The following is a 144179-nucleotide window of genomic DNA, read 5'->3' as shown; positions in this document are numbered from 1 at the left end:
TGCAGCTACATATGAAGTTTCAAAGTTGTAAGTGGAAGAACTTAGATTTTAGAGCCAATGTTAAGGTTTTAGCACGGCGGACGACGAGCTGGCTATGACAATACCTCGGGTTTCCTACAAAAACAGCAGAGCTAAAAATATATATCAATCTCACCTTTAACATGATTCGGAAGTAAGTTGCACCCTTAAGCTGTCTAATGTGATCATGATAATGTCCCCTCGTGACGGCTTCTTAAAATATTCTTTGACAGCCATATTTTTTTCTAGATGAACATCATCTTAAAACACACCTGAAGTGGAAAAAAAAATTCAAAAACAATATAACAATTAAATATTATTTGCAAGTCCAATTTCGAAAAATGTATCTTTAATTCATTTATGTCCTGATTACATGATACCAAACATATAGAAATATTCAATTTTATTTAACAGTCAAAACGAATATGCAACTTAAAATATACAAACTCTAAAATTGTATTTCAAACTAAAGATTTTAAATGTTTTTTAGACTATTGAGGAAAATATTGATATATCTTTATAAAATCTGCTGATTTTATATTAAAAGTATGTGAGAGGGTCCTAAGCCTTTTTTCCAATGGTTTGCACAACAATACACATTTTAGCCTGTATAGAAGATGTCAATTTAATTAAAACAATTTAACTGATTCTGGCTGAAATTTACTTACAATTACACCATTTGTGCAGACATTGTGTCCAAAACCTTTATCATATTGTGCCATAATCTTAATATTTTGTTAAAATAGACAGTGATTTAAGTAATGCTTGATTGGTCATTTTCGGATCAGGTACTACTTACATGTATATGTACCCTGGTACTCTTAAGTACCCCGGGTACGGAAAATATACTAGGCCAATGTCACATGTGCGCATGTGCATCAAAAGTGGCCCTAAATGGGATATGTAAAACAATGTCTTTTCATGATATTTTCCATTATAATTCAAGTAAATTATAAGCAAACAGTTTATAATAAAATAACAACAATATATCAAATTATATGTACTTATTAGAACAGGCAAGTAAGAAAGCGAAAAAATAGGGCAACCCTAAATTGTTAAAATGTCACTTTAGACTGAACTTGTAAAAGGGGCAAATAAATAGCTCATTCTTGAACATCACTGTGGCTTGTAAAAAGGTTTCTATAACACTTTGTCAGCTTTAATTGTCCTCATATGCAGATAGTTAGGCTCAATTGGTCATTGTCGGCTCGGGTACTACTTAAAAGTACCCCCGGTACTCTTAGGTTAACTACAATTAGGCTGTAAACAGTCATATCTTTAAAAAGTAGGAAACAAATAGCCTTAGGAATAATTTTCATTAAAAAGTAGGAAAAAGAAGGGGAAAAAAAGAATATTCCATTAATAGTAGGAATGTTTAAAACACTTACCATTGCATTGCAATTCAATTTTACCAACAACTTCTGGTTACAGGCGACTGCGCAGATTGGGGACTTGTGAACTGGATGTGTGGCATCAACCTTAAAAAATTTTTATTAATCAATCAAACCAGAAATAACATAACCTAAATGTGTTAGGTTACATACATACATGTAGTATTAGGAAACTAGCATATTAGGTTACATACATAGTATAGCAAACAAGCATATTTTGGGAAACAAGGCCAATACATCAAGCTGGTTATTGTTCTAGTATTCAACACATACAAGGCTGTTTATATGTAATCATGCATTGGCTTATCAACAAGCAAAGCAATAAGCATTAAAAAATGTTACATAAACCATTGACATATCAAAAATCAAAGCATTACAAAATGTTAAAATGCACTGCAGAATAAAGGCATACAAAATAACATTACAGATGTTCAGAGACCATATTATGGTCTATAGACAAACCTACTGAGGTCATTTACATTGATTAAAAAGCAAAGCTAGATGTATAAGCATATAGTATGAGGTGATAATACTGATTATGCACACTACAGAATGCATGCTTAGATACACCAAGCAAGCTATTTTGATCTTTTAGAACAACCTTGTGCTCCGGACTGCCTGTGAATACTCAGACAGGTGTCCGTTAACTTGCGGCGTTTAATTATTATCAATTTCAGTGCACAGCGAACCTATTGCAAAAGAGTTGTTATTTAAAGCGTACACCAAGTCACCATGGGATTGCATGCTTTTAAGGTAATGATTATAACAATCTTTGCTTAATAAACACAACACTTAAATTATCAAATCATAAAATTAATCTAATATTTGTTTCTGTGTAAAAATAAACAAGGTTATAAAGTCATCTACTCAATTATTTAAGTAACAAAAATGTAAATTCATCACCTTACATGTACATGCATACTTGGGGATGTAAATATGTGACAAGCCATGCAATTTTTCATCCAAATGGCAATGCTGGTCAAATGTGGTACGTTCATATTTTAATGAGTGTAGATAAATATAATTTTTGTATTCATTGACATGATCTTAAACAAGAGCTGTCAGAGGACAGCGCGCTCGACTATTCGAGTGCTTGACAGTATAAGGTAAGCCATCATGGGGAAATTGTTCTTTTTTAATCAGAGGCGTCGGAGCTGGGGCGGCAGGGGCGGCAGCAGCCGCCCCAATATTTTCGGCAAAAATGAAATTTTGACCTTTTTTCATTTTTTTTTCATTTCAATACCCGTATATTTGAAAATATCTTTTCCACAAAGCAAGGTTATCACGCTTTCGCAGTTATGACAGGTGTATTGTTGATTGTCATCACCTGCCCGCGGTAATGTACGTGTCAATTATGTTGTTAATTGATCGGTCTTTTTTTATAACGATAATCCCTTTATTCTTGAGTAATTAAATCTGGGAATCTTTAATTGTCTGTATGATGTAAGCCTTTGCTCCTTTGAATTTATATAAAGGAAAGTATGACGTGAACCAAATGTGCTGATATCCAAAAGTCCTTACTTATCACACAATTAAAGATACCTCAAGATACCTGAATTAATTGTAATAACTCAAAGTCAATTGATAATTCTAAAAAACTTATTTAATGTTTTTTACCGCTTTTTGCATCATTTCAATATGTCTACTCCAAACCAACCAATGAATTTCAAATTTCCAAAACGGAATTACCAGAAAATAAAACATGCATGCCCCCCATATGGGCTGTCCATTGTACTGGCAGCCATTGTGTGAATACGACTTTTGTCACTGTGACCTTGATCTTTGACCTAGTGACCTGAAAATCAATAGGGGTCATCTGCAAGTCACGATCAATGTACCTATGAAGTGTCATGATCCTAGGCAAAAGCATTCTTGAGCTATCATCCGAAAATCATTTTACTATTTCAGGTCACCATGACCTTGACCTTTGACCTTGTGACCTCAAAATCAATAGGAGTCATCTGCAAGTCATTATCAATCTACCTACAGGGCTTTTTTTCCTTCTTTTGGACCCGCCGAAAAACTGCCCTTTCCCCTCGGATTTTTTTTTCCCCTCAGCGGGTAAATTTTCCCCCAGACTTCATTTTTTTCCCCTAAAAAAAAAAAAAAAAAAAATTTTTTTTTTTTTTGAACTCTAAATACATAAGTTAACCTGATCCAGTGTAGAAAATATAACATATTGCATAATTAAATTATCTGTTGCCTTGAATTTGTTTTAAAAACAGCAAAATAAGTTAAATTGATTATTTAAGACTTTCCTTATTTTCCCCAAAATCCGGCGTTTCGCGTGATTTTTTTCCCCAAAATCCGGCATTTCGCGCAATTTTTTTTCCCCTCAAAAAAGGCCAGGCCCTTTCCCCAAAGTCAGACAAAAACCACTGTACCTATGAAGTTTCATGATCCTAGGCGTATGCGTTCTCGAGTTATCATCTGAAAACCATTTTACTATTTCGGGTCACCGTGACCTTGACCTTTGACCTAGTGACCTCAAAATCAATAGGGGTCATCTGCGAGTTATGATCAATCTACCCATGAAGTTTCATGATCCTAGGCGTATGCATTCTTGAGTTATCATCCAGAAGCCATTTTACTATTTCGGGTCACCGTGACCTTGACCTTTGACCTAGTGACCTCAAAATCAATAGGGGTCATCTGCAAGACATGATCAATCTACCCATGAAGTTTCATGATCCTAAGCGTATGCGTTCTTGAGTTATCATTCAAAAACCATTTTACTATTTTGGGTCACCGTGACCTTGACCTTTGACCTAAAAATCAATAGGGGTCATCTGCGAGTCATGATCAATACACCTATGAAGTTTCATGATCCTAGGCCCAAGCGTTCTTGAGTTATTGTCTGACAACCACCTGGTGGACGGACCGACAGACCGACCGACAGACCAACCGACAGACCGACATGAGCAAAGCAATATACCCCCTCTTCTTCAAGGGGGGCATAAAAATCCAGAAGAACGTTTTTTTAACCCACATGATACCAATTGTTGTGTCGCCTGCTACAAAGTACAAACTGCGAAATATAGAGATCACTTTTCCATCGTCTGTCTGTCTGTTACAACGTTTGTCATTCAGAATATGCCTGCAATAGACGTGTATAAGGTCAGGTATCAGGCATAAAAACGCACCAGAATGCGCCATTGGACGTTAAATTTGAAAAAATTTCCGGACCCCCACCAACAGGAGGGGACTACCCCTCCCATACCCACCCCCTCCGCCGCCCCAATGTCAATTTGCTTCCGACGCCCCTGTTAATAAGGTCAAGGTAATATAGTCATATTCTAAGTGGAAGAGGACCATAATTGAAACATATTGATCACTTATGTTTTAAAGAAGTTGTACTTTATAGACGATTCCGAGTTCAGGTATATTTTCCACAATCTCTTGAACATATGTAAAGACATAAAACAAACTAATAAGATTTTATTTAAGTTTAATTCTTTTTTTTTAGGGGGGGGGTGGGGTGGAGAGGGGGGGTATAATGTGGGGGTGTGGTCATTTATTAGATGATCTTTCAAGAATTACAAAAAGGAAAAAAAAATCTTCTTTTTTGAGGGGGGGGGGGGGGTGAATTCTGGGGATGGGGGGTGTTGTTATGTCAAAGTATGAATTAAATCTGATCATAAATCAAGAAGTTATGGCAATTTAATTGAAATTTATTAATTTTACCTTGACAGTCAAAGGTCAAGTTCAAATTCAACTTGCCAGGTACAGTACCCTAATGACAGTAAGAAAGTACAAATGTATTTGAAGTTTGAAAGCAATAGCCTTGATACTTAAGAAGTAAAGTGGATCTAAACACAAAATTTAACAAAATATTCAAAGTTACTAAGACAAAAAAGGGCCATAATTCCGTTAAAATGCCAACCAGAGTTATGCAACTTGCCCTGTACAGTCCCCTTATGATAGTTAGTAAGTGTTGCAAGTATGAAAGCAATAGCTTTGATACTTTAGGAATAAAGTGAACTTAAATTCACAACTTAACCAAATTTTCAATTTTCTAAGTATAAAAAGGGAACATAATTCTTACAAAATGCTTGATACAGTTGTCTGCTCTTGTTTATAGATTGTGGTCATGTTGGTTAAAAAGTATGCAAAATATAAAAGCAATATGACAAGGTTCATAGAAAATATTTGAGGTGGTATGCAAACTTTAACATAGATTTATCAATAATATGCATATTCTAAGTGAAAAAAGGGCCATAATTATTACAAAACGCTTGTTACAGTTGTCTGCTCCTGTTTATAGATTGGGGTCATGTTGGTAAAGAAATATGCAAAATATGAAAGCAATATGTCAAGGGACATAGAAAATATTTGAGGTGGTACGCAAACTTTAACATAGATTTATCAATATTAAATGCATATTCTTAGTGATAAAAGGGCCATATTTTTTACAAAATGCATGATACAGTTGTCTGCTCTTGTTTATAGGTTGGGGTCATGTTGGTAAAGAAGTATGCATATAGTCGAGCTAAAAATGAAGTTAATTTACTTAAATATAACATGTTATTTAAGCATTTACTAAACAGTGAACACTGATCAGGACATCATTTGGACGAAAAGGTGTATGGCCTGGAACATACATGTATATGCTTGGGAGTATAATCTATATAAACATATAATACAAATCATCGAAACCAAAATTATACATATTTGCAATTATCATCAAAAGCATTAGTTCACAAAACTGGTCCAGACATTTAAACACAATAAAAACATAGTGGTTTTCACTGGTACATTATTTCTTTAATGTCAACTATTAACTAGAAATGGCGCAGCAGAGGCAGCTTATCCCCACGCCGCATGTTTGATCCATGGGCGCCCCAGGGTTGGTAACCCCAACCCCCAAAACTTTTGACCCAGGGGTCCGATCGAAATTCAAAATAGTGCACTGTCACACATATGCTCATAGCTACCATGTGTGTTTCAAGGTTCTAGTGCTAATAGTGTAGGAGGAGAAAGTGGCAAGGACGGACGGAGGGACGGACGGCGGAGATAACCACATAAGAGATTTTAAAATCTAAATGCAGACCCTAAGTTCAAGGTCAAGGTCACAGGGGTTAAACATTACACGTGCATACCAAATATGAAAGCAATATCTGAAGGGACACAGTAGTTATGAGCCTTTTTTCGAATCGCGCTCGCAGGAAAATCTCTGACCCGGACCAACCCCAATCCCCATAACTTTTGACCCAGGGTTCAGATCAAAATTCCGTCGCCATCACCGTCGCACATATGCTCATAGCTACCATGTGTGCTAGTTTAGGTTCTAGTGCTAATAGTGTAGGAGCAGATAGTGGCCAGGACGGACAGCAGAGATAACCACATAATCCCCACTTTTTCTCCGAAAAGTGTGGGGATAAAAAAAGGATGTCACTGTGTCAGTGTTTTTTTTCGTTCAAAATCGGGTCCGGTATTCGGTCTCATTTTCAATGGAAAAAAGTATATATTTTTCTTAAATGGGACCTACAAATGCCCAATTAGGGGTTTTTACAAAAAAAATAATATTTTTTTTTTAGATTTTAGGGCCCTCTATCCATTTTAGAGGAAGCAGGTCGCTACCCTCATGAGGGGGAATTTTCGCGGTGTTTCCCTTTTTGGGGGATTTTTTTACTTACTCTCTCATTATTACATTTGTAGATGTTTGCACAATATTCATTTCTTTTTTCATAATTAAGTATGTTTAACAAGATTAAATTGAAATAGAATTGAGATATAATAATCATGAGACACATCTTTAAAAAAAAAAAAAAATTTTTTTTAATTAGGGGGAATTTTTCTCCCAAAAAGGGGAAAAAAGTATACTTTTCAGGTGGGGGACTGCGGCCGAATTTCGGCCCCAGATTTGATAGATTGAGGGCCCTGGATATGACATTTTGTTCATCTCCCATTCAGCCATTTAAGTTCAAACTTAGTAAAAATTATACTGAAAACACTTGTATTCTCAATTTGAAGCATTTTTTTAGCAAAACAGCAACAGCAGTATAATTTCCCAATTTAAGTCAAAACAACGCAAATTTAACCAATTCAAAGGGACCCGGCCTCGTTCCCAAAATGGTGAAAAAACACACTGTGCGTTGCTTATTACCACCAGAGTCAAACTATTCTTTATTTCTTGATAAGAGAGAGATAAAATACTTTCCAGTTTTAAATTAGTGACTTTTGGTGATTGTCCAAGAATAAATGTAATTTGAAAAATAATAAAGTTGATATAGCAAATTGAAATTAATATTTATGTCATATAGAAAAATTGGAACTAATATATAACTGTATACCAAACAAAGTTATGTACAATTTAACAAATATAATACTAGTTCAATGTTTTTGGAAAAGATCATGTCACTTTTTTGTAGCATATTTTCAAATTAATGCCCTTTACAACCACACATGTTTCCTCAGTAAAAACCTCATTGGGAAAAGTACTATTAACCCTTTCCCACTCAGAAGAACAGTAAAAACAGCTACATGTATGTGCAAACAGCATAAAACTAGAACAGCCTGCGAGTAACTCGCAGTCTGTTTAGGTTTTATGCTGTTTGCTGCTCATCAGCATCTAATGGTTGGAAATGAAGCCTTTCAAACTTGAATATATTAAAACTCATTTGATTTTCTAAAGGACTTCAAATGCATCAAAGTGAGTTTCTAAGTGGAAAAGGGTTAAACTACTAAAAACTAAAATAATAAGATGTCTAGACTCTGCAGTGCTTTATCTTTAAAACTAAAAATTGTTTTTCTTTTTCTTTGACATTCTTTACAACTTTACAAGGCTAAAATAAACATACCAAGGCACTAAGCAAAGACATACCTTTCAACAGAATGATGTGGAGAGGACTGATGGCACACATTCTCAGCTACAGGTCCCATCAAGCTCAGTATTATACATGTATAGTGTAGAAATGGCACAAAATCAAGCTTCAAATATACTAAAACACTTAAAAACAATTATAAGGGATTGCAGTCACATAAAAATTACATCTACCAACATGAATCAAATATGAATAATAGGAGTTTTTAAAGAAAAAGTAGAAAAAAATATTGAAAATTAAAAAAAGTAGGACCAGTTGACAGCCTGTACAATGTACCCCGGGTACAGAAAATATGCTTTATTCCCGCCCAAAATTCTACGTTGTAAAACACCCTACTGACTTACTAAACAGAATTCTCTTTAAATAAAACATGCCTCAACATGCTTTTTTAAATACGAGTTTCGATAGCATAGATGCCATTTTACAGAAAATTGACATAAATGTGAACATAATTCATTTAAAAAATGAGCAGACAAGACCAATTTAGCATTAGTATCCCTGGGTACGTTTTATTATATTTTCCATACCCACTGTAAATTGTACTATACTTAGGAGTACCCAAGGTACTTTAAAACAGTACCAAGCTGACGATGACCAATTAAGCAATAGTTGTGTAATTATTAAACAGCAGGACCTAGAAATAACCTATGACTTAACCATGCAAGCATGTCTGGTTTAATATAAAGACAGCATAAAATAAATCAAACAATCTGGAGCGTAATTAGGGTTTCATTGAGCATATGCATGTCACTTTAATTCCCCAGACGACGGTATGCATTGACAAATATCAATGTAAACACAAACTGCTGCTTTACCAAACTTTAAATTTGGTTATATAAAATACGGGTTGATACAAGTTACATTTAATAACTAGTGCAATTGTTATGTTAGGGAAATCAGAATATTCAATAATAGGTTACCAAATATGCATATTAAAGGGACGTTTTTGAGCTTTGGTAAATAAATTGACAAAATTAAAAAATGTTTTTCAGATTCACACATTTTCTTTGAAGTTATGACTTTTGGGAGAAGACGATGATAATGAACATTAACAATGTTCTAAAATATCAATTTTTATACTTATAAATTATATAAGCCATCCTCCTAATGCCACAAAGTATAATGATATAAAAAACTGAGGAGCTGCGCCATGAGCGCATGATACGCCCGTCGTTCGCCAATGAAGTAGTAAGGTAATAAATAACCCTTTGAATCATTTTTTTACTTCAGTTTATTTGTATTTGAATACATGGTTTATTTTATAAGTACATGAGCATGGAGCGCCGTCTCCTTGACATTCATACCATATCTTTTTTTGAGTATATGTATGCATTTCTTTAGAGGATATGGAGTTGAAGTAAACCTGTTATAGATATTTTGACCAATAATAAAAGAGAAATGTAGATGGGTAAGTGGTAGTGTACAATCGGAATAGAAAAAAGCTCACCTTGTTCAATTTTTCAGGGATACTAAAAAAAAAAAAAAAAAAATCCATCGAAGGATATTTGAGCTACAGTAGGACATTCAATGAAATAACGAAATTTTGACGAACAAAGTCCCATAACTCTGGAACGACAATTCAGAATTCCGTCAAAAACGAAAGGGGATCAGGGTTTATCAATATTAAGATTGTGTTAAAATTTGAAGAAAATCTGTCAAAGGATATTTGACGTAGTGTACGACATTAACAGACGGACGGACGGACGGACGGCTACGGTAGGACATTCAATGAAATCACGAAATTTTGACGAACAAAGTCCCATAACTCTGGAACGACAATTCAGAATTCCGTCAAAAACGAAAGGGGATCAGGGTTTATCAATATTAAGATTGTGTTGAAATTTGAAAAAAATCCATCGAAGGATATTTGAGCTACAGTAGGACATTCAATGAAATCACGAAATTTTGACGAACAAAGTCCCATAACTCTGAAACGACAATTCAGAATTCCGTCAAAAACGAAAGGGGATCAGGGTTTATCAATATTAAGATTGTGTTAAAATTTGAAGAAAATCTGTCAAAGGATATTTGACGTAGCGTACGACATTAACAGACGGACGTCATAGACGGGCGTATAAAAACTCCAAATTATTAAATCATTTTGAATTATGTTAACGCTTTATAATTTTCAGGTTTTAAAATTGTCAAAAGGTGCATGTAATGGATATTTTAGAGCATGGTAAATGTTCAGTATAACTGTTTCTTCACATATATACGGGGCGGGGGGGGGTGGGTAACTTTTCAACTTTCAGGGTAGGGGTGTCCCGCTCAGACTTCCGAAATGTGACCCATTTTTATACCAGAACTCTGATAAAGAAGACCCATTTTGATACAAGATTTTTTTTAAAGCATACCCATTTGAATACGATAATATTGAGAAAGTGGACCCATTTCAATACAAGAATTTTGATAAACTGGACCCATTTCAATACTAGAATTTGATAAAGTGGACACAGTATAGTTTGTGCATCTTTCCCGCTACTGAAATTTACTGTTTGAAACCAATTTATATACAAGAATGACATACCATACCCATTTTGATACTGATACTTTCAAATCTATATGCATTTATAATTTTTATATACAAGCAAATTTCTGATTTCAATACCCATATCTATTCTTAGCTGCTCAAAACCATACCCATATCTATAATTTTAGTCGAAAAACACACCCCTTAAAATAAGCACACCCCTATATAGGAAGTTACCCCCCCCCCCCTCCGGGGCTACAACGAAAATTTGCGAATCTGAAACATTTTTTTTTATTTTGTCATTTTACCAAAACGTGAAAAGGCCCCTTTAAGTGCTAGACTTCTGCTCCAAAGGTCAGTCGGTAGTTCGATCCCAGTTGCAGGGTTGGCATATTGACATTCAATTGAGTATTGACCGGGCTGGCAGTCAATAACCGGTTTAAACCGGTCAATACTGGTCGATCGAAAATTATAGCATTTAAACATCACAAAGGAAGACTTTAAGCTATTCCAGATTAAATCAATCATTATTCTGTAATTGATAAACTTTTTGTTGAGTTATTTATTGTAAAAAAATCTTTAAAGCTGTACCAAATTACTTCTTTATTATTTATGGAAAATACATAAGGAATATCTTTATCTCAGACTCAGTGTATCATATCTGTTACTAAACTATTATTACTGTTCTACATGTAGTTACCATAGTACTTCACTGATCTATTGATATATCTATTTGATAAGCAGATGGACAAACAGAACTCTTTTTTTTCTAGGGTTATAAATCTGGCCCCTAAGCCTTAATTGGTAATAAAATGCATGCAGTGTTAGGTCTCTGATATTGACAGTCTGATATTGACAATGAAGCAAATCTGCCCTTACTAAGGGCCTTAGGCTATTTCAAATCACTCCAACAAAAGGAGATAACTGTTTAATTAGATCCCATTGGTATTAACCTTATACATATTATATAACGTAAGCAAATTAAAAAGGCTGATTAATTAGAGCGTCCACTTCGCCATTTTGGTCAAAGCATTCAACGGTCGCCTGTCACTTTTTCACAAACAAAGAAGAACTTCCTGTAAATTGGTAAATGAACTGTACTCTATTTTTAGAATATGGCAGTGTTCGTTTACATGCAGTATGTCAGATTTTATATTATTATGGCCAGTTTGCATTGTTTTATAATCGGGTTCTTCGTCTTCTCCCGATACAATACCCCTTCTAAATAAAACATTTTGGACCGGCGCCTAATGGTTTAAGGGTGAAAAACTGGTGTCCGGATGGATGTTAATTAAAAAATTATCCATTATTCTTATATTATCGGCCCTTATCATTACCTTAGATTACCTTAGATGAGTTCTTGAAGAAGGCCCTCAGCCTCTGACTCAAGCTCTTCATTTTCTTTATCTCTTCCGGTCGAGATTTTAGCTTCAAAGTTGTAAACAATTTCTTGGTTTTTCCAATATTTATCAAGTCTTGCCTCAAATGACTTTATAGATGTAGCTGTAATAACGCTGTTTGGTAATGAGTTCCAGGTGTCAACGACTCGGTGGCTGAATGAGAACTTTCTGGTGTCCAAACGAGGTCTTGTCTTATATAATTTCTTATTGTTTCCCCTAGTTACGCTTTCTTGATTCAGTTTTAACAATTCCTTTTCATCAAAATAATATTTTCCATTCAGTAGTTTATAAACTTCTATCATATCCCCTCTTACTCTTCTATAACTCAATGTTGGTATGTTCAATTTCTTTAATCGTTCTTCATATGATAGGTTGTTTAGTCCAGGAATCATTCTAGTAGCCCTAATCTGCATGTTTTCAACTGTAATAATGTCTTTTTTCTTGTAGGGGCACCAGATGGGATGGGCATATTCAACGTGAGGTCTGATCAGTGCAGTATATAACTTTTTGAATGTTGGAATGTCAAGGTATTCAAAGGATCTTCTCATTGCGCCTAATACTGAGTTTGCCTTATTTACTTTTTCAGTTAAATGTTGTCCAAATGTAAGCTTATCGTCTATGGTGACCCCTATATCTTTCTCTGCATGGCTTATTTCCATAGGTTTCAAGTCTGGTCTTAATTTGTATGTTCTTTCGCACAATTTCTTATTACTTATAGTCATTGTTTTACATTTGTCTGGATGGAATCGGAGCAGCCACTTGTCAGACCATTTACTCATGCTAAATATGTCTTGCTGGAGCATTTCTTTGTCTTTTTCCGAGGCAATTTCCCTGAATATTTTTGTGTCATCTGCATATAAATACAGCTGGCTATCATTTTCTATGTTTTCAGTGATGTCGTTAATGAAAATTACGAAGAGCATCGGTCCGAGCACTGAGCCCTGGGGTATTCCGCTCGTAACTGGTTGCCACTTTGACTCACTTCCATTAACTATGACTTTCTGTCTTCTGAATGAGAGAAAGTTTTCAATCCAGTTTATAAACTTATTTCCGAAGCGATATATTTTCAGTTTGTGCACGAGACGCCGGTGTGAAACTTTATCGAAGGCTTTCATGTAATCACAGTATGCCACGTCGATGGAGCCTCCTCGATCAAGTATCTCTGTCCATTTATCGAGCACAGCTAGTAACTGTAAAACTGTTGATCGACCAGATATGAAACCAAATTGATTTTCACTAAACAGGTTATGATTCTTCATATGTTTTACCATTTTCTCCCTTACTATCTTTTCGAGCAGTTTACACAGAATGCATGTAAAGCTGACTGGCCTATAGTTACCGGCATCTTTTTTGTCTCCCTTTTTATAAATAGCAGTAATGTGTGCAGTTTTCCATTCATCAGGCAGGGTACTTGTGTCTATGCTATTTTTAAAGATGATACAGATTGGTAATGATAATGTGCTACTAAGTTCTTTCAGTATTCTTGGGCTCAGCTGGTCAGGACCTGGGGATTTATTAATAACCAGTTCATCTAGTTTCTTTTGTACTAGTTCAACTGTGATGTCAATCTCATCTTCAATTGGACAATCTTTCAACTGAATATATGGTAGTTCATCATTGGGTTCTTGCGTGAATACTGACGAGAAGAATTCCCCGAGAACATTTGCCTTTTCGTAGTCTGTTTCAGTTAACGACTCCTTCTTGTCATCTTTGTATAAATCTGAGATTGTGGACTGAGTCTTTGATTTTGACTTAACGTAGGCCCAGAACCGTTTTGGATTATCATTAGCCGACAAAGCTATATCTTCTTCATACTTTTTTACTGATTGTCTTGTTAATTTTCTAACCTGATTTCTTACTCTCTTGTACTGTTCAAAAGCTCATAGTATCGTGACTTGAAAGAAAAAGCCCAATAACAGGGTGGAAAGTTATAATGTTTTTTTTTCAATTTTTGTACAGTGTAATATATTTTATTAGTTTATACCTCATGATAAAATATGACATTTCTGCAGTGAAATAACAGCAGTGAAAATAGCTCTACCGGTGAAAATAATACATTTTCGGAACTACTTTTTCGATTTTTAATATCAAGATTTTTATGATCACGAGTGAATTGAAATCGGCATTCAACCGAATTCAACACATTTTCTTTTTATTTCGTGCTTTTTTCATCGTTTATTTACATTGTAAAAGAGTTTAACTTGAGAATTTCGCTGGAATAGTGACGTCATTTCGTCGAAAAAATGACGTCATTTTGGGTATTGAAATGTATCGAGGCACGCCACAGGAGAAAGGGTAACTTTTCAGCGAAAGGGAAACAACTGTTAATTATTTTCTTGAAAAAGGGCATAAAAGAAACAGAAAATCTGTTCATGTCAGTGTAAGATCGTTTGCTATTTCACTCGTGATCATAGACAAACAATATTTTCACGAGTGGCGCAGCTAGCATATTTGCTATGATCAGTCATAAAATAACAAACCGAACAAATATCCTCTATTTGTTATCCATGACTATTACGACGATCATTTCATAATTTTCGGTGGAAAGTAGGTCATATTTATTCCAGAGTGATGCTATGATTTTTAACACACAATTATTTTGGTTTGTTTACGGATAAATAGTAGCTTTATCAAATGTTTTATATTCCGCTTAGTTTTGAATAAAATGTAAAAAATATTTTAAGAAAAACTGAGCAAGAGTTTCGTTTTTCCATTCATATACTATTTTAAGAACAAGAACATACGCATACTAACAATATAAAGAAGTGAAACTCCAGCTGCTGGAGCAGTATTGAATTTTCAGTAAAAACAATTAGTTGGCCCTTTATTTAAGGCAAGTGACCGATTGCCCAAACAGTACAAAACAGCACAATACAGCACAATACAAACCAACATAAACACAAAATATGAATAAAGCTGGGGTCGCCGCCTTGGAACGGTCAATGCAAAGCATTGGGGGTTTAAACCTGGTTATAGAGCGCTCAACCTCACACTTGGCCCAGCAATATTCATAATACATTTAAGTGTAAATCAAATTTAACGTCATTGCATTGTAACTCAAATTAAACAATAATAAAAGGGAACCATTCAATTACTATTTAATTACCCAATTGCATTGAAGATACAAGAGTAACAGAGTTACAACTTTTTGACGAACGTTCAAATAAAACTTTTAACAATTGTCAACTACATTCCTTCTTTATAGAAAAAGATTTGAGAATATAGCATCATGGAGTTAATATCTCAGATAATCATCGCGAAAATACAGGAAGAAGCAGCAATAATGGGTGTAAAAATGCCTTATTACATAGCTTGGTTGTTTATGTGACTGCTAAAAAAAAAATTAAATCAAACAAGAAACGCCTATCAGAGAGAAAATATAAAAAAATGGAACGTTATAAACCCAATGACCTTTGCATGTAGATTACAACTGGGAAAGTCGGTCGTATGACGTCACAAAAATCCATAATGACATAATGACGTGAACAAATTCCAGGGGCAGTACTAAATACAAATATTAATGGGGCTGTGCTACTAATAAAACAAGTTTAGGTGATTTAATATTAAGAAGCAAATGAATAAAAATGGTAATTCCATTAAAGCGACATTATTGGAATCAAACAGTATATAGGTGCTTTGACAACTGAAGACAGAAATGATTTGATGTACGATTTGAGTCCAAATGTAGTGTTCATGCAGATTTGTTCATACGACACAATGACACAATTTTATTCAATAGTGTAAAATGCCTATAATGTAGTTTTCATGCAGATTTGTTCATACGACACAATGACACAATTTTATTCAACAGTGAAAAATGCCTATAATATCACTAATGATTCCAAATTTTAAGGGAAGAAAGATATAGTGAATCGAAAACCATCAAACACGTGTTTTTAAGTACATAAGCATCGTATCCTTTTGATAAAAACAAGTTAATTAAATTGAAAAGTTTAATATGAACATTTGGTTTAACATATTTGAATTTGCGGACACGCTTCAAAACATTTCCGTAAAATGATGGATGGGAGATTCCATTATTTAAATGCCATTTTAAAGAAACATTATATTTTGAAATTAAATCACCATACTTAGAGTAAAATCTAGCAAATTTATTTCTTAGGTTATGATACAAAAAGCCTTGTTTTAGCAATTTTTTAGTTAATATTAGATTACGATCATTAAAATCTTTAATACACGAACATGCTCAGGCATAACGTACCAACTGCGAAATGTAAATACCATAGGAAGGTCCATTAGGGATGTTGCCATCTAGAAACGGAAAATTCACAATTTCAAAGTTAAAATCGTCCCGTTTGTCGTATAAACTAGTTTTGATCAAATAAGTATTAATAGTTAAATGTAAGTCTAAATACGCAGCGTCTGTATTGGATATACACGATCTATTTAAGACTAGTTCTTTAAATCTTAGCAAACAATCATAAGGGCCGATATCACGAGAACCATTGTACATCATACAGGTTACTACATGGAGCTTAATCTAGCCAGTATTTTGTAAAAACAATCCCAATTTAAACGCGGTTTTCGTTGTTATGTCCAAGAACACACATTGAACTATTGATTGACATATAACACATGCATTTTGTTTGTATGTGTTCACTTCCTAAAATTCGTATGTATTAATTAAGAGGGCCGATACTACGGGTAGACATGCTATTTACATTGTTTTTACAGGTGGATAAGGCGGACAATGACAGCCACAGGAGAAAGGGTTTTGAAAACTTCTACTTTGACTTCCTCATCTTTAATGGGAGGTGGTAAGTTCAATTGGATAATTGTTGTTGGGTAGAATTAATAACAGTATTTTGAGGATTGAATGTGTTAAAAGCAATGGTTAATGCTGAGTCTGGATTTGCGGTCCATAGGTACAAGAAGATTATGACTAGGAGTGATGGCAACTACATTACATGGTGGATAATTGTTCATAGCATGGTGAGCATGATGATAGGGATTGTTTAGTTGGTCACGCTAGCGAGCAACTAACGTAGAGCGAGTTTTTCAAGTCAGACTGCCGTTAACTGCGCTAGGCGGAGAGTCGTTGAATTGGACAATCGATATTGGCCAATGAAGGCGCACGCTTTGCATCAGCGACAGCACTAGTAGGCCTGCACTACCTGCAGTAAAATTATGCAGACGACGAATGGTCGGAGCGTCTGGTCTACTACGCTTGGAACGATAACCACCGCATCTGCCTGTTTATAGTTCACCTTATAGTTCACCCATGGTACACTGCAGACATCGAGTGTGTGTATGTAATCAATAGATTTTAACAGCTTGTAAGACGACATTTGCCAGTCTAGAGTTTAACAGCTTGTGTGACGACATTTTCCAGTCCAGTCATTGAAATATGTACATATTGGCTGCTTTCAAGGAAAACGGGGATTAATGCATGTCAAATAAGATTAGTCTGTGCACACTGATTAGCCTGTGCAATGCGCACAAGCACATCAAGGACGACACTTTCTAATTTTATGGTGTTTTTTTTGTTCAAAGAGAGTTTCTGGTACTTGGATGACAATTACACTGTAATGCATATGCATTACGCCCTGTTTTTCCAAAAATAAAGCTTAAATTATCTTTTTTATTAATGAAAAAAAAGACATTCTGACCTGTGCTTTAAGACACACTCTTCATAAATTTAAATGGGTTGTGTTCATTTCAAACTTACGATATAAAAAGATATAACATAATTTTGAAAACTGATTTGCGTCTAAGATAATTTGCGTCTAAGATTATACAATAGCGAACAACTTCAGTGCCTTCAGCGCTTTGGTTTCTGCGTGTTTCAAGTGTGAGTCAATTTAGGGTATCAAGCATATTCGTTACTGAGCGTGTGTACTGTTGGCTAGGAATCTGGATGCCTTTGTACGTTTTTACCAGTTGGTTTATTTCAGCTTTTGTATGTGGGTCCCAGACAGTAGAGAATTCTAATTTAGGCCTAACTAATGCTTTTTAAGCATGATCTTTTACTTTTGATGCGTTGATTTTTATGTTGTTGCGAAGAAATCTTAGTACCTTGTTTGCATTACTTGTGATTGAGTAAACATGTTTATCCCATTTGAGGTTACATCGCGGTGTAAGACCTAGGTATTTGGCGTGATTTACTATTTCAAGGGTGTGGTCATGTAGTTTGTAGGAGAAAATGATGAGTATGTTGCATTTTCGGGGTGAAATTGCATTAAGCAGCCTGGCTACAATCGACCATGGGCGCTGGTGAGGTTGTTGATATTTTTGTAGATGATGTTATCATATACAAAAGTATTAGAGTGCTATGTTTGATATATATTCAGCATTTATGTACATCAGAAATAAGATGGACTCTTGGGGGAACTCCGAAGGTTACAGGTACATTGTCTGACATGGTTTTGAACTTCAGGACAAAAGTCTGTGTTCTATGTGTAAGGAAGTCAGATGTCCAGAAGAAAGCATTTGAATTAATTCCATAGTAATTAAGTTTGTATCGAATGCTTAAGCAAAAATCCGTAATGATGATGTCAGTTTTTATACCTTGATTATTTGATTGGGTTAGGTTTTGGGGGAATGATATCAGTTGTGTTTCGCAAGAACGGGAAGGCCTAAACCCGTATTGGAGGTCATATAAAATGTTATTTTTATCAATGTGAGACATGGCATGTTCAATTATTTTTACAGCAAATGCAGTTGAGTGATATTGGCCTGTAATTTATAGCACTATGTGTGTCTTACTGTTTTATAGACAGGGCATGCACTTGAAATCAGTTTTTTTTTGCAGTTTCAATACTTGCAAAAATAAAGTTCTTTACGGTGTGATTACATTCTGTCCAGCCCTTGTGTAAACCCCTGAAAACCCCGTTGATTCTGCACCCTGTTAACTATGTTCTAGAACATAGCCGGGCATATGCAGTTTCCCCGTTTGTAAGACTTACCGTAGAGTAAAACGCAGAAGATCTACAAGATAATGCTGAAGAGTGGTGGATAATTGCGATGCCATCTCATTCATCCTCATAACCACACATGTCTCATGCGTGTGTATGAATTTTAAAACTTTTGAGGTCTTCCCGCGCCCGAGGCTGCATTTGGAATGCATCCGGATTGTGTCCCAGCATTCCTTCCTAATTAATGTTCTAGACGCACGCTCATAGAGACGAGTTTTTTTTCTTTTACCGGTAGTTGTAATTTCCAGCCAGTTGTTATTGAAAACTTATTTATTTTCGTGTGGTCTTGTGTTGTTGGTGGTGGGGGCGGGGGGGGGGCAGCAGGAACACCTTAAGGAAACCACACCTGTCCTGTTATGCGACCACCAACCAAACTAACTTGCCTCCAGGAACGGGAATTAAACCCATGTTGCCTATGTGAGAAGCGAGTATACCAAACACGGTGCTAACCGGACAGCCTGTCACGGGCGACTTAGAACAGGCCGTAATAAATGTCATTATCGCCGTCCTGGGCAGTCACTTCAACGTTCAATGCTGCTTCTATCCCTTCTCGAAAAGTACCCAGCGGATGATTCAGGAACTCTGTCTAACAAAGGTCTACAAGAACTTACTACACCAGAGGTCGCAGAAGGCATGGGACATATCCGACCGAGAGTACAGACTGGCAACGATCTAGATCTCGAGGCGCTCTAAGATCTTGTTGATTACTTCGACGCAACATACGTGTCAGGCGCGCCCAGTGACCAGATTCAGCAAATGCATGTTTGTCACACTCCATCGCTGTTTTTCCCCGACAGTCTGGATCGTACACGATGCGATGATGGCAGACAATGACCGTTCAAACAATCTGTGGAACTTTGGATTCGCCGTTTTTTTAGGCCGCAACAACCCGTCGCGATGAAAGCTTGGTAAGGCGCTATCTAGAGCACACTAAGCATTGGCGAGTACAGCCATCATTCAGGAAGCCAGGAGACAGCCTCCGGTAAATCGAGTCAATGGTCAGGCACAATAGCTGCAGTTGAGACTTCTGTCGCTCACTGCTGTTCGTCGAAACGCTGTTATCATTCTGAGGCATAATTCGCGTTTAAAAGTTGACACGCTTATATACTCTTATCTCTTCATGATGGATACACACAAAGTATAAGATTGAAATAAATTGTGAAGATGATAATTTACTGGAGGGTGGGGGTTATGTCCGAGAAAGGGTAAGGACAATGTACCATGGGGCAATAATGTCCAGAGAGGAGAGTATAGCAGCAGCAATAACCTCCCGGGTTGAGGTTGCCCGGGGATATCTCAATGGAGAGCATAATTTCCTTACACTGATCAAAGGGTCGTAGAAAATGTACACTCTAAAGTTTAAGTTGCAACATTAAGAAATGTTAAAAATTAAAAACAGGCAATAGTGACCATATTTATGGGCAAAAACTCATCACACCAGTTACCTCCTGTAAACATGACATCACTTACTTATAAGTGCTTTGGTGGTTGAACTGTCGTGTGGTGCTTCGTTTTCTTTGAAAATCGAATGCGTCTACATTTCAGGTCAAGGTCGGTAAGGCGGTTTCTGCGTCGCGGCTTGGACTAAAAATAGAACATAAACAAAAGAACATGAGCTCAGAGGTACACATTTAATTTATGGAATGTTCACCACATAAACTACTGATGGCATGTAGCATTCGCATGCGTTAGTACTAGTCCATATAAACGGACTCCCAGAGCCTTTGATAATTTTTGCTATGGCGGCTCTCAGAAAACCATTGGGTTATAAAACCGAGAGTTGAATTATTGCAAGTACAATACACGAAAGCTTTTCACCTTTTGTATTATGCTTACAGGGGGTACAAATGCAGCAAAAAGTTGACCGGAATTGATTGAATGTGTTATGTTTTGAAATGTGCATATGGATATAGAAGGCTTTATTATTTTCAAATAAACTTTTTGCTGATTGAAAACAAATGCCATGACAATTTTTTTGAAATAATTTTGTAAGTTGAATGATTTTTAATAATTTTCCGAAGGGTGAACGTTAATTGGCTATTTTTGACAAAAAAACTGCATATGCCGTCTGGCCTAACCTGTTACCCTTTATTTTTACATCCTCTCACATTGACACCAAATCCCAAAACAAATTATTGTGGTCAAAATAACGTTTTTTGCCGGGTTATTATAAACTGGTTTACTGACTGTAAATAGATTTTGTGCCAGCGCCTTTTGATTAAGGGGGGAAACCGTTAAAGGGTGCTGATCAGTTGGGTTTTAATTATCCCCCGCCATAGGCGGAGGGATATTGTTTTGGCGTTGTCCGTCTGTCAGTCAATCTTTCTGTCAGTCTTTCCGTCTGTCTGTCAGGCACTTTTGTGTCCGGAGCCATATCTTGGAAGTGCTTAGGATTTCATTGAAACTTGTTATGAATATATATATGGATGATGCACGCCATTGAACTGGTTTGTACACCATCTGTTAATTACAGAGTTATGGCCCTTTATATCTTGAAAAATGCTTTTTGTGTGTGTCTGGAGCCATATCTTGGAAGTGCCTTGGCGGATTTCATTGAAACTTGGTTTGAGTGTCCAGAAGCATATTGGCGGGGATATCAATTCAACGAATTTGCTTGTTTAAATTTATTTACATTGTAAGTGTCACTTAGGTGGATAAGGGGGACAATGTTAAACTAAACGAATACAAATACTGTACTCATGAACTTGGGAATTTGTGTCTCAGTTTACTTGTTTTAGAGCCATGAATGGTCTTAGAGCCATGAATGGTCTTAGAGCCATGAATGGTCTTAGAGCCATGAATGGTCTTAGAGCCATGAATGGTCTTAGGGCCATGAATGGTCTTAGAGCCATGAATGGTCTTAGAGCCATGAATGGTCTTAGAGTCATGAATGGTCTTAGAGCCATGAATGGTCTAAGAGCCATGAATGGTCTTAGAGCCATGAATGGTCTACTACACATTCCTGCCTTTTCGTTTCTAGAAGGCATGTTCTTCATAGTTCATAGTTCTTCATTTTTTCATAGTCAGTATACATCTTTATACCCTCTATTTATAATTTTATCCAACACTTATTTTTTTCCTTCTCACTTCATATATTTTTTATGTCAGGGACTACATATTATTTAGAATATTTACAACTTTATGCTTATGCACTGTTATTTAACTACAACTCTTCTAATTAATATACATGCAATATCCTTCTAATGCAAGGGACATTATACTTCTTATATCTAATGTACCAGTACTAGTAACTTCCCCTTATCATATGTCATCTTAACTTTTAAATTTGTATTAACTGTGATAATACAGAGATGTAGTTATCTACGTCTCTGGATAATATTATGTCTTAAATATGTCATTGTATTACTATGTCTTGCCATGCATGTCTTTGTTTTATGATTACCATGTTCTTTCATCTTACAGCTGCTTTTATTTTGTTATGTATACCATGTACTTTTGTTTGTCAGGAAAAAGCTATTAGCTTATGTTTGTGTTTATTATGTCCGACGTTAAATAAATTTTCTTGTATTTTTTACTTGGAATAGGGAAAAAGGAACTATTGCTAAGATTGATTAAAAACTTTAAAAGAATTATTGAGAAAACTTTCATACATCAGAAAATAATAAACATATAAATATCAGTTAAATGGATAGTACCACTTGAAAATCTTTATTTCGTTACTAAACAAGTTGGTTTCTAAACAGGGGATTGTTAAACTATAAATTGGGATTACTGGATTGGATTTAAAAAAAATTGAGCATATGTCTAAAAAATGGCTATAAAATAAGCCAAAAAGCAATAGAATGATTATTAAAGATGCTTTATCTACCGTATGTATCTTTTCAGAACTTGGTTTGTGATCTCTCGTTTCCAAAAATAATTTTGCATGGTTTCTGATTCTACATAATGAATAAATCCCTATTTGCCATGAATGGTCTTAGAGCCATGAATGGTCTCAAAAGTTAAAGCTTCTTATTTTTCTTTTAATTCATAAGTATATGAAAATCATTTGTAAATTAATATTTAAAAATAAACTGACCTTATCATCATAATTTCATATTTAGGCTCCTGCAATTCCAGATTGCCAGATGTGCACATCCAGTTTAAATTTACTAGACCTTCGTATGGAAATAAGGTCCAAAGCTGAAAGAAAATCATGGACAGGCAGGTAATTTAGAGTGATTTGTTTACCATAACAAATATTCCAGGTCTTAAAGAAGGCAAATATTATTAACATACCACATAAAAAGAGTGTCAGTTCATGAATTTCACAATATTTGCCAATTAACTAACCTACTTATCAAGTCCTGTTTTGATTTTAGCTTATCCTTTTTAGCTCACCTGAGCACAATGTGCTCATGGTGAGCTTTTATGATCGCCTTTTGTCCGTCGTCCGTTGTGCGGCGTCAACATTTGCCTTGTTAACACTCTAAAGGCCACATTTATTGTCCAATCTTCATGAAACTTTGTCAGCAGATTGGTCTCAATAATATCTTGGATGAGTTGGAAAATGGTTACGTTTGCTTGAAAAACATGGCTGCCAAGGGGCGGGGCATTTTTCCTTATATGGGTATATACATGTATGGCTACAGTCAAATCTTGTTAACACTCTAGAAGCCACATTTATTGCCCGATCTTCATGTAACCTGCCTTGGTCAGAAAATTCATCCCAATAATATGTTGGGCGAGTTCAATAATGATGCCAGTTGGTTGAAAAACATGGCCGCCAGGGGGCGGGGCATTTTTCCTAATATGGCTATAGTAAAACCTTGTTAACACTCTAGAGGCCACATTTTTTTTCCGATCTTCATGAAACTTGGTCATAAGATTTGTCCCAATGATATCTTGGATGAGTTCCAAAATGGTTTCATTTGCTTGAAAAACATGGCCACCAGGGGGCGGGGCATTTTTCCTCATATGGCTATATATGGCTTTAGTAAAACCTTGTTAACACTCTAGAGGCCACATTTATTGTCCAATCTTAATCAAACTCAGAAAATTTATCCCAATCATATTTTGGACGAGTTCGAAAATGGTTGAGTTTGCTTAAAAAACATGGCTGCCAAGGGGTAGGGCATTTTTCCTTATATGGCTATTATAGTAAAATCTTGTTAACACTATAGGGGCCACATTTATTATTCGATCTTCATTATACTTGGTCAGAAGATTCATCCCAACAATATCTTGGACGAGTTCAAAAATGATGCCGGTTGGTTGAAAAACATGGCCGCCAGGGGGCGGGGCATTTTTACTTATATGGCTTTAGTAGAACCTTGTTAACACTCTAGAGGCCACATTTATTTTCAGATCTTCATTAAACTTGGTCATAAGATTTGTCCCAATGATATCTTGTATAAGTTCCAAAATGGTTTTGGTTGCTTTAAAAACATGGCCGCCAGGGGGCGGGGCATTTTTCCTTTTATGGCTATAGTAAAACACTGTTAACACTCTAGAGGCCACATTTATTTTCCGATCTTCATAAAACTTGGTCAGAAGATTTGTCCCAATGATATCTTGGATGAGTTCAAAAATGGTAACCTTTGCTTGAAAAACATGGCTGCCAAGGGGCGGGGCATTTTTCCTTATATGGCTAAAATTAAATATTGTTAACACTCTAGAGGCCACATTTATTGTCCTATCTTCATAAAACTTGGTCAGAAGATTCATCCCAATAATATCTTGGACAACTTCGAAAATGATGCCGGTTGGTAGAAAAACATGGCTGCCAGAGGGCGGGGCATTTTTCCTTTTATCGCTATAGTAAAACCTTGTTAACACTCTAGAGGCCACATTTATTTTCCGATCTTCATGAAACTTGGTCAGAAGATTTGTCCTAATGATATCTTGGATGAGTAAAAAAAAGGAAGCGTTTGCTTGAAAAAACATGGCTGCCAAAGGGCGGGGCATTTTTCCTTATATGGCTTTATATGGCTATTGTAAAATCTTGTTAACACTCTAGAGGACACATTTATAGTCCGATCTACATGAAACTCGGTCAAAAGATCCATCCCAATTATATCTTGGAGGAGTTAAAAAATGATGCTGGTTGGTTGAAAAAAATGGCCACCACGGGGGCGGGGCATTTTTCCTTATATGGCTATAGTAAGACCTTGTTAACACTCTAGAGGTCACATTTATTTGCCGATCATCATGAAACTTGGTCAGAAGATTTGTCCCAATGATATCTTGGATGAGTTCGAAAATGGTTTTGGTTGCTTAAAAAACATGGCCACCAGGGGCGGGGCATTTTTCCTTATATGGCTATATATGGCTAAAGTAAAACCTTGTTAACACTCTAGTGGCCACATTTATTTTCCGATCTTCATGAAACTTGTCAGAAGATTTGTCCCAATAATATCTTGTTATCTCAGGTGAGCGACTTTGGACCTTTCAGGCCCTCTTGTTATATATCAGTTTACTTAAATACATGTACATGTACGTTGGAACCTCTCTAAACTGGATGCATCCAGGACTGTAATTTCGTTACATGTATCCTTTGTGATTAAACACCTCAAAAGCAACATATCTAAGAATTAACAACAGTACAGTGCTGTTAAAAAATAGTGCTCATTTGTATAGCAGTACTTAAAGAACATTTTCAGTCATATATGTTTAACAACTACACACATTTTCTGCGCCATACAAAATTGCTCGGGGACACTTCTATTAGGCTATACATGAATATTTTAATTAACATCAACCAAATTAGACATTCATTTTATGCGATCATTTATTTAATACATTTCAAAAAGCAAATAAGTATAGAAGGGAATGTCTGCCAGTCCATTCATATTGCTAAATGACAATTACATAATGCTTAATGACAATTTATATTGCTTATGACAACTGAATCTTAACAAATTTCAATTGCATTTTGGTATATGACAAATGCTTTTAACATTCTACTATTTGTTGCCAACATACTTCAACTTCCGTACCCCTTTGTGCTTCTTTGCATCACTTGGTTGCATGTACAAGAAACATCAGTGCATCTGTCGTTTCTTTATGATTGTAAATCAAATATTACCTTGCATGTTAATGAAAATGCATCTTTAAGTAAATCAACAATACGCAAGGGTTGAGCACTTGGCACGTTGAAAAGGCATGATGCAACTTGAAGTTAATCAAATGCGACATGACCATTTTTAATGTCCGATTCATTTAATGCTGGGAACCAGAAAAATGAGGATTACCAAACTCCAATATATGACTTGACAATTAAAACACTGACTGTTTTTGTCAAAACTCTGCGAGTCAGTAAAACGCCAGAAGCATGTCAGTTATATGTTAGTACTTTCGTCCATCGGCCTTAACTTGTCAGTCACAAAGCACATTACTTATAAATACAGATGTGCGAATTAGAATGGCCAATTGATATTTAGTTGACTTTAAGCAGTTAAATGATTTCTAAGAAAGTAAGATGTATTTAGAAATGAAAATAAAGTCATGACTTAACATGACAGTGTTTGCACTAATTGAAGAGACTAACTGGAAAACAACCTTCAATCACCACAGGTCAAGCTAACGCTTGAATATCAAGCGGACGGGCTGTGACAATGAATCATGCAATGGACCAACACACACACACATTTGGAAAGATAAACGCAAGTGTTGCAGAAAAAAGTCACCAGAGAACTCTTTTTATGCCCCCCTTCGAAGAAGATGGGGTATATTGTTTTGCACATGTCGGTCGGTCGGTCAGTCCGTCCACCAGATGGTTTCTGGATGATAACTCAAGAATGATTAGGCCTAGGATCATGAAACTTCATAGGTAAATTGATCATGACGGGCAGATGACCCCGATTGATTTTCAGGTCACTAGGTCAAAGGTCAAGGTCACAGTGACTCGAAATAGTAAAATGGTTTCCGGATAATAAGTCAAGAATGCTTATGCCTAGGATCATGAAACTTCATAGGAACATTGATCATGACTGGCAGATGACCCCGATTGATTTTCAGGTCACTAGGTCAAAGGTCAAGGTCACAGTGACTCGAAACAGTAAAATGGTTTCCGGATGATAACTCAAGAATGCTTACACCTAGGATCATGAAACTTCATAGGTACATTGATCATGACTGGCAGATGACCCCTATTGATTTTCAGGTCACTAGGTCAAAGGTCAAGGTCACAGTGACTCGAAATAGTATAATGGTTTCCGGATGATAACTCAAGAATGCTTAGGCCTAGGATCATGAAACTTCATAGGTACATTGATCATGACTGGCAGATGACCCCTATTAATTTTCAGGTCACTAGGTCAAAGGTCAAGGACTCGTTCATTCATGGTATGTGTGTGTCCAAAACCTTTAACCTTGGTTAATGTTTTATAACTTTTGCAATATTGAAGATAGCAACTTCCTATTTGGCATGCATGTGTATCTCACTGAGCTGCACATTTTCAGTGGTGAAAAGTCAAGGTCAAGGTTCAGGTCACTAGGTCAAAGGTCAAGGTCACAGTGACAAAAAACGTATTCACACAATGGCTTCCACTACAACTGACAACCCATATGGGGGGCATGCATGTTTTACAAACAGCCCTTGTTGATTCCAACATTGATATGAACATTGTTATGCTCCTCATTTTTTTTTTTCATTGAAACATTTATAATTCACAGTGGTTTGTACTCACAATTTTCTCCTCAGAGACCTGGGTTCAATGCCCATTTACTGAGCATGTGAGTTGGGTTGGTGGGGTTTCTTCCGTGTTCTCTTGCTCCCCACACACACACAGCACATGACTACATCAAAACAGAAAATATTATAGTAAAAATGTATAGCTAAAAATAGGAGCTATAATTCATATGCGTCCAAACTTATGTGAGTGGAGTTAGTTAAAAAGGTTGTGCTAAGACACAATCCGGATCATCACATAATGCAGCCTCAGGCGCTGAAGTACCTCTGTCCTCATAAACTAGGAAATGCACACAAGTGCGTTTGCTTTTTAATCTGGTGCTTTTCTCACCAACAAATCTCGGAATGCAATGAATTTTCATGATGAACACAAGGTCCAAATGTTTAGCAAGATGCAAATAAATCAATCATTATATTTATTCTACACAAATACATCTCTTTATAGAGGGTTATATCAGCAAAACTAGCTTGGACACAAATATTACTGTTTCGACAAAGGAGTCCACACCCAGGAAATTATTGTACTCTTACCACAGTTGTCTCCCTCTATAATAATTTGCGCGAGGAAGCAAAATTCTTATTGGTTTCCAGTAATATAATAAAGTGGTCTGTGCATAGAAAGATTAATAAAGAAACAAGAAGATATCCACAATGACATGAGCAATTTAACAGAAATGATGCATTTGTCATTTACTCGCAAGAATATAGGATTAACATACATCGAGCAAACATCAAAACAAACTATGCAAGCAATATTGATTGAAGAAGCAGTTACTTTAAAACAAATGCAACACATCAAAATTCAATTGTAATTTAGCAGCATGCATGTTCTGGGGGATATTCCCTTCCATAAATAAGACCTGTGCTTTTTGAAATCATTAACATGTATTCTTATTTTTATATGATATTAAGCTCAATGACAAGAATTCAATTGTTAACTTGTCACATTCTTTTTCATAACACATATAAGGATTTTTTTTTTAAATTCCTTTACCTTATCACTTGGACCTTAGAATGATATAAGGAATATTGTGTATTTTTTTAACTTTTTATTGACTGATCTACTATTAAGCATATAGGTCATTAACAAAACAGGTAACATTAGAATTAATTGTCTGCAATTATTTCAATGTTAATACAATTAAGTTTGTGTTCACATGTATATTGTATTAATGCTTTTTCCAATCTGTGTTTTAGGACTATATTATTTTTTTAATCACATATCAAACAGTCTGACAGTTCATGCAAGTTATAATTTCTTGATTTACTTTATCAACTTGTTGTTCATGACTTTGTTGTAAAATTTTAATACTTCAAGATGGAAAAATTAACATATTACTATTACAGACCCGCAGATGCAACCACCATACAAGAGCGAGTCACAGTGTCAAAGCTCTCCACTTAACATGCCCTGCTGTGATAACTGTATTAATCGGCTAATATGTGTATTTCATTGAGAGGTTGTGCAGGAGGCGTGACTTAGTCATGTTCAAGGCTCAAGGTTAAAGTCACCATTAAAGGTCAACAGTTGGGGCCTTTATTTTCTAGTCTGATTATTTACCTTGTGAAGAATTTCTTTAAACATGTGTCAAATGTTATGGTTAATGAGATGATTTACACCGCCTGTTAAACAGCAAAAGCTTGAGTTCTATTTTCTATAACTTTTGAAGGATTTGTATTACCGCAATGTTAATGTCATTAAGGCTATAAGCAAAAAAGTGAAGATCAAGGGCACACTTGATTCACTTAATGTCAAATTGTTTAGTTTTAACGTTATTTTGCTTCGTGTCTCTTATACCCATTTTCATAAAACATTATGTTATTTAAAAGTTGTCCAGGAGTAATTATTCTATGATGCTGGCTCAATGTCAAGCTCACCACTTCACAGCCAAAAGAATCTCAGTGGGAGATATTTCTGTTTCTTTGACTGCCTTATTTCTTCTACGATTAACTTGGTCGATTAACTTGGTCGCCATGTCTGTTGACAGAAAGTTGGGTACAAAATTTTATTAGTTATTTCATTATAGTCTGTGTATTAATGCATTTATTGCAACTGAATGCTATGCATACTGTCACTTGTGAACAATGTATCAATAGCTGATTCTCAAACTCTCTGCATCAGCTAGACATTTGTGTAGCAGACACAGCCTTTTACAAACCATAACCATAATCTTGGAAGATTAATAAGTTGTCTACATTAAGTGTATCTGTATTGCATGAATTGTATGCAAATTGATCTTTATTTGAATATGTTGTTATGAGATACACATTGTCTGCTATCATAATAACTGAGTGTGTCCCTTATATTTGCAGAATTGCAGAGTGATAAGATTAATTAGTACATATCCAAGATTACATTTAGATACAATACTACATATTTTCATTTGCAGGTGTAGACCAAATCCAAGGTCATGCTGCTCAAATCTACTTTGGGATGGGTATTAGAAGAAAAAGCATTCTGAAGATGAGCTTTCATATTGTGACATACAGCTGCATCTCTTGACTAGCGATCAGGAAAATAGCAAACTATGTACTTAATCTGTATATATGCACACACGGTCACTCGACTCTGGTCTACATGTTCACGTATTTAACAAACTCACTGAACAAATGAACATTTTACATTTTTTCAACCTTTTATGTACGATAGCTGCTTGCACCGAATTAAATCTGCATGCTCAATTCCTTTCTTTCATACCAAGCATTTTGGAACTTTTACTTTGTAAAATGCCTTTGAAATCCGTAAGTAAATTACCCTCAACACAAATAAGCATCATTAACCTTCATTATATATTTTACCCAAATGTATTATGTTGTAACATATATTTTACGGAATTTTATTTTTAACAAAATTTTAGTGCTAATTTATTACATCTGTTTATAGTATTGCATGTGGTGGTTTTGCTGCTGTCTATGTGTCAAACGTGTTTTATGAAATTGGAGTCAGTCTAAAATTCTTGATTAACATGAGGTTGATAATAAGACAAATGCCTTTTATAGTCATAAATTGGATAAAATAACCAGACCTTTTTGAAATATGTTTAAACCAATTAATGTATTGCACGTCACTTTGTGTCTGCAATGAAGTTTAAGGTAAATTTGATTTTTCAGAATGTACATTTATCAATAAACTGTTCGAATAAAGCACATTTCACATTATTTGTGTTGTGAATATGTCCGACCCATATGATCAAGTCACTTAAATAAAAAAAACACATTGAAACAACAATGGCATTGTTTCAAAAATTGAAATCCAATGTTTTTGGTTAATGTATCATAGGTGCATAGTATCTGTTTGATAAATTATCAATTGAAACCCTTCAATACTTATCAAGAACTGAACTACGTATTAATTTCGAAAAAAAAATGAAGAAAGATTTAGACAATTTGCACTTCCTCTGTTAAATCATGTCACTTCAAAATAACATCATTAGGCTGTGTAGGTAGGACTTTTTTTTACACTTTAATAAATCACATATTGTTCATCGAGGTTTGTTAAGATAACCTTATGTCACATGAATCAATAAAATGTACTTTGCAGACAGTGGAAAATTTTAACCCAATTTTCTTTCAGATTAAAAAAAATATTTATCAAAGCATTTCATCCAACTCAGGAACAAGGAAAATACACTTGTTTGTTTTGGCACGAAAAACATGCGGAAGTAAATATATAAATGCAATACATCCATTTGCAAGTGTAGCAAGATCAAACCACACCCGCACCTGGTATGGAGATGTCACTGCCTTTTGGACGAATTGCTAAATGCAATGTCGAAGGAACGTTTGTCAAATAGTGTTGATAAACTGAACAATTTTTAAAAATCAGAATTGTAAATGTGTTGTGTGATGTGTCAAGGTGTGAGTGAGTGCAAAAAAAATAAATTATGAAATAAAGCGGACACAGTGAAACGTCCTTGGACCGAAATAACTTGTTTATACTTTTCCAATTATTTGTTGCAATGACGTCAGCGTCAAATCTCGTAACAAAAAAAACGTTATGTTAGTGTTAGAGTAAATTGCATTTATACCAAAGTATGCAATTGATCACACTTGTTACGAGGGTTTATGAAATCGACGAAAAGTAAAACATGTGATTTACCCTTTTCGTAAATATATAACCGCGATCATTGCAAATGCCATAACATAAGTGTGTGTGCGTGTGTGTGTGCGTGCGTGCGTGTGTATTGCAAGATTTTTTATGAAATTCACTATCAACAATTCTAAAAGCACCGCGAACTACATTACCACGATCACCATCAGTAAAACGAAGTGATATACACCTAAACGACTTTTCATCTCACAGATCTTATATTGATATTTATGTGCACATCGAAAACAATTACTTTTCTAAATGTTTTTGCCCAAAAACCCGCTCGCAGCTGCGATGCGACAACCGGTTAGATGATACGATGCACAATACAGGAACACAATTTTAAAGTATTCGGTATCAGGAGGCAGGATCAATGGGGTTTACACACGGGCTGGACAGAATGTAAACACACCGATAAGAACTTTATTATTTTTTTTACTAACATCTCAAGTTATTGAAATACATTTGCAAACATCTAAAGTAAATAAATGACAGTTGTTCTTGCAGTATGTGCCGATATCTTAAGATTTAAGGATAAGTCCTAGAAATCGTCTGAAATCGGTGCCAAAAGTACACATTGCGTGCAGAATAACCGTGTACATGATAGTTGTACACATCGAATTTTTGGCCAAGATCACAGGCCACTTACCTAAAGTATTTCTGGTGTATTTCACACTACAAAAAGGAGCATAAAAATCTGTCTTTTGTGCACTTGTTCAAATTCTTAAGTAAATTGTTTTTAAAAAGTTATTAGGTATTGGATTGCACATACCAAATGTCAAATCTCTAGGTCTTGCAGTTCTATAAGATACTTTTAAAAGTTTCATTAAAAAATATTTTAAAAGCTGGTGAACTACTTATATGGCGGACCTCAATAATTTGAACAACTTTGTAACATGGTCACTGAAAAAACATTTCCGTGAAGTTTCATGAAAATCGGCCGACCTGTTCAGGGGGAGAAATCATTTAATGATACCTTTCGCTCGACGGGCGAAGAACAACGAAACAATCCTCAAAACTCACCATGTGTAAGTGTATTGAATGGATTTCTATATAATATTCTAATGAACTTGTCTTTTTAATTCAAACACATTTGATATTTACAAAACAAATTAGCATGCACATTTAAGTACTCACAAATTGTCAACATATACCAGAAAAACAACTTTATTACGATACATAACTTCAAACAAATTCTTACACTAACTAGTTACAAAGGAGTAATCAATCATAACTAATGTTTTTTAAATACACAATTATGCACATTTAGTTGAAAGTTTTCTTCTCTAAATATAGATATACAATCACCACTTTACGAAATTCCAATCAAATATGTCATATTTTGTAATGACATGGCTTTATTTATACATATTTACATTGATAGTTATTCAAATACAAGGAATGTGTCGCATTCCAGACCATGGATCGTATCACCCGTGTATTTACTTATATCATCTTGACCTAAATTACAATTGTATAATTCAAGTTTATATTTGAATTTACATGCCGTAGATACGTTGAAGTTTCCTCAAACTGACAATAAAATGAATGTTTTGTTTAATTTATGTTTCCTTGTTTCCGTACAGAACAACACAAATCATGCGAATGATGTTTGTAAGGAATCCTATTGCTATTGTTAATATTTAATTATACATTCCAATAAATCTACACTTGAATTAAGCAATTATTTGGACCATTCGCACAGCTTATTGGTGGGGAAAATAATATGTATCCAGAGGTTTTCACACACATCGCAGCCCCTTGACCTAAAGTTTCGAAATTTGCAGCAGGTCATAATACTTATGGTGAAAAAATCTTTACAGCCCAGATAGAAATTGAAAAAAACAATTGCGCAGCTCACCGGAAGACTTCTAAATAATGCTTTACAATGCGCAACATTGTGCTCTCGTTCACAGGTTTGCAATTGTAGTCTTACGTATTACGAACAATGGCCGTTCGTTACACTTGGTTATCATTTATATCAAGTAGTTCACCTACGCTTTCTTGTAATTATATTTTTAACATTTCAAAACATTGTTTGCCGTGACAAATTGACAATTCTGAATTATTCCCAACAATTCGTTAAATGGATCGTTTACGTGTGATAATAAGATTTGTATGCAGTTTATGTTGTCCAGTATACAATGATAGACGACCATATGCCCACAAACATTACGCAACAACAACAACAACAAAATTAAAAATAATTCTGCATTTTATTGAAACACAAAGCAAAACATGAATTTGAAATTGCTTACAGCCTTTTGCGTGCAAAACTAAGTACTCATAAAGTAATTACATGTCAATAACGCATGTAAATCTCATTACACTTGTCAAATGCGGTTCGTCCATAAAATAAAAACTCCGCTGTATGTTTTCTTAGTTAATACTCATGTTCACAATGTAAATCAACCAGCACCAATCATGAATAACGTGACACTCTAGATGACAAAAGTGTATACAGTTAGACCGGACAACATAAGCTTGGGAAAGCATCTGGTTGCGATGGTTTAAGCCATTGTATGTTAACAAATACATCCACAACGGTATCTATTCCCCTTTGTATATTGTTTATTATGCCTTTAAATCAAAGTCAATTTCCAACACTATGGAAGAAAGCATATGTAATTCCGCCCTGTTTCACTACTCTGTGTTGGTGAAGTATTTGAAAGAGTATTATTTAAACATTTGTATAACTATATGTTGGCTTACGATCTATTTCATTGTTCTCAATCAGGATTTCGGCCGGGTCAAAGCGCCGTCTATCAACTGCTAGAAATGTACGATTCTGTATGTCAAAATCTTAATGAAAAGAAACACGCTTGTCTTGTCTGTTGTGATGATTCAAAGCATTTAATAGAGTGTGGTACAGAGGTCTTATTTATAAACTAGAAGCTTATGGTTTTAAAAACGAATTGCTATTATGGTTTACTGAGTATATCTCAAACAGGTCAAATCAAGTACTTATTAAAGATATCATCTCTGACAGTAAGCCTATTAAAGCAGATGTACCCCAGGATTCTGTCCTTGGTCCTCTTTTATTTTTTATCTATATTAATGATATATATGAAAATCTTGATAGTCTAACTAAACTATTTGCTGACGACACTTCTCTTGCGTATGCTTCTAACGATATTTCAGAATTAACCGCAATTATTGATCTTAACAAGCTTAACTGTTGGTCTAGGAAATGGCTTGTGTCGTTTGATTCAAATAAAACTGAATTCATTTTTGTGTCGAACACCTTATCTGGAGACGCATTAAAAAAGCAATTTCAAAATACCGTGTTATCATCATCAAACAACCATAAACATCTTGGAGTTACATTAAGTTCAAATGCCAAATGGTCGGACTATGTAAATAATGTTTTTGATTCCTGTTCAAAGATAAATACTGTTTTTCGAAAACTTAAGTATATACTATCGAAAAGCAACATACTAACAATTTATAGAACCTTTATTCTTCCAATATTAGAGTATGCTAGTCACGTAGTGAATATGAAAGAAATAGACTTAAAACTTACAATTGGAAGTTGCTAGAATTGTTTGTGGATACCCCTCTTCTGTAGTAAAGAGAACTTATATAAAGAATCTGGTCTTAAGCCCTTAGCCTCGAAAAGAAAAAGAAAAAAAACTAGTAACATTTTATAAAATTCACTCTCAATTAACACCCTCTTATTTATCTAATCTGCTTCCACAAAATGTCGGCAGTACTTAGTTAAAACATATTTATTTCTTATAGCAAGTACAAACTATACAGATCTTACTCAATATAAGCAGAAAAGGATTGAAACGAAAGAATCAAGTTCTAATATAGTTTCTCTCCTTAGGATTAATATTTACACATAGAGGTGGCTGTGTTTAAAGACTACAAGCTTCATGATATATGCCAGTAGAAAAAAGACGGGGTATAAACATTAAAGAAAGTGAGGTAATCTAGGTAGGATGAAGGATTTTGATTATGAGTCAAAGGCAAATAGATGCAACGTCGAGTCGGGAGCGGATTGATATGAGAAACGTTCAGATTTAGTGATGTATTGTATAACACAAAGAAAGATTGTAGAGTTATCATCATCGTTTAGGGAAGCATTGCCAAAAAGAAGCGTATCAAGGTCGACATGACTTACGATTCCCAAGACATCATTCTTTAATTTTGTCCGTATTACGCTATAATATGAACATATGAAGAAGAAGTGGAAGTTAGACTCAATATCTCCACAGCGACAAAGAGGAGAAGCAATAATATTTTTTGCATAAAGGTGCTCATTAAGGGAACTGGATTTGGTCCTTAATCGCGTGTGTATTACTTGAGAACGACGTTTACCTATGTACGTAATAGTACGATGGTGTTATAACTCTATTTAAGTTAAGTTTAGATTTAAATGCATTCAACGATTCACTATTTTTAACATCATCTGGTTAGTTGTTCCATTTTCGAATGACTGCGGGTACAAATGAATTGTAGTAAAGGGTTGTTCTAGATTCGGAAGTGCGTAAGTTATTAGCATTGAGAAGGTTATACATAGCAACAGATCCAACATGTTGGGGTACAAGGTCGGTCAAATACTGTGGGGTAAGTGAATTTTGCATTTTGTAGAATAATGTTAATTTATGTTTGTCACGGCGGTCCTGAAGCGGTTCTTAGTTAATTTCCTTATGCAGATCAGTTAATGACACTAGTTTAGATAATCCACAAGCGATTCGCGCTGCTTTATTTTGAATTTTATCAATTTCGTTTTTTCCGCTTGGGTGCAATTGTCCCATATCACATCTGAATATTCAATAAGAGGTCGAATAAACGATATGTAAATAATTTCAAGAGATTTCCGATCAAGATTAAACCTTAGTTTTCGCATAATAATAATTCGATTCCATGCTTTTTCTGTTATGTATTTAATATGGATGTTCCATTTACAGTCTTTCGAGAGGAAAACCTTTAGATGTTTGTGGGAACCGACCTCTGGTATTTGATTAGACATTGTAAAAGTACATGGATTTGGATGTTGCTTTCTGGAGAAAGTTAGGGAATCGGCAGTATTTCAAATTACAATCTAGGAATCGAGAGAATTACTCTTTGTCCCAATCTCGATAAACTTCACACAGTGTATCATTTTTCCCTTCTACAATAAAATTGTGGAATAACCTTAATATAGACACAAGAGAAAAATCTACAATATCTTCTTTCAAATCAGAGATTAACCCACAGTCATCTGTGTGCCCAAAATACTATAATAAAGGCAGTAGAAAAATAAGCAATGCTTACACTAGACTAAGAAATATGTGAGTAGTTTAAATTACGATCATTATCGATCAAATCTTATCATTGATCCAACTTGTTCTTGCGGTGCTCCCTGTGAAAATGCGTGGCATTACTGTTTTGAATGTTTAAAATTTGCAAAGATAAGAGGATAAAATATAAGCAATTGGAACCAAAACCTTAATCGTAATGTTTTGCTATGTGATGAACCCAACATGTCTTTGAATTTTAATGAAATTGTGTTCAGAACAGTACAGGCATTCAGGCTTAAAAAGGTTTTAAATTTTGTTTGCAATTGTCAATAACATACGTACAATAGAAGATAACTATTCTTAATAACTAAACATACTTTCATACTTATTTATCTGTGTTTATGTTATACTAACTGATTGTGTTGTTGAATCATAAATAATGTATTTATCAATTTATCTGATATAATCTGGGAGTGGATCCAGATAATGTTGTAAAAACTTGTCATCAAATCCCATGCATATTTGATCTAATAAATACGTTTAAACTAATAACAGTTACATGAATAGCATCGGTCGTAGAATATTATTAAATATACTAACTATGCAAACGATATATATATATATATATATATATATATATATATATATATATATATATATATATATATATATATATATATATATATATATATATATATATATATATATATATATATATATATATATATATATATATATATATACAATTTATAATAGTTCGTATTTATACGAAGTATCAAAAATGTTGATTGTTAATGCAAAAAATGATTTTTTCCCTGAAAATGTTCGTATAAATACGAACAATGATGGTAATTTATAAAAGTTCGTATTAATACAAAGTATCAAAAATGGTGATTTTTATTGCAAAAAACTTATCTTTCTCCCTGAAAATGCTTGTATTAATACGTAAAATGATGACAATTTATAATAGTTCGTATTAATTAGCATCAAAAATGTTGATTTTTAATGAAAAAAGAAGACTTTTTATCCCTGAAAATGTTCATATTAATACGAACAATGATTACCGTTAATAATAGTTCGTATAATTACGATGTTTCAACAATGTTGATTTTTATTGCCAAAAAACTGACTTTTTATTGTAAAAAAACTGACATTTTCTCCTTAAAAATGTTTGTATATATACTTGCAATTATGACAATTAATACGGTAATACTTCGTATTAATACGAAGTATCAAAATGTTGATTTTGAATTCCAAAAAACTGACATTTTATCCTGAAAATGTTCGTATTAATACGAACAATGATGACAGTTAATAATAGTTCGTATTTATACGAAGTATCAAAAATAATGATTTTAATGCCAAAAAACTGACTTTTTTTACATGAAAATGTTCGTATGAATACGAGAAATGATGACAGTTTATAATAGTTCGTATTAATACGAAGTATCAAAAATGATGATTTTTATTGCAAAAAAATGACCTTTTCTACCTGAAAATGTTTGTATTAATATGTGCAATGATGACAATTTATAATAGTGCGTATTAATACAAAGTATCCAAAATGTTGATTGTTAATGCAAAAAATGCCTTTTTGTTCGTGAACATGTTTGATTAATACAAAGTATTAAATATGTTGTTTTTTTAATGCAAAAAACTTACTTTTTGTCCCAGAAAATGTTTGTATTATTACGAACCATGATGACATTTTTAATAGTTCGTATTAATACGGAGTGTCACAAATGTTGATTTTTAATGCGAAAAAACTTACTTTCTCTCTCTAAAAATGTTCATAATTTTACAAACAATTTTTACTTTAGGATGTTAAATGTGATGTTTTTGCATTAAAATTGTTTAATTTCGATAATTTGTGTTCATGCATTTTTGTTCAAGGTTAAATTTATATGCAATAAAAGTGAGAAAAAACACCTGTTTTTCTTCATTTTGCAATGAAATAAGGGCATATTAAAAGATATTCCCTCATAGAATTCCGATGCGTTTATTGCAAAAACTTAGACGCAACTCATTTTTCAAAATTATCTTTTAGTTTTTTTTATCGCATGTTTGAAATAAACACAACCCATTCAGATTTATGAAGAGTGTGTTTTATCGCACAGGTCGAGATGTGTGTACACTGTTAATCATGATATTTATGTTATAGAGATAACTTAAACAAAATAACAACAACATGTCTCTTTTTAGACGTTCTAAAAGCATTACAAAATATTATGAAAATGGTATAATGAGAATCAGTTAAAATAAAATAAAATTTGCGATCACCATTATATTAAATAAATATTGTGGGAATATCGAATACCTATCACACTTAGAATATAATTTCATGACGGAAATTACCTTTTCAAAACTTTTGACACCATATACAGTTCAAAATGAACATGACGTTAATTGATGAAAAAAAATCAAAAATTTCTGCGAGCAGTACTTTTTACTCACGAATTAGGTAGTCATAAAGCCAGCGCTGTTGACCCGTACGTTGTTGTTTATGCATAATTTGTTACCCTAGTAGTTCACATGGTGTCAACTATTCTCTGACCTTAATATCGGTATAGAACACTCATGCGCTTTTTCGTCGAAGCTGTTTTACATAGCATTTCACCTTAAATGACCTATACATAATGCCAGCAGGCACGAATTAATACATTCGAATATGTTATAAGCATATTCGGAGAAATCCTCTGAACTTTGGCTGCATCACTGTGTCTGTTCGCAGCGTAAAGGATGTAACACTGTTCTATGAACGCAATTCCGGACTACTCTGCATGTTCAAACGATCCATACACACAAATTGTGGCCCAGTTACAATTACGCGTTTAAATCCATCTCAAAGAATTACAGGGTCTGTAGTCGGTCACTAAATCATCAGGGGAAGACATAATTGACTATCAATAAACACAGTTTTGCTTTCAAGATGAGAAAAAACACTACCAAAATAGTAAAGTATCACGTTAAGAGGAAAATCGTTTAAATATCTAACCGAAATTGTGTGTCGTACTCGGTCAGCATGTCTGAAAATCGTTCCTGAAGGCCTAAATAGGCTACCCTTAATTGTCAGTTTGCTGTATTTACTTTTTGAATTCAATTTTATATCGAAATGCATTGTGCCAAAATATACGATTTATAACTCGCAATTAGATTTTAAAAGACCCGCGTCATGCGAAAATTGGTCTTATGCCATATGCGCCCATCATAGCTATTGCCCACCCAGCCTGCGCATGTCTCAGTCTGGTCAGAAGATACATAATGAGACCATAAAACCTTGAGTAATAGTATAGGGGAAAGCATCGCCTCTGACCAGACTACGCAAATGCGCAGGCTGGGCTTGAGCTACGCCAGCCGAAACGCCATAAGACCAATTTTCGCATGACGTGGTTATGAAAGTGTGATTTGAATGTTTCGAAAGAAAACTGGTACATATTAACACACGATATATTTCGATGGTGCGGAAATAAACTCATATTAAGCCATGTGGGGACACATATGATGTGAACTCCCGTAGCATAATTCTCAATATACGGACTTAAGTGTGATTTGACTCTAATAATACACATTTCATTTCAACAACTTTTGTTTTAGAATTTAATTACTTTGAAACATAAATTTCAAACTTTATTTCAAAGTCAGCATGTTCGCCTAATATCTTTTTACAGATATTTCTTATTATATTTAGTTGTTTTTTATATTTGTTTTAAGCTAGTATAAAGCATTTTTGTCGTTGTCTATATTATACATGTAGTAATTGGTGAACTCCATGCGACTATGACGTCGTATTTTTATTATGCAAAAATATACACTTACGCGAGACGTATTGTTCGCAAAAACGTCTATGAAGCCTTTGTAAACTTGTATTAATAACCAACCAATTAAACTTTACATATCCAGAAGCCGGGGCCTTACGAATGAAATTATGTAAAGATTTTACCTCTAACTGAACAGGAAACGTAGCACCTAGTTGACCATTTTTTTGTGCGAATGCAGATTGAGTGTAAAGTGTGTTGTTTACTATCGTATCTCACTACGTGAGTTTACCCGTCGCTTGGTTTGAGTCTAACAAAGAATGAACCACAACATAATTATAATCATAAATGTATTGGTATTAACCAGACTTGTATTAAATTCCCAAGCAAACCACATTAAAACTTGAGCTACGCTGGCCGGAAGACCATACGACCCATTTTCGCATGACGCGGCTATGAAATTGTGATTTAAATGTTTGGAAAGAAAACTGCGTGTTCAAGCAAACCATATTAATTTTCCTTATAAAATTGTTCTCAAGATATTAAATGCTTCATGTAATTTATTTACAGTTCATCCTTATTAATTTTCATGTACTGACATTAACGTGTAACTCCTCTACCAATCACCAATATTAGCACTAAAAATTACGTTTTTTTTTAAATAATTAAATTTACAAAAAGGTTGAAGTTGTTGTTGTTGTTGTCACTTGTTAGTCGAATATTCACCGCATGAAATGTGTGTTATGCGAATATCGATAATATGTTTCCGATTGTCAAGATTTTTTTAATTAACAGCGTGTCACGTAATACATACAAAACAGATACATTATTAAAGTATACCAATTTATGTAAACACTATCTTTATAGAACATTTACTAAATCATATAGAAATTATTAATACAGAATATATTTATTATTGTATAATTAAGTAGAAACTATGATCATAAAGACAAATATCAAATATTAAATAGTAATAAATAATATGATTATTAATGTATAATTAAGTAGAAACTATTATCATTAAGACATATACTAAATATTAAATCACGCATAAATCATGTTTATAAATCGGGACTGTTAGTATTAAATCATGTAGAAATTATCTTAATGGAATATATACAATTCAAATATCAATTTCATAAATTCGTATTGAAAGATATTTTGTTTAAGTTTCAAAAATTGTCCGATCAAAGTACGTAATAACGCGTGACCAGCAAACCATTGAGGTAAACGCTTCCCGTTTCAAACGGTGAAGTTGTCAATAATATGCATAAACCCGAGTCGATTTCGTCTATCTTTTCTATTAATAGATCGTTTATGTATAAAATAGCAATCTCTTGCACGACGGTCACATTACATTCACCTCTGTGTTGGGCTCAGAACGGACTATTGTTATGAAAGCGTCTCATTCATGTCATGATCATTCCAAGCGTTCATCATTGAGGTTACAGCATACTAAACAATCTCTTGCACGACGGTTACATTGCATTAACTGCATTAAAGAAAACCATCTCATACCATGATATCTTATATCAGTCTTAATTAATTATTATAAAATTGATATGTTTTTTTTATGTTAAGAAACCAACATACATAAATACGTCGAAACAATGCATAACGTCACTCAATAAAAAATATGTACAATTGTTTACATTTGTGAAGTGCGTGGAATGATTACATCTGTGTAAATGGGCAATAAAATAGTTCCAAAGAGTTGCATTAAAACTCACAAGTTTTTGCACGATTTATCGTACATTTAAAAGTCATATTTCTTAATAATTAAATGCATGCGATCTTAAATATCCACACACATATACATTGTATGCGTTTGTTCGGTTTTAGCTATTTGGTAGACAAAATGGCGTGCTGAGCCATTTGCAGAGTTGTATGTGAGAGCAAGGAACGACAACTCTGCGTGGAGATTGATAAAATAGCCGAAATGACCGTTAATTACATCTTAGTAGACGGGGTATTAACCGGCTATCGACATGTTCTTACGAAACGGTTACGATCCACTTATAGTTTATTTCCCGGTTGTCTTCCGCGACACCTGGTATAAAATAGAAAAAGTCGACAAGTACAGAATCTTAGGGACATTTTAGGCTAAGAGTATCTTGAGCATTTTAACTGAAATTGCTATTTTGCTTATATTACGTTCTTGATCATTTTAACTGAAGTTATTATTTCATTTGAATATTAAAGAAAACTGAAATTATTTAGAGACTTGTGTCGTTCATATATTTAGGAACTTGTGTTCGTTAAAGACTTGTAATAACACTATATTCAGAGACTAATGTTAACAAATTATAAGTGTACTGAGGGACTTGTGTCGTCGGTTACGCGACAAGCGTATTACGTATCATTATGAAACAAAATGAAATATAATGTATATGCATATTATAATAAAACATTAACATTTGTTTTGCTTTACATAATGAAATAATGGTTCTATTTATAACTTAGTTAAATGGTATTGAGATTTTTTCCGTTTTTCTCCCTTTGATCAGAAAAGGAATCGGCTTTGTGTGTTTATAACCCTTTCAAAAACACACACCGTATCAACCGCTATTATTTAAATCAAGCCATCATTGGTTGATATAATGGACCGGCGTTGTTTGTACCGGGATGATAAGAGTTTTTTTTAACTCGAGCGAATTCCGGGATCAGTCTGTTGCGAACCTCCGAACATTTCCCAGCCATATCAGATCCCCCCCCCCCGCACCATCCCGTGTAATACCAGAAATCAGTCAAGCGCTATCGAAGAGGTTACGCAAAAGTCGTCATTAATTCAAGAACTGAAACAACGCCGCTAATTATTTCTCGACTCGTATGCAGGCTGCAGGCAGTGATCAGGGTAAGGGAAATGACCAACAACTGCTTTCAAAACTTGCTCTTAACCTTAGTTGTTCGCAAGCGAACAACTAATAAGCGCTTGCATTCAATCGGGAGTTATTGTTGTATCCTGTATATTTATAAGTACTGGATCACTAGTTGATGTATAGAGAAAACAAATATAAACACAAGTTCTGTTAAATTTCATAGACATATCTGTTTTCCTGTTATATGAGGTCTACACTTTAGACGTTGATTATACAGTTGTTTTTGATTTTACCTACTTATTGTTTAATTTAAAAGGTACACTTTCGACGGAATTTCCATAGACGTATTATGAAGTTATAGTTTTCCATATTTTTAAGCATATACTTATATCTAATAACAATTTACTATTGATAAAATCATTAAGAAAACTTATAAAATGCCTAATAAGTTTTTCGATGCGCCTTTCAAATGAGATTATAATTCATGCCTAAATAAATAACTTACTTCATTTGAAATTTTAGTACATTAATTCCTGTATTCGATAATGCAAATGAAATGCATATAGCGGTTTCTTATGTAAACTCTATTCAATACAATTTCAATACTACTGATTCTAAACGTGTCACCTGGGAAAACGCTTTATGTAAATGACAAAAATATTTCATCAAGTGTTTATTCAAACCTTAACAATTCATACATGCCAATCAATCATATTTTATATACGTATTAAAATAATAAAATTTCAAAATCTTTATAATGTTACAATATATTACCAGACCATTGGAGACAAGGGATGCGTACAGATAGGGAAATAACCGCTGACATGCATTTTGTATAAAACAAGTCCAACAGGGACGGCGCGTAATTGACACTTAATCTAGAACACCAATTCGCATATATGCATTCGATCAGGTATCTTTTATACAACGTTTACATATTCAAACCATAAAATAACAGCATGTATCCATACAAATTTGAACTGACGTGTACTAGATTTGAAAGGTTAATTTTAAAATAATGTTCTTTTATCTGCTATGATTACCGAATGTCAGGGTAATGGCTATATGAGCGACACATAGCGGATATACACTTCAAACACAATGACAATTGCGTTCGGCAAAGCGAATATTTGGTCGTGTTTTCTGATGCAAACAAATGTATAAACATAAACTATTGTTGAAACTAGAACTTGAATGATGAACAGAAATACTTCGTATAGCAATCAAAACAATATCCACTTTCACGAAGGTATAATGGTGTACTTTTAGTTGATATGCAAAACACGACTGTTCAGGTTCGAACCTTTAATTCAACTGCCCGTCAACAACAATACAAATATATATGACATCAAATAATAATAATAATAACGTGCTCATTCGCAGCAACCGCCAACGTTACGTCTAAAATCTCATATAATATTCACGACATATTGGGAGCCGCAAAATGATAAAACAGAGTTTTCACATTAGTATACGAATACGAAAATCATAACAACATGCTTAAATATTTAAAAACAGTCCATCACAACAATAGCATGATTTCCAGTGGATAAAGTTTTGCTATTGGCCTTATGGTATACAGTCCGTTACTGGTTCGCACTTTTTCCGCGCGAACATGCTCGTCCCTTCCGGTTACAACATCGACGACCACGGCAAGTTTCCGTCGACATCTAGGGCCATCACCATGGATCTGCACCACGTCCCCGGTTTTGATCGTCTGCGTGTTGGAACCAGACATTCGGTGGTGCTCGCGGAGTGACGTGAGGTACTCAGTTTTCCAGCGTCTGTAGAACTGTTTTATGAGCAGCTCACGTCGCCTTGCCATGCGGTTAAATGCAGCATGGTCGGCTGCAGCGACAGTACTCCCGGCATAGACTGTGACGTCATCGTGAGGCAGCGTTGAAACTCGGCGACCGTATAACAGCTGTGACGGCGTGATGGGCGCGGGGTCGTTAAGATCTGTTGATGCATACGTCAATGGCCGATCGTTAAGAAAAGCCTCGCTTTCTGTGACGATTGTCTGTAGAGACTCAAGTGTGACGTATGCTCGGCCAAGTACTCTTTCAGAGCGACTTGGCTTGACAATTCCGAAGTAACAGTTTTTCAGCACATCGGAGTTCATTCGCATTTACTGTTCCGTAAATTCGTTCTTTGTGTGGAAGTTTGCAATTTTTGACAAATCTTTGTACAATAGCTGTCACGCGCAGGAGTCTTCGGTAGGATCTGTAGTCAGAAATGTTGATAACGCTCTGAAGGTTAAGTAGAGACCCGGTAGATATATCTGTATGTAGCACGTGACTCGGCACCATCTCTGTCCCGGCGTGTTCATCTTAAATAGTGTTGACAAGAAGCGGTTCCGTTTCCCATTTAGGCCACCTCTTCGTGTCTGTGATCCACGCGGGCCCCGTTTGCCAAATGCTGCTCTTCATGAAGACGTTTGCTGATACCCCACGTGTCAGCAGATCTGCGGGGCTGTCGTGTGTTGGACAGTATTTCCAAGTGTTTGTTTTGGTCGACGTGTTTATTTCGGACACTCTGTTGGCTACAAATTTCTTCAATTTATTCGTCGTGGAGAGCCAATGAAGGACTATATGGCTGTCAGACCAAAACGTGATATGCGTCGTGTGCAGGGAAGATTGAATGTTGGTAGCTAGTCTCGCTCCGATTAAAGCAGCCATCAATTCTAACTGTGGAAGCGATAGTGATTTAACAGGAGTGACTCTGCTTTTCGTTATCACCAATCTTGACCCATTTCTGATGCAGATATATACCGCTGCACCATAAGCATTGTTACTTGCATCTACGAAGACGTGCATTTCCGGTTCCACATCACTTCCAGTTCCTTCAACAGATTTTATGAGCTGGCGGCGCAGTGATGTCTCTCGAACAACAGTGTTGAGATCTGTGGCGATTTCTGACCATGTTGCATGTATACTGGGCGTAAGAGGCGTGTCCCAGTTATATTTCTGTTTCCACATCTCTTGTAAGAGAATTTTCGCTCGGACTGTAACTGGATTCAGAAGTCCAAGCGGGTCATATATTTGTGACGAAAACTTTAAAACCGTTCTCTTCGTAACTTTTTCTATAATTGGTATATGTTTGTCCACGAAGTTTATTGTGTCTAACTTGGGATCCCATCTTAGCCCGATCACCTTGGTGACGTCACAAGTATCCAGAACGTTTCCTTTTTCCGCGGCTGTTCTCAGGCATGCGCTGTTTGATATCCATGACCTTAAATTCATCCCAGATGTGGACATCAATTGTCTTGCCTCTGTATAGTATTCAAGCAAATCCTTTTCGCACTTAAAGCTGGAAATTACGTTGTCTACGTACAAGCCCCGTTCAATGACGTTTGCAGCGTTCACATTCATGTTCTTTCTGAGATTCAAATAAATGGCGAACAGGTTGCACCAAACAACACTACTTTGAATCTGTATGTCACTAGTCGACTATCTGGATCTAACAGATTTTCAAGCCAGACAAACCTCGTCATGTCACGATCCGTTTCGTGCAGCCCGACGTGTGGAAAAGCTTTTTCTATATCTGTGGAGACAGCGTACGGATTAAACCGAAAACGAACAAGAATCGACGTAAGCTCGTTCAATTCCGGTGGCGTTGATTCCAGGCAGTCGTTCAAGCGTGGTGAATCACGTGACTGACGGCAGCTACAATCATAGACGATGCGTATGGGTGTCGTTGATGATTCTTTTTTCACCGGGTGATGAGGGATGTAGTGCACTTGTTCAGCTGACTCTTGACCAAGTGATACCCGCTCGATAAAGCCACGTCTTTCCTGTTCTGCTATGATGTCACCATATGCCCGAAGCACTTCCGGTTCGTTGCGCAACCTCTTAATAGTCCCAACAGTTCTCTTCAAAGTTATATTGTGGTTTGTTGGTAGAGCAGGGTGGTATTGCTTCCATGGTAGATTGGCATGGTACCTTCCGTTGTCGTACTCAATAGATGTCTCTTGGTATTGCTTTAGGTACTCGACAGACTTCCGGTCAGGTTCACAAGGTGAGATACCCATGCTCTCAAGACTCCAGAAACGTTCTAATATGTTGTCTTCTGGGACGCGCGATGCAAGTACATTCAAGATCTGCTTAACAGCTGGCACATAAGACGTGGAGGGCATCGGACCGGACAGTAAATAACCAATCTTAGACTTAACGGCGGTCGGCCCGTTCCCTCGAACAACACGATCTTCGACAATATCCCAATAGTGGTCAGTTCCAACGAGTAATGAAATGTGAAATAACGTGTCACCTGTAACGGGATTAGCCAACTTCAATCCCCGCAGATACGGAAGTTCCGCAGTCGATCTAAGATACCCGCAGCTGATGGGAGCCGCAATAGTGGGGGCAATTAGCACACTAACAGGTATTTTCTTTTTCTTCGATACTATGTACACTGTAGTGCGTTCTAGTTGTTGTAAGCTTCTGTTATTACTTCCTCCGAATCCCGTCGGGCTAAGTGTCTCTATTCCATCACTCTCTAGTTGAAGATCGTCAGCAAGCTTTCTGGTGATAAAGAATCGCTGTGCGCCCTCGTCGAATAATATGGCGGCATCCGTTGTAGTGTTAGACGACGAAACAGTGGCAATTGCGGTCTTTAATACAACGTCTGCGTTCGACCTCTTTGAAGACGCGAAGAATACGGCGGCTTCCGGTTGCGGCGATTCAACTTCCGGTTTTCTTTGTAGCTCAATTACAGATAGAAGTGTGATACTTCCGGTGGCAGTTTTGACAGCGTTCGTTTGACTTGCATTCTGTGATTCGGTGTTTACCCAAGCAGTTAAAACAATGCTGTTTCTGTTTCACAACATTCATTCGGGCAGCAGTGTCAGGAACAATTTTACATTCACAACTTAAATGTTCTTGATCGCAAAATGTACATGATCTAGAATAATTTTGCGTATTCCTTTTGCCGAACTTGTTGCTAGGAGTGTATAAAGTCTTCTTACCATTCGTACTTGCATGAAACAATGCTGTTGAGTTGTAGTCGCTCACTTCCGGCAACGCATAGGAACTTCCGGTGCCGATCTCGAGAATGTTGATTTCCTTGTTAATCGCTCGTTGCAGATCTTGCAAAAAAACAGTTTACGCGGGCTAGATTTTTAGGTATATCCATCGGCAATTTTTCCAATACAACTGGCACCAATAGGCTACCGTACATATCTTGATGTTGTCCTAGCGACTCAAGACCCCGGATATACATTCCTTGCGGTCGTAAAACCCACTCAAACTCGCGACTGTGGAAGTTGGTGGTGGCAATTACAATAACGCTTGCATAATTGCATGAACAATTTTGCAATGTTGACCATCCCTTTCACGTAACAATTCGACTGCGCGCGTGTAATTCGCATTCGTGAGTGCAAATCCTTCAATAGTCATGGCGACTGCACCCTCCAACTGTGCTTTCAAATAATTCAATCTCTGCACATCAGTCAAGTTAACATTGCAATGGATTGACGATTCAAAGGAATCCCAGAACGATTGCCATTGTTATATATCACCGTCAAATCGCGGAAGTGTTATTTTTTTCAATTTATGTGTACTAGATGTACTTATCTCGGGCGCTGACTGGCCGCTGTTGTTTGACGAATTGGTGTTCACCCTGCGTTGGTTGTTTGGTGGTAGTGGACCGGATGCCTGCTGACTACCGGAACCGGATGCATGCGTTGATAAATCGGCGGCGTCTGTGATGGCAATGCTGGGCCGCTGTAGACGCTGCTTGTATCTTCGTAGTTTGACCTCTACGTCGAAGGTATACTCTTCTGCCTCGACCATCTCCTCTGGCGCTGCGTCGGCGTCGGTGAGCGAGAGAATTTTATCATTGTGGACTAGCAGACATGCCACTTTTTCTTCTAATTTCTCGATAAGCGCTTGAAAGTGAATGCCATCGTCTTCATCGCTCGCTTCTTCTATTTTACTGACAAAACGGTCAATAATATTCTTCAAACCTAGCCGCTGGCCTAGTAACTTCTTTATTGTCGTCGGCATTTTACTGTTTGTTCACGGCACCAACTTCACCAAGGTATAATGGTATACTTTGACTTGACATGCTTAACACGACTGTTCAGGTTCGAACCTTTAATTCAAGTACCCGTCAACAACAATACAAATATATATGATGTCAAATAATAATAATAAAAACGTGCTCATTCGCGGCAACCGCCAATCAACGTTACGTCTTAAATCTCATATAATATTCACGACATCCACAAACTTTATTGCTTACAAAGAATGCGTATGTCGTTTTCTATTCCCACACAGAGATACTAATTCATCATCAAGTTACACAACCATACATGCGGTCTTAACCTGATGCGTTCATAACGTTACTTACCGAAAAGACTTATCAGGGTACAAGCATGCCTCGTAACAGCCTCAATGACACAAAGTTCCCTTTGCCCTATTCCCAATCACGCAACCGTAAAAACATACATTTTCTAATGACAAGAAGAAACTGTGGCAACAAAAATCCTTGCTTCTTAGCAATTAATTAAAATGCCATTGACAACTTTTGTTTAAATCACAATACACAACTTAACGACTAACATGTGTCTTCATCAAAATAACTTATTGAAATCAAGTTCAACAAGGTTGAGGATGTTCAATTGAGAATGCGATTATTATATCATCCACACGCTGGTATTTTATTTTAGCTGTTTCCGTCCGCTTATAGCATGCTGCGATTTGGACTGCGTCACTGGACTTTCAATGGAGAAGTACACACATTTCGAGTTCTGTTATTTTTGTTTGATTGTATGTGTTTCTCAGTGGTGTGTGCTCTTAGTGCTTCGATAAAAGTGCGATGCCTTCCGAAACAGAATAATTATAGCAATAGTGGAAGTAAGAAATCTTACAGAAAAAAAAACAAATTTGCCATTATTAGAGGACAGAAAGAGGCAAATCTAGGATCAAATAATGAAAAGCGACCGAATTAGCAAAAGAAGCAAACGAGCAAACACACACGTGGGCATTGGTCAATACAACGCATCTCAATTTATTGTTACGGACTTAGATGGAAAGCAGTAATATAAGGAATATTAACAGTCCGCAATCCTAAAAATACCCTGTTTGGATTTGGATCCATAATTCAACTGCCTTGGGCAACGGAAATTATGACAAAAAAAATCTAAGACAAAATGAAGTCAATCGGACCTTGAAATAAAAATAAAAGACATAGACAGCCGAGTGCAACACATTGTGACATGTGCGCAATGTGAAGGTTCAAAAATTGATGAAAATTCACAGGGCCTCTCAAATGTCAAAACCAAGATTAAACATTTATACAAATTTTTACACGTATGTAGAGGTAAAATATCAAAGTCTTGAGAAACTGGAAAAAAAATAGACCTAGAGATACAATTTATGTTTTGCAACCTTTCTGTTATGACCTGCCGGAAGCAACATCGACCGGACCTGAGTAATGTCCTAAAGTCATGTTGTGTCATGTGTTGTGTCTGTGAAGTCACGTTTGTGTGAGCTCTCGTAGTTTTGCGGATATTTGAAGGATTAATTTAGGACAGGAGGTTAAAACTGGACAGATTTACAGGTAAGTGCATTTTTAATATCAATATTATTATTTTATCGCATAATGATGAAATATTTGAAGGATATTCGACAATTTATGTGATACATTTGTACAATTTGTAAAATATAAATTTAGCACTGTGAATTTCGCTCATCAATTATCAGTTGTGCTAGTATAAGCTAATCCCATCCAATTATCGGGAAATATATCGGCTGCAGTACGGTACAAATACAGGCGAATATCCGGAACTTGTTGTGGATGAGAACTCATTGAGTAAATCACTGTTTTTAATGTATGATGAACTGAAATGTATAAAAGCAGATACAAGTCATACCCAAAAACTACTTGCCACACAAATTGAGAACATCACACATATCAACAAGAAATTAAATGAGGTCACAAAGTGTACTTATGAAAACATTAGCGTATAGGTCGATAGATAGTGAGGCTAGAAACACAAGAAACAATCTATTGATTTTTGGTGTTGGGTAAACGAAAAATGAAAACTTCTTAGGCGTAGTCCGTACGATATTGAGTGGATGTTTGAATCTTGAAGGTGACAATATGTACCTGTTTAGAGCACATCGATGCGGAAAATTTAAACAAAATAATTCAATGCCAATATTTGTCTGTTTTAGGGACTTTCTGGACGTTGAACTCGTGATGAGTGGTGTTTACAAATTGAAGGGTACAAGGTACTCTATAGATAGGGACTTCCCGCTAGAAATTCGTCTAGCACGTAAGCGACTATGGCATGATTTCCATTATCAAATATAAAACAATCCGAACTCTAAAGTACAAAATGTGTATTCGGCTAAGCTGGTACTTGACAAGCAGGTGATCCGAGATGAATTTACAGACTGGTTCCCTATTATTTGCAAAAACAGGTTAATCAATATGAGTAGTAGTGACCCTCTTGTGAATGGAACCTAGCAACAGTCGTCAGTCCCTCGGCAAAACGATCAGAGCTTCATACCAGTGTTCAATTTTTTTTTAATGTCTGACTCACGACAAAGCACAGTGGAGCCAAATACACGTATCTTTAAAATTTAAGCAGCTCATAGTCAGTCATCACTTTCATCCACGGTTTCTGAGCGTCCAAGTACCCAATTCCAATAGGGAACGCAGGAGAAGTTCAAATTACGTTTTTCGCTTCTAAACGTTCAGGGTTTGATAACTAAGCGTTTAAATAAAATAAAAAGTAGTGAATTACAAGCAGTATTCAATAAAAGTGATATAGTTCTGCTGACTGAGACATGGTCTGAAGAATTAACCGACAACAAGGTTGACGGTTTTGACTTTTCGCGCTTCATCGAGTAAAGAATACTAATAGCAAAAGAAGCTCATGAGGAATTATGATTTATATCAGAAATAATTCAGTAACTGATGATATAATTTTCATTCAAGACTGAACTTATGTGGATAAGGATTATCGAAAATCAATAAGGGATATCCGATGATTTGTTTATTGGTTTATGTTATATTGTCCCAGAATCCAGTGCGAGATACAATTTATATGAAAAACAAATTCGATAGAATATTGGATTCGATTGTGAAAATTAAAAGCGTCTCAAATAGTTCCCAATTATTCCTGCGTGATTTTAATAGTCGTATTTCTGATATGCCAGATTTTGTCACTAACGATGTTGATTTAAATTATTTACCTTTGCCCGATGATTATGATATTGATGTATCTTTACCTAGATTTTCACAAGACAAGTGTGTTAATAACAATAGCAATTTTCTAATTGATATGTGCATACAATCAGGCTCACGTCACAGGTGGTTAGCGTGTGGCTATGATATTAATTAGTGAAAACATCATTTGGAATGATAAATTATCATATTATAACGAACTTTCAACTTCTGAAAAAAAATACTATCAAATATGTATATAACAAGGTATCCAACTCGAAATCACCCGAAAACGGGGTGCATCGTTTTGAACAGCCATTACATCATCAATTTAGCAGTGATTTTCACGATCTTGGTCTTATTCAACGCAGAAATGAATTTCCTTTCTGGAAATGTATATGTCTTGCAATATTTTTACAAATACTGGGTCAACCTTTAAGAAAAAACACGATACACAACTCGCGTGACCCAGTTAACATCGATCAGTATCGAGCAATATTGAATGCACTTGACAATGTACATGAAGATAAACATACCTTAAACACATGCGTTAATGATTTTGTTCATATTGTTGAAGGAACAGCAGTCCCGTATTTAAAAAACAAACAAAGAATAATAATAACAATGATAACCATAGAAACAACAACAACAATACATGGTACGATGATAAGTGTAGAAATAAAAAGCTGCATTTCAATCATACATTCAACAAATTTCGACAATGTATCTCGAATCAGAATAGAAATGAGTTATTAAAGGCTAGAAGTGACTACAAGAAAACCTTACGTAACTGTAGACTTGAATATGATAATAAACACTCAAAACTGCTAGATACTAAACGCTTAAAAATGGGAAAGAATATTGGAAAATGCTTAAACAAAGTGCTGGCCTACCCACACCAAACATACCTGTATCGTGTTTTGAACACTATTTTGAAAGCATAAATAATCCAAATGATCATTTTTTATCCAAATGAAGAGTGCTATATTTTAATGAGAGGTTTGTAAAACAAGAATTTCAAGTAACGTTTGATAAGCTTGAATGTGAAATAAGTCAGGAAGAAATTGAGTAAGCTATACAACAATTAAAAGGGGGGCGTAGCGCCGGGCCTGATAAAAAGATAAATTATTTTTTTATGTACGAACATACAGCGTTTTTGCATTGCCTACTTTCTATATTTAATAAAGTACTATCATTAGGATTTTTTTCGGAAACACGTTCAGAGTGTTTTATATTTCCGCTACATAAAAATGGAGTATTAATAATTGCAATAATTATCGGGGAATTACGTTATTAAGCTCAATGGGTAAAGTGTGCACTAGAATTATTAGCAATCGAATAGATTCATGGGCCGAAAAGTATTTTGTCTATGTTGAAGCGCAAGCTGGTTTTAGAAACGGTATGAGTTCTATAGATAATATCTTTGATTTGCATGGCCTTCTAACACACATGATCAATAATAATAAACAATTATATTGCGGTTTTGTCGATTTTAGCAAAGCATTTGATTATGTGGTTAGACCACAACTGTGGTGTAAGCTTATTCGTCTTGGGGTAAGAGGTAAAATGCAAAATGTTATACAAAGTATGTATTACTCCATAAAATCCAAAATTAAAATTCAAAACACAGTTGGAAAAGACTTTAACTGCTTTTTAGGTGTAAGACAAGGTGAGTGTTTATCTCCTTTGTTTTTCCCTATGTTTTAACGATTTAGAAGAAACGTTTATCTTAAATTGGTACGAAGCAGTTGACCTTCTAATGTTTCAAACATTTATTCTCTTATACGCTGATGATATTGATAAAGCCTTACAATGTGCATTTGAATACTTAGCAACTACTGTCAAAATGGCAAGTTATTGTAAACGAAACGAAGGTTATTGTGTTCCGAAAAGCGAGACCCCTTGCAAGGAACATACAATTTACATATAATAATGAAAAAACTGAAATTGTTAGTAATATGTTTTCTCTTCGAGTCGTTTTTACAAGTGGTGGATCTTTCAACCAGACGTAAATAACATTAGCAGGGCAAGCACGAAAGACCATTTTAAAAATGAAAACAAGAGCTGTGTTTGTGAAACACAATGCCCCCTACTGCGCCGCTTTGAAGACGCACTTCAGCTATTTAAGAAAAAAATGACCGTTGGCCTTGAAGGATGACCTTTACCTTTTACCACTCAAAATGTGCAGCTCCATGAGATACATATGCATGCCAAATGTCAATATTGCAAAAGTTATGACCAAGATTAAAGTTTTGGGACAGACAAACACATACAATGACAGACAGACACATACAATGACAGTCAGACAGGCTAAAAACAATATACCACCGATCATTCGATCCGGGTGCATCAAAATATTTATATACCTTTACCAATTTTACAATAAGCCATCAATTATAATTGTTTGATAAACTAAATAAAACAAATTTGAACTACGGTTGCGAAATATGGGGCTTTCATAATGCACAACATATTGAACGTATTCATACTCAAATTTGTAAAAATATCTTAGGCGTTAAAAAGACCCCAAAATGATTTCGTTTATTGTTAATTAAGGCGACATTCACTTATTGTAAGAAGATATTGTTAAATATTTAAATACTTGTTTAACATAACTTAATAGAAGGCAAAGAAAATAAGTATATTAAACTTACATATAATATGATGAAACATGACTTTGAATTGACACCGTCTAAAACAATTGAGTGAGTTCGTTGCATCTATTGTTGTCAAGTTTAGGGTTTTTAGAAATATGGATACACCAAGGTATAGGACAAAATGAAGTTTTCTTTTCATTATTCAAACAAAGATTTAAGGATTGTTTTTATCAAAATATGAATTAACGATTAACGGAATCGAGTAGAGCCTTGCTTTACGGACATCTTAACATAAACAATGAATTAACAATGTACCTTACAAGCATCGCAAATGGAACCATCGCATTGCTCTTTCTAAACTCAGAGTATCATCTCATCGTTTAATAATTGGCCGCTGGCATAAACCTATTGCTACTCCTTATAATGAAATTAAATGTACAAATTGTCAAAAAAATTGATGACGAAAATCATTTTATCTTAGAATGTTCTTTATTAAATGACTTCAGAAAGAAATATATCGATAAAAATATTGGTTGCGACCTAATATGCAAAAATGTATGCACTTATAAACTCACAAAATGCACCAACACTAAGAAAACTAGCTTGTTTTATATTTCTTGGTTTTATAGCAAAGAATTAACAACTTAATCAATTATATAAGTTATGTCATTCATTAGATTAAAGCTCTTATATATCGTGACATATTTCATAATGAATTATGTAACTTAACTTAAGTTACTTACTCTGTATAATTAAGAAATTCCTTTGAAAAATAACTTATGTATGTTTTGCTGATGTTCATAATATTGTTCTTTCTTACGTCTCAATGTATCTATCGTTCAAAGAAAATTACGATGCGTTTATATGCTCATACTGTGTGATCGACAACTATATCTTGATCGCCTCTGTTAAAGCTCATTTAAGAAATTATTCGATTATTATTATTTTGTAATCCATTTTTTGATTATTATTAATCACTTATAATGGGCTTCTCCATGATTATTGTGTTGTTCATGTACGTTTTATGTATGTTTAGTTTACATGTGATCGGCAACTATATCTTAATCGCCTCTGTTAAAGCTTATTAAAGAAATTATTCGATTATTATAACATTGTAATGCATTTTCTATTTTTATTATTTATCACAAACGATGGGCTTCTTTACTTGTTTTCATGATTATTGTGTTGTGCATGTACGTTAAATGTATGCTGTTTTTACTTGTGAGTGTGGGCATGTGTGTGTGGGAGTGGGCGTATTCGAGAGCGTGTGTGCGTGCGTGTGTATATTTTGCATTTTGCTTTGCCTTCGTTTTTGTTTATTTTATTGTGAATATATGTTGTCCTCATGTGCCTAATATGGCGTATTGGATAGAAATACACACCTACCATATCAGACATCAATCGCATGGTGCTGGCGATGGTCGATGAGGTGAAGCATACCGCTCAGCCACCAGGGGACGCGCTCAAGGTTACAGACCACGTCCGATCATTATCGGTTTTAATGACCACAAAAAAGAGCGATAGACCATTACACGAATATGATTAGATACTTTTCGGCAAGTATGTAGACAATTTCAAACAAGTATAACCCAAGTTATATAATTTACCACGAAATAGCAAAGATACAGCTATTAATGCTGCTATTGGAATTATTTTACAACTCTGTGAAGAAACTTTCTTTTCAATAGTAAAATTCAGATTTGTAACAGACGATAACGTGGGTGAAGAAACATTTTGCTCTATTACGGGAGTGTACGTCGTGGACTTTCTTCTACTAAAACACGAAACATTTATCTAATTTCAGAATGCTGTGTACACGACTTTAACTTATTATCGCACCAAGCATACCTATCGTTAATCATCTTTATATACAAATAATAATGTATCACACAAACAAGCAACAAACAAAAAACTAGTTGTTTAAAAACCCCGTTTTTAGTTCGCAAATAGTCTTTAGTAATACCACACATTGAAACACGAGCTGTGTTTGTGAAACACAATGCCCATATGCGCTTTAAAGCCATATATTTGACCTTTGACCTTGAAGAATGACCTTGACCTTTCACCACTCAAAAGTGCAGCTGCATGAGATACACATGTATGCCAAATATCAAGTTGCTATCTTCAATATTACAAAATGACCAAGGTAAAAGTTTTGGGACAGACACACACAATGACAGACAGGCCAACAACAATATACCCCCGATAATTCGTTCCGGGGGTATAAAAATGTATCGCGGTTGTGCAAAACGACGGCGGTGTGACGTATAAGAATTTGGGCAGACGAAAAATGTATTGTATTTAACGTTGAATATTCTAGTTCTAACAATTTTTGACTTGACAACTTTTCTCTAAGATTGTCTTCTGAGAGTTTTTCTAAACATATATTTAATTATTTTTTAAGACCATTTTTAGTGAAAAAACGTTGTTAGAAAATACAAGGAATTTAGAATGTCTGTCCAATATAGATAGTAATTTGTGCACGTATTTAAAAAAAAAAAAAGTAATACCCTAAAAAAAATGTAACAATAAGACTTACCAGGTCACTGATAATAATTCATGTGTGCATTATATATAACAATAAATACAATTACTACATAAGTAGTCAAACCTTGCTTAAAGCATATGCAATCATGAAAATAATTTATTTGACAACGAAAATACAATTACGATTCATTTGAATGGTCCATATAATGCATTTATAACCCATTTAGTTGTTCAAAAGCACACACATCGACATTTTTATATTAACGGAATGAAAATTTGTATTGGGTACAGACATGACATTCTTTTCTTGATGAATATTTGTCATTGTCACGTAATTGCTCTATTTGTTATGATTAAATGACGAAATAATTAATCAGCCAATGTATACATATTTAATAATGATTACATCCATCTGATATTGTTCCTAACCTAAAGCGTTAGAAGCCAAGCACATATACTCACCCGAATCCAGCTCGGTTATCAAGGTCAGTTCGTGTTTGAAAGAAGTCCGATAGAGAGCTTTAAACAAATTATTTAAACAGTTTAAAAACTCAATGTCTGGAGTGGGATTACCATCCCCATGAGTTCAAACGAGATGTTACTTGTATCATTTAATGTTATGACTTTCTGGTCGTTGAATTCATATACAAAAAACCTTCATATTAAAGCTGGATCTATCGAAAACAAAATTAAACAGGTGTTTTGTTTATTAATTAGCAATTTTTAGATAATAATTTTTTAGGGAAATCGGTAATTGGGCATGCCGGTTGTTTAATCCGATTAGCAAATAAACTTGTTTTCGAATGTTTGTATCGTTATAGAAAATGTAGACGTACCCCGAATTTCCACCTTGAAGTGTCCACCTCTTTGTCCGACGAAGAGATCTGCTCTTTTCTATTGACTTCCTCGCACATAGTAAAAATATCAACAAGTATTCTTGAAGTAGATTGACATTTCCATCATGTGCGGAATTAATCATTGTGATGTTCGGATAAGCACGTTGATGGATACAACTGTTACTGAATTAGTGAGCTTTGATGCAACCATCAACAAACACAACTGGGCGGGTCTATACGTGTATTTTTCTACCTTAAAACAAAGCTTCACAAAAATGAACAACATACAAGACAACATATTAGAGGCATATACGCGAAAAGCCTTACACAAAATCATCTTCCACACACACATTTGACGCACCAAAACATTCATTTTGAATAGAACGGACAAAACTACTGGTATTGTATGTGTGGATAATGACGGACATTTACAGAGTTAGTTAATTGGTTCTCTAATTCCCGTAACCGATGAGCCTGCGCCTGGGAAGTTGCATATTTTATCAACGAGCATATTACTACCAAAGACGCACATGACGATTAATCTGAAAACAGCCATTGGTTCTGTAGAACAATAAATAGGCGAATCTAAACATGATGTGTTTAAATTCAATAGCATGTTCTTATTTCCGCGACGCATATGTATACATTTCTGTTATTTTGGAAATGCCATAGAGCGGAAAAGAAACTCGACGATGAGAAAACTGTGATTCTCTGATCAATTAAACGATACACTGTTAAACGATGAGGAACTCGATTTAAGACTGCTTATTTGTTAAATAAAGCTCGATAAATGTGATCCCGTCACAAGCGATAAAAGCTTTAAAACAAGACGGGCAAATGCTAATCCTCTCTTGACTTTCTCAATTGAATAATTATTCTTATCCGGGATAGAGAATAAATGGTGTGCTTTGTTTTTATCTTAGTTTCCATATATGGGCGCTTAATAACTCCCGTGTTGTTTGGTCATCGTTTATATAAACCAATCAAGGGTGTGGGTTCATATAAAACTAACACAAGTTTAGCCTTAGTTTGCATCAAAAGGTTCAATATTTATTTCAAAATAAGGATTTGAAGATAATCTTATGCTGAAAGGTAAAGTGTCTATGCAGTAATAAAATTCATTATTACTTTCACTAGGTGTGTATTTGTTAAAAGTGTTTTAGATAATAGTAAATATATTAAGAAGAAGTATTTTAAATGCATGGGGACATCCATGCTTAAGTACTTTCAATTATCTTATACACATAGTATCGAGTCCTCAATCTGTAATTGCTAATCAAATGAACACTTTAAAAATGGTACCTTAGTCTAACTGAAATGATATATAAAAATGTGTGTGCATTTACAAGTGTTAATGTTCGTTTTTATTGTAATTAATCTTAAAGTTATGTTTGACGTACACAAACTCATTTGTCTTATATATAATTGGTATATATATATATATGTTTCCATACACGTTGACAATTGCTATTTAAAAGTCGTAATGAAATGTCCGTCTATTTGAACTAAACATGGCATTTGTAGAAGAAATTTGGTGGTGCAGGTTGATAAATGTATATGAGAAGTAGAAATTGTATGAGTATAATACAATATAAAGCGTACCGATTCCGATATCGCGCGTAACATATATACCAATTCTAATTCAATAGAAACATACTTCAAAATATCCCAAAACGATTTGTACTATTTATACTAATGGGACGTGTACAAACACATGATACAAACACCTAAATTGCGAATTAAGTGTTTTAAACATATTTTCTTAGATGAACACTTGTTTGTTGTTCCTTTCGTCACGTAGTGAATGCTGTTATATATTTATAATAGCTATGTATTTTATTCTGCTAATGCCGCGTCTGCCTGAGTTCCGCGACAATGATTTTAAATAAGATTCTAGATTTTGATAGTGAAATAATTTAATTTCAACGCGTATAAAAAGTATTTGTTTTTAACCTTTACAAGCTGAGTTAGTAAATAAGTATTCATTTGAAATAATGGCTCCATAGGTTATTGCACTTAACTTTCGATTGAAGTTCTACGAGGTGCATGCATTGACTCCATTTTGAGGTGTATATTGTTGAAATAAACGCGAGTAAAACACTTTGCTTTATTTAAGTATTGTTGTATAAAGCTGTAACGCGAAGAACAATGAATTTACTTGTTTTATTTTCATGACGTCACTCTATGTTATGTTTTTGTTTCTTGCAAAATTTGCTCGTCACAAACCACTCGCCACGGTTCATGTTTGTTTAACTTTGTTTAATAAACTTAGCTTTATTCTACTCTAACCTAGCATTATCTGCGATTGTAATTGCCTGTATTCTGAATGGTCGTTTCATTTATTAACACCTTTGACTAACTTGTATGACAATTAATATCGATGGCGGTTATAGAAAAGGTTGTGGTACTGTTAAAATATATATGAATGCAAAGCATTATGCAAGCGCTTATTGCATGTATAAGTGTGTCATTTTAGTATTTGTTCTCGACACATTTGCTTTTAAATCCTATAATCATTATAAACATTAGTAATATCAAAACATACCTACAAAACAATATTTGCTTTTTGCAATTATTCAGGTTAATTTCCATATAGTTTTTATTCGGGTCAATCAAATAGCATAGTGCCAGCGCGCACTTGTTCGTGCGGATACCCTCTATGCTCTTCTGTTGTATACGAGGTTTTATAAGATAGTTATTTACGTTTCAATTTCACAATTATTCATAAATTCCATTAACATAAAACACAAGTTTTCTATTGCTGTTAAAATATGAGATAACATAATTTATGGTTATAGTCAACATAAACCATTTACAAAATAGGTAAAATTGATTGAACACTTCACGACGCTTCCCATATTCCTTAAATATGCACATTGATGTAACACTGGGATCATCAGACTCACCATGGATATGCCATCATTGTGCTTCAAATACATTAAATAAGTCAATTACTACATGGGATATGTTCCAATTTAACGACTCATTTTTTGTGGAAGACAATATTAATACTAGTCTTCATTCCTCGCATTCCGAAGACCCTGAGGAAGAAAACGACGCTCCGTCTCCTTTTACTGAGCTTATAAACCTTAGAAATAAACATCCAAATAAATTTATTGTATCACATCTTAATATAAACAGTTTAAGGCACAAATTCTGTGAAATTTCAGAGATTCTAGAACAAAAACTTGTTGACATACTATTTATTTCGGAAACTAAACTTGACTCAACATTTCGTAATGACTTATTTCATGTGTCAGGGTACAAGCTTGAGAGGCAGGACAGAAACAGCAGAGGAGGCGGGATAGCTGCATTCATTCGGGCAGAAATTCCAGCACGCCGTCGGAGGGACTTGGAGTCTAAACACCTTGAAAATATTCTATTCGAGGTAATACTGAACTCTAAGTGGGCAATATCATGTGTGTATAGACCGCCCAATATAACTGACCGTGATTTCTTTCAGAATCTTACTATTATGTCAGACAATATTTTAACTAAATTTGATCACTTTATGATTATAGGCGACCTAAATTATGACCTTCTATATGACAAAGGTCGGCCACTTTTAGATTTTACAGAAATTTTTGATTTGCACTGCTTGGTAAAAAACCCTACATGTTTTATGAAAAACTGTACTCCATCCTTACTAGATGTTATACTTACAAACTCTAGATCACTATGTATGAAAACCCAAAATTTTGCTACTGGAATTAGCGATTGTCATAACTTTATCTGTACCGTTATAAATAATACTACTCAAAAAATTGAAAAGGTTAAAATAAGTTATAGAAGCTTCAAAAATCTCGATGTAAATGCCCTAAATGCTGATCTGTCAAATATCAGAATCCCAAATGATAATGAGATTGACCCTAGATCAGAAAATGTAAATAATTTGTATCAAAATTTTGAATCTGCTGTTTCAGACATCTATGATAAACATGTACCAGTAAAGCAAATGTACAGAAAAGCGAAGCAAGTACCTTATATGAACAAAACATTACGTAAAGCAATTTATCTTAAAAAGATGTACCTGCACAAATTTCAAAAACTTAAATCACATGAAAATTGGGAAATTTATAGGAAACAAAGAAACCTAGTAAATAAATTAAAACACAAATCAGCAAACCAATATTTTCAAGAAAGATGCATTGGTGGGGTAAAAAACTCAGACTTTTGGAAAACTATTAAGCCATTTCTATCAAATAAATCAAGTACAGAACTGCCAAAAATAATTCTACATGAAAACAACAAAATCACAACGAAAGACAACGATAATGCTGAAATTTTTAATTCATACTTTGCTAATGTTGCCCAGTCCATCGGGGAAAACTACACTTTTGATTTAGATAGTCACCCAAGTCTCAAAAAAAATCATGAAAATTATCCAGACATGTGTACCTTTAATTTTAAACCAGTAGCCATGTCCGATGTTGCCAAAGTAATTAATATGCTAAATGTAAAGAAAGCCACTGGAGTGGACAAAATATCAGCTAAGCTTTTAAAAATTGGTAAACCGGCTTTAACTGAACCTCTTACTAATCTTGTGAACATTTCTATTGCCACAAGTACTTTTCCAGATAAACTCAAAATAGCACAAGTAACACCCTTATATAAGAAAAATGACCCTTTTTTGCAAAGCTAAGTATAGACCAGTAAGTGTCCTACCAATGCCCTCTAAAAATTTTGAGAAAGTAATTGCTAATCAACTTAACTCTCATTTTGATAAAATTTTTAATAAATTTTTATGTGCATTTAGAAAGGGACATGGCTGTCAAACCACCCTATTAGAACTTCTGGAGGATTGGAGGCAGGCTCTCGATAAAGACCATTACGCCGCAGCAATTATAATGGACCTGTCCAAGGCCTTCGATTGCCTGCCGCACGATATATTACTGTCAAAGCTGTCAGCGTATGGTATGTCAGAGCCTGCGTCCAGACTCCTCCAGTCTTACCTTTTTAACAGAAAGCAGCAAATCAAAATAGGAGATACAGTTAGTTCATGGGCCAGTATAACAAAAGGAGTACCCCAAGGGTCTATCCTGGGGCCCTTACTGTTCAATGTCTTTATTAATGATATTTTCTATTTTATAAACAAATCTACCCTTTACAATTATGCAGATGATAATACTCTTTCATTTTACACAACAAACTTTGATGAACTTATAAGTGTTTTACAACATGAAAGTAACATTCTTATTGATTGGTTTCACTTTAACAAGATGCAAGCTAACCCTGACAAATTTCAATCTTTTGCAATAGGCAAATTAACTTCTTGTAAAAAACCGTCTTTTAAGATAGGTGATGCTACTATAACTTGTGAAAAAGTTGTTAAACTACTTGGTATTGACATAGACTATAAACTAAATTTTGATACTCATATACAAGGATTATGTAAGAAGGCAGCCACTCAAATTAACATCTTAAAAAGAGTTGGTAGAAATTTGAGTGTAAAAAGCAAGCTTTTAATTTTCCATACCTTTGTATTATCAAATTTTAATTTTTGCCCAATGACCTGGCATTTCTGTTCAGAAACTAATATTAAAAAGATGGAAAAAATTCAAGAAAGGGCAATTCGTTTTATATACAACGACTATAGCACTCAATATATCGATCTTTTACAAAAGGTAGACCTTCCGTCCTTGCAAATAAGACGTATAAGATCAATGGCTATTGAAACATTTAAAATCATAAATGAAATTTCTCCACCTTTGTTAAATGATTTAATTGTTAAGAGACAGTCAACCATAAATTTTAGATATACCAATATTTTACAGATACCACAGGTACGCACAACAACATATGGTAAAATTCTTTTAGATATGCTGCCCCCTCGCTGTGGAACTCCCTACCAGAAGATTTTAGAAAATGTACAAATTTTTCGCAATTTAAAACTTTAATTGGGACATGGAATGGAAAAATCTGTAGGTGCAAATGCTGTAGACTGAATGGGATTTCCACAGCAAGGGAGCATCACATCACTTAGTTTCAAGTACACTTTCTGCTATAATGTTATATAATGTCAGTTTTGCTTAGCTTTGTGTGTTTTGGTTGCTTAGCATGCTCTATATGCTTTATTTTTACTTAAATGTTATATGCTGTTAGTGTTTTTCTTAGCTTTGTATGCTTTGTGTGCTTTGCATGCTATATATACTTTGTAGGCCCTATATGCTTTATATGCTTTGTGTGATCTGTATGCTTTGTACACTTTGTGTGCTTTGCATGTTTTTTGTGTGCTTTATATACTTTATATGCATTGTTTGCATGTATACTTTGTGTGCTTTGCATGTGTTTCTTGCTCTATATACTCTATATGCCTTGTTTGCTAGGTGTATTTTTGTGTGCTGTGTATGCCTAGTATATTTTGTATGCCTGGCATGCTTTATGTGCTTTATTTGCGTTGAATTGCTATGTATGCTATGTATACTTTATGTGCCCTACGCTTTGTATACTCAGGTTGCTTTGTACGCTCCGTACGCTTTGTATGCTCTGCATGCTATGTATGCTCTTTATGCTTGATATGTTTTTTATGCTCTGCATGCTGTGTCTTAGTTGATATTTTATTCTTTCTCTTAAAAAATTATCTGACTTTTAATGTAAACAAATCTAAATTTTTTAGTACCATATCTGATGTTGTAATATCATGCTATATATTTATATGTATATCTGCCTTTTAATTGTAGAACAAATTGTTTCCAGTCTTTCAGCTTTTATACACTTGTTATTTCTTATTCATCATGTTTTATAGTCGGTTGTACAAGCTGTCTGAGCTTATGTTTGTTGTTTAACCCTTGCCGACTCAAAATAAATCTTATCTTATCTTATCTTATCTTATCTTATCTAAACTTCACAAACGATAGTTATGGAGATAGCTAAAGCATCTAAAGCATCTAAACAGATGTCATGTTCTATTATACATAAGTCATTAATTCAATCGTTACTGTTTTACTTTTACAGATAGCACTTGATTATTTGCTGTTGTTTTGTTTATTTTTAAATAGATCTTTTATTTACGAACACATCATTGTACAACGCATGGTATAATAATATTAGTTGTCACATAGTTCTAGGAATTTAGGTTTCCCACGAATTATACTCTTAAAAATATGCTTAATGTTAAAAAGAAATGAGTTAAACTGTTTAATAGTGTTCATTTACTTGTTAATTCCGTTATAAAATATATTCTTCTACAATTTTCTCATCTTTTAGTTAATATCCTAGCTCGCATTTACAAACATATGTAATTATGGTTATACCATAACATACAAAAAAGCAACACAAACATCAAAGGAAGCAACACTTCAAAAGATGTGCTCACACTACTTAACGGTATAGATTTTGAGGTTTGTTGTGACAGAAATAGGCTTTTTGACAAAGAAGCATCAACTAATGCAGAACAGGTATAATTTTTAAATCTGGCTGTGTCAATATTCAAGATGGTAAGAATTGCGCCGACGTCCGTCAATGCTATTTTTATTCATCTTTCCGTTCCTCCTCGTACAAATAGCACACGTAGAATGCTATGCATTCCTCAATAGCGGTCTGAACATTCTTCAAATTTGTGTACGTGAATCGCACACCTCCCTTGGCAATGCATTCAAGCGTAATGTTATTTCCATCCGGGGCCTCTGATGGACCTTCTACTTTGATGGAGGTGACTGTAATATTAACAAATGTCAATTAAAATAAACGTTAAATATACGAAGATACTTATATATCCCCTCAAACAATATGTTTCTGTGTATATAAGGGGTTATAATATACTATCTATTTGATGCATTTCAGCCGCTTGCGTCGACATTATTCAAAACTTTGGAAAAAACAACACAACTAAACTAAACAATTACCTGGTAGTAAAAACAAAGCGCTAACGCCAGCATTAAAACACTTGTCAACAATTTCTGGAAATACAACAATATGTATAAGTACAGTTAGAGATCAGCAACCATCTATTTCTAAACATATTTGCAAAAATGCACTATCCTGTTTATTATGAGAAACAACTACATAGAGTAGTTGTTATTAAAAACAATAATTAAACCGAATTATAGGGAGTAAAATACATTTACCATTTGAGTCCGTGTTACATTAGGTTTGATTATTACTTAAACCATGTCGATCTCATACAAGATGTCACGCCTGATTGTATGCCTGAAACTAAAGCAAATAACTGATTATAATTTTTGGAATCTATATTACATTTGTTGTGTTTTCTTGTTTTTATTTTTATTTTCTTACCGCCATTTTGCTTTAATAATGTACATTTATGTATAACCCAATATGAGACATAACTGCTATTACGCATTCGTATGTGAAGTGTATTGTTTGGTGCTGTTGTAATATTGTAATGTACCCTCGTTACTTATATATTATAGGGTAAACATATATCGTAGAGGAATTCACTTGCGAATTCAAAAAAGGGAACAATAAAAAAACACTCCGTACACCATTTAAGTTAGAAAAGCATGGCTTAGGCAATACAGTCCAGAGTGAGTATTGTACAGTTAATTCTAATGCTTGAGGCTTCCGGCCAATTCCATGCATACTGGTATAACACACAGATTATCTCATAGTTACAAACAAGTGTAACAAAATGCATGAAAGAAAAATATTATAATAAGCTTAAATGTCATAAAATATATTTACACAATTTCGCCGTATTTGTACGAAGGAAATTGTACTTACAGTTACATAAAGGTTGCATAACACTTCTATTATTTAGGAGCGTGATTTTACATTAATTACTTTGATCAAAATATTTTCGTATTAGATTCCTTAGGATCTATAGAGACTATACAAACTGTAGAAATTAAGTAATAAATTATGTTTCGTAAACAGTAAGTCACGTTGTAACCGACTTTCATAATGATCTGAACAAATATTCAACTGTAACAGTGCGTTTTAGTTGTTTTCAGTTTGGAAGATTCGATCCAGATACAATTTTACATATTCGGTAAATTAGATAAAAATGTACCATACATTGCGACAGTCCGCAATAAGCGTGTTTGTATGTAAGGTTAGTTTTCTACAGATAAACATTATGAATTACGGTTGTATGTTGCCTTTTAAAAAACGTTACGAAAATATCTGTTATGTCCCATATGTCAGATTATACGTATCCTTTATTTGCATGTCTATTCGTTCGAAATGAGTATCATCTCATGCAGTGTGATATGCATTTAATGGTAGCGTTTCCTGTTATTTCTGATCTAGTTATGATGCACTGAATCTTAATATTATCTGATTAAATGCAATGACTCGAACATGCTTAAAAGTAAAAACATTTCAAAACTTGACGATTGTGTGGTACAAGGAGCTTCAAAATAACACCAGATACCTTCTTGATAATACTCTTGTGTGAATACTATACCATATTCGATTGGTCATGTTTATATTAAATTGCATGTGGTCCAACACTGGGTCTTTGGCAGTAAACTGTATATTCCTGTTATACTGATATTACTCAACAAGTTCATATATTGTACAGACGGAATTATATCAGGCATATGAGGTTTATCTTATACGATAATTCGCATGTAACCAAACGTATGGACAGATGTATCTAATTTACTTTATAAATTATAATGTTTATGTTACATGTTGTGACGGATGTACTATTGAATATGAAATGCTCATTCGTCTTAAATTAAAGACTAGCGGGTGTTCAAAAGAATTTCGCTAATGATAATGTTTCAGGGATTTCATTATTCCTATAATTATTGTCATAATGTTTAGCACATATTCAATAAACAGGCAAAATGGCAGTCACTCAATTCATACGTGTTTATGTTGTTTACGTTTCGTAAGTTGTCTAATACACGTTTTTTTTTCAGAACAGCACTTCAATTTGTTCGAGGTTTGTCTATAAACATATTACAGTTGTTGATGTATGAAAATAGTATGCATGTACAATGAACAATTTGCGCCCTAAAATGCACATAAAACGTGAAATGCGTTTAAGGGACCGTCAACCAGATTGACGAAAAAAAGTGCTAATATACCGTACTTTTTACAATTATTAGTTTATATTGATTAAAATATCACGACTGGTATATTACATTACTTGAACAAGTTGTTAAGTTTTCAAATTTCCATTTTTCATATGCTATTTTATGTCACTTTTTGTTCTGACTCTGCATGGTGTCCCATAATTTATTTTTCCAATATTAATAGTTTATCATTCTATATAAAACATAACGTGGTAAAATAATATATTATCCCAACAGTATTTCATATTTGAAAAACTTGTACTTAAACAACTGCTCATCACTTTTATAAGGTAATTAGTTAGCAAACTACAGCGTCGATTACTGTACTGTACGAATACGTGATAACAACACTCCGTTTTAAAGGCTTTCTGGTAATGTGCTGTTTTATATCATAAAACGTCTTTAAAAAGTATTGTGGACAAAGAAGATTAAATGTATAGCTACAGCATTGCCAACAATATTATTTGTACAATTAGGCACATACTGCATGTATGAACATGTATGACATTAAGCATTCTGACCTAACACTAGATAAATAGTCACGCTACATTTACATTACAGCCTAAAGAGATGAATATAGTAATTGCAGTTTCCGTTATTCAACATTTCCTTCCGCCCGTCAGTTGTTGAAAGGATTCGAATGAATTTTTTTATAAAGATAGAGGGCTGTTACGGAAAGTGCAGCATTACAAGGCTCTCTCTTCAGCATTTAAACAATTCATGGTTTTAAGTTGATATACTTATGCAGAGCATATCTCCTGTAGTATTAAAGATTAAGATTAAGATATTTATTCAGAAGTATCCATTTATTTAAGGCATTGATAGTAAGTGAGTATAAAGTGACTGTAAGACCCAACTCTCTTATCAGTATGTTGTGATGTTATACTATTTTTTTAATTTAGCTAGTTTCTTTGTGTGGAACATAAGTCTGCATGTATTCATATGATCATTCATACAATGATAAGTAACTTAAAATATATCATGTACCATAAATGTATCCTCAGTATTAACAGAGTTATTGCCAATAATAAATTAATAAATATTGAAGGGTAATAATCTTACATGCAAAGAATGACTGGTTAAGTACAATGGATTAAACTGGAACACGATTGATTGATAATGGTCTTTGAGATGATGTTCATAGAAAAAGTACCATAACTCTTGTTTTTCTTCAAAATATATATTGTTCATGGTCTTGATATAATATTTTACATCGTATCCATAAAATCAAAGATATTGATAGGGCATGTTAAATATCTACAAAAAGTATTTGCGTAGGCGTATAAAACAATATATAACTTTATTGTCAGTGTTTTTGGAGTTATCGCCTTGGTAGTTTCCATGTACAAAACTCAAAGACACATTCTATTTGTATTTGCAAATCATAACACAAATAGTAATAAAGGAATCACATTAAACATCATTCAAGGATAGAAACATTTCGAGGTAGAGCGAAATACAAGAATCATAACGTTGTCTTTGATATTTATTGAGTAATTGTACATTGTATCATGCTGACATGTACAAAGCAGTTATATTTGAATAAAACTGAATATAATGAACATGAAATTTCGTTTATCAATTGCGGACACTGAACTTTTAGATCTCACTTCATACATGAAACATGTCTGTCTTGCCAAACAATGAAGATCAATAACAATCTTTGGTATGTACTTCTGGACATTTCGCACTTATACTTATAGCGACATTACTTGTTTAAAATATGTTAACTAATCAACCGATTTAAGCGTGTTTTGATTGTTTTATGAGTTGTTTCAATTGAATGCTGCATACAAGAATGCATATCAAACGAACAAACAATATAACCGCAAAACAAACAAAGCAAATGGTTTCACTAACATAAATGGGAGTGTTATTTCAAGTTCGTGTCTTTATGTATGTACCAATAACAGACACCATATTATAGGCAGTAGGATACTACTGTGCATTCACAGATACCTTAAGATGATAATGTTACATCCGATTACTTATTATTATAATCGAACAAGACAACAATTAAGATGCTTCAACAATAGTAACATACTACTAAAAGTAACAATACCCATCGTCCGAGTCGGTTGTTCCATTTCGTGTTCGCAGAAAGTTCTCAACCACCTTTGTCTAATTATAAACATTAATTACATTGGGTATTTGTTTGCATACGAGTAGTTCGTTGCGTGAGGTTTAACTTTAAGTTTAAAAATGAAGTTTGTATCGGATGCATAGAATACACTCCTCAATAAAAGACGTATACCGGATTAAATTAGTTTAATAAAAACACTAATCTTGGGTAAAGTTTAGCTTAATTTGGAATGCGTTTAAAAGCACATATCGTATCATCATGTATTATTTCAAAGTGCCATCAATAGGTAAAATGAGTCAGAGAAGTTATACCGAAATATTAGTGGGGTTTTCCATAGTCGCAATTCAGGGTAAGTGTATGAAACCATACGTGTGTGGATGTATATTGATGTCCGCTCATCGTTGGTTTATAACATTGAACTCATGGTCTGGTATAATATACTAAATGGTATGATAAAATCCCATTAACCCCAGTATAAGTATGCGTGAACAAATTGAAACAAAACCAGTTTACATACCATCGCCTGTTTTGAAATTTACAATAATAATGTACTATATTCATGGTTTCGAAGCCCGGTCTCGTCCAGCCTGTGAACATAACTTGTAGGAAATTATTTAATCCTTTATACTGCCATTATCTTCTTACATCTGATTTAAGTAGGGCCATCGTCACTTCTAGTATTCTGTCCATTGTGGGAAAATGTGTCGAGTAGAAGTAGAGTCGAAGAAAGTTCGCATCCATGCTTTATGTTGTCTATGATATAAATGTAATGTGAAAACGCCGGATGCTACATTTTAATCTGCATCGTTTCATCGTACTTTGATCGAATGTCAACTAAGTACATGCTAGAATTGTACTTGAATGGCCTTAAAGGAAGGACTAGCGGACAAAAATATCTCTCTTGTTTGTTGATTTTCATGATCCTGTATATATATTAATTTTTTTTTGACCCATGATGTGAAAAAACCGTCAAGTAGACTGATATATTTTACGTCCAGCAACAATATCATATCTGGTGCTTTATTGATTCACCGAAGAAAATCACCGCAGTATGAATACACAGCGAACTTATATTCGTAGTGCTTTACGTATGCATGCACTTCTTTAAAAATAAAAAAAATGTAAAAACATGTCGCAGTAAACAGTTGCTTTAAAAATGTTAAAGTGCAAGAAAGCAAAATCATGGTAACTTACGATGCGACCAACTTTTGTAAGGAACGTGCTATTATCATCGTTTTCATTATACTCATCCTAATACGCATCGTCATCAGCATCAGCATCAGAATCAATACCGTCGCTGTTATTTTCAGTAATAATTATTGCTATGACTAACAGGAAGTTATTAACCAGTCGCCCTATTCAAAACTCAGCAATACAAAAAGACCAGCCCACCACTTACACACGTGATTCCCCGGACAATTAGTTGTTGTACGCCCTGATTGAGCGCTGTCTTTATTTCCTTGTGCGCATGGCATGAACGTTCAAATATGTCAAGTTGAAATATGTTTTAATCAACGCAAAATATTAGTCATCCACATAAGCCGTATGTACTTTGTTGGCCATATGTAAGTGTAAATTGATGTTTTAGCCATGTTTTGTTCCAGTAAAGACCCACACACGAAATGTTTGAACATGTTTACAAACATTTTACCGATTTTCAAACTGACTTCTTTAAAAAATATTATTGTAACTTCATTAATCTAGACCGAAATTTGAATTACATTATGGTTAATTGTGAACATATTTTAGTTCTTTATTAAACGTAATGACTATATCTTCTTACCGCGATAATAACGCACTATTCTGGTTTCATGACACGGTTCTCGATACGGATACGCTGGACGTAAACTGGCGCATTTCCTGAACGTGGGCTAACATGTATGATAAACGCATACAGAGGATGTCAATTTTTATTCAATCATATTAATGAAGCATCATACTATACAGCAAGTTTAACATGCAACACATTTGAACAAAATATTGGTATATATTGGTTTCAAATTTAAGGATGTGGGATGCTTAAATTATGTCTGATTAATTGGTGTGTGCTAAAGTAGCAAATCAAAGAAAACATGCAATTTAAGGAATAACATTATAGTAATTATGACACGTATTGTACATTCCAAGCTACATGAAAACTATCAATTTGTTAGTAATATGTTAAAGGGTCTTCTGAGTAATATTAAGATCTTTATTTTACACTCCTAATGTGCTTTATAATAATGAAAATTGTTAATGTTATTTTTAAATGTTTTTCGTATTGATATAAAATGGGTATACTCTTGCTATCATGTTTGACAAGAGTAGCAGTATATATGAAGCATTTTCTTGATATCAAATGTATTGTTACTAGCTCTGTTATGATATTTTCACGGTACATCAATTAAGTGTTTCCGGTGTTTACAGGGAAAAGGTTTTATATTACTTTTCATTAGCCAAATGTTTTTGTACGTTTCTAAAAGTTAAATAGGTGTATATGTACATTATTTATTATATAGTTTTATGTTTAATCGTTTATTTTTATTATAACCGACATGTGTGGTCTAACAAATATCGTATTAATCCCCTTGTATAAAACTTCGACAGGATACTAAATATAACATCGTTTCGTTTTTATGTAGAATGAGCGGATGTGTGCCCTATGACGTTCCTTCCGAAAGTTCAATTTTCTGTGGAAATACTGACATCTTTTGACAATAGTGATTGCGGAAAGGTCTCAACCGCACAATCGGTAAGGTCACAACCGCACAATCAGATATTGTTTATTGTTTGATGCTTTTGTGGTCATCAACGCATGCATATATAAGTTCGTCACAACGTCGATAATATGTTAAGGGTTGCTATAATTTATCATTTTTGCGCACATATTTTCAAGAACAATTCTTTAAAAAAAACGTAATAAAATGAATGCGGTTTCGAAAAAATTAAACCTACAATGAGTAGAATTACGCCTTTAAACATCAATTATATGTCCGTGTTAGCTGTTCCAATTAAATCCCTCTGATAAATTGTTGCACGAATGCTTTGAGAAAATAATTGTTATTAGAATTAACAGAATAATCGTCGGCCTACTAAACTAAACACACTGGAAACATTTCTTTCGATTTTCTAAAACGACTCTCGAACGTGTTCTTCAGCACGGAAGTCACGCTTGTCACGTCTGAGATATATTATTATACGAAATAAAACTTATAATTATCACATATTATTATAACTCAAACATGGTGTAAAAACTGGTGTTGCTTCTGAGAACGTTTTGATTCCACAGATAAGGCTTAATGTGATTAAGTACTAAACTTTAAGAAATTTAGTTACTCATATTTGCAATATTTCCATGCAAGTTGAGGACGATTAGGTTTTTACATTAAGAAATTGTACAGGGTTATATTTCAGACTTTTTTTAAATTAAATTACAAGTCAAAAAAAATATTTATACACACGTTTCTACTAATGTTATGGTCATTCAAAATGTCCCATACAATGCACATTACTTTACTATCTAAAGGTCGATCAGCTTGCACGCTACGTATTTAAAGGTGGGTTTCCACAGCCGATCCGATCAACTCGATCACCGAAATTTCCCGACCAAACCCGACCAAGCTCGACTAAAAAGGGTATACACGACTTCTTCTCGACCTCTTGTCGATAACACACGACCCCCACACGACGTCCACTCAACCATCCTTCTGATTTCCTCTGGATCATCTCGACCTATACGCGAGCCCTATACGATCTCAGCTCGACATAGTGGACTCAGCTCGACCTCAGCTCGATCGCAACCAGATCTTCACACGACCAGATCGTAATGGTCGTACTACAGTCGTACAAAGCGATCTAAAATAACTCGGGTAGAGGTCGAGCGGATCGGGTACAGAGCTCGTGTATGGTCGAATAGCAATCGGGAAGTGATCGTGTACGGTCGAGTAGCCGTTGGGTAGCTGTCTAGTAAATCTGTACATCAAATCGAATAGAGGATCGTGTTGCGATCTAAAATAACTCTGGTAGAGGTCGAGCGAATCGGGTACAGATCGTGTAAAAGATGTCAATCAGATCGCCACACGATTGCTTCACGATCTTCTACTCGACTAATACACGACCACTTCCCGAGCGCTTCTCGATCCATTTCCTACTCGACCGCTACTCGATATTTTTTGACATGTCAAAAAATATAGGGTTGAAAGCCCGACCGATTCCGGCCTACCCGACCACTCATGCCGACCGAACCAGACCAGTACCCGACCGCTTGGTCGGGCTTGATCGAGTTAATCTGATCGGCAGTGGGAACCCAGCTTTAATTGAGTATTTTTGTATGCATACACATAACTGATGTACAATGAAAATTGCTGCTTACACAATAACACACCTGACATGTTGTTGTTTTTTTGCAATAAAATATAATTATTAAAACATGAAATTACCGTACGAATTTTAAATATGTACACGACATCTAAATGGAATATTGTACTTATAAACGCTACATAATGAAATAGTGAAAATACTATATACACATGACAAATAAAAACTGATGTACAATCCCAATTGCTGCTTACAAAATGATACACTTTAAATGTGTTATTTGTTGACAAGCTTAAAAATAAATCATCTTATACAAAGGAGAAAAAATAATATGTACACACGAAGATACTGTACAAAGTAAGCACAATTAGTTTCGACATGCGTTTTAAATATGCATACAATGCATACAGGGTTTCACAAATAACTGTAAAATTACATAGTTCAATCGAACAGTACACGATCCTGACCAGGAAACGCAATCAAACCATCCGTTTTTAAACGCCATCCAGTTTTCTCTCCGAGGCATCATCTGCGTCTTCTAACGGTTCTCTGAAGATGCAATCATGAAACAATACGTAGTGTGGTGTTGTTAATCTTTCAATCAACAACCTCTGCAATTTATGATGTGTTGTTTGTAACGAATAACGAGTTCTATGTAAATATATATCATCGACTTAAAAAAGTCAGTTAAGTTATATGTTAAAATGAATTTACTGTATTGCTTTTTTTAATCGGAAACTATATTTAAAAACGCAGTACTTAAGAGACTTTTTAATGCATACGTATTCAACGATACTTTTTTTCTTGCATGTGTATTCGACGGGTATTGAGTACCATGTAAGACATCTCCTTATATAACGTGATTTATGTTGCTGTCTTTGTTGTTGTTGTTCTGTACTTATTTGCATATTATGGTAATGTCGCGTTGTATCGATGAGGAAAGGCGCGTGTGCATACATTTACACCAATACAGTATTTATTATTAAATACGCATGATTTAAACTTGTTTATAATGCGCTTACAAATGCATTTTCAACGTGTTACCTATTTACACTGCACGACAACGCATCATGCTCAACTTAAAAAAAGCTATAGAGATTTCAAATAACACACTTACAATACATGAAGCTGTGTTCGTATATACGATTAAAATTGGTTTTCACTAACTATAAAAAGAAGGTATGCTTTTATATTTGCATGTATACGGCACTTAAGAATATGCATACTAGATCGTTGTAAACATGTTTATGTCAAGCCGATTATTGAAATCTTCATGATATTTTTTTGTACTGGGATTTATGTGCTGTATCGGATGTCATCGGCTTACCGCAGTTTTGGTACTCTGTTCTTCTTGACATACTCTTCTCCCATCTAACGTTTTCGGCGGATATACAAAATGTGTAAAACATTATAATGTAATGAACTCACACGATACACGTCGACCACAGAACATATTTTCGTAAAGGTAGTGTGGAAGAAATGGTTAGATGTTTCAATGAATGTTATACTCTAAAAAATAGACGCTTGGGTTTTTATTTAAATAAATTCTCTTGTTTGCTACCATGCTTAACGTTCACACTGGTAAAATACGACACAGGAAATCACTGGTTTCAGTACAAAAGCAAGTTACATGCATGAATCAAACTCGATATGAAATAGACTGGTGTTTACTTACGAACTCACTGATCTTTCTTCATCTGTATCAGATAAGTATTCATATAAATACATTCAGTCATAATATGATTTCATGTTTAATGTGAGGTTCAATATCATCAGACTTTCAATGCAGGCATCTTATTTAGTTTCGTACACAATTCATATATTTCTTATTCATGTGAAATGCGTTTAAAATCATATTCCTACTAGTGCTCCTTGTATTTGGTTTTATTTTGTTTTAGCGAATAAAATAGACAGTTCCGTACCTGTGATGTTGCCCTTCCCTCTTTTCGGCTTGTTGACAATTCTGTAAGTGTTATCATCATGACCTTTTGTGTTTTTGGATACGCTGTTAATTAAGACCTTTGACTGTTGTTTTTGATGGACAGCAGAGCAATTGTTGGCGTCTGGTCGTGTCGATTTATTGACAACGCTGTAGGTAAAATCTTCGCCAACATTTCCTGTTTTAAGCCACTTGCTGTTGAAAACAGTTTATCGACAGTTCACTGTTAACGTATGCGATGTTATTGAAGATACACATGTCATTTAGTAGATAGCATGCCTAATTGATCTGTATACATTTAGAAAACTGGACTTTCCGCAAATAGATCTTTGAATATAATAGGATCATGTTACGAAAAGGAAATCGTGTTCTATTTCGTTGAATATGTGCGTTGAATGATGTGATCTTCTAAAAACTAGTAAGAAAAACTTACGTTCTGTGTTCTGCAGCATTTGTGACTGAAAAACATGTAATGATCATCAATGTATTTTACTGAATTACATAAGATTTATCTTTAGAACAAACAGGCGTGTTGTTAATTATTTGTAATCGCTTAAAAGGTTCGTGTACGAAACAAACACACTTACTAGTTATATTTATTTTGCATGTAAGATGCTTACGCAGTTAAAACGTGTGTAAACGTTCTTTATGAATATCTCCAAAATTGTTTTACATATGAATCTGCTCTAGTGTGAACTAAACCATTTAGGTATGGCCCTAACCTTAAAATAAACATCTAGATTTAGTTGAATGTGGCCATACGATTCTTGTGTAGATATCATATGGGTGAACATATGGTCAATTTATTTAACGGAAGAGCCCTAATGCAATAATAAAGTGTATTTTTGGATCGTTTAACGTTAAGGCTTGTAATTCACCTTCATATAAGCCAAGTGATGCTTGCGCGCGACAAAACCGCTCATTAAGGTACAGTTATTTTTAATATGTGAATGCATGGGAAACATACAGTCATCGTCCGTTAGTCGCCCTATACCAACTTATGTACCGGTTATAGGAGGTTTAATTCGTATTGTGCAGAGTAATTAAAGTGGGTAAAATAAAATTAATGTTCAAACATAATTCAGAAAAGTTACTGTAGAAACCCGGTATGCTTCATGTTTGCATTGAATAAAACAAAAGATAAACTGTACGACTATGATATTGTCTCCTACGGAAACGTTTAGTTTACCTTTATTTTGGTCTTCAGGATCTCTAGCGTAGCTATAGAGTAGATCATCTATAATAGTTTCCGGTTCAAACGGATTTTGTAGATCTTGCCTAGATCTTTTAAACAGAAAAAGTGAATATTTGAACACAATCACTATGGACCATTATAAAATGAGTTTACTGATTAAGATATTAAGATATTCATTGAATAAATGAATTTAATTATTGCTTAACAAAAATGTAATATGTATAGTCATACCTATGGCTGAATCCTTGCTCATTGTGAGCTGAAATCAGGTAAATATACGTTGAACATACACTGGCATTCAAATGTAAAGAAAAGTAAGCAATTAATAAAAGTGAACGGAACTAGTTAATTGCATATAAATATCATAATACGTGTACGATTGTGATTGGCTTCTCTTTCCATGTCGAGACATCCTGCATACGTTTCATTGGCAAACGCAGAAGTTAAATCATCTTTGTTTTCTGTTGTTTCGTTTTCCGGGAAGTCAGCCAATGCAATCACAGCAGCAGCCGGTCTGTTAAGGAAATATGTGGAATTAACGGCTGACTTGTTTTAGACATAGCCTTTTTATGAATGTACACATACATTTACGATATCAACAAATTTTACAAGAAAAAAGACACACAATTCTTACAGTTCATCGTTCACTGCAGCAGCATCTGAAATATGAATAACATATAATACTTTGTGTCACAAAATATGGTCAAATACATTGTCAGCTTTCGAAGCTTGTAATTATTAATACTTTTTTTTAAACGTACATGTCAATAATATTAAAAGTGCTTGCTCAAATAATATCTAAACAGTTGATAACTCAAATACTTCATTGTGTACAAAAGACATATAAAAATCACACAACCTGTAACAAATATTATTCGTTTGCAGAAGACGATCCCTTGTCTCTTCATCAGAATCATGGACACAGCAAGTACAATAACTATGACGGCTGTGACAAATCCAATAATGACGATAAAGATGAATTTGCGTTCTGAGTGCGAATCTGTTAGACATCAGAGTTATATATATATTTACTAAATATGAAAGACGTACAATAATGTACAACACATATTGAGTTATTTAAGGTCGATTTACATAGAAAGAATGAGCAGTAAAACAATAAAGATGTTACATATATTTCTGTCTAGTAAAGCAAGGAAAACTGTGTGTACCTACAGCTTAAGATCACGGTGGCGTAAATAAATTTAGAGTCAGAATCGAGTCCATTAGATGCTCGGCAGGTAAATGTCATTGAATATGTACTTTCTGTTAATTGAAGGGTATGTTTAACTGATGAGGTGTTGATCGACAACGTGCTATTATCGTGTATTAACATCATATCAGGAGGAGGGTTGCCTTGTCCTTTACAAATGAGCGTGATACTTTCTCTTTTATTGATTGTAATGTTATCTTGATTCTCTTTTCCTTCGAAGTAAAATTCAGTGACAGATGCAGGATCTGCAAAACATATTATATCAAGTCTAAACTGATAGAAGATTAGGCAATATATAACAAAAAATAATCCATTCAATACTTAAGCCCACACATAAATGAATCATGCGAGCATAGAAACGCTTGAAGTCCCATGCGAATAGGTATGATTTGCATCTCAATTTATATTATTTATGGTAGGTACACTTATTTAGCAAATTCATCAATAAAATACATTTTTTATTATCAATTACCTAGAACGATCAGTTCGAATCGACCATTTGCATTACCAACAAACGTTTGGTTTCCTGTTTTGTTGAGCGCTTCACAAAAATGCATATCTCCAAGGCTTTTATTAACTTCTGGTTTGGAACAATCTCCTGTTCTTATTTTCACTTTGGGATTCCCATTAAGGAGTGGACATGAATTCGCGGTTTCATGTTTTGTTTTGATTGAATTATTATATGCGCAAATGCTTGGAGGAACTGGAATTAGGATGTTAATGTCAGGTGAACATATAATAATCGATATGTATCTTACCATTAACATGATTTAATAGCAGAAAATCTGGATAGCATGTACACTGAAGCTTCAAATGACAGGCAAGGCATATATGACTCCCTTTGACGTATTACATTTGGCGAACTATTGAAATGCAATATTCGTTCAAGCCAATCTTTGAAGAAAGTATGAAAATGGTAAAAACATGCTTTAATTCAATTTTTTTTAAATATGTTCATAACTTTTATATCAAACTACAGTACAGCTATCAAAACCGTTGAACACAATTCCAATTATATCATTCGTCTGAATGCAAACACATCGTTTAACTGCACAAGCATACCTGACGACGTAATATCATGCAACTCCTTCAATTAAATGTCGCAAGCTTGTAGCGATTTTTCGAACGCATAAATATCAAAAAACGTTTTTGTTATGGATGTTTTATATTAATATAATTATAGCAAACATGTTTGGAATATATAAATGGAATGAAATTGGTGAAATTCGATTTACTTTTTTATAAATAAGAATGTACTCGAATAACGAGATGAAGTGGTAAGTTGAGCCATTAAAACCTAAACAATAAAATCGTCTAACAGTTTTTGTGCAGTTGTCGTGTATATCAGTTAAGAAACTGAAATAATTTTTACAAGGTAATTTGTTTGCTGAATAACCAGTTTGTTTGTTGATCAACGAGTCTTTCCCAAACAATTAGTCGCTTACACCAACTGTTTTAATTAAAAAAGCTAAACTGTATGTAATGCGAATCGACCTCTAATCATGGAAGCTAGAATTGGTGACACCACTCCGCAATGTACATGATGACTTCCTTATAACGTTGGTGGGAATAGCAAGTAGTGTTTTGAGTGTGTTTGTGCCAATTAGCGAAATCATGTGTTTCCGTTTATCTTGAAGAAGACTTAATATTGACAATATATTTATAAATAATAACAACATAGAAGATCATTTTTTAAGCATAAAAACGTGAGCAATCTTTGACTTGCTCGTTAGCTAAGCTGGAAGGAAAATTAACTATTCAACATAATAATGATTTTGCCATTGGAACATGTAATGAAAACAACTTCTGAAAGTATATTGTATACAAGTGGTATACAAAGCAACATATCGGAATTGTTGTTAACTTATTATAAATTTAATTACATGCAGTGGATATTTGTGTATATTTTACCTTTTTAAAATCGCAAGAGTAAATTAAATTAAAACATGTCGATGGAAATAGTAAGAAACACACATACTTATTATCATAATTCGCCAAGGATTTACTTCTCCATTTCCATGCTGACAAACAACAACTGAGCCGTTGTTTTCTCGTTGAAATATGTGAGATATGAAGCTTATGTTACCCCGTGTAAAATAGTTTGCTTGGATGCTTGTGTCGCTAAAATTTATTCCACCCACAACCCATTGAAGCCTGTCGGTACACGTGGTTACTGCAGAGCAATCCACACAATCAGATGTGTTGCTTAGTTGGTTAGTCGAATTAATTGATGCTGAAAAGTGGACAACGAAACATAATTCAATTATTGAGTGAATAAGAAGTATAACTTTGTGCAAAAATGCACCGACTAACTGTTTATTAAACTGTTTTTGAATATTGTAATGAACTGATCAACATATTTATTTCATAAGGTATGTAAATCATCACGCTTGACATGAGGCTGTTATTACTCAAATTCAAAAGTCTAAGGCCAATAAGATTATTTTATTGAACATTTTTTGTTACATTAAATACGCCCATACCGTTCGGACAGGACTTGATGACGTTACTCTTTATCAGCACATTATCCATCGGCGCGTCACACATCCACGTACTACAATTGTGTTCAGTAATGTTACATTCGACACTGGAATTGCCTTTGCATTCACAATGAACTTTTATCTCGCCATGAATTTTTGAACACATGCTGCCAAATTTGACCGACATGACGTACTTGTCATTTTTGTACACGCTAAATGAAGACGAAGGCCAAGAAGTATTGCACAGTAAATATTGTATGCCATCGCGATTGTATATATATATATCCGGTAACTGACCTGAAAGAAGATTGTTTATTAAGACACTATCAAAAAACATAAAATACATTAACAATATTTATACATTGTGTTTTCGGTTGTTTTTAAGACAGTATTTATTTAACAATCTATTTTCAACAGTTCATGGTATCGATGCATATCACAACTTCTTAGATTACAAGTATAATTAGTATAAATGCAATTTTAACACGATGATAGCATTGTCTTTCTCTTTTCGAATTTGGCCATAATAAATAAATGGCATATTGCAAGTTTAACGATTGAAATTTGTTAAAGTTTTATTGCACGATTTCTTTCTATGGCATGTGATATACGCGTGCGCTTTATACAAAATCGCAGGTGTACATGTATACTTTTCTGAGCAGTTCGATGTTAATTACAGTTTGCTGAATGCAACTTAAAACTTAGATCAAACAAATGAAAATTAATGTTAATAAAATGTACTAAATTAAGAATGTTAAAACACTGTCTTCCTCCTGTTTTGATATTATTTTTATTAAAGTGTGTGAACTTACCAAATGTTAAGAAAGCTGGAACTGTCAATAATACCACGCTTGTATAGTCCATTATTATCTAAAAGTATAGCAGTGGCACAGAATTATGTTTTATATGTCCATAAAAAAAACTTAAACGGTTTTAATTCGCAAGTAACTGTTCTAAGACACTTATAAGTACTGCATTTCATATAGGTTCTTCTGTCAACAACCATCCCTTATAAAGTCCAAGTTTAGTATGTTTGATAAATATAGCAATATTTAAACCCGGAAATTAACTCGTTTTAGTGTCTACAAAAACTTAAAGTGTGTGATGTATAAATAAAGTTATGCGTTGATTGGATCGTTATAGTATAATTTACTGTGTAGAAAGAAAACACCATCGGATGTAGTGTAACTTTCCTAGGGTATTAGGCGCGGCAAAGTTACGTCGTTCTATTTATAACCATGACGTCGTTTGCTGCTCTGCATTTGGTTTACAGACATTTCTTTGGTTTACTTTGTAAATAAGCACATACAATGTTAAAATGATGAGGCAAATATAATATCGGAATAGTACCGAATACATAAAGGTTTATTTAAAACCTTTACTGATACAAGATAAGATCACCATATTCACAACATAAATTTCTCTAAAAAGCATATTAAAAGCATTAGAGAAGTAACATAAATATATACAAATTACTTTTAAGTGTGAACTAAGAGTCATATATTAAAATGTCTATTTAATTAGTCCATAAACTAAGATTTTACTAACAAATTAAAAACTGATGTTGATGAATAACTCATGCTTGTTAGTATTTTTTCTGTATAAGTTCTCGAATTTAAATGAATGCAAATAGAGAAAAGAAATGTAGTTTAGTAGCGGGATCATATGGTGCTTGTATTCAGTGGAATAGTTCACTTTTTGATAAAAGCAACACACTTTGCTCATTGACAGTTTAAAGTATTTAAGGCAAAATAGGCTATGGACCCACGTCATATTTTTCAAAATGGCCGCCATTTTCAAAATGGCCGCCAACCTATGAAAAAATGAGAAAATATCGAGGTGCTGATCGTTTGTTGCGATCTTTCACAAATCAAATGAAATATAACACTACTTTATTTCTAATTATGCTGATAACAAAAAATCTTAGCAAGAAAAACAAGTATTTTAAGTATTTTGTTAATTTTGTACTTTTTGTAAGGTCAAAAGTTCATTGGGGGGGGAATTATGCTTTTTTGGCAAATATTCGTTTACTTTAATAATAAATCAATCCATAAAGGTCGCCAAGTTTAAAAAATGCAATTTTTTATTTATATGTTTTATATTTTATGCAATACAAAGTTTTGGGCTGACGATGTACATGCAAATGTGTTATTTATAAAGTCTAACTTTACAAAGCCACATGTACATTTTTTTAAATCAATTAACAAACTATAAAGTTGAAATATGATCATAACACATTGATATGCTGCCCTATATGTGTGCATCTTTTTTCAAAACTATTTTCTTCATGCTAATCATGAAATAACCAAAAAATAACCATCACAGTTACTTCCCTTTGTTTGAAATACCCCATTTTATATGTGAAGCAGACGATCACATCCTGTACAGTTTTTCAACGTTTTTCGTTAAAAGTTGCCGTACTTTTGAAGATCTGCTGATTTTAGGTAAGTAAACCTTTTAAGATACCATTCTCTTGTTTAAAATTATTTTTATCATAACAAATGCCTAAGAAGAGTCCTGCTCAAAGATTTAAAAGAGTGTTCGGATGGGTACTAGTTACTGGATAGGTGGATTGATGAAACAACTTGCCTCTATTTTTACAAGTTTATCTATGTGTAAATGAGAACTCAGAGTGTATAATGTAATGATTTGTTTCCTGATTGGGCAATCATTAATATTTGTATAAAATTATAGCATATATATATATCGTGTAAGATCGTTTGTTATGTCACGAGTGATAATAGAAATATATTTTCATGAGTTGCGCAGTACATTTCAAAACACAAAATGACGTCATGAGTGTGACAAAATGACGTAATTATACCAGCGAAATTCTCCAGTTAAACTCTTTTACAATGTAAATAAACGGTGAAAAAGCATAAAATAAAAAGAAAATTTGTTGGATGCGGTGGAATGTCGCTTTTAATTCACTCGTCATCATAATATCTATATATATATAATTATTAATGATAATCTAAAAATAGAAAAAGTTTTTCCAAAAATGTGTTATTATTTTCACTGCTGTGTTTTCACTGCAGAAATATCATATTTTTATCATAAGGTATGAAATAAAAAATAATTAAAAAAAAATATATATATATATATATATATATATATATATATATATATATATATATATATATATATATATATATATATATATATATATATATATATATGATAAAATATGATATTTCTGCAGTGAAATAACAGCAGTGAAAATAATAACACATTTTTGGAAAACCTTTTTCTATTTTTAGATTATCATTAATAATAGCCTCTACACCTACAAGTTCGTGCACTTTACATTAAACTGATAAAAGAAATGGAAAATGAAACAGATATCAACTGAATGCAATAAATACAGCTAGAACAATTCTAATTTACTAACTTGAAACAAAAAACTCCGTAAAATTTTGTCACAAACTCGAAGAATCAAACCCGTAAACAAACATGTAGTCTGCAATGTGAGTCAATAGAATCTTCTTGCAAGTTCGTGCACACAAACTGATGACGTCAGAGAGGCCCTGGGAGGTGTGTACAATTTGTATTTTGTCTTTTAACATGAACAATTAAATGTGTTTAGTAAATATGTACTGTTCCTGTTTTAATCATATGTTATTACTGTATATATCTAGAGGATTTTTATAGACTGATGTTGAAAAATAATTGAATGGTTAACTATGTTAATTAATTTTGTAGAACTAATAAACCAATAAAAATAACTAATTAACGGAACTGAACTTTAACTTTTGAGTCAGTTTTCACAGTGTGGACACAAAAATGTGTCGCCCCTCCGGATAACAGTTTTTTGTGGCAAAATGCCAAGTGGACACTGTGTGGACATTTGTCACAGTAGGCCCAAGTTACAATTTTTAAATACGGTCTTGTATTTTCATTCGGTGGATAGAATTGACCGCATACGCAGCATGCTTCGCCGTTATCGTCGCTCTCACAATCGGTAAGGTCGTCTGCTGCAATGTTTTGATTGTTGATTCCACTCGTCGATGGCTGTAGCGTGTCAGATGATCCACTGGATTTCTTGCTTATCTTCTTAAGCTTCTTGCCTTTTTGCGTGTTTTGCCTGTTCTCTTTTTGATCTTCATATTCCAACAACGTAGTGATGTATGATGGATCTGTGATGTTCCTTCCGCCGGATTTAGGTCTGCTTGGCTTCGGAGAATCCGTGCAGGTGTATTTACATTTGCATGTCTTGAGGGGAGCTTTGTCTGCGTTTTCAACTTTCGTTTGCAAGTATTTATCAACAGCTTCTTTGCCGGATTTCAATGCATTGACCTTCTGGATAGGTGTGCTGTCTCTGAAGCTTGGAAATAATTTTTCTTGCTCAATTGCGTTGCTGTTCAAAGGATATATTTCCGTTTTCGTAAAGGCAGCTACAATGTTAGAGGGGCTCATGGCTCTAAGATACGCCTTGCATGCGATTTCAGTCATTTCGTACTTGGTGACGGATCTGCCGATGTGACTTCTCATGAACGATGCGCATTCTCGGTAATAGTATCCTTTAAATAGTCCAAATATTCCCACATCTAAGGGCTGAAGGATATGCGAGGTATGTGCCGGCAAAACAAACAGGATGATGTTGTGATATGCTGCCCATTCAATCATTTGCTTGGATGTGTGGCTTGCATGTCCATCAAATATTAGCAGTATTTGCTGGGTTTCATTGGCACCTGATCTGACATAGGGAATGAAAATTGCTCTGTAAATAGTCCTTGAAGGTTCGACCAGCCAGACTCAGACATAACAATCCTGGTTCCTGGTGAACTGCCTTTGCTCAGGTCTGCATTAGTTCGTTTTCCTTTGAAGATCAGGTATGGGGGTAGATAATTTCCGGCGGCGTTCGCGCATCCTATGACAGTTGTGTTTGTCGAACGAGGTGACGTAACTGACTGCGGTTTCCCAGCAACTGGAGCAATTATGTTCGGTGGACGATGCTCGGGTTGAATGCCTGTTTCATCTAGATTGAAAATGAACTGCGGCTTCTATGCATGTGGTTTATGTTATTACTTGAAATGTACCCTGTTGTGGTGCGCAATACGTTGGGCAGACGGGTAGATCACTTAAAACACGTTTTAGGGAACATTTTTTTTTAATTAAAAATAACAATAAATTTTATAACTTCATTTACCAGCACTTTAATAAAACAGGTCATAGCGTAACAAATATTTCAATTCAACCTGTGGAGCAACTTATTTTTAATAATAGTACTTCAAGTCAGTGCCAAATAAAAGCAAGGTGCATGTCAGAATTTGAATGGATTAAACGTTTGCAATCAGCTTACCCACTTGGATTAAATGATAATATTCTAAATGTTGGAACAATTTCTAAAAATAAATCGATTAATTCATTTTCTCTGTTTAGTAAACGTCTAAGAAATAAACGTTCACATGGCATTAGGAAAAATGGTAACTTAAGGCGTAAATTTAAACGTCTGCTTTCTTTAAATGATTGCTACACAGTATTACAAAATGGGGGTAAACATAAATTACTAAGTGCACTTAGCTCTCTTTCTGTTTCTTCGTTGGCGCATATTGATAAGGAATGTAAACTTATTTTACTTCAATCTGACCCTCTATATGAATGTGTTTGTATTATTGAATCTTTCACTTAAACCTTTTATTGAAAATGTACTTAACAAAACTAGAAATCGTATCAAAATTGAGTTTTGTAACAAAGGTCTCGATTTAATTGACCTTCCTAAAATATTCAATGATAAAAATGTACGTCGGTTGATTCCCCCTTATTTCCGCAATACTGATTCGCCACTTATTTGCTACAAATATAGTAAACCTGTAAGAAGTATCGTTTTTAATTATAATTCTATTTCCACAGATATAAATGTAATAAGAAATTGTCCTACATCATGTGACTGTACTAGTTCTAAATATATATATGGTCCAGTTGGACATGTTATTACTGGGGACCTTAATTTCATTCAAAATAAAAACCTTAGAAATTTGCTACGCAGAGGCCCTAAGTACAGACTGCCTATTCCTGTTGATTTTGATAACTGCATTAAGAATATCGTAACATCCTTACATGATTATTGCACTAAATGGTGCAGGAAGGAAAATGCTGAAATTACTGCACTCAATGATTGGAAAACAAAAATATTTAGCATGGCCATGAATAAAATATGTTTTTATGATACACATCCTTTGGCCCTACCACATTCACCTAAATTTAATAAACAAAATCTCTGTAAATTGCTTGAAGACTTAAAATCTAAATTCGTCTTAGTTCCTGCTGATAAGGCTGCTAATAATGTTATCATAATATGACGAGTGTTTTATGTTCAAACTATTTCACAAGAACTTTCACAAACTACATCATATTGTGAGTACAATAAGCAACCTAATGAAATTATTACCGACCATATTGCCCAATGCATAAAGTTAAATGTAATAGTCAATATTACTGACAAGAAATTGCCATCACTTTACTGGATACCTAAATTACATAAGACGCCATATAAAAGTCGTTTTATCGCTAATTCAGTGTCTTGTACCACCAAACAATTATCAGTGTATCTTACATCTGCATTGAGTGCCATTAGATATCATATAGCTAAATTTTGTAATAAAGTTTATGAAAATAGTAATATTAACCTATTTTGGTCAATAAAAAACACCTTAGAAGTTATTGATAAAATTGAAAATAAAAAATATAAGGTTTCACAGGTAAGTACTTATGATTTTTCGACACTATATACAACGCTTCCTCACGCTTTAATAAAATCCAAACTTGTTTCTTTGATTGAAAATCTTTTGCTAGAGAGAAATGTTTGTATCTAGCTTTAAACACTAAAACAGCTTTTTTTACTAATCAGATATTAGATAATTACATTATTTGGACTGGTCTTGACTTTTGTGCAGCACTTAATTTTCTTTTGGATAACTTGTTTGTTGAATTTAATGGTAAAATATTTAAACAAATTATTGGCGTTCCTATGGGTACTAATTGTGCGCCACTTATAGCTGACCTTTTTTTATATTGTTATGAAAGCGAATTTATGTTAGAATTATCTAAAACTAAGCAAGTAGATTTGATTAATTGTTTTAACCTTACTAGTAGGTACATTGATGACATACTTAATTTAGATAATCCATTATTTGAAGAATATATTCACAAAATCTACCCAAAAGAACTAGTCTTAAATAGATCGTGTATATCCAATACAGACGCTGCGTATTTAGACTTACATTTAACTATTAATAATAATTTGATCAAAACTAGTTTATATGACAAACGGGACGATTTTAACTTTGAAATTGTGAATTTTCCGTTTTTAGATGGCAACATCCCTAAAGGACCTTCCTATGGTTTTTACATTTCGCAGTTGGTGCGTTATGCCAGAGCATGTTCGTGTATTAAAGATTTTAATGATCGTAATCTAATATTAACTAAAAAATTGCTAAAACAAGGCTTTTTGTATCATAACCTAAGAAATAAATTTGCTAGATTTTACTCTTAGTGTGTGATTTAATTTCAAAATATAATGTTTCTTTAAAATGGCATTTAAATAATGGAATCTCCTTTCCATCATTTTACGGAGATGTTTTGAAGCGTGTCCGCAAATTAAAATATGTTAAACCAAATGTTCATATTAAACTTTTCAATTTAATTAACTTGTTTTTATCAAAAGGATACGATGCTTATGTACTTAAACACACGTGTTTGATGGTTTTCGATTCACTATATCTTTCTTCCCTTAAAATTTGGAATCATTTGTGATATTATAGGCATTTTTCACTGTTGAATAAAATTGTGTCATTGTGTCGTATGAACAAATCTGCATGAATACTACATTATAGGCATTTTTCACTGTTGAATAAAATTGTGTAATTGTGTCGTATGAACAAATCTGCATGTAAACTACATTTGGACTCAAATCGTACATCAAATCATTTCTGTCTTCAGTTGTAAAAACACCTATATACTGTTTGATTCCAATAATGTCGCTTTAATGGAATTACCATTTTTATTCATTTGCTTCTTAATATTAAATCACCTAAACTTGTTTTATTAGTAGCACAGCCCCATTAATATTTTTATTTAGTACTGCCCTTGGAATTTGCTCACGTCATGTCATTATGGATTTTTGTGACGTCATACGACCGACTTTCCCAGTTGTAATCTACATGCATAGGTCATTGGGTTTATAACGTTCCATTTTATTTATATTTTCTCTCTGATAAGCGTTTCTTGTTTGATTTAATTATTTTTAATTTGTTTAGCAGTCACATAAACATCCAAGCTATGTAATATGGAATTTTTACACCCATTATTGCTGCTTCTTCCTGTATTTGCGCGATGATTATTTGAGATATTAACTCTATGATTCTATATTCTCAAATCTTTTCTATAAAGAAGGAATGTAGTTGACAATTGTTAATAGTTTTATTTGATCGTTCGTCAAAAAGTTGTAATTCTGTTACTCTTGTATCTTCAATGCAATTGAGTAATTAAATAGTAATTAAATTGAATGCGTTTTAATTCCCTTTTATTATTGTTTAATTTGAGTTACAATGCTATGACGTTAAATTTTATTTACACTTAAATGTATTATGAATATTGCTGGGCCAAGTGTGAGGTTGAGCGCTCTATAACCAGGTTTAAACCCCCAATGCTTTGCATTGACCGTTCCAAGGCGGTGACCCCAGCTTTATTCATATTTTGTGTTTATGTTGGTTTGTATTGTGCTGTATTGTGCTGTTTTGTACTGTTTGGGCAATCGGTCACTTGCCTTAAATAAAGGACCAACTAATTGTTTTTAATGAAAATTCAATACTGCTCCAGCAGCTGGAGTTTCACTTCTTTATATTGTTCGACAAACCATTGTCAGTAATGACCTTTCTAAGGCTGTCAAAATAGTGTTGAACTATTTCTGGAGTTGACGACTTAGCCCTGTTTGTTTCCAATGAACTTTGTTTTACAGAACTTATTCTTTGCTTCCATCTCTGTAGAAAACCATACAACCAGCAGTTACTGAGAGGTTTCGAGTGGGTTTTCCTACCAAAATCTTGGGCTAATTCTTTCCCAGGTTCTTTAAGTTTGTTGTAGGTAATTCCGTAGCCAAGCTGTGCTAAAACCTCAACATGTTCAACCAGGGAAAGCTCCTCCTCAGAAGAAAACAATGTCACCTCGTTCTTCAAGTTAGCGGTATCAATGCGACCTTTAATACGATCTCTTAGGGTCTGAACCGGCACGCGAAACTGCATAGCCGCCTTCCGTACAGATACTTTTTCAGTCTTGACATAATCAACTGCTTTGTTAAGGGCCTCTGGCGTATAATTACGATACTTTCCGTAATTTTTGAAAGACTTTGGATGAGGCTGAAGTTTTAGAAAGAAAAAACGATCTTTGTTTTATCTTAACTTAACGAATTAACTTAAATTTCGTATTAAAATAACTTAAAACGCATAATTTTATTAATGAGGGTTTAATTAACATTGTCATACTTGTTTAATCATACATTCACGGGTCACGGTGTCGGATATGGTATTTGCGGAGCATAATGTTAATCAAATAACAACGACACATTCATTTGGCGTTAATTGAAGCTTAATTGGATCTTTATGAAAACCATTAAACACACAGCAAATGATGTAACCGGGCCTCTCGACCAAGGGAAACAATCATGACTGAATTTCAATTTCAAAATGGCGGATACCTACCGGCAGCGAAGATATTTTGTAGAATTTTAAGATTTTATCAATATTTCTATGGAAACAAAGTGAGAATTATCAATATTTTGTGTATATTTATAATGTAAACGTTGGCTTTTTACAAAATATACCTGTTTTTTTTTCTCATTATTCTCGCGTATTCGGCTTCGGCAATAATGGCTTGGACTCGTGAACAAAGTTCGGACACGCGCGTTCGTTCCTTGCTTAGTTATCGACGTCATCAAGTAATGCACGAACTTGTAGGGCTGCACGAAGTTATAGGAATAGAGGAAAAGTATTTTTTTTTTAAGTAGATCGTTTAGCTTTATCGGCTTTATTGTTTTTCAGGTATGGAACCTATAACTTAAATTGCAACCGCTTCAGCAAAACAAACATGGCATCGGTTGATGGTAAGCCAGTTTATTTTGTTTAGATCTCCATTATAATTATCAAATTGTGGAGCCACGATAACATACACTGGTTGGTGCATTTGCTTTGTGATCGTAGGTTTGTAGGTTCCAGCCCGATGAGTAACATAAGAGTAACGCCCTTATGCAACGCATTTTAAATAAACAGACCTCTTCTGAGTCTCAATATTCAAAGTTGGTTTTATCTAAAATTGGTATCGAGAGTGATTAATATAAGTTGTTAGAACTTAATTCGTAAAAGATAAAAAATAAATTAGTATAAAAGTAATATACAGCTAAAATCTTTTGAAATACAACTCTTATAAGTGCTTTAGAATTGCAAGATACAAATTTATTAGCAAAACTGAGTGCAGGTGACCTAATATCACAGGAAGCTATGTATCACTCAAATTGTTTGGTATCACTTTACAACAATTTAAGGCAACTTCAAACAGAAACTGGTTTGGTCTTTTTCCTATAACAGAGAAATGGAACTTTCAACAAAGATGGGTAACAGTGTGTGTGATCAATTTGAGAAGGAAAATATTGTGTGCCCTTCTATACTCCGCAAACATATATTTACTACTGGTGCTGTAGATAATATTGACCATAATATTAGTTCCACTACAGCACAAGGTTCATTCCATGGCACTGGAATTTCTATTTTCCAGCACCCGACCAAAGAGTATCCATGAGAAGCCAGAAGTGTAAATGTAAACAGCAAAGATAACCAGCCAAACTAGATGAAGACAGCTTCTGGATTCCTATGCCAGCATACCACCTGTTGCTATTCACAGAAAAATTGGAATTCCTGAGATGAGCAAACCATTTGCAAGTGACTGTCAACAAATCCCACAAGCCCTTCAAACAGAAAATAGGTACATGATGTAAAACAATATAGGATTGTCTTATTCATGCTAAATGTTATACCTTTACAATGTTATAAAAACTATTCACAATTTAATGCACTGTAAGATAGTATCATAGTATCATTTGCCAACAAAATTAAAAACATAAGTCATTTGTGGACATCCTTTATTATCAGTACATGAACAAGAAATAAGCACTCTTATTAAATGATCCTTCTATAAGATTTTCAATTTTGAGACAGAGTCGTATCAAACTTGGTAGCATTTTTATCGAAAGCATGAATTATTCAAGAATTTAAGGTATCATAATCTTAATATATTGTTCTGCTTGTTAAATTTAGGTGGTTGGAACATGTGAGGAATGATGTTGAGTCTATAGAATCTCAGGATATGGCGATATCGTGGTCAGCATTTCATGCCAGCGAAGTCACCCCCAGGTAATCTAACTATAATAAATAAATAAATTAATTAATTAATTAATATCCTTCATTAAGGTAAGGTAACTTGGTAGTGGAAACCGTACCTTCCTCAGAGCCTTAAGACAATCAGTTTACACGTTTGCATTTATACAGTTACACAACCACAAAAAATAAATTTAGCACACAGCATGCAGTATATTCATAAAAGTATGAACTGTGATAATAACCTTTAGAAAGTCTATTTCTCAATTTGGACTTCAATTGTGTCGGCTTCTTTTAAATTTAGTTGCGTCGTTGTAGCAGAGGTACATTGTCTTATTACTGAACTGTTTATAATATCTTTCAGATATGATTCCCCAGCTGACATAGGAGCTTTATTACCACTGTTCAAGGTAGAAGCGAAGTCTGTGTCCATGCTACGACATTCAATGAGTATTATAGGGAGCGTTGTGCAGTACTTAAACCCTGTACAAGTCCCAGTTATTGCGTTCGATCAGCCACTCTATGCCATAGCCAAACAGATACAGTGGGGCTATCCTGACATTTACGGAGAATCCAAGTTAGTGACCATGCTTGGAGGTCTTCATATTGAGATGGCTGTGTTGAAAACTATAGGTGACTGGCTTCAGGATAGTGGTTGGACACATGCACTTTTACAAGCAGATATTGCTTCTGCAGGCACAGCCGATTCGTTCCTGAAACCGTCACATGTTTCTCGATCACGACATGCTCACCAGGTAACAGCATGTGCATTGTACATTTTGATGTATAGGGCACATCAGTCCTGACTTGCATCCAATGTTCAAGATCCAGAAGTAGCAGATGTTAAGTTTGACGCTTGGCGTATACAAAGAGAAAATGAAAGTCCTCAATTTCTGTTCTGGTCGCTTACTCTGAAACTAGAACAGTCACTTCTTATGTTTGTGAGATCATTACGTGAAAGAAATTTCAAGCTGTACAAACATGCAGTCACAAACCTTTTACCATGGTTCTTTGCCCTAGACCATCCAAACTATGCACGGTGGTTATCAGTACATGTTCGTGACATGATGAATTTAGATAAATTACACCCAGGTGTTGCTGAGCAGTTTGAAAATGGACGCTTCGTTATCAATAAGTCTCACCATGCTTTCTCCTCAATCCCCATTGATCAAGCCCATGAACAGAAAAATAAACTGGTAAAAGGTGATGGCGGTGCTATTGGCCTTACTGAAAACTCAGACCAGCTTTTAAGATGGATGGTATCAGGACCAGAATTAGCAAGAGCTGTACAAGAATTCGAACAAGGACATGAATTTCAGAGTACACAAAACAATGATAAAGATACAAAACACCATGAACAGAACAAAAGTACGCAAGAAAGATTTAGAAATTAGGTAAAGACTTGTGCACAGTCATCGAAGACTTGGGGAATCAATTCTCAGATTACAGTAAGAATCTACTAGTATTAGATACTCGAGACATACTTGATGATCAGGTGAAGGAAACAGTGAATAGAAAGAGTCGGGAAAGAACAGTATGAAACCTTCATAACAGAGCGTCTTGATACCAGAATTAAACCAGTCACAGATCCTATAAAGTAGAATAGATTCCCGTTATTTAGAAGGCCAACAGTTAGAGAAAAGAGCAAAGAGAAACAGCAAATTTCGTCACTAAAAGACGCTTGCTCACTGTTTTCAAAATTATATGTATCTTGCCAAGTGCGCAAAGGAGACCTGGAAGAGTTTTTCCGTCATGAAAACAGCAGATATCCGCCTTCAATTGCACAGTTTGGACATCTAAGATTTGGAAGTAAGTCTGAACTATTAGATTGCCTGGAACAAGTATGTGCTTCCGAACATGAAACGCCAGCTGTAGATGTGAAGATTCTGGACGGTGCAGCCATTATTAACATGCTGAAGCCAAATGGTTGTAAAACATTTCAGGAGTATGCGCAGAATGTGTTCATGCCTTTTGTTGCGCGTGAAATACAGAGTGTTTCTAGAGTGGATATTGTATGGGATGAATACCGAACAAATAGTCTAAAGTCTGCAGCAAGAGGCAAGCGTGGGCATGGTATCCGTAGAAGAGTTCAGATAGATACCAGAGTTCCTGGAAGTTGGGATGCATTTCTTCGAGTGAACGAAAACAAAACTGAGCTATTCGGATATTTAGCTATCAGGTGATTACAGTGACTTGTGAAATAGATAAGCAGATTATCACCACCAAAGGTAAAAACGTTCTGAGTAATGTACCGATCGAAAAAAGCAGTAGCCTATCCCCATGTACACACGAAAAAGCAGATACAAGACTCTTACTCCATGCGAATCATGCTGCCAACCAGAACAATAAGAAAATCCTAATAAGAACAGTTGATACAGATGTAGTTGTCATAGCTACATCAGCTTTTCAACATATGAATGCAGAAGAACTTTGGATAGCATTTGGCACAGGAAAACAGCTTAGATATATACCTGTACATAAACTGTGTAATGTTCTTGGTCAGGATATCACGAGCGGTCTATTGGCATTTCATGCATTTACTGGATGTGACCAGACCTCAGCATTCAGTGGTAAAGGTAAAAGAACAGCATGGGGAACGTTGAAGGCATATGGAGCCGCAACAGAAGCTTTAAAGATTCTCGGTAAAACTCCAACAGACGAATCGATTGCCACTATCATGCCATGTTGGAACGTTTTGTTATACTAATGTATGATCGTTCGAATTCTGCTGAAAGTATTAATGATGCCCGAAAGGACCTCTTCACACGCAAAGGTAGATCAATAGATGGAATTCCACCAACACAAGCAGCCCTACAGCAACACACTAAGCGTACCGCATACCAGGTTGGATACTGCAGGGGACAGGCACTATTGCCCTCACCAGAACTCCCTTGTCCAAGTAATTGGGGTTGGGTAAGAGGCCAGGATGACACTTGGGTACCGTTCTGGACAGCACTACCGCAAGCATCAGAGTCGTGCCAGGAGTTACTGAAGTGTGGCTGCAGTCCCCAGATTGGCTGCCGTGGGATGTGCAAGTGTATAAAAGCTGACTTGTTGTGTACAGCTCTTTGTCTGTGTGGTGGAGCATGTGACCGCGAATAGATTTTAAGGCAGCTCTAAGGTCTGGAAGTATGGACTCATTGAATGCAGTTATTTTTTTTAATTTAAAGACTGAATATATATTGAGAATATTATATAAATGAAGGTATCTGTAAATACAAAAAAGAAAAACACTTGCTTATATAACATACGTTCAGTGAATATTTAAATTATAGATTGGAGTATAAAAATCCTATTTTTTTTACTTTAGGCGGCCATTTTGGAAGCCATTTTGACTTCTATGCAATATTTAATTCATTTTTTTCACGTAAAAACATATGTTAATTATTTAATGACATAAAACAGCTAATTTCAATGCCAAAAACTGAATATTTTAATCAAATATGGCAGTAACATGGAATTTCCTAAATTTGTGGCGGCCATCTTGTAAATGGCGGCCATCTTGAAAATTGGAGATGGGTCCATAGCTAAAATTGAATAAAATACTTCATTCTACAAATTTGCCAAGTTTGTTGCTTTTATCAAAAAGTTAACAATCATTTCACCATATGACCCCACTATAGGAACTGTTCATACAATGCAGATCTTTAATGAAGATATGATCGACACAATACGCGCAATGTTAACAGTTCAAGAACAGTTCATTCAACTGGAATATTTCATGAACAGTTCGCAATTTAACACTTAAATAACGATGTATTTTTTATGTCAGTGTGTTTCATTAATTAATAATTAATGAAACATTTAAGTATTTTGCATAGTTTAAGAACTAAAGCTTTTCTGACATCGCGCCTTTTTCAGGCAATCGCATGAACTCTTTTATGAAATATGTTCATATCATTGAGTTGATCATTCTTTTGTCTAAGCAACCGAATAATATTGTGACAAAACGATCAAATAAAGTATAATATAAACCATTTCTGCCGACGACGCTACTGCGATTGTTTTCACACATATATCTGATAACTCAAAACAAATATGACATGTATTTGGCCAACACAAAATGCTTTGATATCAAATGTAATTGAAAATTATTTCGATAAGTAGAGGAATACATTGATACAGAGGCAATCATCTAAATTGCAAGCCTAAGCAATGGGTTGTAGTCTGTTCCTTTATGGCACAGAAAATGTATGAAGTTAATCCAGTGTCTGAAGTAGTAAATGAGCTCTCAGTCTCAGTCAATTTTCATCATTAACGAGTTTGATAAAAAAAAAAGGCTTCCAGAGAGGTATCACGATTTTGTGCTATAATTTGACCTGTTTACCTTGTTTTTATACACGTGACATTGAATCGAAATCGTCTTTGATGTCGCTTAGATTAATAGACAGATCATCAAGATTTAATCCTATAAGTTACTGGTCTTATTCTTTCTAAATAGTGAGCTAGTTATAACACGTTACTAACCAGGTTGTAATTTGGCATTGAATATTGTCCAGAAAAATATGTTGAGAGGTTTTGGACACAAGAGTCAAATATTCCAACTAATATAAAGAAGTAAGCAAACATATTTTTCGAACGGACATTCTGACATATTTTCCGTCAGGTTGAATCAATATTGCAATTTCTACAGATAGAAAAAAAAATTGTTTTAATTTTGGCTAATGACCTAGCATTTTGAGACACGTGAACTTGTTCACAAAGTGTCATTGCAAATCGTCAAGATGAACACTGACCGAATTTCATTAATATTGAGTCCAACATGAAGCCTGTAGAATGGGTCAGAGCAAACAGAAAACGACGCATGGTAAACGACGCAATACCTTATATTCAAGTCACAAACGACCGGACGTAAAATGTCATATTGAGAATAGTTTGTTCAGTAGAGACCAATATTCTGTTTAATTTCTGGTATGAGGAACTGATCTTGATCAGTTAATTATCCCTGTATGTTTATTGTGGGACACAATTTGGTGCATAATTAAAATATAAATTAATTCGAAATTTGAAAAAGCTTTTAAACGTTTTAATAAAATGTATTTATTTCGAACGAACAACTTACAAAACAGTAGACACAAAAGGACGAACGAGACTCATGCTCTAACGTTAAACTTAATTGTTTTCAGCAGGAAGAGTTCACTAGTTTTCAGAATATTGCCCATACACCTTGCTTTTTTTTTAATCAACACAACTCGTTTTTAACTCAGCCTTTATATCATAACAGTACAATCTTTATAATATTCTTAGAATGTTTCGTGATGAATGCGTTACACATATATGAATTTCAGAGTATTCAAATGGTTGTACGATAGCCCAGTGATCAAAAATTACTCCCACCCTTATGGTAGCCATGCTTTTTCAATTGAATAAAATCATTTCTCACTCAGCGGAGATATGTAAGAACAAATGTTTGATCAAAATTTCTCGAATATTTTTATATAAATATGGCTAAAAGAGTGTGTTCTTATTTGACCTCATGACCTTATATTTGACACCACCTGACCCAGTTACGAGCTCGATCTTATTTAATGGAAACAAAATGTTCGAAGTTTCATGAAGCAAAAAATATGTCAATTCGTTTGAAGTCTGTATGTGCAAATTATGACTGGGGAAGCTGCTTTTTGGTCGTTTCTCAGCAAAAGTAGAAAGTAAGTGCATTAAATATATCAATTCAGTTTGCTCTGGAATCGTTGTTTTTCAAGAAGATCCCCATCATATTATGGCCGAAGAAGGGCTAAATTTCTTTCCGACTTTACATCAAAGGCATATTGGTTGACCGTGTAGCGTAAATGTCCTATATGAAGACAGAGTCCATGGACTCTATGAACCATTAAAGCAACAAGAACAAGTAAACAGAGCCACAATCCACCAACATTGAACCGCTTATAGTCATGGTTCCGGCTTGAAAAGGTGTCGTGTCCGCCTTTCTGTCAGTGTAAATTTATGGAACCTCATTGCTAAGCTTATAATGCTTACCTTCATATATTTATATTGTTCAATTTAATCTTTCCATCCAGCCACAAACCCAAAACAAGTTATTTCTTTTGTTTATGAACTCCCATTTTGACCACACTGACACCTAACAAATGGTCAAAGTACTTTTTTCCCCCAAAATATGCAATTGTGTATTCCATTCAACCTCGAATGTGAGCTGGCAATGCATATTGACCACCTGCTTCATTTTTAAAGCACCCATGATAGTATATACTAGAATATATAAATGGCGGCTGGTAATTAAACGAGCTCCTACCGACAATATGTTTTCAAGATTTCACACTTTATGGTTGTGAAACAACCAGTTATGGGAAGTTGATTGATTATAACACTTAGTATCTTTGATCCCTCATTTCGACTAATGTGTTCATTGTCTTAAATAAAATAGGATTTTTTTTGCTATGAAATGGACAGTTTGGGGTGATTAAAAAAACAACAAAATAAAACATTATCAAAATTGCTTAGAGTTAAAATTTCTAACAATGTCATTCTTTCCTCAACACACATAAGCCCCACGTGCATGTTTATTTGGTTTGATTCGGTATTTTGTGGCAGATAGTACCCAAACTTTACATCTTTAAGGGACATTTAAGTTTAAAGAGGCTAAACTCGCCTTATTGGACTGAAATCACCTGCGTTTGAAAATAAGGAGTAAAGGGCCATATTAACATATAAACCAGCTACATTTTAAATATTGGTGGAATATGCACAGGAAGATAATCGTATGCGAAGAAAACAAATTTTAATCAGAATAAATATCTCTTAAAGTTTATAGTATACTAAACATTTTAGGTGTTCACTGGTATACCCTCTGAAAAAGGGAACATCATTTATTTGAAGACACAATCCTCTGTATGGACACTTGCCATTACTTTCTTTTTGAATATTTCCGTGTGCATGTGGTAGAGATAACAACGTTGTATACTACAAATTCACTGTTTTGCTTTTAGGTTTGAAACTACATGAGACTTTGTAAGTTGGCGGGATATCCTCATCAACTTGAGAGAAGCCGGTAAACAGATGGCCGAAAAACAGTGACATACCCTATCTATTTTTTAAATCAATTCGGCCTGGAATTTTCTTAAAGAAGCGCATCCCTAATGATTTCCCGCGATTTCTTCGAAGGCTGAAGGGCCGTAGCCTAGTAGTTAAGGCTATAGACTAGAAATCTTTTGGGATATTCCCGCGCAGGTTCGAATCCTGCCGACGACGTATACTTTTTTAAGACGCGTTTTATTTCTTTTCGAACGTAATTTGATTCAATATGGCATACAAGATATGTTTATTGTTAAATATGTTGCAATTTTAATGCACATTCTTCAATTTTTAAAATTAAAACAACGTAATGGCTAAATTGGGTGATTTGCTGCTGAAAATACGAACCAGGCATGTTGCAATTTTATTTTTATTTCAAAAGTAGACGGTAAATCAGTCTTTTTCGTGATATTTTTGCTGTATATAGTGTATCTATAAAAACTAAGTTCAAAATATTACTTAAATGATATTATTTTGAATTTTATGACACTTTGTTTTTAACCAACCCAATTTCTACTTGCCTGAAACCACTTGCATTTCATGACGCTCTTCCATAGATAACAAGTGATAAAAAATAAATGTCTGCAAAAGAGAACTTTGTTCATCTTGTTTAAACTTTAAACACCTTTACTGTATCTGTACACACTAACTGCATGCCTATATTTGGAAATCTGGATGAATTATGGAACATTCATATACCCCAGGGGTGCACATAAACTGGACTAAAGCCGAGTGTGGGGTGGTTTTGAAAAAATCAGTATATTTTTTTAAGCATGGAAAGACTACCTAAAAATGTGCATGTAGTTCAGTGAAATGATGCTGATTAAGAAAATAATAGATAAGATTATATTTGGATAGGTGTCCATTACGGGTGCGCTACTTAAAACAAGAGGGCCTGAAAGGCCCAAAGTCGCTCACCTGAGATAACAAGATATTTTTGGGACAAATCTTCTGACCAAATTTCATGAAGATCGGAAATTACATGTGGCCTCTAGAGTGTTAATAAGATTTTACTATAGCAATATAAGAAAAAATGCCCCGCCCCCTGGCAGCCATGTTTTTCAACCAACCGGCATCATTTTTGAACTCGTCCAAGATAGTATCGGGATGAATCTTCTGACCAAGTTTCATGAAGATCGGACAGTAAATGTGGCCTCTTAGAGTGTTAACAAGATTTAACTATAGCCATATCAGGAAAAATGCCCCGCCACATGGAAGCCATGTTTTTCAAGCAAACATACTTATTTTCGAACTCATACAAGATATCATTGAGACCAATCTTCTGACCATATTTCATGAAGATTGGAAATTAATGTGGCCTCGAGAGTGTTAACAAGATGTTACTATAGCCATATATAGCCATATAAGGAAATATGCCCCGCCCCTGGTAGCCATGTTTTAAAGCAACCGAACCCATTTTCGAACTAATCCAAGATATCATTGGAACAAATCTTCTGACCAGGTTTCATGATGATCGGAAAATAAATGTGACCTCGAGAGTGTTAACAAGGTTTTACAATAGCCATATAAGGAAAAATACCTCGCCCCCGTCGTGGCCATATTTTTCAACCAATCGGCATTATTTTTTAACTGGTCCAAGATATTATTGGGATAAATCTTCTGGCCAGGCTTCATGAAGATTGTACTATAAATGTGGCCTCTAGAATGTTAACAAGATTTTCTATAGCCATATATAGCCATATAAGGAAAAATGCCCAGCCCCTTGGGAGCCATGTTTTTCAAGCAAACGTAAACATTTTCGAACTCATCCAAGATATCAATAAAACAAATCTTCTGACCATATTTCATGAAGATTGGACAATAAATGTGGATTCTAGAGTGTTAAAAAGGTTTTACAAAAGCCATATATAGCCTTATAAGGAAAAATGCCCCGCCCCCTGAGGGCCATGTTTTTAAAGAAACCATAACAATTTTCGAACTCATCCAAGATATCATCGGGACAAACCTTCTGACCAAATTCCATGAAGATCGGAAAATAAATGTGGCCTCTAGTGTAACAAGGTTTTACTATAGCCATATAAGGAAAAATGCCCCGCCCCCTGGTGGCCATATTTTTCAACCAACCGGCATCATTTTCAAACTCGTCCAAGATATTATTAGGATGAATCTTCTAACCAAGTTTCCTGAAGATCGTACTATAAATGTGGCCTCTAGAGTGTTAACAATATTTAATAAAGCCATATATAGCCATATAAGGAAAAATGCCCCGCCCCTTGGCAGCCATGTTTTTTCAGCAAATGTTACCATTTTTAACTCATCCAAGATATCATTGGGATGAATCTTCTGAGCAAGATTCATGAAGATCGGAAAATAAATGTGGCCTCTAGAGTGTTAACAAGGTTTCACTATAGCCAAATAAGGAAAAATGCCCCGCCTCCTGGCGGCAATGTTTTTCAACCAACCGGCATCATTTTCCAACTCTTCCAAGATATTAATGAGATGAATCTTCTGACCAAGTTTCATGAAGATCAGACAATAAATGTGGCCTCTAGAGTGTTAACAAGATTTTACTATATCCATATATAGCCATATAAAAAAATGCTCCGCCCCTTGGCAGCCATGTTTTTCAATCAAACGTAACCATTTTCGAACTCATCCAAGATATCATTGAGACCAATCTTCTGACCAAATTTCATGAAGATTGGACAATAATTGTGGTGACCTCTAGAGAGTTAACAAGGCAAATGTTGACGCCGCACAACGCACAACGGACGACGCACGACGGACAAAAGGCGATCACAAATTCTCACCATGAGCACGTTTATGATTATGCAGCTCTCTACGCGAAATGTTTGACTTTATTTCTTGTTTAAGTTTTTGCTTTCACATTGCATTTGTTAAGGAAATCTTTTAGTATATTGTGACCTTTAACAGAAACTGCCACGCACGTTTTTTCAACGGGCATTTTAAGAACCATTTTCAAAATCTGCCGTGATGTCATCATTACAAATGGTTTTACAAAGTCTTATTAAGATTGGACAATAAATGTTTCCTCTATATCAAACACAAGATTGTTTTTATATCTAGTGACCTGTTTTATTTCATGACGAATTTCAGCACGTTTCATGAAGATTGGGAAATACATTTAGCTTAAGAATGTTCTGTATGAAACGATTGACGTCAGAAAAAACAGGAGGAATGACGGACAAAAGCCGTTCACAAAAGATCATTATATGCACGTTGTTCTTATATGAGCCCAAGTGTGTCATATTGTAACAATAATACCAACGCCCCATGTCATTCATCTGAGACCCGAAGAAACTTAAGACTGTTTAAAGAACCTTTTGAGATGTGTGCCTCAACAAATGAAACTTCCGACCTTGCTTTCTTACCAGAGCCATTTTCAACAAGGCTGTGATGACATTCGAACAAACGTCCATGTCAAGTTTCATGCTCGTTTGACGTTATAACGTATAGCTTCTTTACAAGAGTTCACTATAGAAATGGAATGACAACAACCCCATGTCCTTTTGGAAATGTGTTTTAGTACAAAATAGGCAAAATAACAGTTAACAAATAATATGAGCAAGTTTCAGACAGCTGACGACATATTAGACAGCTTATAATCACAATGTTTCATTACAGTCATATCAGGAAAACTATCAATATAATATAAAGAAGTGAAACTCCAGCTGCTGGAGCGGTATTGAATTTTCATTAAAAACAATTAGTTGGTCCTTTATTTAAGGCAAGTGACCGATTGCCCAAACAGTACAAAACAGCACAATACAGCACAATACAAACCAACATAAACACAAAATATGAATAAAGCTGGGGTCACCGCCTTGGAACGGTCAATGCAAAGCATTGGGGGTTTAAACCTGGTTATAGAGCGCTCAACCTCACACTTGGCCCAGCAATATTCATAATACATTTAAGTGTAAATAAAATTTAACGTCATAGCATTGTAACTCAAATTAAACAATAATAAAAGGGAATTAAAACGCATTCAATTTAATTACTATTTAATTACTCAATTGCATTGAAGATACAAGAGTAACAGAATTACAACTTTTTGACGAACGATCAAATAAAACTATTAACAATTGTCAACTACATTCCTTCTTTATAGAAAAGATTTGAGAATATAGAATCCTAGAGTTAATATCTCAGATAATCATCGCGCAAATACAGGAAGAAGCAGCAATAATGGGTGTAAAAATTCCATATTACATAGCTTGGTTGTTTATGTGACTGCTAAACAAATTAAAAATAATTAAATCAAACAAGAAACGCCTATCAGAGAGAAAATATAAATAAAATGGAACGTTATAAACCCAATGACCTATGCATGTAGATTACATCTGGGAAAGTCGGTCGTATGACGTCACAAAAATCCATAATGACATGACGTGAACAAATTCCAAGGGCAATACTACAAATATTAATGGGGCTATGCTACTAATAAAACAAGTTTAGGTGATTTAATATTAAGAAGCAAATGAATAAAAATGGTAATTCCATTAAAGCGACATTATTGGAATCAAACAGTATATAGGTGTTTTGACAACTGAAGACAGAAATGATTTGATGTACGATTTGAGTCCAAATGTAGTTTACATGCAGATTTGTTCATACGACACAATGACACAATTTTATTCAACAGTAAAAATGCCTATAATGTAGTATTCATGCAGATTTGTTCATACGACACAATGACACAATTGTATTCAACAGTGAAAAATGCCTATAATATCACTAATGATTCCAAATTTTAAGGGAAGAAAGATATAGTGAATCGAAAACCATCAAACACGTGTTTTTAAGTACATAAGCATCGTATCCTTTTGATAAAAACAAGTTAATTAAATTGAAAAGTTTAATATGAACATTTGGTTTAACATATTTTGCGGACATGCTTCAAAACATCTCCGTAAAATGATGGATGGGAGATTCCATTATTTAAATGCCATTTTAAAGAAACATTATATTTTGAAATTAAATCACCATACTTAGAGTAAAATCTAGCAAAAATCTAGCAAATTTATTTCTTAGGTTATAATACAAAAAGCCTTGTTTTAGCAATTTTTTAGTTAATATTAGATTACGATCATTAAAATCTTTAAGGTTCATGGGGGGGATAAAATTCATTAAAACTTCGCTTTGGTTTTTCTTCATTGAATGTGGTACAATATGGTCAAACTATATATCATTTTAAAGCTAACGACGGATAGAATAACATAAACACATTTTTGACAGTCAATATTTGTGTGCTTTATTCATATTTTGGTTTAAAACCAATATATTTTTACACTAATTTACAAAATCTCAATCTAAAGTTAGGAAGGATATGCACTACCTTAAGTGGAATAAATACAAAGCTATATACATATACAAGGTCAAGTTAGCAACATTTCACAGAAAATTATTGTCATAAAACAACAAATGAGTTTTTATTCAACTGCCTTTTTTGGATAAATATCCTAAACAAAGTTCTAAAAATAACTAAAACGTAACTACTTTTTAAAAATCCAGGTATGGTGGATAATAAGAGTCACAATTCTATTTCAAAGGCTTAACAATTGTGTTATTTACCTCTCAACCAAATTGCAAATTTTAAACCATCTCAAATTGAAATAGATTGCAGACGACATTTAAAATTGTGTCGCATAATTGATGTATTTCATGTCGCATAATTGGTGTATTTCATGTATATTCCTTGTTCGGTATAACTGAATACATAATATCTGTCTTCATGAAGAAATGCATAAATGGGCATCATATGTCGTCGTCAAATTAGACGAAAAAATGCACCAAGTTATTGCCCATGGCTGGGTTCACTAATTAGTTATGTCTATGGTAAGCACATGCGCACTGTTAATTTGTGTATATTTTCATGTTAAATGACAGGTGAACTTTCATATATGCAGTTAAACAAACGTGGTCTCGCTTAATTATTGGCATATATATGCACAAGATGTGTAAGTCACACATAAAGCCATCCCGTATCAGGTAATTCAACTCATGTTAAAGTCAATCATCCAGACAGCCGTCACCCAATTTATTTGTCCATTATTGTATAAATTGGCATCTGCGTTGTATGAAGGAGTCCTACTTAAACGGCCGGACATACAAGTCGCATTATTTCTGGCTTTCGCGGGATGGGCCCATTGCGGGCTTCGCATGTATCTTGGAATGATACTTCCGAGGCCTAAGACATCAAGGAGAATACTGCTATAGTTAATACCTCGTGAGCATTATGGCCAATAGAAGATCTTAATGTCCCAAGAGAAATGAAGACGCTGGAACCAAGAACAAAAGTACAATCAACAACAACAGAAACAACAATGCGATCACAAAGGTTTTAACATACGTCACAATTGATAAGCAACGCGGTACGCATCAACACCATATCCAGAGACAATATCACGATGGATTCAACAACAGAAACAACGACGTGATGACGGCTGGTTCAGCGACAAAAACAACAGAAACCACGATGACATATCCAGCCTCGATGTGAACCTTGATACGCAGATGAGTGCAACCGACCACGTGCGATTTGCCTACACAGCTTGGCGATAGATAGATCTTCTTCACGACAGCAATGGTAGATAACATCACCCATGAATCAACATAGACAGAAAACAACAAACCAAGACATCTACTTGACAGCAACAGGTACATATTCAACCCGGGCAATACCTTCTTCGAATGGACAGCACAGGAGGTCACTAGTCAAACAACGCCTGTAGTGTTACGTGGACAATCGATCAACGTCATTTAACATTGATACATAATATTGTAAGACACTTGTCATTCAGGATTTGATCTTTCTAAAGATTTTAAATCATAAAATATAAAATCTTTCTTTAATGAAAATGAGGTGTGTCGCATAATTGATGTATTTCATGTCGCATAATTGGTGTATTTCATGTATATTCCTTGTTCGGTATAACTGAATACATAATATCTGTCTTCATGAAGAAATGCATAAATGGGCATCATATGTCGTCGTCAAATTAGACGAAAAAATGCACCAAGTTATTGCCCATGGCTGGGTTCACTAATTAGTTATGTCTATGGTAAGCACATGCGCACTGTTAATTTGTGTATATTTTCATGTTAAATGACAGGTGAACTTTCATATATGCAGTTAAACAAACGTGGTCTCGCTTAATTATTGGCATATATATGCACAAGATGTGTAAGTCACACATAAAGCCATCCCGTATCAGGTAATTCAACTCATGTTAAAGTCAATCATCCAGACAGCCGTCACCCAATTTATTTGTCCATTATTGTATAAATTGGCATCTGCGTTGTATGAAGGAGTCTTACTTAAACGGCCGGACATACAAGTCGCATTATTTCTGGCTTTCGCGGGATGGGCCCATTGCGGGCTTCGCATGTATCTTGTATTTGACAAACATTTTGGAAACGTTGTGCTGTGTTAGAATATATTCAACAGAAATAAATCACGATGAAAATGGAAATGAACTTTGTTGGTTACTGTGTCTTTTCCACGAACGATACATAATTACGTGACAATTGTAAAGGAATAAAAAGAAATTGGCAAACGATTGATTTTATATTTCTATTCCTTCTACCCATTTTGAAAGCGTGGCCATCGCTGTGATCCGTAGAAAAACGTGCAAAACAAATCGGTCGAAACCACGTGCAGTGGTGAGAAAAACGGGTATGTGTATACACATACCTGAGAAAACACAATACTTATTTTGACAGTTGGGTGGCAACTAGTAAAACAACTTTTAACATTAATCAGCAAGAGATCGCACTAAATAATAGAAATGACCACGTAGAGATATCATCACTTACCTTATTACAAATATTATCCAGCTGAAAATTGTCCCCCACACGTCTTTTTTAGTTTATTTGTATTGTTTTTCTGGAGCCGAAGTGCATCTCACAGACTATCCATCCAACTTCCGTTGTTTTCACTTTCGTTATTAAAAACTCCGTTTAAAAGAATTATTTCTACTTTTAGATTGTTAAAGCGATGTATTATTATATATTATCTATAGAATAGTATACCGTGATGTATTGAACAGAGTTACGTATCGATCTTTCTATCAGTCTGTAAGCGTACTATTTTATGCGCAATAATATATGTCGTGTGATTCGACAACGATTGTAAACATTGGTGAAATGCTTCTTACATAGTTATTCTTTTGAGTGTTTATGAGGTCTGATCGTGCAGTTTGCAAACATCAACGGAAAGATTACAATCCAATGCATTTGTCATCGTCAACCGTTTGGAATGTCAATTAGGCGATGAGTGAGTTTTTAGCATGTTTCTTTCTATTTTATTGATTTAAAAATGGCCTCCCCCATGGTGATGAAATGACATGTGTTCGAGTTTTGATATTTCTAGATATGTAAACTTTTTTTACTATTTAAGCGTAACTTGCCCTCGTCAATGTCGATATTATTCACTAGTTATATAATTTTCCGCCGAAATACGTGGAATAAACATGATTCAGATTTTTGAAAATAATGTTTATTTTAGTGTTAAAATCGCTTTGTATTTTGATTGATTTTGTGGATGTTATGATACGTTGATGTACAAAATTGGTAGCAGTTTGAAGGAAAAACATCCTTTAAAGCATATATGTATACATTTTCAATGTGGCACTCTTCCTTTAGTCAAATTTGAGTTCAATGCTAGGGGTCCCACATTTTTCAAAATAAAGCCTCTACATGAACCTTAATACACGAACATGCTTTGGCATAACGTACCAACTGCGAAATGTAAATACCATAGGAAGGTCCTTTAGGGATGTTGCCATCTAGAAACGGAAAATTCACAATTTCAAAGTTAAAATCGTCCCGTTTGTCATATAAACTAGTTTTGATCAAATTATTATTAATAGTTAAATGTAAGTCTAAATACGCAGCGTCTGTATTGGATATACACGATCTATTTAAGACTAGTTCTTTTGGGTAGATTTTGTGAATATATTGTTCAAATAATGGATAATCTAAATTAAGTATGCCCTCAATGTACCTACTAGTAAGGTTAAAACAATTAATCAAATCTACTTGCTTAGTTTTAAATAATTCTAACATAAATTCGCTTTCATAACAATATAAAAAAAGGTCAGCTATATGTGGCGCACAATTAGTACCCATAGGAACGCCAATAATTTGTTTAAATATTTTACCATTAAATTCAACAAACAAGTTATCCAAAAGAAAAGTAAGTGCTGCACAAAAGTCAAGACCAGTCCAAATGATGTAATTATCTAATATCTGAAACAAGTTTGGATTTTATTAAAGCGTGAGGAAGCGTTGTATATAGTGTCGCAAAATCATAAGTACTTACCTGTGACACCTTATATTTTTTATTTTCAATTTCATCAATAACTTCCAAGGTGTTTTTTATTGACCAAAATAGGTTAATATTACTATTTTCATAAACTTTATTACAAAATTTAGCTATATGATATCTAATAGCACTCAATGCAGATGTAAGATACACTGGTAATTGTTTGGTGGTACAAGACACTGAATTAGCGATAAAACGACTTTTATATGGCGTCTTATGTAATTTAGGTATCCAGTAAAGTGATGGCAATTTCTTGTCAGTAATATTGACTATTACATTTAACTTTATGCATTGGGCAATATGGTCGGTAATAATTTCATTAGGTTGCTTATTGTACTCACAATATGATGTAGTTTGTGAAAGTTCTTGTGAACATAAAACACTCGTCATATTATGATAACATTATTAGCAGCCTTATCAGCAGGAACTAAGACGAATTTAGATTTTAAGTCTTCAAGCAATTTACAGAGATTTTGTTTATTAAATTTAGGTGAATGTGGTAGGGCCAAAGGATGTGTATCATAAAAACATATTTTATTCATGGCCATACTAAATATTTTTGTTTTCCAATCATTGAGTGCAGTAATTTCAGCATTTTCCTTCCTGCACCATTTAGTGCAATAATCATGTAAGGATGTTACGATATTCTTAATGCAGTTATCAAAATCAATAGGAATAGGCAGTCTGTACTTAGGGGCCTCTGCGTAGCAAATTTCTAAGGTTTTTATTTTGAATGAAATTAAGGTCCCCATTAATAACATGTCCAACTGGACCATATATATATTTAGAACTAGTACAGTCACATAATGTAGGACAATTTCTTATTACATTTATATCTGAGGAAATAGAATTATAATTAAAAACGATACTTCTTACAGGTTTACTATATTTGTAGCAAATAAGTGGTGATTCAGTATTGCGGAAATAAGGGGGAATCAACCGATGTACATTTTTATCATTGAATATTTTAGGAAGGTCAATTAAATCAAGACCTTTGTTACAAAACTCAATTTTGATACGATTTCTAGTTTTGTTAAGTACATTTTCAATAAAAGGTTTAAGATAGTAGTCAGTGAAAGATTCAATAATACAAGCACATTCATATAGAGGGTCAGATTGAAGTAAAATAAGTTTACATTCCTTATCAATATGCGCCAACGAAGAAACAGAAAGAGAGCAAAGTGCACTTAGTAATTTGAAAACTATCAAGCCTTGCGTACTTATATCAAACAGGAAAATATTGGCTTTTACAATTACAAACTTCTTGAAAAGGGGGTAAACAATAGTTTACGAGGGTCATGGGTCCCGCTCACATGAGACCCAGATAAAAGGTGGAGTTCAAAATGATAAAATAATTTATTTAACATAAATATTAAATTATATGCATATTTTTATTTTAACTTTCGGATAAGATATCACTGGAACAAGTTGAATGATGTTTTATGACGACTGGACAAAAATGTGAATTCTACAGTAAAAACAATGGTTAATTAGTGCAATATATCCCCGCTACACTTTTCACGAAGAGAAGCATTTGCAAATGAGGCCAAGATATAATTAGAAAAAACAACTGTTCTTTATACGTTTCATGAAGATAAGACGAACAAGAGCTGTCAGAGGACAGCGCGCTCGACTATTCGAGTGCTTGACAGTATAACGTAGGCCATCATGGAGAAATTGTTCATATTCAATAATTTATTAGACGATTTTTCAAAAATAAAAAAAGGAAAAAAAAAATTATTTTGGGGGGGTAGGGGGGGGGGGGGGTTACGAGGAAGGTAGGGGGTATAATGTGGGGTGTGGTCATTTATTAGACGATGTTTCAAAAATAAAAAAAGGAAAAACAAATATACATTTGTTTTGGGGGGGGGGGGGGTAGGGGGTGGGGTTGAGAGGGGGGTATAATGTCGGTGTGGTCATTTATTAGATTATCTTTAAAAATTAAAAAAAAAGGAAAAAAAAACATTTTGTTTGGGGGGGGGCAGGGATTCTGGGTTGGGGCGTGGGGTATTGTTTTTGTGGAATCCATTGTGGTATTCAGGTAAGTGTTGTTTTGTCAAAGTATTAATTAAATCTGATCATAAATAAAGAAGTTATGTCAATGTTAGCAAAATGTTCAATTATCTAAGTACAAAAGAGGCAATAATTCTGTCAGAATGCGTGATACAGTTGTCTGCTCTTGTTAATAGGTTGGGGTCATGTTGGTAAACAAGTATGCAAAATATGAAAGCAATATGTCAAGGGACATAGGAAATATTTGGGGTAGAACGCAAACTTTAACATAGATTTATCAATAATATGCATATTCTAAGTATAAAAGGGGAAATTAATTCTGTCAAAATGCTTGATACAGTGGTCTGCTCTTGTGTATAGGTTGGGGTCATGTTGGTAAACAAGTATGCAAAATATGAAAGAATATGTCAAGGGACATAGAAAATATTTGGGATAGTAAGCAAACTTTAACATTTGCACGCCAACGCTTACGCCAACGCAAACGCCGACGCCGGGGTAGGATAGCTCCACTATATAAATTTCATATATAATAGTCGAGCTAAAAATTGAAGTTAACAAGGTTTGACTATATCTTAACAAGCCCCTACCCCTAACGGGCATTTTTTTCAACAAACCGGAATAATTTAAAAACTCATTCGATACATTATTGGAACAAATGCTCTGATTATGTTTTTTTATAAATATTGGAAAAACATGAGACTTCTTGAGTGTTAACATGATTTTTCTTTCATTTGACCAATCGAGTTTTAACCCTCACGTGACCCAGTTTCGAATACGGTCAATATATCATTTGGACAAATGTTCTGACCACGTTGTATGAAGATTTGACAAATAATGTCATAAGAGTTTTAACAATATGAATGTTGACGACGCACGAGGAACGACGGACAAAGGCTATCAAAACGCTCAACGCTGAGCTTATGTGAGCTAAGAAACAACACTAACAAAATAACAGAAAGACTGTACATATTGACAGCAAACTTACCGATTCTAATAACAAATCTCCAACTGTATATTCCCAAGCAATTCTTGACAAAAACAATGCGACATTCCATGTCGACGAATAAACTGATTGCACAGTATCACACAAAATTAAAATCCAGTTACAGATACAAAGCGCGCTGATGACGAACAAACAAAGCTAGCCACTTACTTCGTACGCATATTCAAACAAAGCAAATAGTCATATACACTGCAAAACAGATAGCATACACAAAATTCATCACTCTTATCTGAAAAATATCGTGACCCGACGCATGTCTGCACTAAATAATGTCTTAAGTACATTCGTTGCAAGAACAATGTTTCACTTAACACTGTTTAAATATGCTATTCGTGTTCTTAAAATCCGTTGCATGCCACAGGAAAGATGATCACATATAATTATTCATGACGTCGAGTATTCCTGAACATCTGAATAATAAAAATAATTGAGAGTAAAATTATTTTATACATAAAACATTTAACTTAGCACAATAATAATGTTAAGGTCATGTTCGGAGTGCTAACTAGACATGTAAAAATTAATTAACACAACACCAGTTGTTTGTCACTACGAAATTGTTAAAGATGTTGAATAAAGATCAAGCGAGGCTGAATTACCATATCTTTTGAAGACTATGTATTTTAATTTATTGCGGGCATAATGAAATGCATTTTCAATTGCAAGCTCGTAACCTGGTTTTTGTGATCATGTGATCAACATTACAAATCGCCCGGAAAATCTTAATAAAAATATAGCATATGTATCCGTATCATGATGAAACTTTCTTCAAATCAAGTTAATACATAAGTGCACAATTAGGCTTACAAATTTAAAATGAAATTACAAAACATTAGTACATTGAATGCCCTATAGAACTCTTCACACTATTCAACTTAACAAAAAAGTTTCAAAATTGCACAATGGTAGGGAAAAACTTGATAGATGAACGAAACATATAAAAACGAGACGATTCTTATAGTTTGCAAGGAACAACAAGCGATGTGTTTGTGAAACACTATGTCCCCATATATATGACCTTTGACCATGAAGGATGATCTTGACCTTTCACCAATCAAAATGTGCAGCTCCATGAGATACACATGCGTGCCAAATATCAAGTTGCTAGCTTCAATATTGCAAAAGTGTACATAAAATGAGCGATTTTGACCCATATATTTGAAGTTTGACCTTGAAGGATGACCATGACCTTTCACCACTCAAAAAGTGCAGCTCCATGACATACACATGTATGCCAAATATGAAGTTGCTATCTTCAATATTGCAAAAGTTAGGGCAAATGTTAAAGTAGGGGCAAACAAACAAACCAACAGACAGGGCAAAAACAATATGTCCCCCACTATAGTGGTGGGGTAAATAAAAATTAGTTCACACTTTCAAAAATGCTAATGCCTCCAAGTCCTTGTGCCAACAAGAGCACCGCAAAACGGGTGCCACGCTCGGCTGTGAAAGCTTGTCAGAAAATTTTAATTATTTTTGTAAGGTCACAGTGACCTTGACCTAGAGACAAAAAATGGGTGTGGCGTGTAGAACGCATAAAGGTGCAGTTACATATGAAGTTTCAAAGTTGTAGGTGGAAGCACTTTGATTTTAGAGCAAAATGTGAAGGTTTCAGCACGACGCGGACGTCGGACGACGAGTTGGCTGTGACAACACCTCGTTTTTTTTCCGAAAACAGCCGAGCTAATAATTTGTATTAACAATGCACCGCATAACGGGTGCCACGCTTGGCTACGGGTGCAGTTTTGAATAAATGAAAGCTTGTCATATATTTTTAGAGGTCACAGTGACCTTGACATTTGACCTAGTGACACCAAAATGGGTGTTACGTGTAGAACTCATCAAGGTACATCTACAAATGAAGTTTCAACCTCGGGTTTTCTCCGAAAACGCCGAGCTAAAAATGAGACAAAAACACATCCCATAATCGGTAATTTTACACTCATGTTAACTAGAGAATTTATATGAACAGTTAACGAAATTGATAATCATTAATCAATTAATTGTATTAAAACTTAATTATTTGTACGAACATGTTCTTCACTTTGATCTAATAAAAAGACAATACTAGAAAAACGCATGCGCTTTTTACAAATATCGTAATACACTAAGCGTTACTACAATATTTCTCGTTGTATTAATCATATGCTTTGATATAACATTCCAACATTGTATGTTCTGACTAGTGGACACAAAGTAATATTAAAACGTATCTATTAACAATTTACAAAATGATTTTCAATTAAATCAAGTGTTCCGCGGTCGGAGACATATGACCTTTGACGTAGTGACCCCAATTTCAATAGGGGTCATCTATTGTCCAAGACTAATGCATATGAGAAGTATCAAGCCAATCAGTGAATCAGTTGACGAGTAATTGATCGGAAACGATTTCACACTTAGTATGTACGAGTGACCTTGACCTTTGACCAAGTGACCCTCATTTTAATAGGAGTCATCGGGAAACGATTTCACACTTAGTGTGTAACAGTGACTTTAATACGGGTCATCTACTGTCAAAGCCCAATGGACATGGGAAGTATCAAGCCAATCGGTGAATCAGTTGAGTTATTTATCTGAAACGATAGTACTATTAATGTGTAACATTGACCTTGACCTTTGACCAATTTGTTTTCGACACCACAAAACCCAGTTTCAAACATGTTCAACATATCATTGTGGAATTTGTAATGACACAATTTCAAAAAGATTGGACAATAAATGTGGTCTCAACAGTGTTCTGACTAGCGTTTACTTTTTTAACTTGATATTTTGATTTAGTTTCCATCCCACTTAACCAAGTTTTGAACTCGGTGGAGATATCTTTTGGACGAAATTCTGATAATATTTCGTAAAATTTGAACAATAAATGTGGTTACTTAAATGTTCACAAATAAAATGTTGACGACCGAGGGCGAACATCTCACCAAAATTTAATGTTACAAGGTGAGCTAAAAACAAGGCATGATGCCCTAAGACGTTAACATTAAACCCCAATTAATTCACTGTCCTGAGCACGTGTTCAGAATGTTTAATAATAAACGCATATGGAAAACAACATCGACATCTGGCAGTAATGTTTGTAAACAAACCCAAAATCATGTTTAAACTTAGCCCACATATCAGAAAAACACTGGGTCACAAACTTGACTTCTGAAGTGTTATGTTTTTAGGACCATTTTAGTATATTTCTTCCTAAATCAAGTAAAAAAAATTCCAACTGATTTTTGAAGTTTCGATATTACGTTATAATAAGCCTAGAAATAAAGAATTTTGACGTTGTAACATCCATTTTATGGATATGTCTATGTCATGAATTTTTGTTTTATGTAAGTTTTATCACCAATGATTAACAATTTATACAACAAAACAAAAAAATCCCCAATTTGGAGAGCACTGACGCTAAATTTCCGAAGGTCGTAGGTATATTTCATATTCCGAAAATGATAAAAAAAAAGCCCTAGGTTGTTCCTGTATACTCACCTTACTCTGACATTTAGCCATACATAGAGATGACGATAACAGCGAGTAGCATCAAACTGAAAATGTTATAAACAAGAGCAGTCAGAAGACAGCGCGCTCGATTATTCGAGTGCTTGACAGTATAACGTAAGCCATCATGGGGATATTGTTCATATTCAATAAGGTCAAGGTAATATAGTCATATTCTAACTGGAAGAGGACCACAATTGAAACATATTGATCGCTTATGTTTTAAAGAAGTGGTAAATTATAGACGATTCTGAGTTCAGGTATATTTTCCACAATCAATTGAACATTTGTAAAGACATAAAACAAACTAATACAATTATATTTCAAGTTTGATAGCAATAGATTGGGTGGGATGGTTGGACGGTCTTTGAAAAATAAAATAATACAAGAAACCGTCGGTAACGGGTCATGCTCCCCAAAGTTGTTTTTTTTTGTCACAATATTGCACTATATATTCAGATAAAAGGAAATGTCTTGAGGGCACAGTAGTTGGGGGGGACAATAATTTTTTATAGAAAATTTCAAAGGGCCATAACTCTGTAAAAAATGATCCGACCAGAACCCGCCGATAATATGCACATCTCCTCTTTGTAGTGAAGCTTCCCATAAAGTTTCATTGTATTCCGGTCATTAGTTGCTGAGAAATAGCCTGGGCAAGAATTGCACTATATGTACAGTTAATGGAAAATTTCAAAGGGCCATAACTCTGTGAAAAATCATCCGATAAGGACCCGCTGATAATATGCACATCTCATGGTAGTAAAGCTTCCCATAAAGTTTCATTGAATTCCGGTCATTAGTTGCTGAGAAATAGCCCGGACAAAATTTGTGCACGGACGGACGGACACAAGGACGGACGGACGAAGCGGCGACTATATGGAGCATAAAAAGTAAACATTTGTGTGTTCACCATGTTTAAAACAAATATTCTGTGTGGGGGGAATTCCAAGGGGGGGATTGTTTGGGTGGAGTCCATTGTGGTTTGTCAGGTACGTGTTGCTTTGTCAAAGTATGAATCAAATCTGATCCTAAATAAAGAAGTTATGGCAATTTAAGCATTTTTTTATTTGACCCTGGAATTCAATGTCATTTAAATGTCAAGGTAAAATGCAACTTGCCAGGTACAATATCCTCATGATAGAAAGAGAGTATTTGAAGTTTGAAAGCAATAGCCTTGACACTTTAGAAGTAAAGTGCATCTATCCACAACATTTAACAAAATATTCAAAGTTACTAAGTCAAAAAGGGCCATAATTCCGTCAATATGCCAACCACAGTTATGCAACTTGTCCTGTACAGTCCCCTTATGATAGTTAGCGAGTGTTCTAAGTCTGAAAGCAATAGCTATGATACTTTAGGAGTAAAATGGACCAAAACACAAAACTTAACCAAATTTTCAATTTTCTAAGTATAAAAGGGGCCATAATTCTGTCAAAATGCCAGTCAGAGTTACATAACTGTGCCTACAGTCCCCTTATGATAGTAAGTAAGTGTTGCAAGCATAAAAGCAATAGCTTTGATACTATAGGAATAAAGTGGACCTAAACACAAAACTTAACCAAATTTTCAATGGTTTAAGTATAAAAAGGGGCATAACTCTAAAAATAATGCTGACAGAGTTATGCACCTTGACCTACACAATTGACTTATTGCCATTAAGAAGAATTCCAAGTTGGAGTTAATTATTGATAGTGTTATAGTTATTTGACTATATAAAAATCTTTAACCAACGGCGACGGCGACGCGAGTAGTATTGCTCTCATTTTTCTTAAGTACAGTTTATATAATTAAGAAGGTAGAAAATAGTTTCAAATTAGTATAGTTACAACCGATAAGAATTAGTTTAATCGTCTAAGGACAAAACCTGTGTTTCGAGTGGTGGAAGTATCCCGTTTAAGTTAAATTTTGACTATCTGGTAATAATAAACATTTACGCCGAACGATGACGTTATTTCGTGGATAAAAAAATGAAATTTGTCAAGATTTGCGGAAAATAATGACGTTATCAACTTCAATGAACACGTAGTACGGTAATGAATACGTTTAAGTTAATTTGCATACGTCGGTGATTCATCGGGGTATAAATACCGATTGAAATAGAAGTTTCTATACAAATGAGTAGATACGAACTATGCCAAAATGCATGACGTCTCTTATAGAAAATATATTACACAACTAAATGTAAATTGAGTTTACCTGTTATTAGATGCATGACTCCCATTACTTGTCCTGTCTGTTATCATGACTCCCTCTGTTTGTGTTGGGTCGAACGCATCTGTGCAGTTGTATTGACCATAAACATCTTGCTCCAATTTTAAAATTACCAAGATTCCACTCTCTAGAGTATAATCTGTTGAATAGTATTTCTTATACGTTTCTTCGAACAGGTTACACTCAAAATGCATCTCCCCTGGGATACATCTAGCTATCTCAGTTGATGTTTTTTCATAATTGGTAAAAATAAAGTAAAAAGGTTGACCCGAATAGCATTTGATACGCACACTGCCATCAACAGTCATTCGATCCTGAACCTCAATCTTCAAGAGCAAAATCTCGGAAACTAGAAACATAATAATAAAAAGACAATACTAGAAAAACGCATGCGCTTTTTACAAATATCGTAATACACTAAGCGTTACTACAATATTTCTCGTTGTATTAATCATATGCTTTGATATAACATTCCAACATTGTATGTTCTGACTAGTGGACACAAAGTAATATTAAAACGTATCTATTAACAATTTACAAAATGATTTTCAATTAAATCAAGTGTTCCGCGGTCGGAGACATATGCCCCCCCCCCCCCCAAACAGGGCTTTGAACTAGTGACCCAATTTTCGATAGGGGCCATCTTCTGTTGATCGGAAACAATTTTCACACGCATTGTGAGAGTGACCTTGACCTTTGACCTAGTGACCCCAATTCCAATAGGGGTCATCTACTGTCCAAGGCCAATGCGCATAATAAGTATCAAGCCAATCGGTCAATTTGTTGACGAGTTATTGATCAGAAACATTTTTCCCATTTATTGTTCCAGTGATCATGACCTTTGACCTAGTGACCCCAATTTCAATAGGGGTCATCTATTGTCCAAGGCTAATGCATATGAGAAGTATCAAGCCAATCAGTGAATCAGTTGACGAGTAATTGATCGGAAACGATTTCACACTTAGTATGTACCAGTGACCTTTACCTTTGAACCAGTGACCCTCATTTCAATAGGAGTCATCGGGAAACGATTTCACACTTAGTGTGTAACAGTGACTTTAATACGGGTCATCTACTGTCAAAGGCCAATGGACATGGGAAGTATCAAGCCAATCGGTGAATCAGTTGAGTTATTAATCTGAAACGATAGTACTATTAATGTGTAACATTGACCTTGACTTTTGACCAAGTTACCCCAATTTATTTAGGGGTCATCTACTGTCCAAGGCAAATACACATGTGAAGTATCAATCCAATCGGTCAATTGGTTGAAAACGTATTGATTGGAAACAATTTTCACACTAAGTCTGATAGTGACCTTGACCTTTGACCAAGTGACCCCAATTTCAATAGGGGCAATCTACTGTCCAAGGCAAATGCACAAGTTGAGTATTAAGCCAATCGGTAAATTCGTTGACGAGCTATTGATCGGACACGATTTTCACACTTAGTGTGCTAGCGACCTTGACCTTTGACCTAATGACCCCAATTTCAATAGGGGTCATCTACTGTCCAAGGCCAATGCACATGTAAAGTATCAAGCCAATAGGTCGATTCGTTGACGAGTTATTGCTCGGAAACGATTTCCACTAGCGACCTAGACTTTTGACCTAGTGACCCCAATTTCAATAGGGGTCATCTACTGTCCAAGGCCAATGTTATTGGCCGGAAACGAACTGGTCTACCGACATTCAGATTGGTCTACTGACAGACATCCAGCAAAACAATATACCCCTTCTTATTCGAAAAGGGGCATAATAACATAAGGCACTAATTCATGACCACACACAGGGCTTTTTTTCCTGACTTTGTGAAGCGGCCCTGGCCCCCTTACTTTGTGAAAAAATGAGTCGCAAACTTTTCACAATTGTGAAAAAATGAGTTGCAATCTTTTCAAAATTGTGACAAATTGAGTCGCGAACTTTTCAAAATTGTGAAAAATTGAGTCGCGAACTTCTTAAAATTGTGAAAAACCGAGTCGTGAAATTATTAAAATTGTGAAAAACGGCCCATTTTGTAAAAATTCACGGCCATGTTAGGTTTGTGAATTGTCCTTTTCAAAATTGTGAAATGTCCTTCCACGGCCACTCATAAAGAAGGAAAAAAAGCCCTGACACACAAACACATAAAATAGTGAATATATTTATGTATATACAAAAGTTTAAGAGTGTAAACAAAGTGTTTATCGTTTACATCTCTTTCCTTATATATACTCAATATTGCCTTTATGAATGTTTAAGTGTAGGAAAACAAAATAAGATTTGGCTTGTTGTCCCCTACCTGTTTCACCGGAGGGGACTTATGGTTTTTGCTCTGTGTGTCTGTCTGTCTGTCACACTTTTCTGGATCCTGCGATAACTTTAAGTTCTTAATATGTTTTCATGAAACTTGAAACATGGATAGACGGCAATATGGACATTATGCATGTCATTTCATTGGTTTCTACGTCAAACAATATGGATGCTATGGCAACAAATAGTCTAGAAATACTGCTGAAAATGGTGGTTTTCTGGATCCTGCGATAACTTAAAAAATTCTTCATATTTTTTTATGAAACTTGAAACATGGATAGATGGCAATATGGACATTATTCACGTCATTTCATTTTGTTCCTACGTCAAAAATTCTGGTCGCTATGGCAACAAATAAAAATTTAAAAACATTCTGACAATGGTGGAGTTTCTGACAATGGTGGAGCCAGTAGGGGACATATATTGCTTGGCAATAGTCTTGTTTCTGATAGGTCTACAACTCAAATACATCTCACTGGTAATACTTACCAAACATTAATGCACAAATGAAGCTCACTTGATACTGAAATAAATTAACACTAGTGTTCATACATACGCAGTTATTTCTCATTCATTTCATTTTATTTATCAAACATATGTGCATGTTTGTTATTTTTCCGCTTCGCTGACAAAACAATTATCAAGATACGATTCGTATACAAGATCATTCTTCTAATTTCTTGATGGATTATTCCTTATTATATAATTTGGGCAAGTGTGTAAGTAGGAAAAAGATTCTGCTGCGTTTGAAGCATAAACGTTTAAATGTAGGCGGCATTGGTAATTGTGTTATTACATAACAAGAAACGTACGACAATCTTATACTTAAATTCAAAATACACTTGCACTAAAAATACTTGTTTTGTTGTTGTTGTTTGAATTTTCGAGTTTTTACAGTTTGTAACATTTAGGACAAAATGATAAATTTATTAGTTCGATTTTCTTACCACATAGAACGCCATATCACTGGTCACTAACATCGTTTGGTTCGGTCAACTTGAACAGTCAGCGAAATCCCCTAATTAAAAAAAGATACAAAGTTGAACATATGATTAATATAACATTTAAACTGAGTATCTTTGAATTATAAAATAATTTAAGTTAATAGTTATTTGAAGCTACACTTAATGTGAAAGACATTTGTCAAAACATCTCTGTCTACACAATACTGCTAAGAGTGTTTTTACAAAACCCATCACTTAATCCAGTTTTGTCCGGATTTTCTGTTTACTCAGTACTGTATATATTACAATAGCTTCTTCAATAATGAATCATCGAAAAGACCGTCACGATAAAGATCCAGCATGGTTAATGGAAATTATATTTAGTTCAAATGAATGGCGAAATTTGTAACCGATAGTAAAAGAGTTCAATTGGCTCTACGCTACATACTTTTTATACAAAAATCAATATGCCCACGCTTTCCTTGAGGTAACGTAACGTGTTACATAAGCGGCATCATTTTCCCGCGCTTTTGTCGAGACAAAGGAAATATGCATGTGTAATGTTTATGTGGAGCTAAAATTTGATAACGTCGCATTAACATGAAAATTCAAAAGTGTTTTCGGATTACAAATTTAATTATGGTCATTTGAGAATGCAACAAAACATTTACAGTTTTAGGTTATTAATTTAATAATAATTTGTTAAAACGTGTATGTGTCGAAATAAATTTTTTGACAATATTAAGCATGAAATTTCTACGAGGTTAACACCCGGTTGCCGTTCTCTAAGTAACAGGGCACGATTTTTTGCGTGGAGGAGTACACCGTAATGACTGATTAGTATGGTAGGTACATGTATAGCAACGCCAACAAACTGCCACAAAGCCACTGAAATTATCTATTGATAGTGACAATATGTTATCCATGCATAACTGATTCACAATCGTTCGCATCTTCAGTGCCTTTTAGCCAAACTCTAATACTACTCGTTGAGTGGTGTGTAACCAATTTCGGTGTAAAATGAAAACGGCCAATCAAATACCGGTACTAATTATCACTCGCGCATTTATAAAAATCGTCTTATAAAATTGGGGAATATGTATCAAATATTGAGTCCAGTGCAGCATAGTTGTCAGATGTTGACTATAGAAACCTTTTATTGATGGTCAATTCAACAGATGCAAACCTGGTTCAATCAGAGGCAGGTTATCCTACAGAACCTGAGGCTACAAGTCCCGATTTAGATAGTTCATACTCTCAAGCACGGTTTCAGTTAAAAGAATGTTTAGTTGAATAAACTCATTGTTTAGTGTTAATAGGAACAGGATTTCGCAGGAAGTCATTAACCACTTTGATGTCAATATGCAACATATTATTTGTACATGTTTTAAACATCAGCATAATTAATAAACTTCTCAATTTGGATGAAAACGCCGCTAAGTTTCCCAATTTGGCTGGTACCATTCCCAAAGTGGTGAGGAAAAATGCTGACAGTCTGCGAGTAACTCGCAGTCTGTTCAGGTTTATTGCCGTTTGCTGCCCATCAGTATCTAAGGGTTGGAACTGAAACCTTTAAAACTTGGATCTTGCAAGAAAGGCCTCAAATTAAATTTTTAACTTTCTAAGGGACTACAAATGCGTCAATTACGTATCTAAGTGGTGAAGGGTTAAACGTGACAACAGTGTTAAATGTCAAATCTATGATATGATGCATTCAACCATGCTATGTTTTATTTGAAGGATAGTGTACTGGGCAAAAATGTAATCACAAGCTATATTTTCATTAAAGCTACCTACACACAAAATGTTCTAACAATACGTTCAAACAAACTATAATATTGGGTAGGACAATACGTTTAAGATAGAGAAAGAATGAGCTTAAACCTACGGGCTTTCTATGTAATCCCAGGTAAAGTCAGCATGTAAGCTGCACACATACAACATGTAAGCACGATGCCTCCATCCTAACTCGTGAAGCATTTTGTTGTCTACGTAGTTTAAAATAATTATTCAGTAATAGTTACATTGACTTCCGCCAACTGACTTCAAATGCAACCTAGGTCTGCATGAGAGCTACCACCACACACACTTTCAGCACAATACCACAATCCTTAATCAAGAAACATTTATTAAGAAAACGCTTTTTCGATTTTTAGAACGGTGACATTGAACCGCCTGGCCGAAAAGTATCCACAGCAAGATCTCAAAAGTTTCATCAAGATAAGATTGATTACCCCGATTGCTCGCTCGCCCAAAAGCCCCCCTCCTTAACGTCCACCCATCAAATACATATGTACCTAAAGATTCACTGATGTGTCTGAAATACTAAAGCATGTCGCTTTTTCAGTTAAAAAATGTCGGTTTATAGGTAAGATAGCACTAACATTAAATCAAACATGAATTAACAAGACGTCAAATACCATCAAAGCATCCATCAATATAAACTACCGCGAGAGTATCAGGTTATATCATAAAGTTACGAAAGCACGTTGCAGCTAGTAATTCGAAGACGACCACGTCAGGACCAACCATTATTTACCAGATGGCCGAAGATGACTAAACCTATGTGCGAATGAAGAACCGAACGTCCTTGACCTAGATGGTTGATGACGCTAACGCCGCAAAGTTCAAGGAACAAACGAACCCGCTCCTGTGTTTGTCTATTCCAGCGAAACCGAATATGGCACACCACTCTGTAATAGGTAACATACCAATATTAACCACACATTATTTCAAGATTAGTTAAGAAAAACATTAAACAAAACACAAAGCGCGTTTTTTGCGTTCAATAAAACATTCCTGTTTTGCAGTTGTTGAATCTATTGTTGTTGAAATGTTCAAAACAATGTAACTGTTTTCGATCTGGGTTCAAAGAAACAATAATTTTCGGCGATCTTTTCAAACGTATTCATATTACAAACATTAAATACATTATTAGTGGATTATTTAATGACTTAACATTATGATGATTACCGGTACATACTAGTATACGAATACAAAATAGAGCTTTTACGTTATACACTTGTTATAATTTGTTAGATTCAGGTAGATTCCGCTAGTTTTTGGAATCACAAATAACCGATGAAGACTCATTATTGAAATTATTTCTAATTGCTATATGTTCTGTGTTGTTCAAGCACAATTTGTCTTCATTTGTATTCTTAAATATTATTCTAAGTGGACAAAGCATCACAAACTTGTTTTTTTTTCTTTTACATGAGTTACAGTCACATTTTTCCAAAATCGTACACAAGCACCGTATTTACAGTTCGGAACAAAATTATGGGCAATTGAGATTAAGTGAGTAGGCGACCGATCCTTAAAAATTAATTGAGTGTACTTCGAAAATACCACAACATATGTTTTAACAAAGAACGGTTATGCCAATCGAGTCGTACCTTAGTTATTAAATTGTAGAACCAACTTTTAGTACTGTAGAAAAACACATCGAAATATACAGCTATATTTAGACGTGTCATAATAACAAGATGAGGTGTGCTCGATCTAAAGTTTGTGTACCACTTGTTGTTTCAATCAGTATTAAACGGTAAGTTATTAACAGGAAACATTGTGTGCACCACATTCTTGACAAATACAGGGTTGTTAAACTGTGTTGTATACGTTTCTTTCTTATAGCCTAAGAAACCATTTTACAAAACGATTTATAAAAAAAATCAAAATAAATAATCATAAACGGATACATATTTGGAAAAGATAAAGATCGACATAAAAAAGCTTGAAGATCGATCAGGGTGATTGTTAAGCAAGGTAAGAATGAAATGAAAGCGCATAGGCTTACAGATTTTTTTCGGAACGAAACAAGAATAAAAAGGCTTCTTGCTTGATCAGTATTTGGAAAATTTCTTTGGGAAGAAATAAATTATAGTTATATATTCTGTTAGATGTATTTGAAATAAAATTAAGGTACAATAGCCATAAGAAACGAGTTTCTAAAAAACTTTTGTATGGGGGGGGGGAACAATCATATTGGGGATTTTTTTCGGCTTGGGAATGGGTCCGTTTAACGGATCCGTAGATTAGCCTGAAAAAGGCCCTACTACTATTATAATTATGCTATATTGCTCTTAGAATTACAATCAAAAATAGACTAAACCAATGTAAGTCTCGTTTAATTGTGTAATTCTATTCCGCAACTGGTTTAGTTGCCCTTAAATGAGACTACTTCAAAGCAAAATGACCAAACAATTTCTTACTACAAGCCCCATTTAGCTAAGCATTTGACCTGTCTTCACATTTTCAATAGTGTTTCCATGAACTTATTACCACTTTGGATCCGTGTGTTGTAGTATTTTGCAAAAGTGCTCTCTCTGGACTATCCTGATGTTTTAAGAATGTCGTGTATTGGTACCAACATAGCTTTAGCTTAAGATGTCGAAGCTGATCTCAAACTGTGAGCACGGAATATCTTAGTGTCAACACCAGTCCGTAACATAACAACTTAAACCCATCTGCTAATAGTGTCACGAGAAATGGATTTATATGTTTTCATAAAAAGTCTGATAAAGGGAGACAATTTAAAATGTGTATTGTTACCCCCCTTGTTTCAAATGCAATATATTTTTACTCGTGGCGACCTTGATTTTAATTTGAAAAAAAAAGTCTGAAAAAGGGAGACAACTCAAAATATACATTGTTACTGATTGTTCATACTTACCCCCTTGTTTCAAAATCAATCTATTTTTAGTCGTAGCGACCTTGACCTTGGAGATATCGACGTAATTCTTTCGCGCGACACACCGTCCAATGATGGTGAACAAATGTGCCAAAGGATTTTAAGATCTCACAATGAACGACATAGTTATGGCCCGGACAAGCTCATTTCTGGCCATTTTTGACCTTTGAACTCAAAGTTTGACCTTGACCTTGAAGATATCGACGTAATTCTTTCGCGCGACACACCGTCCAATGATGGTGAACACATGTGCCAAATGATTATAAAATCTCACAACGAACGACAAAGTTATGGCCCGGACAAGCTTGTTCCGCCCGCCGGCCCGCCGACATTCGCCAATCTAATAACCAGTTTTTCCCTTCGGAAAACCTGGTTAAAAAACAGTCTTTACCAAGGTAATCACACACTTAATTTATATTTGCATAATGTACGTTTGCCGACTGTTGATTTATTTATGTTTAACTATAAATAAATAACTGCCCAATATGCGGGAATATGATTGCATAAACATGTGACACAACTTGTGTGTTTTATCATGCTGTAATGTCGGTCCTATTATCATATGGCATTACATGTTCGTAAATGAATATTTAAATTTGTTTGTGCACTTTATACCATGCAATTTAAAAGACCCATTATTCCCAATCTGAAGATTTTACGACTCAAATTTTCTTAATTTCAGTTTGTTTGTTTCCGCCCTAATTTTTCCCTATTGGTACAGTACGGCTCCTTTTTCCTATTAGGCAAAAACATCGCTGATAAATGTGCTTCATTTTGTTCTCACCATAACATACTATCAATAAGAACTTGTTTTCAAAAATATACAAAACCTTTTACCGTAAAAAAGCATTTGCCATTTTTATCATGCCACCACTTCGTAAAATAATCCACCAAAGTCTATCGACCGCAACAAAACTCGAACTTGATCTGTACGTCATGCAGGTAGACTCACACACTTAAATTCAGGTAAATATCTGGAAGCCTATAGGAAAAAAACTCCGGAAACAGATACCGGACGGACAGCGCGACTGCTAGCTGCCACACTTCCGGGCGCATACAAAGTAATATCAAATCAGAATTTTAATATTTTTATTTAGTTACAATATAGCCTGAGAAATATTTCTACCACACAAGTCTACACATTTTTTAATTGTTTGAGAATGTAGACATAACAAAATATTCATGTGATGCATAAACACACTACATGTATTTGCACAGCACCGTAGACACGTCGTTTGTAAATAGCCCCTGCATCGTGACAAGTGTTTTCACAAGCCTTTATCGCTAGCATGTGTAACCGTTGAATCGGCCCCCTTAAGGAAAACATCTTTATTTATAAGTGATTTATTTTTAAACACACATGCTTTATATGTCAATTTATCGATAACAGTGAATTATTTGGCATAACAACAACGACTGCATTTAAATCAGCACGACAACGACTGCATTTAAATCGGCAATGTTTTGACAAATACTGATTAGATGAAGCCCCCCGTACCTATCTGTATCATGTGCAATGTTCCTAATAGTAGCCCTATTGGTTGCTATGGTTTGTTACTATGCGCGTGTGCTTGTTCTATAAATAGTTTCAAAATGGTAATGAGCAACTTTGGTTCATGTTTGTTCTTGAAATTTTTGTCTTTTTCACAAATAAGCGCCTTATAACACATGTGTGAAACATAGTTATAATCCGTGAACACACACATACAATCAATGGCTCAAATGGCGAACGACAGCGCGAGCCCTGATAATGAATTGTCAGGCCTTGCTGATTATTTTGGGAGATGCGATTTATCAGGGTTGAGAGTTTTTAAGCGCGTTAAGTTTAAACATTTGAACATACCTACTCATTCTGTAATTTATTTATTCGACACAAAAAGACACCATTTTGGTTCTGCATCTTATAAACGTGTCGGTATCGGCTTTGTGTTTAGAATACGGGTATATAGACGTATGAGCAATATTCATTTGCAAATAAAGATCAATATTTGACACAAGGCAAAATGTGACATTAGGACAAGTTACCGATGTTTTATATTGATCGGCCAACACTGTCATACATGAGTATTGTCAAGTCGCTGAACCAACTTTAATAAATATCTGCCGTTATCAAAAGTAAGACAAAACATATTTATCTTCAAGTTAGTTTTCACAAAACGTGTCTTCTTCATGCGTATCCAATAAGTTTGTAAACAACGTTCGTACTACGTATTAATTTATGTGGAAGCAATGCGCCTAAGAATTGTTCAGAAAAACATCCGCGTCAAAAGTCGTAACTCTTTAAGTTCATTGACGAACGTTTTCGACATCAAAAACAATTAATATCAATGCAGTATATCTTATTTTAAGATATCTCTTGTTTTCACATAAAATTTGAAAATAACCCTGTTACGTTACGACGATAAATTAAGTCATGAACGTTATTCAAAAATGTTCATACTCCCGTATATGATCAATCATATGTCAAAACCTTTTTTTCAAACATCGTATTAAATGTGGTCTCAACCTATATGGCAGTTCAATTCAAACATGCCTGTATTCTTCAGGTTAAAATCGGGGAATGACATAATTAATGCCTGGACATTCGATATCCTGGCATAAAGTCTTAAAAACTATATTTAACTTCACTCCACACTGCACAATAAACATAAAACGCCTTACATTCTAAAAAAAGAATTTAAGCAGATTTCAACGCTAAATTAAAATATGTTTAAGAATTTAACAAACACAAGTGTTTCCCAGTTTTCAAGAGTTAAGTTAACAAATGCCATGTGACGTCACGGTCAGAAAATGACTGGCGATTTATGTCCCGATCTGACGTCCATACCATACCGATTTGACGGGCAAATTCATCCTGAAAAACAATATGCGCCGCCGCGCATGCGGTATTGGTTCTTGATTTTAACAACAAATCGACGTACATTTATTTAGATTGAATGCAACGTGTACAAACTAGTATTTACTCGGGCGAAAGTGAAAGTAAATTTCTTCAGATAATTAATTGGAATTTGGCATGTATACGTTATGTCATTTTTAAACGCGGTATTTAATTTACAGCCAAACAAAATACCTGTTACCATCGACATTAAAATGTGTCTATTGTGAAAAAAATACCCAAAACAACAATTTGATAATCAACCTTTGAAAGCGGAAGTTGTAAATTGAGACAAATACTGAAATAGAGAAAATAGAGCAAATGAATGGTTGCAATGCACTCATTTTGTTACCGACGGTGGATAGATTACATTGAATAACAGTGTTGCTTGAACTAGGGCACATTCTTAAGACAGTGGTATCGCTGCAATCGGACATGTGTCATCGCTGCAATCGGACATGTGTCATGTTCCATTATCAAGTTGAATAATATGGGGCTTTGGTCAGCTTTTTAAACAAGTTGTTAATAAATAAAGGTACAATGTGGGGTTGATTTAAGTTTTACTATTTTACTATGTGAATGAGAAGTTTTAGTGGTAACATGCATATATCAATGCTTTTAAAATGTCAGTTGTGAAAAAAACTTTCTGTATCAATTTAAATATTTATTAAATATATGATAATGTCCCCTATATTTGATGATATTTAGCTAGAATGTGATATATACATACATACAAAACAGTGCATATATGCATAAACCACAAAGTATTAAAATGGAAACATGCAAAGATTTAATTAAACTGTAACCTTACCAGTGTTGTTTATTTCACCATTTTGGGACTTGAGCCTGGCGCCCTTTGGATTGGCAACAAACACAGTGTTTTGACTTAAATTGGGAAATAAGTATGGTTGATTTTTGGCTAACAAATGCTTTAAAATTGAGAATAAAAAAGATTTCAATATTACATTTCCTAAGATTCAACTTATAGAGCTTGATCGGAGAACTAAATGCTATTGGCAATTTTTGGTCACATTTGGGAAAAATATATACTTTTCCCATTGGGAATGTATCCTACTACAGGCCCCAAATTTGAATGGAAAAAACATACCAGTTGGTAACATTAGACAACTATGCATGAGTATGTTGTTTCTGTTACAGGTAACATTAAACATAAATCACCCTATACAGTATTATGCAACAAGTTCTTGTTCCATATATACATGTATTCACACATACAAATATATATTGAATACAGCAGGACTTTTCATCAGGAAATTGGGAAGAGGCCCTAGTCTTTCAAGTTGGGAATTTTTTGCCATATAACTGCTCATTTTGGGAAGACCGTTTTTTTAAGTTTTTGAAACAGGGTCTTTTTCATTGTGCATAAGTATCAAGAGACACATTGTGGTGCATTCTTAATCATATTAGAGCTCATTGCTTTCTATTTGGGAGATGCCCAATATGTCTCATTAAAAAAACAATTGTTTTTTTTACAATTTGGGAAATTTCTCTATTTTCAATTGGGAAGTAGCCGAATTTTGGCCTCTGTTATATAAGGGTGAAGAGCCCTAATACAAACAAAGATTTTAAGATACAGAAAAAATACAAAATTAGAAATGAGTATTACCAGTACTATAATGACAAGTAAACAAACAACAAAAACAGCTGAACAGATCCTTTTCAGTTAAAGCCAAAACCTTTAATGTAGGCACGATCAAGGTCAGGGCTTTTTTTCCTGCTTTAGTGAAGCGGCCTTGACCCCTCCATTTTGTGAAAAAATAAGTCACAAACTGTTCAAAATTGTGAAGAAATGAGTCATGCACTTTCTATTATTGTGAAAATTTGAGTCGCAAATTTCCCAAATTTGTGAAAATGGCCATTCTTATAGAGGTAAAAAAAGCACTGAAGATATATATAATAATCACAGTTAATTCACTGGGACAGGTCTAGTGAAATTCTATGCATCATCACATAATGTGTATCACTACAACCCAACTTTGCAAATACACAAAAAAGTGAAAGGCAAAGTTGCGTCATTAAATAATGTAAGGTCAAGGTAGTGAAATTGTTCTCAAAGCACAATGTCATGTCCCTAAAACTTTCTAGTATGAGACCTTATAATGGAATGGTTTGTACCGAGTCAGTGTTGAAGGGGATTGTCTGGATTGTGTGAAATCAGTGCACCCATGTTTTTTTATCCCCACGCTTTTCGGAGAAAAAGTGGGGATATTGTATTGATCTCTGACTTCCGTCCGTCCTTCCTGGCCACCTGCTCCTCCTACACTTTTAGCAACTATTTAAAAGTTATGGGTGTTGGGGTGGGGCCCGGTCAGAGATTTTCCTGCGACCGCGATTCAAAAAAGGCTCATAACTACTTTGTCCCTACAGATATTGCTTTCATATTTGGTATGCATGTGTATCTGGAAAAGACCTTTCCACGTGCATACAATTTTATACCCTGTGACCTTGACCTTGAGGTCAGCTTTTATGTTTTGAAATCTGCGACTGCGATTCGAGAAAGGCTACTTAATCCCTTCAGATGTAATATATTTCAACCACTAGCCCGAACTATGATGCTTTATTTGAAACAGACAAAAAATCCAATAGCCCAACTATATAAATTATTAATTTCTAGTAGCCCGATTAACATTTACCCAGTCCTGGGCTGTCGGGCTTATAGTTAGCGTGAAGACTGATTATGTGGTTATCTCCACCGTCTGTTCATCCATCCTGGCCACTATCTTCTCCTTCACTATTAGCACTAGAACTTTGGCATTTTGATCTGACCCCTGGGTCAAAAGTTATGGGGGTTGGGGTGGGGCCGGGTTAGAGATTTTCACTCATTTTCTTAGGTTATTTTACATTAACTTCTTCATTTCTACACCGATTTACTTCAAATTGATACTGAGCATCCCTTATGACAATACGGTCAATCTCAAATATGCATGGCCCTATTACCAACCCTGGGTCAAACATGCGGCGTGGGGATACGCGTCGGCTTCTGCTGCGCCATTTCTAGTTTTCTTTGTTTGAATAGTTATTATCCAGACTTCTAATTTGCAGTACAGGTATTATAAATATCCAATCATGAATGTATGAAAATCACTTTATTTGTATGTTGTACAAGACGATGTACAATATCTTATGGCTTGTGAGCAGTCTAGGTTTTCAGGTGTTTGTTAATGGGGACGTCCCAGGTAGGTGGAACATTGTGTAGTAGAGATGTTTCATGATATGACTGACTACAGAGTGAAACTTGTCCAAGGATCCAATTTGCCAGGGATGGTCAAGATAACTTTGTGGAAGTGACTGATGCATTTGGATTGGGAGTAAGTTACAGGACAATGAGTTCTAAATCACTGTGGTGTGTTTGTCCAGCCTTCTGTAAATATGTGTTGGTTGGATCAAGATAGTTTTGCATCCAGAGCAAAAAGGTTGCAGGTTGATGTGGTACACTGTAACAATGAATATATGAACATAGCTAATCAATCACAACATCTAATTGTTTAATATGCAATGTAACATTACATTACTGATTGATTCCTTGAGCACAGAGCAATGCATATTTATTTATTTATGATGAGGTGGGGAGGGCAGGCCATGATAGCAGTCTTGGCCGTAACCCGCTCGACCGTCGACCGGCTCGAGTGATTTTTGCGTCGGTCGAGTGTAAATTCTAAGCTGGTAGCCCGATGGGTCGAGTGCTTTTTTCGTGTCCAAACTTAGTAACGAGTCCGAAATAGCTGCATATAGACGATCATTCAAGACTGCATTGGTTATTTCTCTTGAGCACTTATTGATAAGACGCTTATTGAACAGTGTTGTAAGTCGATCTCGCGAGACGCTATAACAATTATTATTACTTGGTGGAGAACTTGCAGCGATACATTTATTGTAATGTATTTTCTGTGTTATTTTGAGGGCGCATCGCACAAACATCAACCGCAAAATGAGAATGAAGGTAGCAACACAAAATATGAACAACAAAACGAAAATTCCAAATGTCATGGAAAAATAATAAGTCTTGGCTTCGTTTTGATGGCTCCAAGTATTGAGAAATTTGATTATGCGCCTGCATTGCTGACTTGCTGGTATGTGCATGTCATACATAATGTAAAAAATATGCAATTAAAAATCATGCACTAACTTACAAGTATATTTTTTTACAGATAAAGTTTATCTGTCAAGGAACAAATCCTGACAGTAAATTCAAAGGTGTATTATACTGCATTTTAGGTGGTGATACGCAAATCGGCGACAAACCATATGTGGCTTAGGCAATAGAACTACTGCTACAAATGTGGTTTTAGAGTTAGAATACTCAGAAGTTTGGGCAGGAAAGTTGCCTCCTTGTGCTACGTCTTATGCACAGGTATTATTGCTAGTTTGACATTTTATTTACTTTATTCAGATATGTGTTTGGAAAATTTATATCATGTTATACAATCCGTTTTTTTTCAGGCCACCTTAAGGAGCATACATGATATGTCAGACCTGGATGTCGGAGACTCAGACAATGACCATGATGGAATGGAGATGTCAGGAGACCTTGTGTTAATTTTTGTGTAAGATATTAACTGTGAATAAAATCAAGTGTTTATTTGTTTAATCTTTATTGTTCTATTTTCATCAATACAAACCTAGTTACAAATGTAACCAAATTATAACTTTTAATTCGGGCTAGTTAAAATTGATTCGGGCAAGTGAAATTTCAAAGCTGGTAGCCCAACCGGGCTAGTGCCTAAAAAAAAAAAATGCCAAGACTGATGATAGGTACCCATCTCTTGCAGTTGTCTATGCATATGGCCTTTCATTTGTGGGAGACAATGTAATTAGTGATGTTTAGGAGTGCTTTAGGCAGTCTATATTAAAAATTGTGTTTGCTACAGAGATGGGTGAAAGCAGGCCTTGTCCAGATTTTTCTGGCTAAAAGTGCAATTTCGCAGGTTTCTTAACTTAATGCTACAAACATTAACTGTTGCTTAATTAGAATTGTAAAACATTTTATAATTATTAAAATTGATAGTCAATTGTCAAAATTAGATTATCAGAAACTATATATACCGCTACATATATTTTATAGATATAAGACAGTTTAATCATCATAAAGTGTTAAATAAATATAAATCTGACAATGAAAAAAACAAGTTGTGTACTTCATTAAATTCAATTCCTTGAAAAAGGCTATATTTAAAAAAATTATTTCAAAGCTACAGATAATTGCAAGTTGTGCATGCATGTGAAAAGAGGTTTTTCCAGCCATTAAGGGAAAAGGAATCTGTTCAAGTTTGGGAATGTTTTACATGTAATCAATAAAAGTGGCAAGTTTGGGAATTTTGTATCGACAATAAGGACCAAATTGATATTTTTTATCAACAAATATTGACACAACAGGTCTTTACCTGGCCATTTTGGATACAAATCATATTAAATTATGGTTATATATTGTGTAGGTTGTAGTGCTGCAACAATATACCGGTATATCGGTATATATCGCAATACGCAATCCGCATATTGTATTGCGATACGATTTTCATCATACCGGTACGAAAATTCTACAAAAATTTATACACATTTGTCCAGAAAAGCCATCCGAAATAATGATATCAAGGTAAACAAAACAAATCAGTGTTTAGCTAAATAAATTGTTACGTAAAAATAGCATTCTAAAAAGTCGTTGTTACATGGGAGTCCGCAAGATCTACTTTTGCATGTCATACCAAAAAAAAGAGTTGTGTTTATAAAGCATTTTGTACAAAAGGCTAGAATTGCCTATAGGATATAACTAGAACCTTAACACACAATACAAAGGTTATGTTCATGTAATTAAGTTGGTTTTGGTGATAAGTTGGCGAGTTATAATTCTGGTACAAGTTAGCAATATATTGCAATACAGGTTTTTGAACTGACAATATATTGCAATACGGTTTTTGGCGTATTGTTGCAGCACTAGTAGGTTGTTAAAAAAAAAATAAATTCAGATATAGAGATATAGATACAAAGAATAAATTATGACAGCCAATAAATAGTCTTGTTTTGTGAAATTATAGGTGTTTTGACTTAAGACCACCTTTACTCTGATGCTACTCACTTAAATTTGTATAAAGATTTTTATTAATAAACATTATTAAGGCCAAAATAAAAATAGGTCCGTTTCTGGTCTTCTTGAAATAAAAAACAGGGTCTGTAGGTAGGGATTTTTTTTTTCGGGTACTAAAAAGGGAACGCTAGCCTACTAAAGCTATAATAAGAAATACGTGTATATATATGCTTTGTTTGCTTGATATTACATCCTATATGAACAAAAATTGAACAATTTATTTTTATTTTTTGGCGACCGCACAATTAATAAGTTGAGGGTCAGTACCGATTCGGGAGACACGGTCGAGCGAAATTTCTTTTAAAGAAATCAGGCATTCCTGAGGAACTTTCCAAACCAAAAAAATTTTGTCTTCCTGTGATGTATACAATAATAAATGATACAGACAAACATGCAATTTTGTTCACAGATCTTACCAGTATGATTCTGTGTTTCCCTGGTTCCCAGAAGATCTTGTTGGTGTTATTTGACGAGCATATACATTGTACTGGACATCTTGTAAACTCCATCACCTTTAAATAAACAAATATATCACAAAGAATCACATTCTACAATTTCATTTGAATATAAATATCTCTAAATATATGTATGTACTTCAATAACAAAAAATTCATTATTATAGTTAATTACGTTATTTATATTTAGTGTAATGCATTTCAAAATATGAATCATGGAACATTATGGTTTCCATTAAAAATTGCAGTGCTGCTTTATATATTTACTTTTATTGTCTCATCTGCACCACATTTTAAGTCAAATATGTTGGAGTTCGCATACATTCCTTTAAAGTTTAGCTAAATTTAATTTTAAAATTACAGTTAAAACTGTGATACAGTTAAAAAAGTAACAAAATACAATGTAACAACTGAACTTATCTGAATTGTTTCCACGAGAAGCTTACAATAAGCACTGTTTTTAGCTAGGTTTCCTCTTTAATAGGCCCATTTTGGTAACAAATGATTGATAAACACTTGTAAACTAATCGCTTCACAACTATCACTATCTAGCATGAACCAACAAGGGAGGCAACTCGTGATGTCACAAATAGGCAGTAACCAAAAAGTGGTTCTTTATTATCTCGCTTAACATGGGTCTAAATTGCGTTTTAAAGCTCTTTTCTGATTGGATTAAACAGTCTGAAATCATCCAATCAAGAAAGTAGAGACATTTATCTTGCATAACATTCAATGCCATGCTCTATGCAAGCTATTTAGAAAATAAAAATCGTAAACCAAAAAGTTCGGAATGTTTTTTTTCGCGGTTATAGACGGTGTTACTTGCTGATATCAATAAAATATTGCTTTGAAATCATTTATATATTGGTATTGAACAAGAAAGTGGTCGAATATAAGAGGAAAACATAAGTATTGTGATTAAAACTTGTGTCTGCTACAATTTTACGAGTGGTTACGGAAATTACCGATCGTACAGATGTATTGACAAACAAAGCCCAAACGACCGAATAGCTTTCATATTTCAAGTTTATCAGCCTTGAAAGCATCACTTTTTCAAATAAGAAGCAAAATCATACATTTATCAACCAGTAATAGTCAATAACACCAAAATCTTTGGGTACATCCATTTTGTTTTTCAGAAACCACGACATGTATTATTTTTGGAAACCGACGATCTGTCATTTCCGGAACATCTCCGTAAATTTCAGCAGACAAGTTTTCATCAAAAATTCTTATGTTTTCCGCAAATATTCTACCACTTTCTTGTTGTATACCAATACATAAATGATTTGAAAGTAATATAACATTGATTTTGGTCAGGAACACTTTATATAACTGCTAGAAAAGACATCTCAAATTTAGCGCATAAACCATTGAAAAATCATACTTCAGTTTATCCTTCTTATGAATGTTTTATCAGTTACTTTAGCTTCAGCCACCCACTTATTTTTGAAATTATGACACACATATGTTTAAACTTGAGTTATTATATATTTTTAGTTATTTTTATTGAGAAACTTTTATCTTATCAGACATTCCCTAAAGTGTCGGACCGTCGGACCTGACCGATGTTTTAAAGACAGGTCCGATTGAAAATGCCATGTTGCCGGTCCGAATGTCCGGGAAATAATTCAAGAAGAAAAGTTAATTTATTTTATAGAATTCGCTCCAGTGTGCTTTCATTTGAGAACGAATATTCCTGGGCATTCCGAAAAATTTGCGCTTCGTACCAATTTCGTCCAGTCTTTTATTTATCGATTTCTAATTGGTTAGCGGCTGGCAAAGATTGAACGGTAACTGACGAAACCTGTTCGCTACTTTCCGAAAAATCTTACGATTCTGCGAAATGCTGCTAATGTCCGCCATCTTGAAATTTTAAGTGATCGATGTATAGCAATGTTAAGCACTGTAGTAGCATATTGTAAAGCAATATGTTAACCAAATTATATATTGATTACATATTTGCTAGGTTACTGGTTACTAGTTTACATTTTCTACATAAATATACGATATGTTTAAAGCGCATGTTATTATATGTGCAAAACATGTACATGTTTTCGGACTGTCGTATTCGAATACAGTATGATTCGTCAATTTAAATTTATTTTCAATGTTCTTTGTCACATTTTTATAGAATGAAGATACACATGCGGTGATACGGATGGTATGGCTTATAATAATTCGCATTGTAGTCACCTGAAATTGCAACTACAAATACTACAAAAAAAGTACAATAAGCTAGGTTACAGGGGATCTCCCATAGGCACTCGGCCCTTAATCCCCGTTGGGGTCCTGCGGTCCCAGACCCCTAGCTTAATTTTCCGGATTTCAAATTTGGATCAATTGACACCCCTGGAATTAAGAAAACAAATATGTAACCATACAACTTATCGACTTAGGAAAACAACAAACACTAAGTAATAAAGGAGCATCTGAGTTTTTGCCGAACGACATAACACTTAACTCCGCAAATATATAAATACCATATATATATGTTTGTACATTGATGTTTCGGTCCTATGAATCCCAGTCCGGTCCTGAAGGTTATCTAAGACTACCGGACCGGATGTCCTGTGGACTTAAAATACTTTTGGGAATGTCTGTCTTATAACACATTTTTTTGTACAAAAATGTCAATTGTATATATGTAGTTTGAAAAAAATACATAGGTAAAGATTTACCTAAACTTGCTACACATGTAAAATAAAATGCCAATAATTACAACAAAAATTACTTTTAAATAGTTTGTTTTGTTTATTAGTCTTAAACAATATTAATGTTTTCATTTCAAAATTATAAAACACATTACATTAAATATTGTCCTATAAAAATGATGACATAACAGATTGTTAGGAAGATATGAACAGAACGTAAACAGTATGCTTATTGAAATTAAAAACAACTAAAACATCTTTTTGTATTAATTTTCTGATCAAAAGTGGTATTTCTAGTTAGTATAGGAGATATTTTATCAAGAAAAAGCATTAAAATTTGGATTGTTTTGAAGAAAAGTGTGCATTCCATCCAGTATTGCCATAGAACCAGTTTTTGGTTAGAAATTCAATAACATTATTTTTAGGCTCTAGGAGAAGTGCCCCCCCGGAGAACTGCCCCCCCAAAGATTTTTCACTGGGCGGAGAACTGCCCCCTCACTGTTTTTGTATAGGGCGGAGAACTGCCCCCCTGCTGATTAATAAGGGGCGGAGAACTGCCCCCCTGTCAGAATTGATGACCCGGAGAAGTGCCCCCTAATTAAAGAAATAGCGGTGATATATAAAGCGAGTATTATAATGACAATAACGCCAGTAACTTTCTTGCTATTATGTATGGAAATTGAGTGAAATTTCAAAAGTAATATAAAGTTGTACAAGTAATAAAAGTTATAAAACGGCATAAAATACCTACCTCGGCATGGACGTCGTCACGTCGCCAACTTTATAATCACGTGATTTTCGTCAATGTGAACAAAGTAAAACAAATAACTTTTTGCTAATAAAAAGTTTTCGCGGCTGAATTATTTGATATTTTCCCCGTAATAAAAACAAACAATTAGCATGCAATTTAATCCATCCTTATGCCAGCTGAAAACAATAATTTATTTGTTTGTTTTCGCCAATTACGGATTTGGACGGTTCAATATAATAAACCCATATGCGGCTTTATTCAAAGCTAACAAGTTCTTAACAATTAAGGTCGGTCCGGTCTACCAATTAAAAGATTAAAAGATCGCGGTACTTATCGTTAACGGTAACAAGTTCTCTGCCTGCCTTATTAGCTGCTAATTAAAGCAACTGTTACCGATTTTGTTTGTTTGGCATGTCGACATGATCTGCTCAAAATGCAAACTGCGGACGACTCGACGGTCTGGCGATGCTACCGACGGATAAGGTGCTAGAAGACATGAATTAACTAAACAACATGAATAAATTGCTTATAAATTCAACTTCACTTCACTTTTTTCTTCAAGTCAGCTAAATTATTGCCTTTGCCTTGCCTATTAATTTACTTTTTTATATGTCAATTAACTTTTTTTCCATGGGTCAATACTATCTTTATAATGTAAATTAATTCCGATGTAACTTTTCCTCCATAAGTACCGAGTTGCACGTCTATATTTAGTTGCAACACATTGCCAGTATTAACACGCACGCGTTTCCTGTGTGGATCTCGACTATGTTTCGCGCTCTTATTAAAACACGACTTTTACAAGGCATTCATGTATAGTGAGTGGTGCAGATGCGTACCAAGGGCCTTAAACAGTATTATCACATGCCTCTAGACAATTTGTGTTATTCAGTTCGATAAATGGTAATATACTTGTACTGAAATTAAATTGTTACCGGATAAAATGTGGTCGGCGATAACGTAAAATTACCCGTAAGTATTGTTTTCACTACGTAACTAATAACTAATATGACACCGGGGGGCAGTTCTCCGCCCCTACAGATTTGATGGTGGGGCAGATATCCGCCTACTAAATTCTGACAGGGGGGCAGTTCTCCGCCCCTACCGATTTGATGGGGGGGCACCTCTCCGCCACCTTTAAAATAAGGGGGCAGTTCTCCGGGGGGCAGTTCTCCGGGGGGGCACTTCTCCGGATATACCTTATTTTTAGGTTCATTAGATCTACCCCTTGTTGCAAAAAAATCATAAAATATAGAATTTTCAAAGTAATCCATTAAAACAAAAAGAAAATGCTTTCTAATACCTTAAATATTATTCCTGCAGGAATTTGACATCAATTATTTATGTTTAAAAAAATCATTGGTTCATGCTACTATCACGTGACGTGACGCGATTTCATGGTTACTAACAGTAACATCATCATATCTATCTCGTTCTAGAACAATCAAGTTTTTGTTACGTGTCTCATTTGATTTTCGAATGCTTTGTTTTGAAAGAAATACTTCTATCGAAAAGGTGTTTACAATCACGAACGTCTATACCGACACGACTGTGTAAATCCTGTTCATTAATTGTTGTATCCGTAAGCTGTATTCACAATAACGGGCACGTGTTTACAATGAACCTGTGTAATACACTCAATGAATTGCAAAAATACACACCGTACTGTTTATGGGTTAAACAATACTTATAGTGTTTCAGCTACAAACGGTTACCACAACATTCTGTCGTAATAAATAAAATGTTAATAAAGTGTCTTCAACATAATACCGAATTTGTTGTATTTACCATAACGTTAGAACGAATATTGTAGAATACAAGCAATATTCACACATCGAAAGCTGTAGCGCGTCACACAACCACAGATTCACGCAGAGTTGTCGTTCCTTCGATAGTTGAATACCAACCCTTTATGAATATTGAAGCACGCCCCATATTTGCGAGGTTAGGAGAATTCCTAGCGAGGTAAGGAGAATTCCTGATGGGCTTCGATAGAAACGCATACGTGTGCAAAAGATGCTTAAAGAGCTGAATAATTTCCAATTGTTCGACGTTGTGTAACACCGAGCATAATTTATATTAACTTTCGGTCAATAAAAACTTACAATCCTTTTAGACGTGTAGCACCACCAAATCATCAACAAATTTCTTGTAAACGACCTTCGGCGTTAAAATCAATATTGACATGTCATGATCTAAATAAAATAAATGGTAACCATGATCGTTCACGTGAGTTATCGGATCCCATGATTATATTCATGTATGAATTGTGTGTCGTAAGAATAACAAATATTATTACATCACGTTACATAATTAAAGGTGCCGTCCAACAGATTTTGGCATGTATTAAAGGGACTGGCAACCACGACGACGAAGAAAAGAAATGTTGTAAAATACCGTGTGATTTTTTTTTAAATAATTAGTTTGTATTTATTAAAATATCACGTCTGGTATATTACATTACTTGAAACAAGAAATATCTTTAAAAAAGATAAACGGCGTTGACAGTTCAATGAATGAGATCAATGATAGCGAATGTCTTTTTCTGTGCAGTTCTTAGCTGCATCACACGCAGTAAGGGATGTTACGCGGAGTTTTCGCGGCTTATTTTACATTATTACATATTGCTGGTCATAAACCTTTAGATACAAAACAGAAAACCAAAAGAAGAATGGAAGTTAAACTAAAACATGTGAGTCAACCGGCATCACGCGAAGTATCCGTATGTATAGGCGCGTTCTTCGAACAAACCCGTTTTAGTGGTTTGTCGGGCATTGCCATTTGAGTCGATTATTAACAGTATCGAGAATCATCGCGCTCATGCTTAATACAATAGTCAATATGGTGGAATAATTATTGTTAAATTAATCTAAAATAATATTTATTGTATTGTTGAAAACACATTAATAATCTATTATTGACATATCTTAATTATATTGCTGAATATCTTCATTTAACATATTTCTATTCTAAAGAAAATTCCAGGTCACCTAGTTCACGGATAGAGTCTTTATTATATAACGATTATTTTACTGGCTGCGAACTCCGGTGATGAACTGAATATAAACTCTGACTTTCACACACTGGCCGCGAATTGATCCGAAACCTCGCGGGTTGAAATGCAATGCATTAAAGTGAGGCCTCGCTTCCACTGCTCTTTATACTTTTACATGTTAACATGTTGACATGAATATGGAAGTAAGTACTAAATATGAGAACATAGCCTTTAGTATAAACGCTTTTGCGCTGGTAATTCTCTGAAAATAAAAGGTGCACGCACAAACTGTATTTATGTCGAGAATTGATTGTAAACTGTTCTATCTATTGAGCCTTTTCATTAGAGATAAAATTGTTTCATGCAGTATCACAGTGTTACAAAGACGCGGATATGTCTCCAATGTTTTGGTGTTATACTCAAATCAGCCAATGGAATAAATGAAGTGTATTCATTCGTATCTAGCCGCGGGAAATTTTATTGAAATATTATTGGACACTTACAAAGGTAAGGTCAGGTGAAAAGCTGGCTTAATACAGCACGCCGAAAAAGTTGTTGAGTTTTCATATGTTCAGTATATTTGGTAATAAATTTTACTGAGAATGTCTACCAGGTAACTACCGTTAACTATAAATAACGCCAGTAGATTGATCATCATCGTCACTTGGTTAAACCCAGAAATGCAAATTGTGCATGCGTAGTGAATTGTATATATCTAATATATAAAATTATCAATCTACTCGCGTTATTTATAGTGTGTATATCGTTATGTAACCTATTTTCGCGATGTACTTTCGATTTCACATCGCGAAATTTTATTATCAAATATACATAAAATATGAACTTTTTTCAAGTAATGTAATATACCAGTCGTGATATTTTAATCAATATAAACTAATCATTGTAAAAAAAAATACGGTATTTTCTTTTATCGTCATTCGTGGTTGACAGTCCCTCTAAAGCTTGTCTATTAATGCTTTATATTGATAAATTTAAACATTTGAACTAAAAATCGCCAGTAAAAAAACAAGATTACAATTTTAAAAAAGGAAAAAAGTAACCCTCAACAGGGCTCGAACCACTGACCCCTGGAGTAAAAAATCTCCCGCCTAGACCACTCGACAATCCATGCTCATGTTTAGAGCGGATGTATTTTTTAGTGTGAGCGTTAGCTATGGAAAGACAACCACTGCCTGTTGAAGTAAAATTATGCAGACGACAAATGCTAGGAGCGTCTGCTAGGAAAGATAACCACCACATCTGCCTGTTTATAGTTCACCGCTGGTACACTGCAGTGGGTGTATATGACTTTTAGTGTTTAACAGCTTGTAAGACGACATTGGCCAGTCTAGTGTTTATCATTGAAATCTGTACATATTGGCTGCTTTCAGGGAAAACGGGGCTTAATGCATGTCAAATAAGATTAGCCTGTGCACACTGATTAGCCTGTGCAATGCGCTCAAGCTAGTCAAGGACGACATTTCTGATTTTATAATGTTTTTCGTTTAAAGAGAGTCTCTGGTACTGGGATGACAATTAATGCATATGCATTAAGCCCTGTTTTCCCATAATGAAGCTTAAATTATATATTTTATTAATGATAAAAAAAGACATCTGGACCTGTGCTTAAAGACACACTCTTTATAAATTTAAATGGGTTGTGTTCATTTCAAACTTGCAATATAAAAAGCATAACATAATTTTTAAAACTGAGCTGCGTCTAAACTTATACAACAGCGAACACCTACAGTGCCTTCAGCGCTTTGATTACCTATATAAGCAATTCTCGTAGTATCCCAAAATAAAACGACAACATTAGAACTTTCCACATTATTCAATCGTTTCGCGAAGCACGACGCTTTATAATTTTTAGGTTTTCAAATCATTAAAAGATGCATAAAATAGATATTTAAGAGCATGGTTAATGGTCAGTATTACTATTTCCTCAAAAGTATCATAACTAAAGCGAAAATTTGTGAATCTGAAACAAGTTTTTTTAATTTTGGCAATTTACCAAAACGTGAAATCTGTTGGAATGCTACTTTAATAGAAATAAGTATAAGACCACCAGAGCGATGTTTTACAGTTGCGTAGCGAGAGACACATTAAAGCCGAGTCAGTTAAGGTTCCGTCCACAAAATACTTCATGTTC

The 144179-nt window shown here is 34.5% G+C and overlaps 2 protein-coding genes and 1 long non-coding RNA gene across 10 annotated transcripts in view; 1 reads left to right on the top strand and 2 right to left on the bottom strand.

The window, feature by feature from the left end:
* The window catches only part of LOC127869507 (zinc finger protein 2-like), a 26331-nt gene extending 14576 nt beyond the window's left edge, over window positions 1-11755 (bottom strand). The window contains exons 1-3 of one of the 4 annotated variants that reach the window (XR_008044609.1): window positions 8233-10424; window positions 1407-1496; window positions 155-290 (exon numbers count right to left, since the gene is read on the bottom strand). The gene's annotated coding sequence lies outside the window, so the exon portion shown is untranslated. Of the gene's footprint in view, window positions 1-154; window positions 291-1406; window positions 1497-4398; window positions 4491-8232; window positions 10425-11656 lie in introns of those variants that run through there. The other 3 variants (XR_008044605.1, XR_008044606.1, XR_008044607.1) reach the window with 3 other exon arrangements.
* Window positions 11756-20571: 8816 nt separating this feature from the next.
* LOC127870482 (uncharacterized) lies at window positions 20572-30829 on the top strand. Its single transcript, XR_008044843.1, has 3 exons — window positions 20572-20661; window positions 23103-23206; window positions 30061-30829. It is a non-coding gene; the product is annotated as an uncharacterized LOC127870482 (long non-coding RNA).
* Window positions 30830-72676: 41847 nt separating this feature from the next.
* On the bottom strand, window positions 72677-140461 carry LOC127869505 (uncharacterized). Of its 5 annotated transcripts, none has more exons than XM_052412129.1 (23): window positions 140336-140461; window positions 135589-135684; window positions 124044-124197; window positions 121508-121578; window positions 121050-121083; window positions 118255-118618; window positions 116050-116105; window positions 112549-112976; window positions 82658-82715; window positions 81849-82142; window positions 81344-81598; window positions 79838-80068; window positions 79329-79610; window positions 79015-79155; window positions 78790-78814; window positions 78527-78669; window positions 78387-78414; window positions 78150-78244; window positions 77394-77418; window positions 76944-77155; window positions 76697-76718; window positions 76349-76392; window positions 72677-75570 (listed from the first exon to the last, which is right to left on the bottom strand). In XM_052412129.1, the coding sequence occupies exons 9-23, from the start codon at window positions 82707-82709 to the stop codon at window positions 75560-75562; spliced, it is 1860 nt and encodes a 619-aa protein (XP_052268089.1). In that variant the 5' UTR covers window positions 82710-82715; window positions 112549-112976; window positions 116050-116105; window positions 118255-118618; window positions 121050-121083; window positions 121508-121578; window positions 124044-124197; window positions 135589-135684; window positions 140336-140461; the 3' UTR covers window positions 72677-75559. The 5 variants fall into 5 exon arrangements, with proteins under 5 accessions (XP_052268089.1, XP_052268093.1, XP_052268092.1 ...); XM_052412133.1 differs by having other exon boundaries at window positions 78533-78669; XM_052412132.1 differs by lacking the exon at window positions 124044-124197.
* Between the last annotated feature and the right edge of the window lie 3718 nt (window positions 140462-144179).

The sequence above is a fragment of the Dreissena polymorpha genome, chromosome 2 (genome assembly GCF_020536995.1).
Source record: "Dreissena polymorpha isolate Duluth1 chromosome 2, UMN_Dpol_1.0, whole genome shotgun sequence".
In the NCBI taxonomy this organism is placed as follows: Eukaryota; Metazoa; Mollusca; class Bivalvia; order Myida; family Dreissenidae; genus Dreissena; species Dreissena polymorpha.
The sequence above is the reverse complement of the archived record's forward strand: the minus strand, read 5'-3'. Positions and strand labels throughout refer to the sequence as shown.

Bases quoted from the DNA above. Each gene is read 5' to 3' on its own strand.
- LOC127869505 (XM_052412129.1), bottom strand. From the start codon at position 82,709: ATGGACTATACAAGCGTGGTATTATTGACAGTTCCAGCTTTCTTAACA. The intron at 79,611-79,837 runs GTAATTGATAAT...TATGTTTTGCAG, and splicing joins ATTCGAACTGATCGTTCTAG to ATCCTGCATCTGTCACTGAA. The intron at 78,670-78,789 runs GTAAGAATTGTG...TTTCCTTAACAG, and splicing joins GCTGCAGTGAACGATGAACT to ACCGGCTGCTGCTGTGATTG.